The sequence below is a fragment of the Xyrauchen texanus genome, chromosome 29, assembly GCF_025860055.1.
Source record: "Xyrauchen texanus isolate HMW12.3.18 chromosome 29, RBS_HiC_50CHRs, whole genome shotgun sequence".
Lineage (NCBI taxonomy): Eukaryota > Metazoa > Chordata > Actinopteri > Cypriniformes > Catostomidae > Xyrauchen > Xyrauchen texanus.
This window is the reverse complement of record NC_068304.1, coordinates 11,654,786-11,793,704: the sequence shown is the minus strand read 5'-3', so window position 1 is coordinate 11,793,704 and position 138,919 is coordinate 11,654,786. Positions and strand designations below refer to the sequence as shown.

The window sequence follows — 138,919 nt, the reverse complement described above, 5'->3', positions numbered from 1 at the left end:
TGATTGTGAATCAAAATGAAGCATTCACAATGTTTGCCGATGTCTTTTCAGAATGATTATTTTGACCCTGGTGTAAACAGCTTCTCCCACGCAGTGCAGCTATTTGCACACTAACAGTCTGATGAAACCACAAGAATATATGACAGACTGGACAATAGGTGGTGCTGCAGTGGCGTGGGGTGTAAAGACGGTGTGAATGTGTACTGTTGTTCTAGTGACCCCGGTTCGATTACACCTTTTGTCCCACTCTTTTCCCATCCAATTTTCTTACTTCCACTCTTAATATTTCCTTTAATACTACTTTAAATAATAAATAAAAATGAATATAAATGTTGATTTCAATGCAGTGATTTGGTCACGGTGAATGTTGTGAGTGCAGAAAAAGGTTTGATCCAGCGGCGGGGTCTGTAGAACTCATTCGTTCCCATGGCTCAGCCTTGTTTGTAGATTGCATCACTGTATTACTGTTGTAATATTGTAGTAATAATGTTTTTGGCAGGTGTTACTACAATAATATGGTGGTAATATAGTAACCGTGGTTAATTTTGTGGTTACTGTAAACTTTCAACAAAATACTATGGTGAAACTGGTTACTGTAGAAAAACCAAGATTATTTTTTCTAAGGTAAGGTTAGTGGTTAATGTAGTGTGTCTGTGGGACTCTAAATAACACAATAAACACACTGTAGTGATGCCCATATACTGTATGTTATTTAAATACAATTACAATTTAAATATGGGTGCAAATAATATCTGACACACTGTGCACCAGGGTGGAATTAGTGGGTTATCTACCATTATTTGCACCAAGGTTTGGTGCAAATAATATCTGCCACTATTTGGAATGGGGTGTAAACAGCATAGTGTAAATGTTAGGAAATTCCTTCTGAATATGTGTCCCCTTACCAGTTGGTGGACTTACATTTCCAGGATGCTCAGTCTTTCTTTCTTGCCTTTTGAGCCCTCTTTCTTCCTCCACTTTTTTTTCTGTATGGAAGACTTGTGTAGTACATTTTTCCAACAAAGCAAGTTTTGGCTTAGAAGGTGGTGGACGCTCAACCATTGTCTCCATCTTTATCTTTGTGTTATCTTGTCTTTCGCCCTCTTTCACCAACATTATGATTTCTGGTTTCTCAACTGTTCTTTCCTGTATCATCTTTCTTTCTGCTTGCCTTTTGGACCCTCTGACTTCCTCCACCTTTGTATTTTCAAGAGGGGTGAATTGTATCTTACATGTCTCTTCAGTCCAAGCAAGCTTTGGCTTAGCAGGTGGTAGAGATTTTGAAATCTCAGTTTCTCTCCTCATTTTCCTTTCTTGCCCTATAGGCCCTTTCTCCACCTCCACCACTTCTGGATGGGTAACTTGGACTTTACATGTCTCCATCCAAATATGTCTTGTTGCAAGTTTTCTATTATTTGAATGCTCTTCTTTCTCTCTCTTCTTTCTTGCTTCTGTTTCTCTTCCTCTACCATTCTATTTTTTGGATGGGCAATGTCAGTTGGAGTTTGGTGTTGAGAAGCAACCTTAATCACCAGTAGTTCTGTCACAGTGATGGATGATTGATCTAATTGCTCTTTAATTCTCTCCCTTTCATCCAATGCTCACAGTCTTTCAGCCACTCTCTCTTCCTACACCCTAAAAGAAAAAGGCTAAAAGAAAGTACTACTGGGACTATGTAATGTTGATAGACCCGTAAAAATAGTATTAGTCATAAGCCCTGTTTTAATGTTAATATTATGCTTGTTAAGTGTAAGAGGAAACTATAGAACTAAGCAAAACTACTATTTGGGTATGTTGGTCCGCCTTAGTGCTAGTTATTCCACAATTTAAATTTTCATCTTTAGCATAGTTTGGAAAATAATTATAAATACAAAATACTTTAATAAAATGTAATGACAAATTATTATGCCTAATATTTTGATACATTAACAGGCCTACCTATTCCATTGACAGAAGTGTCATTTATTTGTTTGGTTAAAGCTAAAACAAGTGCAGTGCATGTGCAGAGGGGGTGGCACTAGGTCAGGGTGCAACTGGTGCAGTGAGATCCAGCAGATGGAATTTATTTCAATAAATCAGATGATTTGTAGAAGTTATAACAATCTTTAATGAATACAATTTAGTTAAATCAATTTAAAATAAATGCAATACAGAAAGTTAAATGTTTGATAATAAAATGTTAGATAGTAGATATATTTTAAGGACTAAGTCCTGGAATAAACCTAATAATACAAAGTCTTGTCTTTGTCTAATGAGTAAGTAAATGGAAAAGTACAGTGTCAAGATGAGGCCTTAAAGTAGAAGATCAGAAGCAAAGAGCTATAAGGTTCTGATGTTAGTCTGAAGAACAAAATTTAAGTTAAGGTCTATAAACCTTCTTGAGGCTGTGCAAAGAAAGGTTCAGCACAATTGATGCAGTTGTAACTCAAGATGTGAGGTCATGTTATGACCTACTGAAGTGTGAAAGCTGCGGTTAAGTGGAAGGAACATGTTGCAGAATATTTTGTGCACACATTATTGTGCTCATAAATATCATGCTCAGCAAAGTGCACACACATGTGTCTAAACAGCCATCCTGTGTGTGCAGACTGTAATGAACAATACAAACTGTAAAACTAAGCTCTATCTGCAACCAGCTTTGAAACCTCATCAGGTCAAAAGGGCAACAATTCATATACTAAGAGACTAAAATGTACATACTTTATCGCATGCAGCATTCCAGTTTCTCACAGGAACGTTGGGCACAGAAAGCACAAACCATTTACAAGGATTGAGTAGGAGCATGAAGTAATCTACTAACACACCCATTGAACATATCAGGCTTAAGCCTGGAAACATGCATGTATAAACACAGGAGACAAGGATGGGCATAGAAGGAATACATGAATTATCAATAAAGTGATAATGCCATATAAACTGATTACATGAATGTGAAGTATATGATTATATTCTGAATATAGGAACGTTTCTAGCCTCTTGCATCACAAACTCAGTTCCTGGAGGGCCACAGCCCTGCAGAGTTTAGTTCCAGCTCTCAAAATGCCTCCTTGTAATCTTCAAGCACTGTCCTGAAAACCTTGATTAGCTGCTTCAGGTGTGTTTAATTAGGGTTGGAGCTAAAATCTGTGGTCCTCCAAGAGTTTGACACCCCTGCTCTAGGTGCTCAAGCCCTTGCCCTTTTGCTGAGGTGCCAATTGAAAGCTTATAGACACAAATTAAATGACTTTTTTATGCTTAATGATTTTTTAAGGTGTGTAAAAATGCATAAATATTATGCAGAAACTTAAATGCATCAATAACAGAATTTTACTAGTTCGCTGGTTCAAATAATCCCAGAGAGCAATAAGGTAAACGGGTTTGGCGTGCTGCCCATTACTGAAGGGCTTGAGCCTTGTGATCCCCACTTATATGTAGTAAGAAAGATATGTTAAACAAGGTTTTAGAAATTACATGGCAAAAGGGAGGATGAGGAATGCCAGAAGAATGAAGAATGTCGCTGGAGTGAGGTAAGTGACACTTATATACCCGTGAAATGTAATTGATAGGACTAGATCAGGGGTCCCCAAACAAACAAACATAAAGGAAAAACCCACAACGGGGAAACAGGAAACTTAAACACAGAGAACTCGGGCAGGGAAAACATACCAGGCTAACAACACTCAACGATTGACAGAGGGGAGTGAAAACAACCGGGTTAAAATACATAGACAAGGGAAAACAGGAGCCAATGAACAAACAGAACTCAAACAAGATGATAAGGTGATAAACAGAAACAAAAGGGAAACTTAACGAGGGCAGGTGAAAACAATGAACAGTGAACACGAGGGCTGACAGGAAGACTATGGAGGTACAAGGGTGACAAAAGTGAAAACTAAGGAATAACAAAAGTGACAAAAATGACAAACAAAGGGCTACAGTGAGACAAGACAATGTAAACGTAACAGAGCCCCCCCCTCAAAGGATCGGATCCCAGACGATCCTAAAACAAAAACCCAAGACAAAAAAACCCCACAAAAAACAAAATGAGGGCACCAGGGGCAGACAGGCAGACCGGGGGGGTACAAGAACAAGAAGGCAGTCCAAGGGGCACAGAGGGCAGGCAGGAAGTCCAAGGGGGCAACGAGGGGCAGACAGGCAGTCCAGGGGGGCAATGAGGGGCAATGAGACGGTCCACGAGGGCACAAAGGGAAATGAGACAATCCACAGGGCCAATTAGGCAGTCCCTGGGGGCACAAAGGGACAGGTTTGGGGGGCCAGGGAGGCATCGACCGGACAAGGACAGGTTTAGATGGTCCGGGGGCTGGCCATAAGGCAAGAGCCGGCTCAGGGGGCCTAGGAGGAGGCCACAGGACAGAAGCTGGTTTTGGTGGCCTGGGAGATGGCCGTGGGCCAAGGGCTGGTTCAGGGGACCTGGGACGTGGCCACAGGACAGAGGCTGGTTTTGGTGGCCTAGGAGATGGCCATGGGGCAAGGACCGGTTCAGGAGGGGCGGAGCCCTGGACGGCTCGAGAGACTTGAGGGGTGGAGCCCTGGGAGGCTCGAGATACTTGAGTGGTGGAGCCCTGGGAGGCTCGAGAGACTTGAGGGGTGGAGCCCTGGGAGGCTCGAGAGGCTTGAGTGGCAGAGCCCTGGTAGGCTCGAGAGGCTTGAGTGGCAGAGCCCTGGTAGGCTCGAGAGGCTTGAGAGGTGGAGATCTGGGAAGCTCGGAGGGCGGAGCTCTGGACGGCTCGAGAGACTTGAGGGGTGGAGCCCTGGGAGGCTCGAGAGGCTTGAGTGGCGGAGCCCTAGAAGGCTCGAGAGGCTTGAGAGGTGGAGCTCTGGGAAGCTTGGAGGGCGGAGCTCTGGATGGCACGAGAGACTTGAGGGGTGGAGCCCTGGAAGGCTCGAGAGGCCCGAGGGGCGGAGCCCCGGCAGGCTCGAGAGACTTGAGAGGCGGAGCCCTAGAAGGCTCGAGAGGCTTGAGAGGTGGAGCTCTGGGAAGCTCGGAGGGTGGAGCTCTGGACGGCTCGAGAGACTTGAGGGGTGGAGCCCTGGGAGGCTCGAGAGGCTTGAGTGGCGAAGCCCTGGAAGGCTCGGGAGACTTGAGGGGTGGAGCCCTGGGAGGCTCGAGAGGCTTGAGTGGCAGAGCCCTGGTAGGCTCGAGAGGCTTGAGAGGCGGAGCTCTGGAAGGCCCGAGAGGCTTAAGGGGCGGAGTCCTGGACGGCTCGAGAGACTTGAGGGGTGGAGCCGTGGGAGGCTCGGGAGGCGGAGCCGTAGGAGGCCCAGGAGGCTCTGGGGGCGGAGCCGTAGAAGGCTCGAGAGGCCTGAGGGGTGGAGCCCTGGGAGGCTCGAGAGGCTTGAGTGGTAGAGCCCTGGGAGGCTCGAGAGGCTTAAGGGGCGGAGCCCTGGACGGCCCAAGAGGCTTAAGGGGCGGAGCCCTGGACGGCTGGAGAGACTTGAGGGGTGGAGCCGTGGGAGGCTCGGGAGGCGGAGCCGTAGGAGGCTGAGCCATAGGAGGCGGGGCCGTAGGAGGCTCGGGAGGCGGAGCCGTAGGAGGCTCAGGAGGCTCTGGGAGTGGAGCCGTAGAAGGCTCGAGAGGCCCGAGGGGCGGAGCCCTGGACGGCTCGAGAGACTTGTGGGGTGGAGCCCTGGGAGGCTCGAGAGGCTTGAGGGGCGGAGCCCTGGAAGGCCTGAGAGGCTTAAGGGGCGGAGCCCTGGAAGGCTCAAGAAGCTCGGAAGGCGGGGCTCTGGAAAGACCGGAAGGCGCTGGCTCTAGGACGGGCACGACCACTGGCGCTGGTTCTTGGACAGTCCTGGCTACTGGCGCTGGCTCTGGGATGGTCACGGCTACTGGCGCTGGCTCTGGGACGGTCACGGCTACTGGCGCTGGCTCTGGGACGGTCGAGGCTACTGGCGCTGGCTCGAGGACGGACGAGGTTACAGGCGCTGGCTCAGGGACGGTCGAGGCTACAGGCGCTGGCTCAGGGACGGTCGAGGCTACAGGCGGTGGCTCAGGGACGGTCGAGGCTACAGGCGCTGGGACAGTCGAGGCTACAGGCGCTGGCTCACGGACATCTGAGGCTACAGGCACTGGCTCATTGACGTTGGAGGCAACAGGCATTGGCTGGTTGACCGTGGTATGCGCGAGCTTGGGTTCGCTGGACGCTGGGAGCCGAGCCACGGGGGGTTCTGGGGATGGAGTTGCGGTAGACGGAGGCTGGAGAGCAGAGCCCCTTCCCTTTCTCCTCTTCCTCCGGGCGGATGAGGCTGACAACGCTGGAACGCTGGCTGTGGTTGGCGTGACCTCAGGCTCGCTGACCGTGGCAGGAGTGGGCACAGGCTCGCTGACCGTGACAGGCGTGGGCTCGCTCACAGTGACAGGCGTGGGCACTGGCTCGCAGACCGGGGCAGGCGTGGGCTCCAGGGGTGGCTGAGGGGTCTCTACTGTGGGTGGGATGCTCGCTAGTAGGGTCGCCTCTATGTAGTCGAGGAGAGTCCAGCCGGGCATTAGCAATGGCGCCCGCTCCCTCAGCGAGGGGTTCAAGTTGTCCCTGAAGAAGACCATCAACATTGAGTCCGGGAAGTTTGTAAGATTCGCCAGAGGGAGAAAGTTGAAAACGTGGTCTACTATTGGGCGGTCTCCTTGTTTCAAGTTGAGCAACTGGTGGCTGGCCCAAATAACTACTGGATCCATGGTAAGGGTCAATCGTTCTGTAACGCGAATGAGGCAGCGAAGGCAGACGAGGAGGTGCGGATCCAAATTCAGTTACTTTATTCAAAGATCAAATAAACAAATAAACACAAAGGAAAAACCCACAATGGGGAAACAGGAAACTTAAACACAGAGAACTCGGGAAATAAACAAACAAACACAAAGGAAAAACCCACAATGGGGAAACAGGAAACTTAAACACAGAGAACTCGGGCAGGGAAAACATACCAGGCTAACAACACTCAACGATTGACAGAGGGGAGTGAAAAAAACCGGGTTAAAATACATAGACAAGGGAAAACGGGAGCCAATGAACAAACAGAACTCAAACAAGATGATAAGGTGATAAACAGAAACAAAAGGGAAACTTAACGAGGGCAGGTGAAAACAATGAACAGTGAACACGAGGGCTGACAGGAAGCCTTTGGAGGTACAAGGGTGACAAAAGTGAAAACTAAGGAATAACAAAAGTGACAAAAATGACAAACAAAGGGCAACAGTGAGACAAGACAATGTAACCGTAACATGGGAATACATGTCACATATTAGTTTCCCCTTGCCTTGGAGCTGCACGTTGAGGCCATTCAACATTTCTGTCACATCTGTTAAAAAGGCGAGGTCCCATTTCCATTTCTGGGACAGTTTTGCCCTTTGTCAGAAGAAAAACATTGATTTCGGGTAGCAGCTCGTAAAAACGCCTCAAAAATCTGCCCCGGCTTAACCATCGGACTTCTGTGTGGTAAAGCACATCTCCGTGAGAAGACTCTAGCTCGGACAGAAAGACTTGGAACTGCCAGTGTTTAAGTCCGTTTACTCTGATGAACTTTATACATGACACCACCACTTTCATAATCGATTCCCACTTCAGAACTTTGCAGCACAGTGCTTGCTGGTGAATTAGGCAGTGTACTTGTAAAGGGGGCATGAGACCTCTTTCCTCCATTTCTCTATTCATGCGTCCTATCAGTCCCCTTGACGTACCAACCATACTAGGAGCTCCGTCAGTCGTGATGCTGGCCAGCTTAGACCAGTCTAGATCCAACTCTTCTATCGTTTGGCACACTTTACCAAAAATATCGCTCCCCTGTCGTAGTACCTTTGAGACATTTTAGGGCTGCCAGCTCCTCGGACACTTCAAAGTTTGAGCTAACTCCGCGAAGAAAAATGAGCAGCTGTGCCGTGTCCTGCACGTCATTACTTTCATCCAGTGCTAATGCAAAAAAATCTAAATCTTTCATTTTTACCTTCAGCTGGGCATATACATTATACCCCATTTCTTCAATTCGTCTGGTGATTGTACTTGCGGACAGACTCACCGCATTTAAGACGTCTTTCTTATCGGGGCACACCTCCTCCGCAACAGCATTCATACATTTCTTTACTGAACTCACCATCACTGAATGGCCTACCGCAGGTTGCAATCAGTTTAGCTACCTGAAAGCTAGCTTGAATGGATGACTGGTTCAACTGAGTTTGCCGTACAAACGTATTTTGCTGAGCAGATAGTCCACTTTTTAGCTTCGACACTTTGTCTGCTCTCATTTGGCCTTGTAAACTCGCATACTTGTCTCTGTGGCGGGTTTCATAGTGTCGGCGCAGATTGAATTCTTTGAACACGGAGACTGTTTCTTGACAGATGAGGCAAACAGCCATTTCTTTGCATTGAACAAAAAAATAATCACTTGTCCACTTTTGGTTAAATACCCTGCATTCTGAATGAACTTTTCTCTTTCCCAACCGTTTGGTCATTTTGTTGTCACTTTAAATTTTCTTGCTGGATCGCGTGCACCCGCTCGATCACGATGGAACGTTAATCCGGGTGAATCTAACAAATAATTTGGCTACTTTAATAATTATAACTAAGGGAAATTTTATTTTGAAAGCCAATATGTATTATCAAATACAAATATGATATGATTAAAATATATTTAAAATTAAATTGTAAAAATATTTCTCTGCATGGCATTGTTCAGAGGACCGGTCCAAATGTGGGGGCCGTAGTTTGGGGACCCCTGGACTAGATGAACAAGCTCCTTCCGAATTTATGCTTGGAACTACATAATCTATTATAATGACTATAATTATTCTTCTGTTCAACACAATATATTACACATTTATTTTATCCACAATTTTTGCAAATTAGCACACATTTATATTTTTTGTCTTTAGCATATTATGAATACAAAATGATTTAATCAAATTTTATGACTAATTATTAAGCATAACATTTATGTAATCATAATCAACCAAACAGGACTATCTGCTCCATTGATAAAAGTGTCATTTTATTTGTTTATTTTTTTAAATGTGTTAACATGTAAAACAGGGTTTAAAAACAAACTATAGCAAAAACAATTTGAGGTCTTGCACTCAACCAGTTCAACGGAAATATTTAGAGCCCCTGCTCCTCAAAATTTCTGTGCACATCCCTGGTTACAATTTTACTCGGACTACCCTGCCCCATGAAAAGTATTAATAACACCATATAGTCATATACTGTAGTTTGCATAGTCTCTGCCAGAAACCTACCTCTATGAGTTCCTGAGAACAAGTGTGCCAGATTTTTCTTAGAGTTCCAATTTGCAGCCTGGTCCTAATGAAAAACATACTGTGACGTCATAACAGCTCCTTGTGAATCCACTTGGTTGATTAGTGACATTCAAATACATGTTTGAATTGTGTCTGTGCTCTTGGGAATACCCACAGCGCTACCAACCAGGGCTGAAAGATTTGTTTGGGACTGAGGCCTTATCCTGTTAACTCACGTTCATACAGTAGAATACACTGGTGAAATTTGACACTGCCGCAGGAGAAAACCAGTTCATTTTTCATCAGTCACTGCAATAATGACAACATGGGCAGATACAATGGAAAAAATGGTAAAAGTGTCTTCACCGATTGATTGATTGATTCATTAATTGATTGATTGACAGAGTGATTATTAGGCACGATGCTATAATAAAGATTTGATGTTGCTATTTGACACAGCAGACCTGTAATAAATAATTATACTTAGGCTGCAGTTTATTTTTATTCAGTCATGTTCACTATGGGCACTAGGGGTTAAGCAAGCACTGTTATATTACAAAGTCAAGAACAGAAACATCAGGCAGTTACAATCCACAAGTTCACAAGACACCCCTACCCCAATGATAAGTGTAAATTATTAAACAATTTTCTTTAGATTGACAGTTCTATATGTGAAATATTTGAATTATTTTTGTAAAATGATATTATTATTTTTAGTAATATTAAAGAGTCATTATTTTGATATAGAGGAAGATCAGTCGTGTCATGAATTTATGCAATTTGTCAATGACATTGTAGTTACCTGAAATATATATTTTACCAATACATTGCTGTAAATGTATTAACTTATTATGAGACTCTCTATATAAATCAGCGTTCAGTATTTGATCTTATTTTAACCAGTGCAAGGTACAAAGGCAAAGTTTTAACCTTGCAAGGCTATTAATTGAACAAGACAACATTTACTAAAATATCATATTGATATATACATAATATCAAGGGAACAGGTGTGCAGAATCACCACCCGGCCCCGCCCTCCACCCTGTCACACATTTATTTGAGGTTATGCGTTATTGCCCCTTTGTACATCACACCTGTGGATTCAGAGAGGGATGAGTTTCTTTTCCTTTTGAAATACACCACTAACACCTTGGCTCCTGAGCGGAGAAACAGGAGAACCTGGCAATGATGAAATTAATAAAAAAAACTCTGTGCCAGCCTGGGAAACAGGAAAACAACAATATAAACAACCTTAAAAAAAATAATTGAACAAGGGCAAAGGTTTGGACTGAAAGTTGGTAAGGACATGTTGCAAGGAGGATATTATTCAAAATGATTACAGTATAATAAGAACACTTGAGAAAGTCAGTCTAGTAATACAGGCAAAAAAAAAAAAAACATTATTTCCTGATATAATAAGTCTCATTTCATATTTATCTGTTTTATATTATTTCTGAAGAATAAACAGATTTAGAAGTGACCACTAGGGCTGCACAATAGGAAGGGAAAATGTGATATGAAACAAACTTATGCGATAGTGATGTGCGATAAACCTAAAATTTAATTGACATCCAAGGGATATTAATTGAAATTCAGCCAAAAGTTTTATGTCCCTATGTTGTCATAGGAACAAACACATAGCCAACCGGAGTTTTGGTAAAAACTTTACGTGTCACACAGGCACATGTGACAACACTGTTAATGCACTGCTTCAGAAGATGTCGGAGAGTAATTTACACATGAATAATGATAATGAGAAACTTTATTTCCCTGATCAAGCTAGACGTAAAAATATTGTCAAAAATTCGGACTAACCGATTAAATAAAGTTATGACATCTCTTATACATATAGATCAGGTGGGGTTTATTCGGGGCTGTAGCTCTTCTGATAACATTAGGCATTTCATCAGTATCATGTGGTCAGTGGGTGACTGACACTTCCCCTACCCTGCACTCCACCTGCACCTCTGCCAAGATCCCTTCCTCTTGCCCTCCCTCTTCCTCTATCATCACCATCACTGCTTTCATCTATTGGAGCTGCATATATTTCTGAACTGGATTCCTGAAATGAAAACAATGAAATGTTAAGAAACTGATATTTTTATATTCATTTATATATATTTCCATATTTGAGGTATGTTGAACGATGTGTGTTGTGAAAGGCGCTATACAAATAAAAATGACTTGACTCCTAGAACAGTTATAAAACTGTATATCGAATATATATTCGTATATGTATATCGTATATCGAGTATATCGAATCTCACCGGTTTATGTCATTAATAGTGTTAATAAAAGCTAAATGCACAGAGCTTCCTGTTCACACGACCGAACCATGTATGGCATCACGTGACTCTCCAGCTACTTTTGAGTTTAATGAAAATATACTATGTTGAAGGTGAAATGATAAATATACCAACAGCAAGGGGGGACCTGGGTAGCTCAGTGAGTATTGAAGCTAACTACCACCCCTGGAGTTATATATATATATATATATATATATATAGAAGTATAAATATCTGGCCTAAAATTATTCAGAATATTTTAAATATTTTAACTTCTGCTTTTGCATGAGTCATATCATACTTTTGGTATCAAATCTGTAGCAAGTGTGTTTGTGGAATCTGATAAGAAAAATGTTGTGTCTGTTTGTGTGAAAATTAACGATGACTAATTGGTGAACTGCATGTATCAGATGCCATGGCACTTAAAAAAATATGATGGTACATTATTACCATGTTAAAGTACCATAGTCTTTACTCATACTTTAAAAATGCCATTGTACTATCAAGGTACATGGCCACACAAAAAAACAAACAAACAAAAAAAGGTAATGCCATGTTTTTGTGTACTATCTTTATAATCTTTTGGTTGTAAAATGGCTTTACCTATAGTACAGTGTCGTTCACAAGCTGCACATGCAGGTGCTGAACTTGAGACCTTTTTCAAAGCTGGCAAATGATAGGATGCATCTGCAGGTTTTGTTTTAATAGATTTAAGGTAAACATCCACTTCATATAGCCCTCTTTCTGTTCACTGTGTTATCATGTATCCTGTATCTGTTTTACTGAGTAAGGCACATGAATACAATATTTCAAAAAAGTAGAGTTCTGTCTACATTTTGGCCTCCCATCCACATATTATGACATATTATAATATTGACAGTAACATATTATGAACAGAATTTTGAACAACCATTTGGCAATGGTCCCGGAATACTTCGCTCAGAACCAAAAAGAAGTTTGAAACAGCTGAGCAACAGTGTACTATTTACGAACATTCAGACACCAGCCATGCCGGTGTGGGAGGTGTTTAGAAGAGTATTTAAATATGAGGATGAGCAACACTACATGTAAAACAAGAACTGATGTGACATTAAAATGTGTTTTCAATGACTTAAAGTAATATACTGTATATACAGTAGATAATGTGTAATTTGTAATGTTTGCATTATAATTTTATTGCGCTAACACACTATATGCACCTAATACACATTATATGCACCAGTAACACTGGATGCTAGATTACACTGATACTACTGCAAAGATGGGCTTTTTAAAAGTGTTCAGAATACAGACAAAAGAATGAAGATAAGGAAGGCAAATCTCACTTTGGGCAGATGTGTGAATGCAACTGCAAATGACACATGAGTGAAGCAGCATTTTAAAGAAAAGTGTGAAAAGGCATTTAAGAGTATTTGAGTAGATTTTATTTTGTAGATAGTTAAACAAAAACAAAAAATTGTATGACATATTCTTGGAAGATGTCTCTACCTGAACAATTGTACAGATGAAGGTACATTTCCACCAGCTTGCTAATAACTGCACGCCAGTGTGTTCATGTTGACTGAGCTCCAGGTCACAACCGCAGTGCCGTGAAACCAATGGAAGTTTAGCAGCGGTACAAAGTTTTACTGAAACTTTCCATTGGCAAGCTGTTACGAACAACAGATATTAACTAAAAAACACCTTCATTTCGGCCAGATTTTGTTCTAAATGACGTCACACCTGTTCATTCTTGATGTCTTGAGTGCCTTAATTTCCATGGTATTATCTTCATGAAATGAGTTGCATCAGGGATTATTCTTTACTGCAATTAGTATATTTGTATCAGCTAAGTGTACTGAAAGTATGTGTGTGCTTTGTGTTTTTTATCGTGGGGCAGAACACAGCAACATTAAAGACATAGCAAACAAAACTAAAACACAACAGCATTCTGTGTTGTGGGTTAATGTTATTGTGCCATTGTCACTTAATGGGGTAGTTTGCCCAAAAAGTGTAAAAAAAAACACCATAAATGTATTCCAAATTTCTGGTGTGGTGTATTCCAGGTTTTCTAAAGTAATGTGATACATTTTGGCCTGATCAAAAAGCTAAGTAATTATGTAAGGATAATGTACATTCGTACACATTATTGCTAAATAAAGCCAGACAGGGTGATCTGGGGCCTGTTTCAGAAAGGAGGTTAAGTGAAAACTCTGAGTATGTTAACACTGAAATGAGGGAAACTCTGGGTTTTCTGTTTCAGAATGGGAGGTATGTCAAACCCAAGAAAGCAGAGTAAGTCAAGCCCGTTTCTGAAAGAGAGGTAATTTATACTCCGAGTCAGTTACCATAGTAACTTACTCTGCGAACCTAACCTGGTCGGGAGCAGGTTTTCTTCGGTAAACCCAGAGTTTCTTTTGGTCTCCACCACTTTTTTAAAGAGGAAGCGGTGTTTTAACAGTGCATTCATTCATTGCGCACATTTCCGTCACGCAGAGTGAATGAAATGGCATGTCCTTTTATGGATGATCCTGTAGATGAAGACGCTGCATTAATTCGTAGGGAGTTACATTTACGTCGGGAGAGGATTTTGAGGCCCAGAGTGGATTTTTGAGCGGTACCGTTTTTCTTTACAGTCAATTAGATACATCCATAATCTCATCCATCCTTTCATCAGTAACGTCAGCCATAGTGGCCGTGCTCTTACATCCGAGCAGATTCTTTGCGTTGCTTTACGTTTCTTTGCAAATGGTAGTTTTTGTATAACATTGGGGATGCAGAACACATTAGTAAGGCTGCTGTATGCAGAGCGGTAAGGAAAGTGTGCCTCGCTCTTAAGCGCTTTCTGGGAATTTTTGTGTTGTTTCCTGGGCACAAACCCGTGAGAGCCATCAAAGAGGAGTTTCACAGGATTGCAGGTCAGTGGTGTAGAAATCAGTTTAAATGAGGCTAACCTGATAAATGATGATCAGTTAAGAACATCTTGCTGCGACCCCTGGAAGTAACCTAATAATTACAATTCCCTTTAGGATTTCCCAATGTGGTTGGATGCATTGATGGCACACATATTCCCATTATTGCACCTAAAATGAAGCTGACTATGTCAACAGGAGGTCCAAAGACTACATCACAATACTGTAACATGTCTCATTCTTTGCACTGTCAAGATCATATCTGATGCTGCACATATCATCACAAATGTGGAGGCCAAGTGGCCCAGCTCTGTTCATGACTCACGAATGTATCGTGAGTCAACCCTGAGCAACAGGCTGGAAAGGGGTAAGTAAATGTATGTCCTATATACTTATTTCAATGTATGCACTACACACTTACAGGGGCACTTCTATGCAGCACTAAAGCAATGTGAACTTTCTTACAGGAGAGATTGATGGCTTTCTGCTGGGAGATAGGGGTTACACATGACGACCAACACTAATTACTCCTTACCCAGAACCTGAACCAGGCCCTCTGCAGAGCTTCAATGTGGCACACTGCAGGACGAGAGCCCGGGTGGAGATGACCTCAGGCCTGTTGAAAGCACGTTTCCAGTGCCTACGTCACCTCAGGGTAACTCCTGAAAGGGCCTGCGACATTATTGTGGCATGTGTTGTTCTCCATAATATTGCCATAATTAGAGGGGAGCAACAACCTGCCCTACAAATACAAGACCCCGAGGAAGACTCCATCAACCCTGCAGATTTCCAGGATGGAAGGGTAGTCCGAGATATGATATGCCGCAATGTCTTCTCAGATTAATACACATGATATCCTCCACCACAACCAACCACAAAATAAAAAAGAAATGAATAAACACAAAATCACAACAATTTATTTGGTGTTCTTTATTTCCTAAAAATTCAAAAACAGTTAGATTTTAAAATAGTTTCAATACTTCCTAGAATTTACCTGTGACCATACACTCACCTCTAGCTTTAGTTTCAGAATCTCGATTTCCAGATCTGACTTTTGGATCTGGCGATCCAAGTATATAAGTTCTTTGCTGTTTTTTTTTCAATTTTTTTTAATAAGATGAAGTCTATATAACTCCTTAACTGGCAACTGAAAATACAGTAGATTAGAGTTACATCATGTAGTTCTAAACAAATTCTACATAATTAAACTGTGGCATTTACTGAAAATCACTGAACTGTGTTCATCTGTGCACCAGAAGTCGATGGACCTTCCTCCTGCTGTTCTTCCACTCTCTGGGGGGCGGGGGGAGAGATGAGAATGTCAGTTTATACTTAGATATAAACTTAGATTCTATAGGCTACTCCACATAAAAATGTGAAGAAATGTGTAGATTGTTTGATGTGTAGACACATAATATTAACATTACCTCTGTAGGCCTCTCTGTAGCAGCAGAAACGGTTTCTTCATCCCCATCATCCTGTGAAGATGAGCATTTAGTTGAGTACACTTTATAATACTATTTGTCATAATTTCTGGTGTATTGAGTAGGCTACTTACAACTGCCTGGGGTTCTGTTGGGACAGGAGGCTCCAAAAGACATATATTACCATCAGAATCTATTGGGACCAACGAAAAACCCAACCCAAAGTAAAATAAATGGAACTATCACAAATAGCCTATATAGAAAATAACACATAGGTAGACTTCTTACATTTTATGAAGGCATTTAAATCTTCAGGAGTGACTGACTCTGATGAAGTCCCTCCAGGAATTCCCTCAGGAATTGGCCTTCCAGCATTCAGGCTCAGGGCCATCTCTTCTGCATTTGTCAGAGGTGGTGGTGCAGGTCCTCCCCCTGTTTTATGAGCCTCTGCCTTCTTTCTGTTGGCTGAGTAGAAGTCAAATGAGAATGAACATTTAGACCAAATGTCACAAATGCTGCTGCACTGCTAGACACTGGATGCTATTTAGTTATTTAATATGTCAAATGTTTGTAAAGTCAGGTACCCTACACCTATGTTATGCTCAAGCCTTACCTGATTGAATTATGTTTTTATATTTCATTTTCAGCTGCTGCCACGTTCTTTTAATGCCTGCAGGATTGCACCTACATGAAAATTAAAATTAGGCTTAATACATTCTGTTCTTCCAGTTTCACCTCTGATATTTTAACAGTTGGGTACTCTAAAATAGTTATTAATTACTAACTACAAATGACATCTTCAACAGTGTAATTAGATTAATATAATAATTACTATCTCTAGAAAGTATTGGTCTACTTATTATTACTAATTACTTTATAAATCCCATATCAACCTCAACTACTTGAACAATACAAGAAGAGACAAGAAACTGCACTTTTAATGCTTTCAAATAAACAATATACAATTGCATGAATTATTCCTGAATTGACCAAAGTGTGTAGAGGGAGAAGTTTACATAAAAAATATACCTTTTAAAATGTGATGTTAAATCCACTATTGTTTTATACAGAATTGTTTTATAGTCTATGCAGCATTTAATGCAATTACATCAGATTTTACTTTAAATTAAAGAAGAATTAAGAGTAACCCCTTTAAATAAATTACAGTGTTTAGATTTCTTAATAATTAATTACACCCAACACTTTATAACAGTAATTAAAATGTAAACTCACGCATTGACTCGAGCAGCTATTTTCTCCCAAGCTAACTCTCCGTCCTTCCCCGCTGTTGCCATGGTGACTCATAATATCTGCGCTCCATTGATAATGGCTTTTTATAGTTGTGGTGCACTCGCTTAACTCAGAGTCAGTCAACTTAGAGTTGATTGAACTAACTAATTTCAGAGTTTCTGTAACTGAAAACTCAGAGTTTCCCATCTCAAGGTAAGTCAACTCAGAGTACAAGTTTTAACTCAGAGTTGGTTGAACCTCCTTTCTGAAACAGAAATTTATTCTCAAATAAATAAAGGGGTTAATTTTGTGATAACAAACAGCAGATTGTGAATTATCCTGCTTATTACAAGGCAACAAACCAAATAAATAAATAGATGGACATACAATAGACATGCATTGAAATTGTATAATTATATGAGAAAAATGATATCGCTGAACAGCTGAAATCCATCACCAATTTGCTTTGGAACTGCTGTTGTTTATTTTGCAATTAATGACTGCTCAATATGCATCTTATTACAACACTATTTGCCAAATAAATATATAAATGCACATAAAACATTTATTTGAGTTGAAATTATTTTATTAGTTTACTTTATTAGAGATTGCACAATGATCCCAGAAGCAGGAAAGATGACTCGCAAATTCGCAATACCCATATGAGTGATCTGTAGTGTGGAGGTGCAGTTGTTACTCTGAGATATCAGACCGCTAGATGCCGCCTTTGACCAATCAGATTTGAGTATTCCAGAGAGGCGGATAATAACCACTGTTTGGCTGCGTCTCATTTCTCCCCCTTACCCCTTACCCTTACCCCTCCCCCTCGGTTTTGCACGTTCATGTGAGGTGAAGTGGCGTCTCAATTCTCATTTTGATTAAGGCTAGGGCCAAGTGTATGACTACATAGCCCTTGAAACGAAGTTTGCGGAGGACTACACTTCAAAGAGAGGGGTTACAACGTATGAATTTCTCAATAGTGCCGGCATCAAACATTTTTCATGGCTGAACGGCGAACTGAGTCGCACAAATGTAAGTATTTTCAGCAGTTTAATTGATATTATAATTATGACACTCGTGTTTTATGATACTTTTAATAAAATGTTCAAGCGGTTTTAATTGTAATGTTTTTGTTTTAAATCGCTAGTTAACTGCCAGCTAGCAGTTATGCGCTATTTGTCGAGCTGAGCTATCTGATAATCCTTGACATGACACTTCATATTTATGTTTTTTAGTTGAAATCAGTGTGAAGTGATGACGGCATCTTCGTTTGTTTATGTCAGCGCTTGTCGCTTCTGTTGACGTAGCAGCCTGCTAGCGGCAAGGGAAGATTACGCAAATGGTAATCAAGTGGCGTCTCATTTCTTAGAGTACGTTCTTACCCCTACCCCCTTCACTCGATATTGAGGGCCAAGGGGAAGATGCAGACAAAGGGGGAGGGGTAAGGGGGAGAAATGAGATTGGCCCTTATTCTTCCTCTCCAGCAAGCTGAGAGCATAAGTCAATTCAATATTTCTATAAACTTTTAATAGTTCTTGGAGCCTAGATTTTATTTTAATTATGCCATTTGAACACGCACAAGGTTTAATCATTTAGTAAAATTATAATATTAATTTAATTTTAATTTTTCCAAACAAAGACAAAATTTAAATTTCAGGTTTCGGTTTTGTGGCCAGACAAGAATTTTAATTTGTGTACTTCGCTACAGTTTATCAGTGCTCAAATAAAACATTTAAATTAGACCAATTCATTGCAGGCTAAAATCTGTTCTCGAAAGGAAGACTTTTTTGTCAAGACATTTGTCAAGACACTCAGTTTGCTGAACTCAGAGAAGGTTAGTTGGTCACTTTTCACTGGGTTTCTGTTCAGTCTCATGAAAAACTATTCAAGGTAAACTATCATATTTCTCTTGAATTGCTAATAATTTAAGGTGAATTGTTACAATTGTTAAGACTCTTACAAATGAGCAAAAAATGAGAGGTGCTTTTAATGCTGCATTTAGAGCTTTTTATTATCTGGAAAAAAAGACCTAATGTCTTTTACTAATTCCATAATTTGATAGCAATTGTTTTATATATTTTCGAGTGTTTAAGCCAGGTCAGATAACGCCTGCATTAATTAGGCCGTGTCCCCACTAAAGCGTTTTTTACCAGCTGAAAATGTCAGGCGCTCTCCTGAAAACGCCCAGCTGAGAGCGCAGCGGGTTTTTTTTCGCTTTGGTTGATATTTTACGGAATATCCGCTTTAGTAATGTGCTCCAAGTACCTAATTTCGGAAGAGTACTTGCTTTGGGTGAAGGGAAGGCTGAAGCATTATTGTGGTAGTCCGGGAAAGTCACCTGGTACAGACATGAATACTCAGAGACCAGCAAACATTGTTGTTCAGTTATTGTTCAAATAGGATGTGATGGTTGGTTGGTGTGGTATTTGTCCCGCCCCTCCTCCAATGTGATTGGACGGCTGGGTAAAAAGTGTTGCGTTTTACCCAAAATTTTAACATTTTCAACTCTCAGTGACCAGAAACAACGACAAGCGCTTCGTCCCGCTGCGCGGCACTCCCATTGCAAACAAGTGAAAAAATATATAATAAATAAAAATAATAATAATAATAATAATAATAATATATATATATATATATATAATACAATAGCAGGACTTCTCTTTTCAAGCGCCTCCCCGTCTTTCAGTGAGGAGCTATGTGAATTTTCTTAGTGAAACAGAAAACGCACCACACATCTCTTCAAAGATTACAAGGTGTAAGAGCTTTATAAACACCCCCGAAAAGGTTTGTACATTTAAAACAACTGTTATTTAAAATGAGCATCTTTGTGAAATGTTGTGCAAATATGCAAGTAATGTCTTGTGGTTAAGATTATAAAACAGATTGCTTTAAAAGTTATCATATTTGTATTTTTTCATGCATCAAACAAACATTTTAGATTTTTTCTGTAAAGTAAAAGGTATGGTGTATGTTAATAGCAAAGTAATGATTCAACCTTACTATTTGATACAAATAGTTTTAATGTGTATATTTTTGTGCGTTTTGTAGGAGTTTAAGCTGATTTTACAAACTTAAAAGATCCTTTAAACTCAGATCCTCTTAAAATCATCAGTCAAGTCTCTGCCATCATTTGGGGCGTCAGCTACAGAGCTGTTGATCATTTTTTAATACATAGATCACTTCTGGTGACTCAGCATGCTTGCAGTGGATGTTCTTGTGTTCAGCACCCTATCAGGTTGTTCTTTTTACACACTAATAAAGACAGTATTATCTTTAAAGGAATAGTTCACCCAAAAACAAAAATTCTGTCATTATTCACTTACCTTCATGTCATTTCAAACCTGTATGACTTTTTTAAGTTGAAAACAAAAGGAGAAATTTTGAATGATGTAGTTGTCACTCGAATGGGGACTGGGGCTTTCCAGCATCAAAAAGGATCCATAACACCATAAACGTATAATGTAAAAGGGCACTATGCCATATATTTTGTCTTCTAGCGAGATTATTGGATAGCTTTGTATGATGAACAACTGTATTTTTTCATAACAGAATTGAAAAAAATTGCCAAACTATTTAATATTTAAATAAGCCAAAATTATTTTGTTCAACTGAAATCGAACAACTCTGTAAACACATTTTGTAAACAGATCTTTATGTACGTTTTACATGCACATTTAAAGTTTGCAGTCAGGCTAAAACAATAATACATTTATTTTAATGCTATATACAATATTTATTGATTTTTGCAGAACTGATTTTTTTTTTTTTTTCATTTTTGGGTGATATATTCCTATAAGATTTAAAAAATTGTGAAATTACCACAGTTTGTGCATAACACTTACATTAGCTAATTTGTATTCCAGTTGCTCTGTGTCATTCAGACTTAGTGACAGTCCCTAAAACCCTGAACACCACAAACGGTCTCTGCCTTGTGATTCCCTGCCTATTGACCATTTCAAAAGAGAAAGAGGGAATGCTTGACAAATCCACAGTAGTGACATGGAGAAGAGGATCTCTGTGGTCCATCTATGATTCACCAAGTTTCAACGCCACACACCGTCAGCTAGAGCCACTGACTGAGGTGGTGGGTGACCTACAAAAGAAAAACTGCACTTCTGTCATGAGGAATCTCAGCAGCCTGCATTCAGACCGTTATTTCTTCAGGATTCAAACCAATAGTTTTTCCATGATGGAAACAAAAGCTGTACTGATAAATGTGTCAGGTAAGGGAAAGAATGTGGATCAACAAGCAGGCTACAGACTGAAAACCAATACAATATCAACACTAAACTTCTCAACATAAAACATTCTGCTTTTAGTTATTTCATGCAACTTTTGTACATCCATTATTCATTAATACGGACCTGTTACTTATAGTGTGTTCCAGACAACTCAGAATTCTCCCACCTACATCTTAACCACAGGAATAGCGCTCAAATTTGGACATTTGACTTGTGAAGTTGGGGCAGATTGATCAACCCCAACCTCAGTCAGTATGTTTATAGTACATGCGCTTTAATAGTTCAATGTCATTCACATCAAAACAATAATATGTCTTTTTGAGATATCATTTAAATGCTTTAGTTTGACTAAAATCGAATATATTAGTCAGATTTGTGCAAATTTAGACTAACAGATCTTTATGTAATTTACATGCACGTTAAAAGTTAGATCAGGGTTCGGGAACCTTTTTTCACTAAGGAGCCAATTTATAAAATGTTGGTTGATGCATTTTTTCAAAAGAGCAATAACAAAGCTTTTCAGGAAAATAAAATGTTAATATTGCCCATAGACTACTCAAAAACAAACATGCAAAAAATAATTGGTAACATGTTGCAGTATGGATTTAAGTACACGTGTTTGTGCGGGTCTCCATAAAATTACAATTATTCATGAAAAATGTAACTTCCCTTTTGTACTGGGGAGTATTTTATTCAAACAATCACGATATCCAATTATATCATCAACCCCCTGCCAAGGGTCGGGGGAATATTTTTGCTTTATAAATTAAATAAATTTATTAAAACACTAAAAACTTAAACAAAAGACATTTCTAAATTCAAATTGCACTTTAATCTAAATGAAAAAGCAATAAAACAACAAAGTGATTTAAAAACCTTTTATATAATCACCTCCCCAAATCGAAACATTTGCGGTCTCAGATGGCCCATTTGCTATCACGCAAACATCCATCAACAACATCAGGTGAAAATGTGTTTGGCTATTAGTAATTTAAGAACAATTATAAATGTAAAGGTAATAATCATCATAATAAATAAGCCCAATAAACTCCCATGTGTTCCCAGAAAAATGCAGCCAAATGTGTTTTCTTATCGAATGTGATTGTATTGCCCTTTGGTAATACAATTAATGCGGACTAAACAAAAGAAAATATAACAAAATTTTAGGTGCAAGGTGAAAGGGTCTTGAATTACTTTATAATTTAATCACATTCGTCTTTGTTTCTTTAATACAAAGAGACCTGTATATATTACTGAAACCGCAGAGTAGCATTTACAATGTGTAAGAGCGAACTGCTCCGTGGAAATAAAGCAAACTAAACTCACAGCACCTCACAAGATAATTTGAGATCATTTGCAGCATTCTCAGACTACATTCGACAGTTTTCAGTCGAATGAATCAGAGAAAAAGGAGTGAGAACCCTTTATATGTTCTTGTTCCATGAGACAGGGTCCCGCTGCACGTCTCTGAACAAACAGCGAATCAGACACGAGCATTGATGGCTTTTCTTTTGTCTGTTATATAATACAAATATAATAAAGTTTCTTAAAGTGCATGTCTTTGTGACTAACAGCATTTCTTGTCATGTGTCACTCCAAGACATCTTACATGTCACCCATCTCTTGCGGGTTTCACACCCTGGACACACACAAAAAAATAACCAGCGTTCATAAAAATCGCTCTTAGAAAATGCTCTTGACTGCTAAGTTTAATAGTTATTGGCAAATGAGGCCCAGGACTCAGTGAATGTGTGTGTCTTGGAGAAGCACTTTCATTTCCCTCATTGAACAGCAGAGCTCACTGCGCACACATCAAATCAGATGCGCATCAGTGGCTTTTGCTTTGTCTGTTATTCAAAATGTTCACATGTTTCGTCAAATGCACGTCTTTGTATCTAATTTCTTGTCATCTATCACTCTGAGAATTCTTGCGGATCATTTTCAAGATGGTGCCAACTAACGCATATCTTAGCAGGCATAAAGTTTGATTAATTAAAATGTAAATTAGACCTTAGTATTTGCCTTTTTTGGCTGTTTGTTAAAGCGAACAGAAGTATTTTGCTTTCATGACTTTTATGTTTTTGCATAATTGGCATCAAAACACAATTTTCCAGTAGTCATGGCAGCATCTTGTGGTGTGTACATTCGACCTTGGTGTATGATGGACTGGAATGCTTTGAGGTAGGAAGTGGGCAATTTCAGTTGACAGTCCACAAAATAAATCTAAATCGGCCCTAAACAACTTTCAAATGAGCGCTTCTTGATCAGAAAAATCAGCAAAGCAGGCCAGAATTTATGCCGATGGGAAAATGTGAGACTACTTATTAAGAAGTAAATGCTTATCTTCACACTAATGTTTCTGCAAATAAATGCTATTTTACTAATTTCTCCTCTCATTATTCCGAAAGATTCCATGCCTGAGCCGACTGTGATGGTGCCAGTAATCAAGGAAGGTGAGCAGGTGAATCTGACCTGCACTGTTCCAGCTCCTTGCCCCAGTCAATCTCCAAATGTCACTTGGGTTCCTGCATTAGGTGGTAACATAACACGGGAAACACAGCTGAATGCTGATGGGACTCAGAGTCTTTTTGACATTATGCAATTTGTCCCCTCATTTCACCATCATGGGCTTAAAGTGAGCTGTGTTTCCATTAATCCTCTACACAGAGATGAAAAACCACTGTTCAGCCGCAAGACCATCATCCTCCATGTTGAATGTGAGATTTTAGCCCAACAAGTTTTGCATCAAACTTCTCGTTCTAGTAGTATTATTTGTCCCTTTTCTACCGACAGGGTGTTGGTTCTGGAGTGGGTGCCTGATCTGGAACCATTACGGTTATTTTCGCCAAAGGCAGTTCTGGGCCACTAGGCCAGAAAAATTGGCTCTGCCCAAGCCACTAAAACCTGCTGGTCTCGAACCAAAAGCCACTAACGTCAGAGGCTGGGGGCAGGAAAATGTCCACACCAAAAAAAGTTTTCAAAACAACAACTCAGTCTGGTAAGACTGATTGACGTAAAACAAAACTAGGATCATAGATATTCTTCTCAAAGTAATTTACACTAAACATTTGATGCGGCAATGTGAGTCCAGTTGATGAGCATTCCATTATGTCAACATAATCGCATGGGAAATCAACATGCTGCTTCAGAATGTTCATGTTCCCTGAAATCAACCCCATTCTGCCACGTTAGTGACAAGTGCCGCAGGCATTTCCTGGATTACTGACAAGCGGTAATCTCTGGCTTTGTTCACACTGCAGGAAAAATACGATTTTTCCTCAAATCAGATTTTTTTGAATGACTGTTCAAACTGCAAGTTATATGTGGCAAGATCAGATTGTTTCTGTTCAGACTAAAGTCGTTTGGTATGGTAATGCAGCAAACTTGCGTATATTCACCATGCATGAGATTTTAGCGCTGGATGTTTTACCATTGATCATGCTTTTCATGAGGGCAGTATCCAAATATTAACATTCTTCACAGGCAACGGCTTAAAAATAAGAGAGGTGGCATATGCAATGTTTGTTGCTGCTAGTGCTGTTGCTGCCCATTTTAGCAGAGACGTCCTATATTCTGGCCGAATACGGGACGCCTTTTATCTTGGGGTCCTGTATTTTAACAGAGGACGAAACATCCCTTATTGAAGGCTTTGTGTCCCGTTTTAAAGCATAAAAAGTTTGGATGGTGAGACAAGGACCTGCATCCTGTGATAAAATGCTCAAGCGTCCCGAATTCGCGTGACGTTCAATCCTTAATCGTGTTGTGGTTTCTCGCAACCCTTGTGGGTTACTGCACAACAAGACAATGTCTGTTATTATAAGAGGTTTTAAGTGCTTTGCGTGCCCTGTAACATTTAAATGTCATATGGGTGTGTTTCATTCAGAAGTGATGATCTCTATGCCTTATTCTCTGAAGACTTTACCTTCCACTGTGAGAGTTTTGTAGGACTGTATGTTTTCTCGTCGCAAAACTTGATGTATAACAACCATCGCACACACCAAATGACGAAAAAAAACCCACATAAAATCCGATCTGACCATTCTGACATGGATGCATTAAGAAAAATCTAATATTGATCGAATTCCAAACCACCTATAAACGGATTTAATGTGCTTTTGTCCTGTTCAGGTACAGTGACAGCATCCAAAAAAACATTTTATGCCTTTGTGAACGTAGCCACATCTGAGACATGTTTTCTGTTCCCATGGAAACCAGTGAGTAATTTTATTTGCCTAAGCATTGCCTTACAAAAAAAACTAAACTAGCTGCAAACTTGCCACAAATTTGCTGCAAATTATTTTCACATGCAAATGAGCTTGTGATTCGCAAATGTTTGCAGCTCTTCACCGCTAATGGTAAACTTACAGCAAACCTTTGGCAACAATGGACGATTTGCTGAAAGTTTGTCAAAAATGCCGAATTTGCAATGAACTCTTGATATTTTTCAGGGTGGTAAGCACTATTTGGAGGTTGCTTTTCACTCTAAAATTTAATTCTTACTTCATTGATGTTAAGGGTTTGGGCTAGGGGGTAGAGTTAATAAATATGAATTCCTGTTTACAGGAATACATCATTTAGAACTAAAAGTAGCTTTTGGTGCCAACCTGTGGACATTTCAAACTGGTCAACAACACTTCCTGCTTTCAGCCACTGAGGGAAGTGGTTCCCATTTTGGTGAGAACAGACAAATTTCAGCAGCAGAACTTTTGATCTACTGTCGCAAAATTCAGTTTGATCAGTCAGTCTATGCACACTGTTGAATTGCACTGAGGCTCCAGCCACTTTTGTTTTTTGTGAATGGATTACTATTCATTTCATTCGTTATATTTAGGATTAAGAAATTCTAAACGGTGCATCAAAAGCAGCTTGTGTTGGCATAAAGGCGTGAATCAACTTACTCTGGATCCATGTAACACTTATTAACAAGCACAGCAATGTTCTGTTTTCCTTAGTGGGCAGGTTGTGTAGTATCGGTGTCAGTAGGTTTGGGGAGTAACGGAATTAAAATACAAAATATAAGTAACTGTATTCCACTGCAGTACAATTTAAATCATTGGTATTTAGAATACAGTTACATTCAAAAAGTATTTTGAATACTGAAGAGATACTTTGCATTTTATTGTCATTTGTTTCATTTAATATTTAGTCCTTTCAGATGGAAAACATTTATACTTATAATTGATGTAATCCAAAGTACATTTGAACAGCAGTGAAACACTTTTCTTATGATGTGTTACGAGCATTCATACAAGCAGACAGAGAAGTATGTTTGAAGTAAGTTTGGATGAGAGAGATTCACAGATCCTCTGGCTAAAGAACCAGCACTACTTTGGTGGAAAAGGCATATCTGAAAAACACCCTCTGTTTCTTCTGATCATCACAGATCCTCCCAAGAAAACTTGGATCTCTCTAGCGGGTTGGGTCTGGCTTGGCAATAATTTGACCCTCAAGTGTTTAAGTAATGCCAACCCTCCAGCGGCCCACAGGTGGTTCAGGCAATGGGCAAGTAAAGAGGAAGAACTGGGCTTTACTGCACAAGTCATTTCCTTCACTGCGACCCGTGAGAATAGTGGAGAATACATTTGTGAGGCACAGAATCAGCTGGGAGGAATGAACTCCACAAAGCTACTGATCGATGTGCCAGGTCAGTCTGACAAATTCTCTGCTTGAGACTGAAATTTCACATCCTTATTTTAGTTGAGTAGTCTGTGTTGATTCATTTCAATCAGTGTAGCCATATCTGCAACTTGGTCTGACAAAACACCACCAAATTCATAGTTTGCCTAAAAATGAAAACTCTTGTCATCATTTACTTACCCTCAAGTTGTTCAAAATCCATTAAAATTGCAGCATTAAACAACAAAAAGTTTAACTATGTTTACTATGCTCTCTGTCTTTTGCAGGCACATACTTTATTGCATTGCTCTCAATTTTGGGAGTGTTCTTGTTGCTTATGTTTGCAGTCATCCTTTGCCTGATTTATAGAAGGTAGGGTTTTACAAAATTATTTATATGATATAAAAAAAAATTATTGATAGTTTGAAATAAGAATATTATTTTATTTTGGTATATGCAGGTGCAAAGGATCAAAAAAGCGTGTAAGTATCTTTTCTGCCTTGGTAAATCCTTCACAAAGTCATTTGGTTCAACTTTTCCATTGCTATGAAAGGGGTCATAGTTTTTATAAAACAAAATGTAAGTCTACTGATAATGTTATAATTTTAGTTTTCCATAATAAAAACCTCCTCTCTGACTGATATAATTAAATGGTCCATTTTGTCCTGCTATGTCTTTCCTGCTACATAAGAAATGCCCCTTTTGCACTTTGTGAAACAAGTAACACTAGCCGGGTTTTATCATTTGCATACAAATGTTTCAAATTTTTAAGTGCATTTCTAAAAATGTAAAAACATTAACATTAGCAGCACAACATTATACTACAGCATCCTGTTTTGTGGGCTAATACTATTGTGTGGTCACATAGGAATAGTTCACCCAAAAATTTAAATTCTTTCATAATTTACTCACCCTCATGCCATCCCAGATGTGTATGACATTCTTCTGCTGAACACGGATTAATAGAAGAATATCTCATCTCTGTAGGTCCATTCAAGTGAATGGGTACAAACTAATTGAAGGTCCAAAAAGCACATGAAGGCAGCATAAATGAATCAAGTGGTTAAAGGCATAGTTTGCCTAAAAATTAAAATTCTCATTATTTACTCACCAGCATTAAATACCAGATGTATATATGACTTTATTTCTTCAGCAGAACACACATCTCAGCATAGTTGGTCCTTAAAATGCAAGTGGATGGTAATTTCTCTTTTGAAGCTCCAAAAATCACAGACAGTCATAAACATCATCCATTTGACACAAGCTGTTAAACGAATGTCTTCTAAAGAGACATGATCGCTTTTGTATGAAAAAAAATCTATATTTAAGTACTTTTATTTATTGTATTTTTTTTTAATACTATGTATTTTTAACTCTAAATCATGCTTCCTGTCTGAAGCGGTATGTGTGTGTGACGTTATCATATTGGCATTTGAAACACATGAGAACTGAGGAGAGTGTCACAGCTGGAAAAGCAGCACTGTTTACAATTGAGGAGGTTTACAAGTTACAGTAGCTTGGTTAGTTTTGTATTTATCTGTTGTTGTTGTTGTTGTTGTAGTTGTTGTTGTTGTTTTCTTTACTCACAATGCTTCATTTTTGTGCTTACCCTGGAGATTACTTCTGCATCATGGCAACGCAAATACATCACACTAGAGACTGCTTGATCTCCACCCTTTCGTGAAGCTTACCAGAAGCTTTTGATTATGGTTAAAAAGTACTTAAATAATGCTATGTTTTTGCACCAAAAGTGATCATATTGCTATAGAAGTCATTCATTTAACTGCTGGAGTTGTTTTGATGATGTTTACGCTGACTGTCTGTGATCTTTGGAGCTTCAAAAGAGAAATCACCATCCACTTGCATTTTTTTTTTTTAAATCACCATCCACTTGCATTTTTTTTTTTTTTTTTTTTTAATTAAAAATCTAGCCAGGAACACACTGAATAAGGAAATCAGAGTGGCTAAAAGAAGATAATCTGAGAAGCTTTTCAGCTAACGACCCTGCATCAGTGTGGAGCGGCCTGAAAGACATTACTAACTTTAAGAGACCTTCTCCCAACACTGTAGGGAAACAACAACTGGCTGACGACTTCAATGTACTTTAGAATCGAAAGCCCAATCTCACACCTCACAACCGCTCTGACCTTCACTTCACACAAACACTAATACCTCCTGCTACCCACTTCCTCCCCCGCCTGCTACTATGAAGAAGACATGTGCCATGTCTTCCGAAAACAAAAGACAAGGGAAGCAGAGGGCCAGATGGTGTTTCACCTTTTATGGCACTTTTCTACTGCACGTTATAGTTAGACTCACCTCAACTCTACTCGCTTTACTTTTCTGAGCTTGCATTTCCATTGCAGTTTAGTGCCACCTCAACGTGGGTGTGATCATAGGCTGATCATCATAGCTGTGCCGACTCTACTACTGTGACATAATCTTAAACATGACACAAACTGACCAAAATAATAACACAACCGCTAGCTGTTAGGTACTAGCTCATTATGCTGCATAAATTAGTTGTTGTATAGAGTTAACATAACAAAACATACCATCCATACCACATATTATTGTGTACTGGAAGCTCCTGTAACTAAGACAAATTCCTTGTATGTGTAAGCTTACCTGGCAATAAAGCTGATTCTGATTCTCTAAAAATGTTTGTGTTCAGCAGAAGAAAGTCATGCACATCTGGAATGGCATGAGGGCGAGTAAATGATGAGAATTTTCATTTTGGCATGAACTACCCCTTTAAGTGTGAGAGTATGATATATATGTCATCGTTTTCAGATATTTTTAATGCTAATGCTGTTGTGCCTAATGGATTGTTACTGTAGTTCACACACCTCAGAGAGAGAAAAAAAAAAAAAAGGGCAAGCAAGTTCACAGCTCTTTTATCAATGCATTTCAGGTCATGAATGAAAATCAGAATATTTACACCAATGTGTCTTCAAGCCCAGCAGAAACCCAGCAACTTCAATTAAGGCCATGTGGGGGAAAGGACATATGCACATTCGATGAGAATGACCCAGAGGAAAGCATCTATGCAAACTGTTGAAATTAGGATTTTGAACACTGTCCTTTCAAAGATCAGCCTTGAGAAACTGTTCCGGTATCATGTTGGTAATGACATTTTTGATACGCTTGGGCATTTTGTACATAGAGCCAAGTCTACTATTACGTTCAGAATGATAGTGGGGACAACCAGTTTCAATCCAAACTTAACAGTGTTAAGCAAATTACTAAACAATTTTAATTAAATAAAGCCCAACCATTGGGTAAAATAACAAAACAAAAGTCCATTAACAAAAGTCCAATTTACTCCAATGAAATTTGGTGCTGAATGGAATGGCTTTTATTACTTTGTTTTAGGCAAACACAACTAGAATCATAAAAGGGACTTATTATTTATAGAGTTATAGCTTTTACAATCTCAGGCTACTTTTAGTTTACTTTTAATTTAGCAGATGCTTATATTCAGTTCAAAGGGAAGAATAAAACAAGCAATTAATCATAAGGAGACATAACATTACTAGTGTTATTGCTAATATAGGGCCAGATTCAATTTCTTCATAAATAACATTTTCTTCTTAATTTCAAACATAAATTTTTTTTACGTATATTTTATAATCCTGAAAAAAACTTCTTAAAAGTTCTTCTCTTTGTTCTTATGAAAAATGTAAGAAGCATAAAAAAAAAAAAGGTTCTTTAAATCATCGTAAATAACATCTTAAAGTTGGGATAACTTCACAGTTGTCTTAAATTCTAAAAGGTATGATGTTTAATTAATTTACTGTTTATTTTTTTCATGTTGAGTCTGAAGTCGCAGTGGGCTGTTTACATAGAAATGTTATTTTAAATGTTTTGGACTGTTTTGTGTTTAATTATATTTTTATTTTCAACTTGTAAACCATGTAAATGTTATCACAAAATTCAAACATTACATGTTGTTTTGAAGTTTCTTAAACCACTGAGGTCTGAGGGTGTTTTGGGCCCTGGAGAAGTTTTGACATGCCTTAACATTTGTGCTTTTTTCAGTTACTGAGAACATATTAATGGCTCAAGTCTGAGAACACTGTATTCAGCAAAAATAACTGCTTTAATAATATGTGAGCAACATGTGTGTGTACATGTTTGTATTTTTGAGAAAACGGCGTTTATATATGGTTTTTGAAAAAACAAAAATGTTAAGTCATTGTATAAGGCCATATAACACATACTAAACATTTGTCCACAAGCCTTTTGAGAACTGGATCTTGTAGTCTAGAGTTTTTGCTACAAAATGATGTGAAACCCATCCTGATCACTCATTCATACAAAACAATATAGTACTATAACTTTTGTAAGACACTTTTAGTGTTAGAAATGTCATATGCAAGGAACTATCATGAATATTGATGTGATTCACACCTGAGGAGACAAAATACCCCTCCCCTGGGCCTATGAATGAGGGATGTGACAGAAAGAGAATGAATGTGAGGAGACTAAATAATCAAAATCAAGTTTTAAGTTAAAATAAGTAATCTGACTATACATTTTCTTTACATAAAGACTTTACTTAATTTTAGACCTACACTACCGTTTAAAAGAAGTCTCTTCTGCTCACCAAGATTGCATATGGAGCGGTGGTGGTGGTGTAGTGGTCTAAACTACATAACTGGTAAACTGTTAATCAGAAGGTTGCTGGTTCGATCTCCACAGCCATCACCATTGTGTCCTTGAGCAAGGCCCTTAACTCCAGGTTGCTCCGGGGGGATTGTCCCTGTAATAAGGGCTCTGCAAGTCGCTTTGGATAAAAGCATCTGCCAAATGCATAAATGTACATTTATTTGATCTAAAATACAGTAAAAACAGCGATATTGTGAACTCTTTTTACAATTTAAAAGAACCGTTTTCTATTTGAATATTTTGTAAAATGCAATTTGAGATCAAAGCTGAATTTTCAGCATCATTACTGCAGTCTTCAGTGTCACATGATCCTTCAGAAATCATTATAAGATGGTGATTTTCTAATATGGGCATTTTTAAAGTGCATTTTACTCCTTTAACCTGAACACATATTTGCAAGCACAAGCTTTGTTGATGATAATGAGGCATTATTAACACTAGATAAAATATATTCTAAACATTCATATAATTTTATATCATATTACATATCATATTTATATCATCCTAGTGTTGTCACGGTACCAACATTTCCAATACCTGTACCAATACCAGTGAAATTTCACGGTACTCGATACCATTTTCGGTACCAAAGCAAAACACAAAAACAGGTTACTGAACAAAACTCTTTTATTAACAAAGTCTGCAAAACATTAGCAGCAGAACTAAGAACAGAAATATGCCATTGAGCAACACTTTAATTTAAATATATTATTTTTGAATTATAACAAAACTGTACAATGTATGCTTTAAAGTATTTTTGAACACATAAGATTTAAAGTACTAAAAAAAAACGAAATAAACAAGCATACAATAGAATGAATAAAAAACAATTTCCAAACTAATGTGCAAAGTGATCTCGTATTAATAAAGCTGCATATTGCCAATTTTCTTAGCGATAATAAATGCGTAGTGAACTATATTATGATTAAATAAGTCGCGAGCAATCACGTTCTAATCTAGCTGCATTAAGCGTGCGCGCGTGAGGGATGAGTTCCCCAAAGCGTAGTCTCTCTCAGCCGGGTGCAGTTTCAATCTCTCCCCCTTAGATCGGGACATTCGCACAACTCATTGAAGAGGCACCGACCACACAGAAATGCCTGTTTCTGAGTTTATAGTTATTACATGAGCTGCTTCTGTATTATTTGAACTTTAATACAGCTATAACGCATTAAATTTAAGATGTAACTCAGGTTTCCTTTAAAGAGCTCCGGCTCCACTTATTCCACAACGAGAGTGCTTCTGAATCCTTTCTTTTTTTTAATAATTCCCTAATACTTTGGGATCTACATAAGATGAATCTGTGAAAGTTTAGAGTGCATCTGGACTGTGATCTGTGTAATTCTTCTCCTCCGTCAGGCGTGAACTGCAGTGCTGCTCTCTCGCTTCATTATTACAGTTGAATGTGATTTCATGTTACATTAAATGAGATCAAACGATTTTTAGACAATGACAATTTTTCTCGACAATTTTTTATTTTCAACGTTGTCGATAATGTCGACTAAACGTTTCAGCCCTAATGCAAATGATAATATGCTTTTAAACTCACCTGCTTTATTTGTTTGAATAAATCAGGGCATCTGTCTTTCAGGTGCTTTATTAAGTTTGATGTGTTTCCTCCTTTCATCAGAAAATTGCGAAAGCAGTGTTTACAAATAGGTTTATGCTGATCTATGATGTTTCCCTTTTCATCAGCCTCAAATCCAAAGAATTTGGCTTTTTCCACTTTTCTTTTCGATATGATTCAGTTGAGACTCCGCAGCAGCTTTGCTTGTCCTCATCTTTTACTTGTTGTGAGCATTCGAAAGTTCCCGACTCTGATTGGGTTAGACCCGGTACTCGGTACCTTCAGAAATTCTGGTGTCGTAAAAATTTTATTGTTTGAGTACCGACTTGGTACCGGAGTACCGGTATTTTTGACAACACTATCATACAGCATACAATTTAAATACCTGCTTTAGCCGAAACAACATTTAAATGTAACTAAAACTTGCTTATTAGGACATATTTCAAATTTGAAAACTCTGAATCCTGGCTGGCAAGTCTGGAAACAGTCCCACTAGTAAAATATTTACATGTTTCTATAAAATAGCATGTCAACTAATGCAAGTAAAACTAAATTACTTACTCATCCGAAATTGTATCCTCGGCAGGATCAAGTCACTCTTCAAAATACAAACGTTTAGCGCCATCTTCCAAACGTGCAGAAAAGTGAATGAACTTGATGTTTTTAAGACACAGTTGGGGGCGTTTTATATTTGCTTTGATCATCCAAGCACATTACCGTAAGAATAGCGCCCTCTGCCTGTGGGTGTGATCACATTAGGGATAATTTTCTGAGCCAGGAAAACTGTACATCGCTTAGTGTCTTACAGATTACATTGCAGGAGAATATTTGTTTTAAATTTGAATTATTTTATTAAAATGTAGACATTTTAAGCTTTCTTTAGACATATGTTTCATGTTTGTGTGATAAGTATTCGTGGAGTTTCAGTTCATTTTTGAGACGTGTTTCAGAAATATGCTCGCGGACTAAGAGACTGCTGAAAGCTCACCCTTTTTATTTTCTTTATTTTACAAAAGCACAAGGTTTTGTTGTTATTGTGAGTGTACACAAATAAAGGTAGACCCTTTATAGTCTCTAATGATGTCTTACACTTATCTGTATGCCCAAAAATTACAAAGTATTTTAAGCTGTTAGCGCTATAATGATGAAAAATCCAGCAGGATGCGTCCGTCGACCCCAGAGGGTGACCAATTATGTTAAGAATTTTTTTCCTGTTCCTGAGCCTTTTTATTCTGGGTTAGATCGCAAACTGATACTGAACCAATCAGTAGTGAATAGTGACATCTCTGATGCAATACAGTCACACATCCTGTATATCTCAATCAAAATGAAATGCTTTACTGGGGGAATATATATATTTCATGAATTTATATTTATATATAAAAGATTTTATATATTATTATTAGACCTGTAAATTAAGTTTATTTAAGAGATCGGGAACCTTTTATCTTTTGAGCAGCACATTACAATTTCGTTTTTTTACATACTGTAGCTACCTCGAAGCATTTTCTTTAGCAGTTGAGGTTTTCATGACACTATCAGTTAGGTTTAAGTTTCAGGTTTAGGGTAGGGAGGTAGGTTTAGTTGATTTAATTCTCAATAGAAAATTAACCTTACAAACCTCATCAGTTCGGGAGAGAATTGAACTCTTTTTAAACCCCCTCAGTGGACAAGTTACCTCGGAAACTGCCGTGATACACGTCACAAACCAAAAAATATTTAGCAAAAATGTCACCACAGTAATTTATGAGATTGGCCTGTCTAAGGTAACCTGTAAAAGTCAAGTTGTACTGTTGCACTGAAATGTAAAAACTAGTGGTTGACACCATGCTGAAAACATTGCATTAGATCAAAGATTTGGTTTTATTTTCTCTCAAGTACAAACTTGAAAAGTAACACAGCAAATTCACCTCCACCCAGCAGGAAACTATCCCCCAAAAAGCCTTCATCCATAGACCTTAGAAAACCCCACTCAGCATTTTTGATGCTCAGTCAAGCATTATCCCAATTGTCCAAAAAAAAAAAAAAAAAAAAAAAAGGGTTTAGTGTGCTATGACAGACTACCAATGAATTTTCAGCAGGCCAGCATGGAGCTGTGCATATTCCTCCACAGTCTCATGGTCTGCTGAGGGTTGCGCTGGTGCACCAGGAGCAAGTCTTGGTGTACACATGCATTCTCTCGATCTTGTTCCCGAATGTCAAATGTCCTGAAACCATTATGTTTCACTGGACTGATTCCAAGTGCTTTGAAGCACATGCCTGTGTAGACGTCATCAATAGGAAAGAAGGGTATGTAGAAGGAAACATGGTAAAGTGATGGAATTAGGTTTCCAGAAAATAGAAAACCACCACCAGCAGCATAAGGAGGGTAAGGACCTTCATAGAACGATTGAGGCACATAATATTTGATTTTAGGATCTCGTAAGGGGATGGCTTGCTCAATGATTTGCCCAGTGTACAACAATGAGGCCTGTGCAGGGTCTAGAGATTGCAAATTATTAAGTATTGCTTGAGTGTTGGCAAAAACATCATCATCGCCCTTAAAAACAAAAGATATGCGAGGACAACGATCAAGCATCCATTTGAAGAACACGTGCTCCTTGAGAGTCAGGTTGAAAAAGGAGTCCTGAAAATCCCAAACGAGAAGGTCTTGAAAATGCTGAGACTCCAATGCAACCAGTTTGTCCAGACTGGGATCATCCACAGATGATCGACCCAACAGAAAGACCGTTCGCACCTGCACTCCATTATAATATGACCCTTCTCTTCCCCAGGTCTCCCGAATGGCTTGACGCCTCTCAAAGTGCTTTGGGGTGGATTTGATTGCAAAGAGAAGGAAAATCTGATCCTCTTCCCTCTCCAAAGCACACTTGCCAGGCTGATCGATAAGAATTTGTGGATCTCGACATTCCATGCCTTTCAGGAAATCCCCATAGAGTAGTGGGTATGACTTAACATCCTGAATGTTTGTTTGCAGTCTCTCAAAACTCTCGGGCTGACAGCGAAACCTGCTACGTGGGTCCTCACGGGTTTCATTTTCAGCTACGTCATAATGCCTGAGGAGAGAATGAAGTTTTCTGTTCCAGAATGCACTGTTTTTTGGAATGTAATTTCTGAAACTCTCGGAAATCCTGAGTGGTGAGAGTTTATTTGGTGAAATGAATTTCTTTCTGACAGGTGTAATTACAATAGCGGTGGGTTTTCGAAGGATGGCTATTTTTACTAAAGGAATTTCAGTCAAGTCTCTTTGAGAATGCGCCACATCCTTTAGCTTGGAATAGAATATGACAAGGCAAAGGCTGCTAGCTAATGCAAAGAGGAATAACTTTGAATACTTTATACTCATTTTAAAGCAACTCTGTGTTAAAAGTAGCTCACACTTGAGAAACAAGAAAGGATGTTGGCCTGTACAGGAAGAGTTCAAACAACAGAACAAACTTTTGTTGAAGTGCCACCAAGTGTCTCTGTTTGTCCTTGAGGATCAATGTGTGCTGATGTTACGTTGGTTTTTATAGTCAAGACCATCACATCCTGTAACTTGCATCATTTTTTGGTAGAAAAAAAACCTCCAAATTGAATTCAGGGTCTTCAAATTGCGCCTAGAAGACACAAAGAAAAAAGTGCTAGAGATCAGTGGAACATGACAGACAATGACAATGTGTAATGGCACATATTGAGGACTAAAACGGTTTAGATGCCAAATTAAAGTAGTCTGAAGCCTCATGTGACTGCACTTTTTATACAACGCAAGTCATCTGAAACAGTAACAGTTTTGGTGTCAAAAGATAGAACAGACCTCTCACAAGTCCCTGGTTTGTGGGTTTATGTGTTGGCAAATGGAAAAAAAATAGAAGTGATGTAAGCTTTGCTCTAATTCTCACTATCTTTAATTAGCCTAGGTTTTAAGAAACCCAAAATCATTAGTGGACCTCAACTGCTGGATTACATAAAAAAAATGGGTCACAGGTCTGTTTTGATAGGGTCGTGGGCAGCAGTGAAACAACAATGCTAAATTCCAAAATTAAAAAGCATCTAGCCTACAGCTGAAGTCAGAAGATTATATACACCTTAACCAAATACATTTAAACTCAGTTTTTTCACAATTCCTGAAATTTAACATAGAAAACATTCCCCGTCTTAGGTCAGTTAGGATCACTACTTCATTTTAAGAATGTGAAATGTAAGAATAATAGTAGAGACAATTATTTATTTCTGCTTTTATTTCTTTCATCACATTCCCAGTGGGTCAAAAGATTTCTTTTTGTTACTATTTTGTAGCATTGCCTTTAAATTGTTTAACTTGGGTCAACATTTTGGGTAGCTTTCCACAAGCTTCTCGCAATAAGTTGTTGTCCTCCAGACAGAACTGATTTAACGAGTCAGGTTTGTAGGCATTCTAATATTCTTCCACAAGCCTTTTAATTTCTGCCCACTTATTTTCTGACCATTCCGATACTTTGACTTTGTTGTTCTTAAGCCATTTTGCAACTACCTTGGGAGGTATGCTTGGGGTCATTGTTCATTTGAAAGACCCATTTGCAACTAAGCTTGAACTTCCTGGCTGATGTCTTGAGATGTTACTTCATTATATCCATACCATTTTCCTTCCTCACGATGCCATCTATTATGTGCAAGTGATTATTCTGATCTTATCATTATTTCCATGTACATTTTCCAACTCCAAACCATAAAACTTGAATGCTTATTGGATTCAATAATTTTCAGGTTGTATATATTTGTGTAATGAGGGAGGGTGTGGCAAAAGCGACTAACACCTTATATCAAGGTGTGCATAATGATTAGGCAGCTTCATTACCTCATACCTTGCCACAAAAGAGATTTAACTGACACTGAAAAGTCAAATATTGTAAAATGCCTTTCAGACGGATGCAACACTCTTGAAATAGCTAAATTATTGAGGTGTGACCACAGGACAATCAAATGTTTTGTTGCAAATAGTCAACTGGGGCGCATGGAGAAAAAAAGGCCCAAATAATGACTTGGCCCCCCTTCCTCACCCGACTTAAATCCTACTGAGAACTTGTGGGCCCTTCTCAAACGTGAGATTTACAGTGAGGGAAGACAATACACCTCTTTGAACAGCATTTGGGAGGCTGTGGTTGCTGCTTCAGCGAAAGCTGATCGTGAACAGATCAAGAAACTGATGGACTCCATGGATGGAAGGCTCATGGCAGTTTTTGAAATGAAGGGTGGCTATATTGGTCACTGAATATTTTTGAAAGGCCAAAAATGTTATTTATATGAGAATAAACAATTGATTTGGGAGAAATTCTTATTGTAATTTAGTTGCCAAATAATTGTGCACACTTATATATTCCCCTGAGAAAGACAAAACTCACTTTTTGTTTGTTAAACATTCAGGATTGTAGTTCAATAACATTTTGGATTGACTGAGAGCATCGTGTTTTTTCAATGATAAAATGAATCCTGAGGAATACAATTTGCCTATTTATTGGGCACGCAGTGTAGGACTCTGTTTACTGTGGATCTAGATAGGTTTCCTCCAGCATCTTCACAAGGTCCTTTGCTGCTGTTCTGGGATTAATTTGCACTTTCCACACCAAACTACATTCATCTCTAGGAGACAGAATGCGTCTCCTTCCTGAGCAGTATGATGGCTGAGTTGTCCCATGGTGTTTATACTAGTGTACTACTGTTTGTACAGTTGAACATGGTACCTTCATGCATTTGAAAATTGCTCCCAAAGATGAACCAGACTTGTGGAGGTTCATAATTTGTTTTCGGAGGTCTTAGCTGATTTATTTTGGTTTTCACATGATGTCGAACAAAGGAGGTACTGAGTTTGAAGGTAGGCTTTAAAATACATCCACAGGTACACCTTCAATTCAGTTCACCTCATATCAGAATATAATTGTCTAAAGGCTTGACATAATTTTCTGGAATTTCCAAGCTGCTTTAAGGCACAGTTAACTTAGTGTATGTAAATTCTGACCCACTGGAATTGTAATATATTCAATTAAAAGTGAAACAATCTGTCTGTAAACAGTTGTTGGAAAAATTACACATGTCATGCACAAAGTAGATGTCCTAAACAACTTACCAAAACTATAGTTTGCTAATATGAAATCTGTGGAGTGGTTGAAAATGAAGTGTATGTAAACTAGCAGGATAGCAAAATAAAGAGGCTTTATGAAAAAGGATGAGAAAACACTTCCCATAGCTTTTGCTGTTGATGTCAAAGGCAATTAACACTTCTACTATTGTTTATGCGCTTACAAAATTATTCCCACAGAATTAATTCGCAATTGGGCCGAAGCAACCTCGTCGAGGTGACCTCAGACTGATTAGGTGCGGATCCGAGTGCGATTGCAGTGTTCATATATGCCTAAACGAACCAAAGTGGAGAACGCACAACAGGTTCTGAAACAAATGCTGGGGCCAGTTGTATAAATGCCATAAGTTTATATTGTCAAAATCCAAACACATTTACACTGGCGGCCAGAAATTTGGAATAAATGTACAGATTTTGCTCTTTTGGAAAGAAATTGGTACTTTTATTCACCAAAGTGGCATTCAACTGATCACAATGCATAGTCAGGACAGTAATAATGTGAAAAATTACTATTATAATTTGAAAAACTAAATTTAAACTACTTCAAAGAGTTCTCATCAAAAAATCCTCCACGTGCAGCAATGACAGCTTTGCAGATCTTTGGCATTCCAGCTGTCAGTTTGTCCAGATACTCAGATGACATTTCACCCCACACTTCCTGTAGCACTTGCCATAGATGTGTCTGTCTTGTCTGGCACTTCTCACACACCTTACAGTCTAGCTGATCCCACAAAACCGAAGTACCAAACCGTGAATTTTGTGTACCGTCGCAGCCCTAATATAAGCTTACTTACAGTTTTATTTTGAAATATAAAAAAAAGGGTAAAAGCAAGAGAAACAATTGCTGTTGCCAAGGAAACACACAAATTTGTTGGTATCATTTTAGATTTTATTTGGAACAATCAAATATTTCATTCCTGAGTTAAGGCCCAGGTATATTTAGTTTTTGCGTGTTCTGAAATGCCGACCACCTGGTCGACCATGTTGCCTTTGAGTATACTTTTCTGACTGCGAACGAATAGGAAGGCGTTCGATGCATGCACACTACAACTGCTTTGTGACACTGGGCGAATTCCAAACTGTGTTTTTCACCTTTGAAAGGCACTATGGGTAGGGGACACCACACGAAGGGGTGTTCCAAATGAAAGAGGGCAACTCAAGCCCTCCACGATGGGCCCTTTCACAAGGCCGTTGGTGAAGGGTACATGTGATGGTCACTTCGAGGAAGTAATTTGACCATTTATGATCATGTGACAGTGGGTCACATACTGTGTGCAGAGCGATCCGCAATAAGAAAGTGTGTGTGTGTGTGTTGCACACAACTCACAAACATGTGGATTCTGCATTGGGCCAGGAAGGTCAACAGTGAGCGTCACAAGGATATGTGTGTGTGTCTGCCGGCGTGTGTGTGCTAGATAGCACTTTGTATGTTGTGTTTGTGTGAACTGTTTTAAAGACCTATGTGAAGTGTTCATCGGTTCCCTCTTCCTCCTTCGATAGGGAAGGCAAAGGTCTGACCCATGGGCTTATGATAACCTGGGCTTAAATGGTACACGTTTTTTAATAAACCCACTCCAGCCTTTTCATGTTTGCAGTTAAATAAAGTAACTTAATTTTGTCAGTTTATGACAAAATATAACATGAGTGTTTAGATGAGAGATTCATCTTTGATTTCATACTCACTTTAATGGAAGGCTGTTAACATTTATAGGGTTCAACGTGGCTAAAGGCTCCCTGGTGTAAAAGGCTCCTTTGATTTGATTTTCACCTAAAACACTAGATAGCGTAAAAACTACCACAGTACTTTCCTAAACATCTGTTTGTCACTATGCACTGCAAAAAATTCCTGTTCCAGAATATCATTGCGTGTAACAATTTTCATGTTATTTTCAACTTTTTTTTTGCCAATGTGTGAACAGATGTTTATGCGTGCTCCTGAGAGCCTTGCCTCAGTGCTTCTCTTCCGCTATTCAACAGCAACAACAAACAGTCTGCAACACTAGGTAACGTTATCTTAGAGATAAAATCCAGCAAATGTCCGGCTCCCAGCACAACACAGACTCCTACAGTGGGGCAGTGGTGGCTCAGCAGTTATGGCTCAGGGTACTGGCCAGAAGATCGAGGATTCAAGCCCCACCACCACCAAGATGCCACTGTTGGGCCCTTGAGCAAGGCTCTTTACCCTATCTGCTCCAGAGGCGCTGTATCATGGCTGACCCCAGCTTAGCAGTGAAATTAATACATTTCACTGTATAATAATATATATATATATATATATATATATATATATATATATATATATGCAAAAAATTGTGTGTATAATGTGTGACCAAAATAAAGGATTCTATTCTACACAATCTCAAAATATATTTAAACATTTATCTACTGATAAATCATGATCATGGTCGAGTGAAAACTAGAGTGGACATCGGCAGGGCATTTGATTCCTGGAGGGACTTTAGTTCGGTTTTGGGGATCAAAACGACCCTCAATTGGCATTCTTCTTATTGGACAGGTAAGCTTACATAAATGCAAAGCATGTGAAATATAGTGCCATAAGGATTGATCCGTGTAATTTTAGCTAACTTGATCTTGCCTGCTAACGCTGATGAATTGCAGTCTAACTTGCTTCGTAACTTTAAAATAATTTCAATAATTTCATACTAAGTCAGGTATACAGGATAGATTTAAGCAAATTCGCTGGTTTCTTGATCATAGTACAACATATGACATACAATAGTGCAACACAACTGTGCAGTGCAACAGTAAACTGTCTGGTATACTTTGGTAGTATGTAGCTGTGTGTGTGTGTGTCAGTATGCCATGTTAGTTGATAAGTAGTTTTAGTTTATTCTCAAAGTTTGTAGTAAAACAACCATAATGATATCAATTGAATTATGCTACCTCATCTGTCAGCATTATGACAAATTTGATACAAAATAGCCTACTGTTCTTTTTTCCCCCCACACAAATTATATTTCCCCATCAATATTCAAAACAAACAAATGTATTTCTTGAAATGTTATCTATGTTCTATTGTGAATAACATATTGGCTCATGTGATTTGAAAGTCTTTTAGTTCTCATTTTTCATTCCCAACTTTTCAGAAATTCGGGTTGTAATATATATTATATTTTAATGGTGAACTGAACCAAAAATACACAAATATCAACACACGACGGTCAGCTGCACGTAAACATTCTCTCTCTCTCTCTCGCACCACCATCTGCAGTCGGCCTTTATCCCTCTCTGAGGCTTAATTAGCCTGATAAGGGACCGGGTGTGTAAAATCACAACCCGGCTCTGCCCTCTGCCCTGTCACAAGATCTTATCGCATGTACGGCCACATGATTGGTTTACGTTGATAGATCTGAAGGAGGCGTACTTTCGTATCCAAATTGTACGACATCACAGGATTTTTTGAGCCCCCCTTTGGACTGTCTTTGGCTCCTCGCATATTTACAAAGTGCATCGGTGCGTTCCTCGCCCCTCTGAGACTGAGCAGCATGTGCATCTCGAACTACCTCGCTGATGGGCTGTTACTGCCGCAATCAGAGGCTTTGTTATGCCAGCACAGGCGTACTGCTTCAGTCATTCTACAGTGTCCGTCTCAATTCAAACTGGGGAGAACATTTCTACTGAAACTTGTTTCAGAAAGCATTGGAATTTGTGGCGGCATCCGTCATTCCATTAGGTCTCTTACACGCGAGACCAATTCAGTGCTGGCTGAAGCGCTGTGTGCCTCGACATGCTTGGCGCCAAGGATGCATGCGCATCACTATATCCCGCCGCTGTATAGACGGACAGCTCCTGCATTTTACCAGCGAGATGTCATGCTGGGGCAAGTTGTCATGCAGTGCCTAAATGTGTGCAATGGATGCCCAACTTTTGGCACCTGGACAGGTGTGAGGAGGGCGTGGCACATCAAATGCTTAGAGCTATCAGCTGTAATTCAAGCCTTAAAAGGATTTTAGTCAGAAATAGTGAACTGTCATGTCCTGGCAAGGTGGAATTCATTCACTGCCGAGAATGACATGTCGCCTCCTATGGAGCGAGCATCATCTCTCCCTGAGAGTGAAATATGTCCCAGGCCACCTGAATTACGGCGCGGGCCTATTGTCACACTAAGGGGTGATAATTTGTGTGAATGGAGACTTTTGGGAAATATTCAGCAAAGCAGAAATCAATCTATTTACCTCAGTGGAGAATGCCCACTGTCCCCACTGTTATTCGAAGTCCCAAACCCCACTGGGAAGGGATGCAATGGCACACAAATGGCCGGCGAAATGCAAATATGCATTTCCTCCGATATGCCTGATCCACTCTGTCATATGCAAAGTCCGAAAGGAAATGGTTCTATTGGTTGCACCGAAATGGCCAACCAGCCATGGTTTTTGGAAATGATGGAGATGCTGTACAGCTCACCATGTGAAATACCACTGATGAGGAATCTCCTCTCTCAGGCGCAAGTCACAATCTGGCATCCCCAGCCCCAGCTGTGGAACCTGCATGTGTGGCCCCTGAACGGAGTGCACTACACACGCCAGAACTGACATGTTCATGTTCATGTCATGAACACCATTTTACAACGCAAAGCACTTGTCCACAAGATGCCTCAACGCATTAAAATGGAAGGTGTACACTGATTGGTGTCACTCACAACACTCCGATTGTGTTCGTGCTGTTCTAAACTAAAGTGTAAGCGTAGTGTATGTGTTAGGAGTTACTGTCTTTATTTTTGAATTTACATATGTTAGCCAGCAGGTGGTGGCAAAAGATAATTTTTGTGTGTAATATGAGCCAGTTGGTGACCTAAATTAAATCCGTTAGTCATTGTTTACATAGAACAGCGCTCTGTGAGTTTCCACATTGGATTCATACTGTTTAAAATGGTGGAGGACATCGCTGTTTCTATAGTGAATGACATTTGCACACCGGCTAGCCTGAAATAGAGAGGAATACCCTGCTTGGACGTCTATATTCCAGTAAGAAAGCTGACCTTCAGAAAGCGTTAAGCATCTCTGATTGGCTGTGGCAATAGGTGATCGCACACTCTCTGTCTGTCTGTCTGTCTCAGTCACACACACACACACACACACACACACACACACACACACACACACACACACACACACACACACACACACACACACACACACACACACACACACACACACACACACCCCTTCCGTCTACCCTTGTTTATCCAATGACTTGTTAGAAACAGCACAAGCCTTGATACCATTTCAGAAGTGAACATTTTGAATTAGGCTACTAATGGAGGCTTGGACGCATCATTTGTTTTGAACAAGCAATGGCAGATTCTAGTCACATAATAAAGTAGTTCCATGCACAAATGCGCTTTTAATGATGGTACTCAGTTTTTCCAAATTTTTTAAAATGTACTTGTTCATTAAACTGTTGTATAGAAGCAATATCACACTCACAATCATGCTATATGGCCCTAAATCAGCACTGCTGTGATTACCTGCGGTGCTGATGTAGGGACATAATCGCACTCTTGCTCGTGTGATATTGCTTAAATATAAAATCATAAAAATTAGAGTGTGCCCTTCGAGGGTACAGGGATCCAGCTTTGTGGCCCCCGACCTTTCCGAAGTTGAGTAGACCTGCTCTAACCTGAAGTACAGCTTATTTCACTCCCATGACAACAGTCAAATATCAAAGACAGACAATAATCTGACAGACAATAAAGAGAAAGTTTATTGTCTTTATTGTCTGCATGAGGTTTTAAAAGATTGTGTTGACGCTCCTTAAGCAAACAATTTCACATTCTGAGATGGATTATAATCTTTCAGGAGCGATATTAGGATTGTCATTGAAACCTGATTGTCTCCCATTTCTGTTAACACACATTAATGTTTAATGTTTTTGAGTGTCTCAAAACTAAGTGAACGGCTACTAATTTAGAAATAAATATGCTGCCTAGGTAGGCACCTTACTTGGTGACAAGGACACATTTTTTTGACAGAAACAAAAACTTTAACTACAAACTTCGCCAATTTGGTATTAGCCACCAGACTTTGAAAAGCTTATTCTGAGCACTTTTTAGGATATATTCATTTATTACAGTCTTACATGAGTAAAATACAGATATCAACACAAGAATGCATTACAATCCTTTGTTGTTACAATAAACATTGTTTTTTATTCCATAGTTACCAAGGCAAATCTTTGAGAGCATTAAAGTGATTCGTTTGAATGTGCAACTAAAGTGAACGTTCATAAATTAGATTATTTTATGTGCTGGTGGACAACAGCTAACAAGAGTTTAAACAGAAGGGGAAAAAATACCATGACTTACCGTGAGAGCGTCTATAACTTTTGTTGCAAAACTAGTGACCAAGAGAAATCTGTGACTAAAAGAGATCGCTGTTCATAAAACGATGACGCGAGAACGCGCCTGGCGCACGTGCTGGTTATCGTGAGCGCGCCTGGCGATTCGAGGGAACGATGCTGTAAAATGGGTTCATTTCAAAGCAGAAATATCTTTATTGGACAAGCTGTCCGTACTCTATTGTATTGTTTCCTGTTTGTGTTTTGCCATTGTGAATGTTAAATGCATCAAATACATTAATAAAACGATGTGTAGTCCAGCTGGATATTTTAATTGTTTTTATTATTTTTATTTATGTATAAAGTATATTTATAAAAGTATAATGATGATTATTATCTGCATTATTACTAGAACAAAATTATAGTTCATGTTTCATCAAGGAAGCCCAACTATACTTTTATTCAAGGTTCTTGATTCACTTTGTATGACTCTAAAACAAAGGTGTAGCAGCTGCGGGGGACGTGAGGGACATTATCTCTTTAAAAAGGTAATTTTGTGCAGCTAAACCCATACCGAGTCCGAATGGTGGATTTGTATAGAGTATTCTTCGCATTTTGTTACTTTGGGCTGATTGAGCGACCATCCTGCCAATCACAGGCAAGTTTCATGAACTGAAACAACATACGTAAAGGTGGGGTATGTGATTTTCTTTTTTGACCATTTTTTCAAAATAACTTGAAATCCTATTCCTAACCCACTTACTGGCTGTAAATTAGAAGCACTGAAATGAAAATTAAGCAATTTAATCATCTGTGGAACGGGCAGGACTCGAAAAACTCCAGCCAATCATTTTCAAGACCATCTAGAATCATTGGACAGAAAATGTGTCAATCAAACGGTCGTACCGTGCCCCCCCTCCCCCCACCATCCTGGCGCGCGTGTCCCGTTCGTCATCAGCTGCTTTCAGATGGAGCGGCATTTACTACACAGAGCTGTAGTTCATCACTGACAAGCTGGGCAATTTACCCTTCATTATCACGGCCCAGCTTGTTAGTGAACTACGGATCTGTGTAGTATACGCCGCTCCATCTGAAAGCAGCTGATGGCGATTTACTAATCAATGAATGCACTTTATGTTATGTGCTTTACTGACGAGATGCGCATAACAATCTCATCTGATAACGTTATATCGGTCAGCCCTATATTTCGCCATAAACTTCGGTGACAACCAGGACGTCCAATATATTTTTATATATTTTATATTTATACAATATATATTTACATTTCAAAAACATCAATTTTCTAACAATACTAATGATTTATGTGACTGTTGAATGTTAATAATATCTGGTGCAACTTACCGCTGAATGTTGTGCCATGTTGATGGTCTTAGCAGGTAAATGGTGACGTCATGCAGAAACTCCAACCTATGCTAGCCTGGCTCGCTCTCGCGCATCTGAGTTTTCGCTCGTGCATGATTGCGCGTCCATGTTTTTCGAATGGGTGGAGTCAGGGCCAGCGTTGGAGGAGAGAAGGTAGGACCTTATGAGTTGTGTATTTTCAAAATCTGCCGGCCGTTTTGCAAATCACATACCCCACCTTAATAGGTCGTCAGTCAGACAATCTAATCAATACGGCTCCTTTCATTTCTACTAAGTTGCTTTCAACAATGCTCATTTATCCATGTTTATTATTGACATTGATGTTGCTCTAAATTAAAACTCTAGAGATGAGGAACACACAAATGAGAGTTATTTATCGGTATATCGTTCTTGACTGGCAGCATTACGTGAAATGCACTGTAGAAAAACTGTAGAAGACATAAGCATTTTACTGAAGTGAATGTAGACACGTTTTTATATACATGAAAACATACGGACATTACTGAAACTCCTGAAGATTTTTGTTGTCTTTTAATAAACGTCATGCTAAGCAGCTCACAAACTGTAGGGAAAAGATAGATTTGCTTTGATCCTATAATGCTTAAAACCTCTACTATATTCTCTTTGTAAGTCTGTAGACATACACATTTTAAAGGATTCATTTGTTTTAAGATTGTTGATTCAGTGAATAATTTCACAATAATTTCACGCTCACTTTTACACTGCTACACCCCTGCTCTAAAACAAGCAAACAACAACAACAACAACAACATCAACAAAACAATAATACTATAGAGAAAGTAAAGAATAGAAATAGCCATGACAGAATATTGGCGTTTATAAAACTGATAGGACAAGATGTGAGAAGCGTTACATTTACATGTCTTTTGCCTTGCATTCTATCTTTCATTTAGTTTGTTTGTTGTTTGTTTTGTAATACATTCAGATTGAGAAATGTGGAAGGTGGTTCCACCAAGACTGCACTGAGACTGACAATAATGTTTCCAGCATTAGCCACCATTTGCAATCGAGTTACTTACAAAAATACTTTTCAGCGTGTCTTTTAGCACCTTCAGCAAAAAATAGGACTTGCAACATGCAATCATGTGATTAGCAGCAAACCATCTGGCCCACATCCCCATATGACAAATGTTTTGTTAGTCGCTTTGGATAAAAGCGTCTGCCAAATTAATAAATGTAAATGACAAATGCAAGCCAGTGTAAAATAAACAGAAAGAAAGGTTATATGATCTCTTAATATATATTGCCACTATTCGATATCTACACTTTAAGAAAAATACTGTTGTTTTTTTAAAAAAAACAACAACAAAAAACATGGTAGCTGTGGTTGCCAGAATAATTATGTAAAAAACACAGTAAAAATGTAAACAACTTTACAGAACAACCTGTAAATTTTACAGTTTAAATAGGTTGTAATTTACATGAACACGATGGCACTGAAAAAAAATCATGTTAAATTTACAGTAAATAAACCTATCATAAACTTAATATTAACCTTCTGAAAATGTAAAAATCTGCTTTTTATTTGATAAGGTATTTGTTAATCACCATAGTAACTACAGAAGAGCACATGATAACATGAAATTCATCAGTAGTAACTCTTCCAGGAGCAATGACCAATAGAGACAGCGCTCAGTGTCACTCACACAAACACTAACACCATCAGAGTAACACATGTGAGATTTAAATAATGCAGTAAACATTTACTAAACTACATTACAAATAAAACACCCCAATGTATGTAACTGATATTAAAAATAAGAAGAAACATTACTATTGCCATAAAATATAATGAAATATGATGAGTCATGCAGAGAATTGTGGGAACTCCCGATTGTTTTTAACTGTAATTTTAACAATAATTTACTGTAAAAGTACATGTACTCTCTTGTTAAATGTAAAGTACATTTTTAACATTAATTATACAGGAAAATCATACTTTTTACATCTATAAAATGTAAAATTTTATTGTAAAATCAACTGTATTGTCTTTTAAAATATATACAAAATTATGAATAAAGTTAATACTAGTTCATCAATAAAAGTTTTTTGTCTGTAGCATTTTTACAGTGTTTTGCAATGCAGAATCAACAGAATACTTATTTAAAGAGATGTTTTGGAACTGCTGTTAAAGAGATACACACTGTTTCTCTCCTTTCACCCTTTTGCACTGAGTTGAGAAAGTGGTTCTTTTGAGGAAATTATAGAAACAATGAAGTGAAGCTGTGACTGCTCTATTAAAGATCATTTCATAGACTCTGCGAGCACTTTAAATTAGGAATACCTGTAAACCTACTTATTTACGTGATTATCTATTCAGCCAATCGTGTGGCAGCAGGCCATAAAATCACGCAGATACTGGTCAGGAGTTTCAGTTAATGTTCACATCAACCATCACAATGGGGAAAAAATTTGATCTCAGTCATTTGTACCGTGGCTTGATTGTTGGTGCCTCCTGGGGATTTCACACAGAACAGTCTCTAGAAATGACCTAAATCCAGTGAGGGGCTGTTCTGTGGAAACACCTTGTTGATAAGAGAGGTCAATGGAGAATAGCCAGACTGGATCAAGCTGACAGAAAATCTACGGTAACTCGGATAACTGCTCTGTACATTTGTGGTGAGCAAAATAGCATCTCAGAATGCACAACACTTCGAACCTTGAGGCGGATGAGCTACTATGGCAGAAGATCACGATGGGTACTTTATTAGGACAATAGTGTTCCTAATAAAGTGCTCGGTGAGTGTATGTGCATTGAGAACATGCACCTGTTTTTCAGGTGCTATCATTAGAGTTATTGTGCTGTGACAAAGGGATAGTTCACCCAAACGTGAAAACCTTCGTATCATTCCAACAACCTCATGGCAACCCAGTATGGCTTTCTTTCTATGGCAGACCACAAATTAATATTTTCAAAGAATATCTCAGCTCTCTAGGTCCATACAATGCAAGTGAATGGTGACCAAAATTTTGGAGTTCCAAAAAGCACAAAGGCAGCATAAAAGTCATCCATTCCAGTGGTTTATACCATGTCCACTACAACAGCTGGCTGATCAGAATGACAAACCATGGGTTACAGCAGAACTCAAACAGCTTCGTCAGGCCAAAGAGGATTGTGAGGAGGCCACCCAATGGCCCAAGGACTGTACTATCCAATGGTGTGGCTGAAGGTCTCCTGCGTGTTCTGTCTAATTGTGTGCATTAAGTTTAACTTATTTCGTTCCAATTAAATAACTATATTATTCGTTTTATGATCACCGTTTATTTTATGACTCCAATTATAAAAGTTTCCAAGGATATATTAATGTTCCAATCTTAATTATATTATTACATTTGGTTTAACATTTGATCATCGTATTTAACGCTTTATATTATATTGTACTCATTCATTTGGATTCCTGTCGCTTAATGTCTTGTGCCGGCCGTGTACGCGGATCTCACGGTCACAAATAAGCCAGTATTGGTCATTAAAACAGTATTTGACTAAACACTAATTAGATGACTGCTCATGCTTGACCTTTTATTTAGTTTAGTCCCGTTAGATAGTTAGATAGAGTAACATTTCTACTCAGAGGTCATGACCACTAAATTTACAAAGATAGACCAACAATACAGAAGTTAAAATAGCTTTATATAATCATGCCATAGTTTTCTATGTACACTTAGCTAGAAAAATATTAAAATACCCAAAGAGGTTTAGACTTCACCCTATTTAGGTTGGTCGATCAACTTCATGTTGTCCTAAATGGAAATTCTTTATCGAGCCTGTGCACTGTAAGTACACTTGAACTAATGGCAATTTGTTAGTCGGAGCTCTTAAGTCTCAGTCGGTGTGCCCCATGCTCCACTCAGAACTGAGCTTTTGTTTTTGTGTTTACTATTTTGATTGTTATTTATGTATAAAGTACAGTATATTTATTAAAGTATAATGATGATTATTATCTGCATTATTACTATCTGCATTGAATGAACGTAAATGACCCCCACCCCCACACACACACACACTTAAAAATTACTGCTACACCCCTGCTCTAAAACAAACAAACAACATCAACAAAACAATAATACTATAGAGAAAGTAAAGAATAGAAATAGCCATGACAGAATATTGCCATTTATAAAACTTATAGGACAAGATGTGAAAAATGTCTTTTGCCTTGCATTCTATCTTTCATTTAGTTTGTTTGTTGTTTGTTTTGTAATACATTCAGATTGAGAAATGTGGAAGGTGGTTCCACCAAGACTGCATTGAGACTGACAATAATGTTTCCAGCATTAGCCACCATTTGCAATCGAGTTACTTACAAAAATACTTTTCAGCGTGTCTTTTAGCACCTCAAGCAAAAAATAGGACTTGCAACATGCAATCATGTGATTAGCAGCAAACCATCTGGCCCACATCCCCATATGACAAATGTTTTGTTAGTCGCTTTGGATAAAAGCGTCTGCCAAATTAATAAATGTAAATGACAAATGCAAGCCAGTGTAAAATAAACAGAAAGAAAGGTTATATGATCTCTCACTATTTATCAACACTGTAAGAAAAATCCTGTTGTTTTTACCAAAAAAAAAAAATAATAATAATAATAAGGTTGTATGATGTTTATAAAGAAAGCACCTAAACTGCATACAACATATGGTCTCTGTGAGAGATCTGGGAAGGGTCATGCCCCTGATAGAATACAGTATTTTACTAAGTTCTTAAATCTTACTTGTGATTTTACTTTGCTGAAAGGGAATGGGACCATTTTACCAGTTACACTGAAACCTCTTGAATGATACCAAACATGTATGATCAGAAAACCTTTTACATTACAGAACAGGAAAAGTCATAACTTGGAGAGAGAGGTGAGAGAGAGGGGGCACATGTGAGTGAGGTTTGCATTTTATGGTCCTTAATCAGTCAGTTTTGTTTACTCAGGTGGAGATGCTCTTCTGTGTGAGAATTTTATGATGTTGGCTCTCACAGCCTTTTGAGTGTAGACATCCTGGTGCCAGCCTTACAGGATGCTTACTAGGATGGGGATAAATTATTGTACAATCAGGCCAGGAACACACTAACGACCCTGCATCAGTGTGGAGTGGCAGGAAACAACGTACGAATTACAGGACTCCTGCCACCAACACTGTGGTGGACCAACAACTGGCTTATGACCTGAATGTGTTCTACTGTAGATTTGAAAGTCCCAATCTCACACCCCACACCTGCTCTGACCTTCACTTCACTTCACTTCACTTCACTTCACTTCACAGAAGAGTTAGATCCTGTGCTAACCAGCTGGCCCCCATCTTCACTCAGATCTTCAATAGATCACTGGAGCAGTGTGAAGTCCCATGCAGCTTCAAACGCTCAATCATCATCCCTGTCCTAAAGAAACCAAAAATCACAGGACTTAATGACTACAGACCCGTCGCCCTGACGTCTGTGGTCATGAAGTGATTTGAGAGACTGGTGTTGGCCCACCTGAAGGACATCACTGGACCCTTTCTACATCCCCTTCAATTTGCTTATCGAGCAAACAGGTCTGTGGATGATGCAGTCAACATGGGATTGAACCATATCCTCCAACACCTGGACAGACTGGGGATATATGCAAGGATCCTTTTTGTGGACTTAAGTTCGGCTTTCAACACCATCATCCCAGTTATTCTCTGGACCAAGTCAAACCAACTCTCTGTTCCCAGGTCTGTACGTATGTCAGTGGATCACCAGCTTTCTGATGGATAAGCTGCAGCTAGTGAGACAGGGGAAATTCACTTCTAGCACCTGTACAATCATCACAGCTGCCCCACAGGGATGTGTGCTCTCCCCACCACACCAATGACTGCATCACCAAGGACCCCTCTGTCAAGGTCCTGAAGTTTGCAGATGACGCCACTGTCATCGGCCTCATCCGAGATGATGAGTCTGCATACAGAAGGGAGGTTATACAGCTGGCTGTCTCATGCAGTCAAAACAACCTGGAGCTGAACACGCTCAAAACGGTGGAGATGATTGTGGACTTTAGGAGGAACACCCCAAAAACATCTGGTTGACACTTCTGAGCACCAGAACCATCAGGCACAGGAGGTTTTTTCCCTCAGGCTATCCATCTCATAAACAGCTAAAGCTGCCCCATTGAGCAACAATTATGTGTAATTCACAGTCTAGTCTTTTTATATTTATCCAACATACCATACCTCTTCTGCCATTACATTCCCTTGCACTTTCTGACATAACAGATTTGTATTTAGATTTGCACTACTTGTGTGTGTGTGTGTGTGTGTGTGTGTGTGTGTGTGTGTGTGTGTGTGTATATATATATTCAGATAATCATTGATAAGACAATACAAAAAGTGGCTTTAGAATACAATGTATTGTTTACTACCATATTATTGAACATAAGCCAATCAATGGCAAACAGTTCACAGCAATACATTTCACAAGTGAATTTGTCAATCAGTTGGAGATTTATTATGAGGGCTTGTTTAAGGATCCGTCAATTTAGCGTCTCGGGTGCATTGCGTCATAACACAGTGACCTGAAATTTCAGGTCACTGTGTTAAGTTAAATATAGTTTAATACTGAACACATCTTGAGATCCCTTAGTGCAAATTTGCGCTCCAAGTGTTTTGAACGTATTATTTTATATATATATATATATATATATTAGTCTTATTGTCTATTCTATTAATACTTCATTTTCTATTACATTTTTATTTATTCAATTTGAATTATTATCCATGTCTCGTTGCTGTATTGTATTGTTGTGTACTGGAAGTTTCTGTCACCAAGACAAATTCCTTGTATGTGTAAGTATACCTGGCAATAAAGCGGATTATAATGTCTTCTGAAGTGATATAATAGGTATGGGTGAGAAACATATTAATATTATCTTATTTTTTTTAATATCATTCTCCACTTTCAGTCAGCTTTTTTGGTTTTAATCTAACCGCATTTTTCATGCATATCGCCAACTTCTGGGCAAAAAGTTATTAGTAAAAAAATAAAAGACAAATACAGTACCTATTTCTCACCCACACCTATCATATCACTTTTGAAGACATGGATTACTCAGACCACTGGAGTAATATGGATTACTTTAATGCTGCCTTTGTGCTTTTTGGAGATTCCAAGTTTTGGTACCCCTTCACTTGTTGTATGGACCTACAGAGCTGAGATATTCTTCTAAACATAATTTGTGTTTGGCAGAATAAAGAAAGTCATACACATCTGAGATGGCATAAGGGTGAATAAATGATGAGAGAACTTTCATTTTAAGGTGAACTGCCCCTTTAACAACAAATGTCAAAATATTTCAAAGATCATAAAGTATATACTTTAATAAGAAACTAAATCACTCTAATAAGCCTAGAGTAGTTCAGAATTGAATTTCAAAGAGGACCATGCATTCATAGCAAGACATAATTAATAATTAAGAAAGAATTAAAAGCATTTGATAACCCAATCATGAGAAATGTTCAAAAGGTGAAGCATCATTTCAACAAGGTATGGACTGAATCATCCTTTTACTCACTTTTTCTATCATTATTTCAAAATAATGTAAAAAAAAAAATTTTACAATAGAGTTTCAAATATTTTCCCCAAGGTTAGTCTATGCAGGAAACAGCAAAATATGCTAGGTGATATTTCTGATAATAATAAAAATATATGCCTTTACTATAGTGCATGATAGAATGAACAAAGGCTTTTGTGCACACTGCACAACAATACAGATGCTCTGTTTCAGAAGAGCAAAAGGCACTGGCTCCTCTTCTGAAGCCTGGTGTGCACAGCACCTCATATTACTACTGGTTGCTGCTTTCAGTCCCCATCCAATGCTCCATCAAATCCCATTTTCAACAACCAGCCTTTCTTCATTGAGTATTCTTTGAGGTCTGGAAGTATAACCCTGTCCATGACTGAGCAGCATGCCGTATCATGTTTGTGTGTGTGTGAGAGAGAGGTCTGAGATGAAACACAGAATTTAAAGGGATAGTTCACCCAAAAATGTAAATGCTGTCAAGATTAAATCATCCTTATTTAGATCATTTTAATAGTGACCAAGTTTAAGACTCTCCCTAACATCTACTTTTGTGTTCTGTGGATAAAATAAACTAAAAAGGAACTGAATGATTACAAAATTTTCATTTTTGGGTGAACTATCCCTTTAAGACACCGAGCTGGTGGTAAAATAGAGAATACGATGGTGATAGTTGACCATCATTCTGAAGTCACGGAGGGTCATAGTGTTTAAGGCACAAGGGAGAGTGAGCGTAATGGATAGGAGCTGGGCCACAGGAGAGGAAGTAGGTCTTAGCGAAGGTCACTTTCTTCATCTTGTATGGTTTTCTTGATACGCAGCAGCATGGTGGTGAGCCACTGATCCAGACGAGAGATGGTGTCATATTCTTTCACCTGAATTACGAAGAGCAAGAGCAAGCGTGAGAGAGAGAGAGAGAGAGAGAAACTGATGTAGAAAGGGTGTGCAAAACACTTTCTTATGCCTACAAAGCCTGCATTGTTCAGATAATCGTTTTTAATATTTTTTTTGATAATCTTTTTCTGTTTACTACCCTACAAATGGAAAATGCAGAAACTTCACATTTGTCTAAATTGACTTAAGACCAGAATAGGGTCTCTTAAATTATGATGTGTCGTATAACAGACGGGTTCGGCTCAACTATGCTCAAATTCAGAGAAAATGGGAGTGTGAAAAATGTGATAATAAACATTTGCCTGGACAATGAAAAAGCTTTGGAGTGGATGATGCATTTAGATCAGAAAAAAAGGTTGAAGAGTGGACATGATAAATAGTGGCTCTTACAGCTTCAGTGTATGTGTCCACATTCTGTTCTTCAAAGGCCTCTAAAAGTTTCTGATAAAAGAGAACATTAAGTACATAATTAATCAGTGATCTTTTGCAATGCTTCACCATTTGCGTCTGTTCCCCAACACAAGAGTCAAAAGCTTTACAAAGAAATGAAAAATTCACATATAACTACAAAAAAAGAGACATAAAAACAAGAACCTTTATACAATTATTTGTGCTCAGTATCATAAAGGTGTCATTAAGTTTTCAGCTGACTGCAAAGTTATTTTTGAGAGTAATTTGCCAGAGGCGGTTCTAGGGTAGGTGGATATTCCGAACTTAACCCAGAATTCTGTGGAATTTTGGCATATAATACACTCATCAGTAAGGAGTCATTTAAATAAAGCAAATCTTTAAATATTCCTGGAACTAAATCTAAAAGGTCCTCCGTACTTATATCTCAGAAGTTGTTTTTTTCCCCTCTAGAAAGCAGATGCCATTGAGTGTGTGGGTAACGAACTGACTCGAAATGTGGTATTACAGATACTGTATATAGACACACGTATATAGTACTTAACGTAACAATATATTTATATTTTATTATCTCAATAGCAATTCACTGGTACTTTTGACATTCCTGCAAAAAATATCTGTGGCTATACTAAAATAATTTGGAGTTTAAGATCCGGCAGCCCACCCCTAGTGCCGCCCATGTGCTAAACTGAAGAAACATGAACTGAGAGCCAAACATACCTTCACTAATTTGCATTCACGTGAATCTGAAAAAGCTGGAAACATTTCCTCATATTTCTGGAGGGCAAGCTGCAGAGGGAGATTACAAGACAAGGAATATGAAAGGGAACTCATAAAGACACAGCTGTAAGTTAGTTGGAAGGAAGGAATTGTGGGCAGGGTGTTTTATACCTTAGCATTAAGCATGTCCACACAGAAGTGGCATAGAGCTGCCTTAAAGAAATAGTCCTTTGCACTGTATTTCAGCAAATTACTGTCCATTGCATGTGTTGCAACCTAAAAAAAACAACATCACATATATAGAGAATTGCTGAACAGCGTTTTGCTATTTTGTAATCTGCATTTTACCGTAAGCATAAGGAAACAAATATATACAAAGAAAGATACATTTTGCATCAGACTAAAGAGTTGAACAAATGATCTGTTTTTTATTTTTATTTAAATAAATTGTCCTCTTAAGTTTAAACAGAGGTGGGTAGAGTAGCCCAAAACTGTACTCAAGTAAAAATACAGTTAATTAATAAAATTATTACTCTAGTAAAAGTTATGTGGGGTTTTTTTTAGCTTTAAAATGTTGGCACCCATTCACTTGCATTGTATGGACCAAAAGAGCTGAGAAATTCTTCTAATAAACTTCATTTGAGTTCAACAGATGAAAGAAAGTCATACACAACTGGGATGGCACAAGGGTGAGTAAATAAGGAGAATTAAATTTTTGGGGGGAACTTTTCCTTTAAGGGCTTTTGTCAGATCTAGATGAATTTGTCAATAAGAAAAGAGGTTTGGAAACTTTTCTAGTAATTATTACGGTGAAAAAGTGAGCGCGATCGGGCAAGAGAGAGAGACGCCAGTTTACTACTACTTTCACTCCTGCAATGTTTTATTTCATACTGAATGTCTAAATTACTTTTGACAAATTATTACTTGATTAAAATAACAACATATAAAGAGACAAAACATACAGATACATTTTAAAATGAATATTTTTATATTTATACAGAATTTTGCCATTAAGTTCTTTATTTACTGGGTGATGTAATTTTAACTCAGGAGACTGCACAGAGTGGAAATTATAATTCTGTGGATGATTTAAATATTTGGTTATAACATGTACTGTAGGTTACGATAATTTTGTTGGATGAGGGCGCTATGCACCGAGAATTGGAGTTTAAACATAATAAATAACAAATAAAATAAATGTACATTTGATAAATTGTGTTTACACTTTATTTTAACATTATATATATATATATATATATATATATATATATATATATATATATATATATATAACAAATGACAAGCAGAATGAAGATGTATTGTATTAATATATTATTTGAGAAAAATAACGTAACAATTCAAGTATTTTAAAAGTTAATTTGTGACGTTGTTTCTGCAACAGCCCCAGAGCTCCGAAACTCGAATTCACTCTCATTTCGGTCACTCACTGCTGAGATATAGTGCAAACTGCCCTTCAATATATAGGAAACAGTGAATGAGTGAACAATTTCGGACACACCCACTCTCTTCGTCATACGATTGCCTCGCACCCGCACATCCAGCGGTGCACGTGCTGAAATTCTGTCTGTCCATGCTCCAGTTGCAATCACGCAAACGGCAGAGCAAAAGGCATTTACACTTAACTTGGATATTTCCATAGATTCATCAGTTAATCAGCCTGAAGAACCTGCGATAATTGCTAGTACACCCGAGACAGCGTGCGTGTACTATACCTATATACTATATCATTGGCATACAGTTCACAGCAATCCATCTCACAAGTGAATTTGAGGGCTTGTTTAAGGACCAATCAATGTACACCTGCGTCAGACAGATGCTTGTGTAGCGTCTCGGGTGCGTTGCGTCATAAGCATAAAATGTTTAGGTCACTGTGTTAAGTTAAATATAGTTTAATACTTAGAACACATCTTGAGATCCCTTAGTTCGGATATGCGCTGCATCAAGTGTTTTGAACACAAGAACGTAATGCATGTTTGTGTTGTTCTGCTGCTGAATGTTGTTTTCTTCACTGTATAAACTGTGCATTGCACACACTGCTGAAGTTTCACTTACTGCCCTCTGGAGTAAACAGGTAGTACTACAAAGATGCATTTTTCAGGAATCTTGTTATGGTCCGGGGGAAGTGCGATTAATTGTGTAAATTTTATTGAATAACACTGAATTAACGTGTTAAATCGACAGCCTAATATATATATATATATATATATATATATATACATACAGACTCATACACCAACCTTTTCTGTCTATAGTTATAGCCATTGTAATGCAACGCAGGTCAACCTTGTAATCTGGTAAATTCCTGATTTTAGCACACTAGAATCATATTAACAAATACAATTTGTATGTGGCTAAACTTTTAAAACAGTGTGCATTTCAATGTTTATGGCCTGTCCCCATTCACTTCCATTGTAAGTGCCTTGATTTCCTTTTAAAAAAAAAAAAAAAAAAAAAACGCAAAACGCAAATGAGGGAGACTAAATACATTTTGTGGTAATCAACATTATGACACAAATGCTGTTCATTGAGCTGAACTTGAATTGAACCCAGAATATCCCTTTAATTTACATAACTGAAACCTACAAATGTTAACTATATATTTGTAAATAGAGGCTAAATATGAATGAGCACTGAATGAACATTTCTGGTTAAATATTTCTGTAGCCCTTTTGCAGACAACTCCTATAGTTAAGAAAACCCTTAGTGACAGCTTCTACCTGTTCATAGATCTCAATTGCTTTGGGGTACTGCTCCAGCTGAGCTGCATACGTGGCAACTTTGAGAAGACACTTGTTGGCTGAACTATGGCACGAGAGACAGAAGGAATGGATTATCAACCCTTTCACAAAGAGAGAGTATGACTGATACAATTACAGTCTTGAGCATGTCAATCACAGTTTGTCAAAATCCACCTACAGGTCCCTTCACCCCAATACATTTATTGGCAATATAAGATGGTGGGCAAAGGTTTGCCTTCAACAAACATGCTTTCTATGCATCATATCCTGATATGAATTGAAATCAGTAAACTGGAGTAAATGAGAATTTATAAGTTACCCATTTAATACTATCCTATATAACATAATTTACAAAAGATTTACATTGAGCAATAAGAGTGAAACTAACTGTACCGATTCCCTTACCTGGTGGACTCCTCGCCTTTATAATAGTCTGCTGCCTGTTCATAGTGAGCGATGGCCTACAAAAAAATAATTAAAAAGTACAATAATTACATCCCATCAACATATAAGATGATTACATATTACCAGTACTCACTTTAGTTAAGAAAATGTATTTAAAAAAATTTACAATGTGACAAAACAGATATCTGGACCTTGTCAATGTCAACCAGTTCGCTCTCGTATATCTCGGCAATGGTGACATGGTGTTTTGCTGCAATTGTAAATCGACCCTACAACACAAGACATACACATGAAAAAAAAGTGTCATATATGCTGGATAATCATCTGTTCATTCTAGACCAGAACAATTATCAGGGTTAATATAAAATGTTTTACAAACCAGGGATCGTTCATTAAAATTGCAAATAACTTATCATTAAAAAATGACTTCAGTCTCGGTTTGTTCCTTACAAATGGCTACTGTATAGCTTTAGAGGACTTTTAATATAGCGCATGAGTTGAACTTTTGCATTAATGTTCTTATTGAGACTTGACAGCCCTAATTACTACTCACTTTTGTTCAATGAGAGGAACAAACAGCCAGGACATTCTGCTAGCTAGATGATGACAGAATTGCATTTTTAGGTTTGGAAAACTGAAAACTTTTTCACCCTCATGTCATTCCAAACCTGTATAACCTTCTTATTTTCAATAGAACACAAACAGAGATGTCAGACAGAATGTCAGGGACTCACAGCCTCAGTCGCCAATCACATTCATTGTAAGGAAAAAAGAGCAACATGAACATTTTTTAAAATTTCTCCTTGTGTTCTGTGGAAAGAAAGGATGTCATATGGGTTCTGAAATAACATGAGGGTGAGTAAATTACTATAACCGTCATGTTTGGCTGCACAAACCGTTAAAAGATGGTAAATGTATGGTATTTGCACGCTGACTCAAAGTGTGCAGTAAAAACATATGCATTGTATTACAGCGCCCTCTGGAGGTGCCTTGAGAAACTTGCAATCTGTCTTTTTAATGATTGGATATTAAAGGAATAGTTCACCCAAAAATGAAAATTCACTCATCACTTACCCTGCATGACTTTCTTCTGCTGAACACAAATTAAGATTTTTAGAAGAATAGTTTGGTTCTGTAGGTCTTCACAATGCAAGTGAATGGGTGGCAAAAATGTGAAGCTCCAAAATCCACATAAGTGGATAAGTGCACATAAAATTACTCCAGACAACTCTGGTGGTTAAATCCAAATATTCTGAAGTGATTTTATAGGTGTGGGTTAGAAACAGATATATATTTAAGTCCTTTTTCCTCCTCCAATAAATTCTTTATGATAAAAAAAAATGAATTAAATATTGTTGTTTCTTACCCACACCTATCATTTGAAGTCATAGATTTAACCACTGGAGTCATATGGATTACTTTTATGCTGCCTTTATGTGGATTTTGGAGCTTCAAAATTTTGGCACCCATTCAACTGCATTGTACTGACCTACAGTGATTAAATATTCTTCTAAAAATCTTCATTTGTGTTCTGCAGAAGAAAGAAAGTCATACATATCTGGGATGGCAGGAGCGTGAGTAAATGAGAGAATTTTCATTTTGGGGTGAACTATTCCTTTAACCATGAATTTCCCATTTTCCTTTATTTTCACTACATAATTTGCTTAAGGGGTGAAGGACACTTATTTTGCACCAAACAACTGTATTTAAAACATCAATCCCTGTGCTTCACAGCTGTCGAAAAAATCTCACCATGTCTGTATAGATCTCAATGGCCCGGTTCAGGCAGTTTATGGCCTCTGCGGAGGGAATGAGAGTCAATTGACTTAAAGGTGAATGACCCTTGACAGTTTTCCACTGAATTCTTTGAAAGTACATAGACAGCAAGATAATCATTCACTCCAATTAAAAGAAGGCTTTTCTGGCCCATAAAAACTTTTTAATAGCAGATGGATGATGATGAGAGAGATGAAGGTTTTTACGAATAAATACCCAGGGGATCTGATTTTCTAAAGGCATTGCCGGCATCAATGAAGTTTGTGGCTGCGTCATGTTTACTCTGCATCTGCAGGTGTAGAAGAGCTGCCTGGGAGAAGGAATTACCTGCAGCTAACATGCAAAAAATCAAAATATTAAACAGACACATCCTTCATGTAAGCTTTAACAGGACTCCTCTCTCTTGTTTACAATCCAAAGCATTTTAAAGAACAAGGACAGATTGACAGAAGTAACATGGAGATTTGTTAATATGCTGTTTATACTGAATGTATGATATTTTATGTCTTTACCACTCCAGTTTTTGGCCATCTTGAACATGTTTGCTGCTCTTCCATACATGTCACAGGCATCCTCCAACTTTGAAGAGCCCCTGGTAAAATATCAAAATGCGGATCTCATTCTATAACACTTCGGAGCTCAACCACAATATATACTATAACAATATAAGAAACATTATATGGATGACTAGTCAAACATCAAAAAGTGAACTAATATTAAAAGGCAATTTGTGTTTTTAATCCTCATTTTCTAGAATAAATCTTAGTAAAATCAATAATAGTAATTTGGAAATTAATTTGAATTTGAAATTATTTATATATATGTTTTTTGAGCCAGGGTCAGAAATTAAGACAAAAATGCACCAGAAATTAAAAATGTGGGGGCAGAGGGCCTTGATAACTCAGCGAGTAAAGACACTGACTACCACCCCTGGAGTCATGAGTTTGAATCCAGGGTGTGCTGAGTGACTCCAGTCAGGTCTCCTAAGCAACCAAATTTGCCTGGTTGCTAGGGAGGGTAGAGTCACATGGGGTAACCTCCTCGTGGTTGCTATAATGTGTTTTGCTCTCGGTGGGGCGCGTGGCGAGTTGATCGTGGATGCCAAGGAAAATAGCGTGAAGCCTCCACATGCGCTACGTCTCCGCGGTAACACGCTCAACAAGCCACGTGATAAGATGCACGATTTCACTGTCTCAGACACGGAGGCAACTGAAATTCATCCTCCGTCACCCGGATTTAGGTGAGTCACTACACCAGCACGAGGACTTAGAGCGCATTGGGAATTGGCATTCCAAATTGGCGAGAAAAATGGGGCAAAATAAATGCCCTCATTAATATTACTTTTTTTATTTATATCTGTAACATTTCATATAGTTCTTAATATTCTATGCTGACCCCCAGTTATAAATATTATGGCATAATTATTAGTTATTGGTTTTATTTCTTGAGGTAAGAGGTAAAATATTCTCAATCTTTAGATTTTTAATATTGAATTAATTTAATGTATTTGGCATAAAAGCATGAGACATTAAATAGTTAGAAAAAACATTATGCCCTCATTAAGATAAAAAAAATGCCACTGAAAATCTAATTCACAGGGCAAATATTGCCCCTTAATGTTGTCCACTACATATATTATGAAAGGTTTAATTCTAAGGTTTAACACACAGTATTGAAACAAATTTGGTCAATTTGACCCCAACAAGAACACAGTGTAGAAATATGCAGTAAAATGTAGCTAATTAATGTACTACTGCTACAGTGTGTGCACCAATGAGAGAATCATGTGACAATTCATTGTGTTTATTCAGGGTTTATACCTGTGGTGAAACATGTTATTGAGTTAAAATCAGATATCATACAGTGAAAGCACGCTGTACGAATCTGACACTTCAACTGTAATGTTTCTTGAGTTATTAAAAGTGGCCTGTGGCCTCTAACACGCTTGATGTCGCTTATGACTCAAGTGGATGTCAGCTGACTACAGTCAAACCCTTCTGTTATTACACACGGTCTTCTAATACTATATTTCATAAAAGCATTACGCTAGATTACAAGCCTAGATATCAAACTTTTAAAACGGTAACATTTATACTGACACATCTGCTGAACTTAAATATATAAATACAATTATCCATAACTCGTAAAAACGTAAAGACATTTTCAGTGTGTTCATACTTCACATCATATCAATCTCATGTGGCAGAAAACAAGTGTTTTAACTGCTTTTACTCTGATTGTGACTTATATAAACTTCACATTTGACGGCTAAATGTGTGTTTATCCCGGCTGAAAATAGACGTAAAACATACCCAAACAGAGAGCCAAAGAACGACTGCGAGGATTTGACTTTCTTCTCGGCCTCTGCCATGAGAGCCATAGCCTCCTTTTCTTTACTGGAGTTATCCATGATGTTTGTTTACGGTTCAACTGCAGCAGCAGACTCTGGAATCCAGCCACATCAACACATCTCGACGGAAACTCTCAACATGGCCGGATGCGGCTTCATTTCAAACTAAAAGTCTTTAGGCTTGTTCAAGGAGGACTAAACAGATAAATATAAAACTTTAAAGAAAAAGGTTCTCATGGGACAATTATGACAATCAAAACAATCATGTATAGCCATATTATTAGGGCCCAAGCCTTGAAAAGGCAAGGCCCTATTGTTTTCGTTAGGATTATTATTATTATTATTCTTACGACTATTGGGGCACTTTTGGGGCTCTTAACGTGCTCAAAAACTCTTGAAACTTTGCACACGGGTCAGAACCCGCGGCCATTAGGGCCGGGCTGAAGCTGGTACCCGGGCGTGGCAGGGGGGGCTCGACAGCGCCCCCTGGAACAGGGTCCGAAAACTTGGTCCATAAATCAAACACGCTTGCATGTAATAATATGAAACTCGGTACACATATAGATCTCATCGTTTCATATATCCTTCATACTTTTACTTTTTACCCCAGCCCAACAGGAAATCATCGTTCTTTGGAAAACGCATGCAATGGAATGTGAAATACTCCTGCTAGAGAATTCCACCAATTGCCACGAAACTCGGTCAGCATGAAGTCAAGACATTGAGGATGAAAAATTGACAGCGGATTTTTGATATCTCGAACGGTTTGGCCGTGGCGAGGAAACGAAATTATGGCGCGAAAAGTGAAACAGGAAGTGTGTTATAACTTCTGCATACATTAACTGATCTCGATGAAACTTAAGCAGTGTGATCGCTGGAAGAGGCCGATCGCATGGATGTGACTATTGTGAGTCAAAGTTATAGCGCCACCAACTGGCAGAAGGAAGTGTGTCACTTTCAAAATGCTTTGAAATCACCCTCTTATTTTTACCCGATTTACTTAAAACTTTATGTGTATAATGTAAACACACGGCAGATGTAGACGTGTGAAAGGATTATTGATATCTTAAATACTGTTGTCGTGGCAGCGCTTCAAATTTGAATATTATTTTTTGATGCGTGGTGCAGGGGCTCAGTAGCGCCACCTTTTGACAAAATTGGGGTATTGGTTTTATACTTCGACCTAGAGTCACAAAACTCAGGAATTATATTGTTCTCATCGAGCCGGACAACTGTCTAATTTACAGTCATTAGCTCAGACCAACAGAAAGTCTGATATTTTGGTTTGAATGTGGAACACATTGCAAATGAAACTTTGAAGCTCCAAAAACCTCATAAAGGTAGCATATAAAGGGAGCAAATAGCAAGGAAGTGTGTTATAACTTCTGCATACATTAACTGATCTCGATGAAACTTCAGCAGTGTGTCACATGGATGTGACTACTGTGAGTCAAAGTTATAGCGCCACCAACTGGCAGAAGGAAGTGGGTCACTTTCAAAATGCTTTGAAATCACCCTCTTATGTCAAGTGAACAAACAGTTGATAAAGAAATCGGGTATCAATATATTGAATTATGAATTATTGCAGTGATCAACTGTGATGTCCGGTTAAGATGAAAATAAACCGGCTGCGCCGTCTCTGTCTAAGCCATTATCTTTCTGAAACACGTCACAAAAACTTACAGAAACGGATAACACAAACATGATGTTGGAAATATACACTTATCAGAATAGTTATATTAAACTTTAGTCTATTTCAGTTAAAGCCATTTAAGTTATAAAGCTGTCTCATGTAATTTCTCCTTTAATTCTATAATATAACCACTAGGTGGAGTTCTAAGCCTATTTTCTGTATTCTCGTTGTTTTAACGTATGAAGAAGATTTACATGTTGTTGAGAACGCAGTAAAGTGTGACGCATATTTCGTTCTGTGAGTTTTATGAGTACTCCGAGTTTTTCTTAAAACCAACACATGAAACATGTCTAAAGAAAGTAGGGATGGGCTGATCGATGCGAACGTATCAAAACTTCCGAGAATGATGTTGATTTAGGGTTGTACAACACGCGATCCGCGAGGCGAGATTATTTTTGCTCACATCTTCACGAAGGTTTGCCTGTTTGAACATTCAAGCGATTTTACACTATTCAACTCAACAAATGTGAAAACAACTCAAATACATGTTTGCGAGCAGATTGTGTGACACAGCGAGCCGCGTCGTGTATAACGCACGCACTCCGATGAGACTTCGCTTTCGCTGCTGCTTGCGTCTGAACGGACATACAAAAAAATGTAAAAATAGGCTACATGATATATTGGGGAGTCTGTTATGTCTCAAGTGAACAAACAGTTGAGAAAGAAATCTGGTATAATTATATTAAATTCTGGCATTATTCCAGATGACGTCCTGCTATATTTTTCTCTCGAAACAGCGGAAACAACTTAAACAAAATACTGCGTTATTTTTGCACATACAGATACATTTAATACATCATCACAAACTATGAAAGTCGTACTTTTATTTGTGTACACTTAAAATAACAACAAAACCTTGTGCTTTTGTAAAATAAAGAAAATAAACAGGGTGCTCAGTCTCTGTCTTCGCGATAATCTTTCTGAAACACGTCACAAAATTAAAGTGGACAAAATCAACCATTCACGCAGTCTGTATTTTATCATCTCACAATGAATACAGATGCAACAAGCACGGCACAAAACGAAAATAATGATACTTCTCAGTTCTCAAAAGATTAAACTGAACTGTGCCTTGAATATCGTAACATGCGATAAAACCCTCTTAAAGAGACAGTAACAATTTAGCCTTCGCCCTGAACATAGACATCCCAAGTCATTGAAAAGTACAAATGGTATTATTTTAAAGGGGTCATGACATGAGAAACCAAATTTGCCTTGATCTTTTGGTATATAAGAGGTCTTTGTATCATTAAAACGTCCTGCAAGTTTAATATTTTAAGACGTCCTCCCCATTCTAAACGAATCATTTATTTAATCAAGCTCAAAATACAGCTCGTTCTGGATTCATGGTTAGAAGTGACGTAACAGCGTTTGCATATGACCGCCTCCAGCACAAGATAACTACGCTTTAAGCGCTAAGACAACTACGCTCATTTCAGTATCGCCGTCGCCTCACAAGTGTTCAGTCGATGGACAGCGAGCTCTGACAGAGACTACTTGTGCACAGGAAAATTACGATGCCACACAGATGTGCTGTTCCTGGCTGTGGTCAAACAAAACCTCTGAATAAGCTGCCGAAAGATCCAGACGTCAGGGAAAAATGGATGCAGTTTATTTTTTGCGGACGTCCCAGTCACGGCAGTGTTAACTTAAGCGTTTGTTCTGTACATTTTAAGGATGACTGTTTTGAGAACAAATCTCAATATGATGCTGGCTTTGCCAGAAAACTGTTGCTCAAAGATAAGTCCGTGCCGACTATTCTGGGAACAACGACGACGCTAAACTGTAAGTAATCTATTTTAAACTACTTTTTAAAGCGCAATTTCATTCATTATGAATAATCACAGTGTTTTTACTTAGTTTACTTGCATATTGTTCTGGCTGGAGGCGTCAATAATTGATACATAGGCACTGACGTTAGCCAATCATAACAGTGGGCGCTAACACTGAAGTCTTAAATGGAAAACGCCCCCAAAACAGACTGTTTGAATAAGAGGATGAGAAACAGGGTGGGAAAAGGTCATAAATCACTAGATTTTAAAAGTTTTTCTTAAAAAAAAAATATATTAATACTATAATTGCACCTAAGGGAACATAATAATACAATAAAAAACCCATGTCATGACCCCTTTAAGTTTTTCTATTTCTCTCTTACGCTGTAAAATGCCACGTTTTTGAATGGCATGTAAAATGTAAAAATAATCACTCAATCTCCATTTTTTTCTCTGATTTGTTGCTATTTTAATGATTTAAAAATCAAAGCACTGACCATTTAAAGTGTGAGCTTGTACATTTTGAAATAGTTATAAACAGTCACAGCAATGCAGTGTTATTATGTACCTAGATAGTCTTTCAAATAAAATGAGTTTACCCCAAAAATATATTTCTCTCATCATTTACTCACCCTCAGGCACGTGCACACATAGACATCAAAGGGGGCTTGAGCACCTGCCCTTTTTCTTCCTCGAGAGAAAGTGCTCTTTTTTCTGGGGTGTTTTTTTATTTATTTTTTATAAATAAATTAATATATATATTCCTGTTTCGCACAGCTTCCCTGTCAAACAAATATATTTATTAAATAAAAATCAAAACATCAGGTCGGTAGATGAGATTTTGTCGATGCCCGCCCTCCCTCCGCGTCGTGTACAGTGCCTCGACTTTACAGCTAATTAGCCAAAAGCAAATATAGTTAACTTGTGTCTTGCTAACATTCATGACTCATGAGCTACTAGCTAATGTAATAGGTTAGCTACAGTCTAGCTAAGGCAATATATCATGGCCATACAGGCCAATATACTGTACTTATTGGAGACATTACAGGTGAATACAGTCACATTTGTGTGATGTACTTAACATAATGATAAATAATCTTAAGATATTATATTGTATGCTATGTATTGTGAATACACCCATGTTAAACATAAAAATGTACTTCCATTGCATATCATAGAAACACATAAGCGTATATTATAATTACATTAATAAACCTGTACAAAGACCTCCAGATAAATACTGGCCTTCTGGATTAACACGTTTAAGTGCTGCAAAAGATATTGACCTATGACATCCTATGACATTAAAAATTATTCTACATTTGAATTACCTCATAGATGTGACTATTGTGGTTCACGGTCATAGGCCCTGTCCCAAATGGCACACTTCATATGAATTTTCAGTCTTGTGTACTTATTTCATGTGTCCATTAACTCCATGAGACCGTAGGGTGTCTAATTTTTCATTTTAGGTATCAGAAGGGTGCTCGCGCATACTTTGTGGTCGATATGTGCCCTCCATGCGCACTTTTGCAGAGCCCGCGCTGATGCGAGCTCTACAGCACACATCTTCTCGACGGTCAAAGCGAGCTTATGTTATTGCCCATCGTGCACAGCGACACTAAAGGCACGGGGGTGGCGGTGCCACCGGCTTGGGCCCGCTATCGCTGCTTGCAGCTATATTTATTATTAGTAGTAGTAGTAGTAGTAGTAGTATTAGTAATAGTAGTAGCCATTGAAGAAGTTGTACACGGCAAATAAAAATAATAATAAACAAATAGACATTTTTATATTTCTTGTGTTTACCAGTAAACATATCTAAACATTCTTGAAGGAAGATACATTTACTTTGACAAGCAAAATGACATGACATAAGATGTTTAATCTTGTTGTCAGAGAAATCGGACAAAATTTTGTAAACTTTATGCTTAAAACAAGAAAGAAAGAAAAAAATCTGCCAATGGGGCAAGAAACATTATTTGTAAAATAAATATGTTTTTTATCATACCTCGTTGGCAAACAATTTTGTTTTAGCATACAACTCACTAAATTTAGAGTTATCTGAAAACAACACAAACATGCGTTACGTTCTTGCGTTCAAAACACTTAAGGGATCTCAAGATGTGTTTAAAGATTGAATATTAAACTATATTTAACTTGAAACAGTGACCTAAACATGTTATGTTTATGATGTAACGCACCTGAGATGCTACACAAGCATGTCTGATGCAGGGTGTGGCTGGATTGAGAAGGTGCAAAATTTGGAAATTACAAAAATTTCAAAGACATTTCCTTCAAACTTATTTATAAGTACTACCTCACTAATTATTTTCTTGTAGAGAGATTTAATTGTGATGTCGATATATTCTGTACATTTTGTGGTCTGCAGGCAGAACATTTTCATTTATTTTGGAGTTGTCCCTATAGTCTTATACTCGACTTGTTTTTGGTCTGATTCCAGCAAGATTGTTAGAGATCATATTATTCCCAGCTTTCAACTTTGTTTTGAAAATGTTTTTTTTTTTTTTTTTTAGCTATGACATTTCTCTTCATAAGGAATATTATTTGATTAATGTTCTGCTTTTGTTGGCAAAGTTTAGTATTCATAAATATAAGTATGGTGGTTATAAACCATTCATTTTAATTTTTAATTCAGAGGTTCAGCAATACCTAAGAACAATTTCCAATGTGAGTAACAAGAAAGCTGTAAAGTGTATTGAAATATGTAAACAATTTGATATTTCTAATAAACTGTTTATTTATTTATTTTCCTTTTTGTTGTTGTTTGTTTTAATATACCTCTTGGCTCTAGATGTAAAAGTTTTGTAAGCATTAATAAAAAAAAAAAATTCTTTTAAATGTCTGACGCAGGTGTAAATTGACGGATCCTTAAACAAGCCCTCATAATAAATCTCCAACTGATTGACAAATTCACTTGTGAAATGGATTGCTGTGAACTGTTTGCCAATGATTGTCTTATGATCAATAATATGGTAGTAAACAATACATTATATTCTAAAGCAATGATTGCTTATCAATCATTAACTCTTCTGCCACAAGAATGTAATGCATTTTAATTATCTGAATATTTGTATATATATATATATATATATATATATGAGTTATTTTTATATGAGGGGCTTTCTCAGCAAATGTTTGTATATGCGATTAATCGCGATTAATTAATCAGGACACCATGTAATTAATTCGATTAAACATTTTAATCAATTGACTGCCCTAATATATATATATATATAATTGGTGTGAACAAAAAATGAGAAGGTTGTTTTAAATACAAAAAAGATGGTGATGGGTAAAACACTTGTGGTAAAAGGCCACCAGGATGTTATAATTATACCATGCAAATAAGTCCAGGACAGTAACATAATTGATTTATTTATTTATTTCAAATTAAAATGAAGCTTATTCAAAATAGCTACTTTAGAAAATGATGTATAATGCCTCATTCATTTCAATCGCATTTGGCTTTCAATCACATCTCAAGTATTCTATAAACAAATTAATCTCTATTGTGATTGGATCAGTCAACGTGAGCCCACTTTGAACACTTTTCATTTCAAATCTTTTCAACTCACTTAACACTCCTGCAACAGGGGGCCTTTTTACCCCAAATACTATCCTTTCATATATTGCAGTTATTGAACAATTCTTTATAAAATCACCTTGAACAAAACAAGTATTTTGTCTTAAAATAAATGTCAAAATTTCAGGGATTTTCATTAAGGCTAGATAACATTTAAAAATGATTAAATATTAGATCGAAGTACCTCAAATTCAAACTTTAGACATTGCACTCAATGATATGAGGAGTATTTTGCAGTGTATAATGTCAAACAGGTTTTTAGGAAAGTCCTGGTGTGGTTTTTCATGCTATTTTAGTGTTTTGGGAGAAAATCAAATCAAATGTGCCTTTAGCTCATTATATTACAATAAATAATTGTTATTTATATGATAACGATCTATTATTAACTATTATTAAAATATGTTTTTTAGAATATAACTGTAAATATTGTAAAAACATATTTGCTAGATATTAAACTAGAGAAGAATATATTTGTATTTAATTTATGCCTTTATTTATTAATGTAGCCTAAGTATTTACTTCATCTTGTAATTGTTTATTTCTGTGTTAAAGGTACATAGGATATGCTTTAGCAATATTGTACATTTAAAAATTAATGTCAAGAAAGCTTTGTTGACCCTGAATTATTTACACGATTGTAGAACTGATGAAAGAAATCGGACAACAGACCCACAATGTCCACATTTACATGCATTTAAGAAAATAGTGGAAAATAGAAAGCGGCATTTTAAAAAGGTCATGTAAACAATAACGCTGATTTCTTTATGCCATTTAAGGGATTAAGAGAAAGCGGTTTAACACACCTAGGTTTCTCTCTGATAACGCAGCTTTATACCGATTTAATGTGCTCATGTAAACACATAAGCGGTATTCGGTTCTGATGGGTGAACAAGAGTGCACGTGCGTGTGAGAGACCAGATAAATAGGATGGAGCCCAACAACATGTCAACACAGCAGAAATAATCAGAGTTCCCACTCTTTTCCAGGACATTTCCAGGACATTTTATGTGCCTAACAAGATTCATATTTAATAAAAAAACGTATGTGTCCATTTAAATTGAGCTTTTATTTTGGCGTTTCTGTTTGTTTTTGATGGTAGTTTCTCACCTCCAGATAAGTAGTTTGCTCCATAGCCAAGTGTGATTATACACGGATCATCCACAACATTAAAACCACCTGCCTAATATTGTGTAGGTCCCCCTCGTGCCGCCAAAACAGCACCAACCCACATATCAGAATAGCATTCTGAGATGATATTCTTCTCACCACAATTGTACAGAGCAGTTATCTGAATTACTGTAGACTTTGTCAGTTCAAACCAGTCTGGCCATTCTCTGTTGACCTTCTCATCAACAAGGCATTTCCATCCTCAAAACTGTCGCTCACTGGATGTATTTTGTTTTTGGCACCATTCTGAGTAAATTCTAGAGACTGTTGTGTGTGAAAATCCCAGGAGATCAACAGTTACAGAAACACTCAAACCAGCCCATCTGGCACAAAAAATCATGCCATTAATCATGCCAATCACTGAGATCACATTTTTCCCCATTCTGATGGTTGATGTGAATAAAAGAGTCATTCTGTATCTGCATGATTTTTTGGACTGCACTGCTGCCACATGATTGGATGATTAGATAATTGCATGGATGGTTGTTGGTGCCAGATGGGCTGGTTTGAGATTTCCGTACCTGCTGATCTGCTGGGATTTGGCACAAAAATCCCTGTGGTCACACATGATAATAGACACACACGCACGCACACACACACACACACACACACACACACACACACGTAGTGTTTCCATGTTTTATGGGGACTTTCCATAGACATAATGGTTTTTATACTGTACAAACTTTATATTCTATCCCCTAAACCTAACCCTACCCCTAAACCTAACCCTCACAGAAAACTTTCTGCATTTTTACATTTTCAAAAAACATAATTTAGTGTGATTTATAAGCTGTTTTCCTCATGGGGACCGACAAAATGTCCCCACAAGGTCAAAAATTTCGGGTTTTACTATCCTTATGGGGACATTTGGTCCCCACAAAGTGATAAATACATGCTCACACACACACACAAAACACATTTAAAACTGCCCCCATTTCCCATCAAACGACTCCCAATTCCCCAGCCTTCTACATGACGATTTCTCGAAAGCTGCCATGTGTTTATCCCCTATATTGATGACTGCCCCATTGCCTAAAATACAGAGTCTGGGGCAAAATTAAATTTGAGTGTACAATACGTCACACACAAAACACACCACCAAAAAACATGGGTTGTGTCCCCATCTTCTGATTGGCATCACCAGCTGGTGGGTGTGTCTTTAAGACCAATCCTTTACAATCTAGAGGTGGTCCAATATAATCGATGTATAATCTTGAATTGCAAAAGGTGCACACTTGCGTCTCTAGATGTAGACTTGAATTTTTTTTTAATCCTCCCTCCTCCAATACCAAGTTTAAATCTTTCTCTCATAATCCCTTGATAGAAGTTAAAGCTCTAATTCAGACTCGGAATTAGCAGGGAGTAAAACACTGATGCCTCATGACCTTTTTCAAAAGCAGTAATCACCTCTCCCAGAGTATCTACTGCTCTAGGGGGGTGTATGCTACTCCCAAAAATAGTACAGAGCAGGTGGTGCAGCTGTAAATACCTAAAGAACTGGGATCTGGGAATCCCTAAATGTTGAACCAAATTTTCAAACAGTCCACTCTTATATAGGTCACCAAGCGTATTAACCTCCCTCACAACCCACTCTGACTAGCAGAAAGGGGACTTATTAATACATAATTTTGGGTTCAGCCATATGCTTGTGGCAAATAAATGTCCGAATTAAACACGCTGGACACTTTTGTCCATACCGAGTGCAAATGAGAGATAATGGGTTGTTTTAATTGAATTATTAAAATGTATCCTCTTTTTCTGGATGACCAAAAGGGCACCTTTAGATTTGTGAACAAAAGGGGCTTGTGCCCCTGCTCCTGCCGTTCTGTGCACGTCACAGTTAATGAGTATCAATTATGTCTTTATTTTCTCCTTTTTTACAATTTGCATGACAAATCTTCTGATATCAGTAGAACGTTTAAACATTATAAGAACAAAGCAGATGTACTGTATCATTTTCTTACAGCATTTAAACTGCTGGGCATGACTTTTATCAGAAAAGACAACAATAATAGCCTAATAATAATAATTATTATTATTATTATAATTATTATTATTTAGTTTAAATGCTGTCCGAGTTTCAATAAGTTCCTTTCGTCATTGTAAAGCGCATTTCACATGAGTTGAGACGAGGCGTCTACACTCCGCTCAGCGGCAGCTTTGCACTCCAAGAATTTACGTGCTTGCCACGTGAGAAAGTGGGAGGTGTTCACAATAAACACTGAAAACATTTATTCTGAAGAGAAAAAAATGACAATTGCTTTGATTGCAGAAAATAAAAATAAGACTAATTTATATTAGCTCTTTTTGTTTTGTTGTAAAAATGTAAATGTAATTAGTGTAGTTCAATAACTGGGGTCTCTGGATACTAGAAAACGATAAGGTAATAATTAGTTAAAATAAATTATGAGATGTTCAATATCTCTTCATAAATTTGGACAGTTTTAAAATATGTCTTGTAGCTTAGTAACCTCAAAGACATAATTTGTGAAGCAAAATCATGTGTGAAAACCACTTTGGTGTGAAGTTGGTACCAACGTTGTGCTGACGCACCACTTCATAGACTTCAATGTATTTGGCAGCGCTGACGTAAGTCATGTGAATGCCCCTCAACGTGTATAAACATCAGTCATTTTACACATTAAATAGCTCTTCCGCCCTTTCCTCTCTGTGATGAACAAGATAGACTCACACGCTGATGCTGAAATGAATGAACAACATGACCCTCTCATTCAGTTAATGGGTATGTCCCAGGCCATTGCATTTGTTTATGAATGAGAAGATTCACGAGTACCACATCACACTGTGCATACGCTAATCATGCGATCTGCCTCAGTTGGACCACGATTGCCAATCACACGATTGGATGCTGCTGTAATCAATCATGAGGGTGTAAGTGCCCTTAACCGTGACATTGTTTCACAATACGTAGCCGCCGGCAGTTACAAAACAATACGAATTTGCAGTAGGAGTAAAATCTTTCCGCCACAGGCAGCTCTCACTCGACCTGCCACTGCTTGTTACACACACAGTCACAGTTACAAGTGTCTCCCTTGTGATCCCTCACCATTATTTATATCTTATTTGCATTATTCGGAGATGCAACTAACTGTGATACATCGAGAGGGAGACGCAAAGAACGGTGAAGCATCGAGAGGGAGACGCAACTAAATGTGATACATCAAGAGGGAGATGAAAAGAATTGTTACGCAGCAAGAGGGAGACTTATAGAACAGTGATGCATCAAGAGGGAGATGCTAATAACTGTGACACATCGAGAGGAAGATGCAACTAACTGTGACGCATCAAGAGGTAGACACAACTAACTGTGACACATCAAGAGGGAGATGCAAATAACTGTGACACATCGAGAGGAAGATGCAACTAACTGTGACACATCAAGAGGGAGATGCAGCTAACTGTGACACATCGAGAGGAAGATGCAAATAACTGTGACACATCAAGAGGAAGATGCAACTAACTGTGACACATCAAGAGGGAGATGCAAATAACTGTGACACATCGAGAGGAAGATGCAACTAACTGTGACGCATCAAGAGGGAGACACAACTAAATGTGACACATCAAGAGGGAGATGCAAAGAAATGTGATGCATCAAGAGGGAGACACAACTAACTGTGATGCATTAAGAGGGAGATGCAAAGAACGTTGACGCATCAAGAGGGAGACGCAAAGAGCTGTTACACATCGAGAGGGAGATGCAACTAACTGTGACGCATCGAGAGGGAGACACAAAAAATGGTGATACATCAAGAGGGAGATGCAAAGAAATGTGATGCATCAAGAGTGAGACACAACTAACTGTGATGCATTGAGAGGGAGATGCAAATAACGTTGACGCATCAAGATGGAGACGCAAAGAGCTGTTACACATTGAGAGGGAGACGCAACTAAATGTGATGCAATGAGAGAGAGACACAAAGAATGGTGATACATCAAGAGGGAGATGAAAAGAACTGTAACACATCAAGAGGGAGACTTATAAAACAGTGACACATCAAGAGGAAGATGCAACTAATTGTGACGCATCGAGAGGGAAATGCAACTAACTGTGACGCATCAAGAGGGAAATGCAACTAACTGTGACGCATCAAGAGGGAGACACAACTAACTGTGACACATCAAGAGGGAGATGCAAAGAAATGTGATGCATCAAAAGGGAGACAAAACTAACTGTGATGCATTGAGAGGGAAATGCAAAGAACGTTGACGCATCAAGAGGGAGACGCAAAAAGCTGTTACACATCAAGAGGGAGATGCAACTAAATGTGATGCATTGAGAGGGAGACACAAAAAGTGGTGATACATCAAGAGGGAGATGAAAAGAACTGTTATACATCAAGAGGAAGATGCAACCAACTGTGATGCATCGAGAGGGAGGCGCAACTATGATGCATGGTGACACATCAAGAGGGAGATGCAACAAACTGACGTGTCGAGAGGGAGACGCAACAAACTGTGACATCAAGATGGACATGCAAATAACTGTGACACATCAAGAGGGAGATACAACTAACTTGATGCATTAAAAGGGAGAAAATAAGAACTGTGATGCATCAGGAGGGACACGAAAAGGAATATGATGCATCATGTGTGAGACGCAACTAACTTTGACTCATCGAGAGGGAGACACAAGAATGGTGACGCATCGAGAGGGAGATGCAAGGAAAGGTGACGAGAAGGAGACGCAACTAACTGTGACACGTCGAGTGGGAGACTCAAATAACTGTAACACATCGAGAGAGAGAGAGACGCAACTAACTGTGACGCATCAAGAGGGAGACACAAAGTACAGTGATGCATTGAGAAGGAGACACAACTAACTGTGATGCATCAAGAGGAAGACGCAACTACCTGTGATGCATCAAAAGGGAGACGCGAAGAACTGTGATGCATCGAGAGGGAGACACATAGAATGGTGATGCATCGAGAGGGAGAGGCAACTAACTGAGAAGCATCGAGAGGGAGATGCAACTATTTGTGACACGTCGAGAGGCATGTGCAACTAACTGTGATCAAATGGGAGACACATAGAAAGGTGAGGCATCGAGAGGGAGACTCAAAGAACGGTAATGGTTTGTGAGGGGGAAGCAACTAACTGACACATCAAGAAGGAGACACAAAGAATGGTGACACATCGAGAGGGAGATGCAAAGAAATGTGATGCATCAAGAGGGAGACACAACTAACTGTGATGCATTGAGAGGGAGATGCAAATAACATTGACACATCAAGATGGAGACGCAAAGAACTGTTACACATTGAGAGGGAGACGCAACTAAATGTGATGCAACGAGAGAGAGACACAAAGAATGGTGATACATCAAGAGGGAGATGAAAAGAACTGTAACACATCAAGAGGGAGACTTATAAAACAGTGACACATCAAGAGGAAGATGCAACTAATTGTGACGCATCGAGAGGGAAATGCAACTAACTGTGACGCATCAAGAGGGAAATGCAACTAACTGTGATGCATCAAGAGGGAGACACAACTAACTGTGACACATCAAGAGGGAGATGCAAAGAAATGTGATGCATCAAAAGGGAGACAAAACTAACTGTGATGCATTGAGAGGGAGATGCAAAGAACGTTGACGCATCAAGAGGGAGACGCAAAGAGCTGTTACACATCAAGAGGGAGATGCAACTAAATGTGATGCATTGAGAGGGAGACACAAAAAGTGGTGATACATCAAGAGGGAGATGAAAAGAACTGTTATACATCAAGAGGAAGATGCAACCAACTGTGATGCATCGAGAGGGAGGCGCAACTATGACGCATGGTGACACATCAAGAGGGAGATGCAACAAACTGACGTGTCGAGAGGGAGACGCAACAAACTGTGACATCAAGATGGACATGCAAATAACTGTGACACATCAAGAGGGAGACACAACTAACTTGATGCATTAAAAGGGAGAAAATAAGAACTGTGATGCATCAAGAGGGACACGAAAAGGAATATGATGCATCATGTGTGAGACGCAACTAACTTTGACTCATCGAGAGGGAGACACAAGAATGGTGACGCATCGAGAGGGAGATGCAAGGAAAGGTGACGAGAAGGAGACGCAACTAACTGTGACACGTCGAGTGGGAGACTCAAATAACTGTAACACATCGAGAGAGAGAGATGCAACTAACTGTGACGCATCAAGAGGGAGACACAAAATACAGTGATGCATTGAGAAGGAGACACAACTAACTGTGATGCATCAAGAGGAAGACGCAGCTACCTGTGATGCATCAAAAGGGAGACGAAAAGAACTGTGATGCATCGAGAGGGAGACACTAGACGCATAGAATGGTGATGCATCGAGAGGGAGAGGCAACTAACTGTGAAGCATCGAGAGGGAGATGCAACTATTTGTGACACGATGTGCAACTAACTGTGATCAAATGGGAGACACATAGAACGGTGAGGCATCGAGAGGGAGACTCAAAGAACGGTAATGGTTTGTGAGGGGGAAGCAACTAACTGACACATCAAGAAGGAGACACAAAGAATGGTGACACATCGAGAGGGAGATGCAAAGAAATGTGATGCATCAAGAGGGAGACACAACTAACTGTGATGCATTGAGAGGGAAATGCAAAGAACGTTGACGCATCAAGAGGGAGATGCAAAGAACTGTTACACATTAAGAGGGAGATGCAACAATCTGCAAAGTGTCGAGAGGGAGACGCAACAAACTGTGACACATCGAGAGGGACATGCAACTAACTGTGATGCATCGAGAGGGAGACACAACTAACTTGATGCATCAAGTGGGAGACGCAACTAACTGTGACTCATCGAGAGGGAGACGCAAGGATTGGTGACGAGAGGGAGACGCAACTAACTGTGACACATCAAGAGGGAAACTCAAATAACTGTGATGCATCAAGAGGAAGACGCAACTACCTGTGACGCATCAAGAGGGAGACGCAACTAACTGTGAATCATCGAGAGGGAGACGCAAGGAATGGTGATGAGAGGGAGACGCAACTAACTGTGACACATCAAGAGGGAAACTCAAATAACTGTGATGCATCAAGAGGAAGACGCAACTACCTGTGACGCATCAAGAGGGAGAGGCAAAGAACAGTGACACATCGAGAGGGAGACGCAACTAACTGTGACACATCGAGAGGAAGACGCAACTAATTGTTATGCATCAAGAGGGAGATGCAAAGAAATGTGATGCATCAAGAGGGAGACATAAAGAAATGTGACACATTAAGGGGGAGATGCAACAATCTGTGAAGTGTCGAGAGGGAGACGCAACAAACTGTGACACATTGAGAGGGACATGCAACTAACTGTGATGCATCGAGAGGGAGACACAAGGCATGGTGATGAGAGGGAGACGCAACTAACTGTGACACATCGAGAGGAAGACGCAACTAATTGTGATACATCAAGAGGGAGACGCATGGAACGGTGATGCATGGAGAGGGAGACACAACTAACTGTGACACATCAAGATGCATATGCAACTAACTGTTACACATCGAGAGGGAGATGCAACTAACTGTGAAACATCAAGAGGGAGATGCAACTAATTGTGACGTATCGAGAAGGAGATTCAACTAACTGTGACGCATCGAGAGGGAGACGCAACTAACTGTGACACATCAAGAGGGAGATGCAAAGAAATGTGATGCATCAAGAGGGAGACACAACTAACTGTGATGCATTGAGGGGGAAATGCAAAGAACGTTGACGCATCAAGAGGGAGATGCAAAGAACTGTTACACGTTGAGAGGGAGCCGCAACTAACTGTGATGCATCGAGAGGGAGACACAAAGGAATGTGACACATTAAGAGGGAGATGCAACAATCTGCGAAGTGTCGAGAGGGAGACGCAACAAACTGTGACACATCGAGAAGGACATGCAACTAACTGTGATGCATTGAGAGGGAGACACAACTAACTTGATGCATCAAGTGGGAGACGCAACTAACTGTGATGCATCAAGAGGAAGACGCAACTACCTGTGATGCATCGAGAGGGAGACACAACTAACTGTGACACATCGAGAGGGAGACGGAAAGAACGGTGATGGATCATGAGGGAGACGTAGCTAACTATGACACATCGAAAGGGATACGCAACTAACTGTGATACATCAAGAGGGAGACGCATGGAACGGTGATGCATGGAGAGGGAGACACAACTAACTGTGACACATCAAGATGCATATGCAACTAACTGTTACACATCGAGAGGGAGATGCAACTAACTGTGAAACATCAAGAGGGAGATGCAACTAATTGTTATGTATCGAGAAGGAGACTCAACTAACTGTGACACATCGAGAGGGATAAGTATGGGCTGAAATATGTGCCACCAGAAACTGAATTTGAACCATTATATTTGAATTTGAATGGCTAAACTTGAATAATTGCATTGAAAAACTGAATTTGAATCACATCATTTGAAATTGTATTGTTTAATTAAAATTGAATTTATTCAAAAACTGAATCTGAATTGTATCATTTGAAATTGAATTTATTCGTTTGGAACTGAAGTCCAATAAAATTTGATCCTCACTGAAAATTAAACTCTCTATATATCTTCACATTCACTTCTCACAATTCAGATTCAGTTCTCAAATTCAATTTCAAGTTACTGAGACAGACATCCGGGTAGTTGGAGGATGAAGGAAGAGCAATCGAGCGCAGATCGATAGATAGCGTTCATTGGCGCACAGGACTCCTCTTGGGCCAATCAGCACCAATGTTTTGGAGCACAGTACGTTACCCGCCATGAAACTATGGAATTACGATTGTGTCAATAATAATGAATGTAACTTTATAAAACTGAACGTAACTTTTTCAGAAACTATGAAAAATATTCCATTACAAAAGAAGAAAAACACAATTAAAATGAAAAAATGAACTCAGTCGCACGAATTTAACAGGCTCTTCAAATATGCTTCATTTTTTGTTAATGTTTTTCAAAGATTCGTTTTCGCAAATCGTGGATTCTGAATACATTGCCACAGATTTTGCTTACGCTCGCATTTTTTCGTTTGCTGTTTTGAGACAAACCTCTCGTGGGGGTGGGCTTAACAGTGATCTACTCTGATTGGATAGTGAGCTTTTGATGGACAGGTGCTCTCTGACCCGGATGTACAGACGTCACTCAGTGGCGCGCATATTGGAAAGCTCTGCGGTGATTTGTAGTTATGCAATACATCGTGCTGTTGTATTACTTACTAACAATATGTAAATAATATTTGACCTATAATTATATCATTTAATATTATATGAGACCTTCGATCGTCTAATAATCGTCTTCGATCAGTCTGTAAAGATGAGCTTTCAGGAGAGACATGGAGCGGCATCATCTTCCTCCTCTTATTTATTAAAAAAAATAAAAATATATATATATATATATATATATATATATATATTTAATGCAAAGAACAGGAACATACAAAAGAGAAAGCATACGTACATCACATAATATCAACCAAAACAATAAAGAAGACAAAAATAAATAGAAAAAATAATAATAATTAAAAAAAAAGATAATAATAATAATGTATATAACAATAAAAGAAGAGGTAGGGCATTACATCACACAAAAATGTTCACATGAAGAGATCAAATGCAGTGCAGGTTCTAACAGTCCTTATGGCTTTCTTATTAGTAGATACTGAAATCAAATTTAGATAATTTTCTATTTATTTTAAGAAGACAGAGAAGATAGGTTTACAGTTTAAAAATTTGCATTTGTGAATATAGAATTTGCTTAAGAAAATAATTAAATTAATAACAAAACAGACATTTTCGTTTGTGGGGTCTGAATCAAAATACCCAAATATAATGTTTCTCATATGTATTGAGAAGCCTGGCAAAATCTTACGCTTGATAAAAACATCAATTTCATTCCAGAGCTTCTGAGTGTAATGACACGACCAAAATAAATGAACCACTGTTTCATCAGAATTCACACAAAAAGAGCATGTTAGCTCAATGTCAGATTTAAATCTTTGTATAAATTTCTTAACAGGATAGAACCTGTGTATCAACTTAAAGGAAATTTCTTTCACTTAATTTGTGAGAATGAATTTCTGCTGTAAAACCAGATTTTTTCCAATTAAGGTTACCAAACAAATTATTCCAAAAGGAAATAACAGGTGGAACAGAAATCAAATCCTTAAGAAATAAAGATCTTATAGTTTTTAGCTTTCGACTCTGAAAAACAGATTTGACCAACAGAAGTATCACAAGGTTTAGGAAAGGATGCAGTAGATACTGGTGTGAAGTAATTACGGTTTTTAAAAAGCATACATAAACCAGAGGGAATAGCACCCATTACTGTAGCAAATTCTTTTGAGGTTACTGGTATTTGGTATTCAGAAAGAAATTCTGAATATCTGAATAAAAGACCTTGCTTATTAAACAAATGCTCCACTCCTCCTCCTCTTGTCCTTCAAGGCAGCTTGAAGTAAGTTCGTGTTACTTAAGTAACCAATAACATCGATACAATTTTCTAATTTTACAGAAAACACTCTAAATTTCAACACAGTGGTGGAATATTGCATATATTTTATTATATTTATTCACAATGTTTTGATAAACACATATAAAATATCATAATTTTATATATTTTTTAATAATTTTTTTATTGTCATTCACAAGTTTGCAATGCACTGATGTCATGTCATGATGTTATGTAGTTTGATTGTTTGCTCTTTTGCACAGTTATTATATTCAAGGACGTGTCAATGTAGACAGTGCAGATATCAAACTGGTCTTCATTCTACAGCAAGGCAGAAATCTTGGTGCAGATGCTGCATCTGTAATAACAACCTTGAAATTCTTAACCAGTCGCTCGGGAATACCAGCACAAGGCAGGGTCAGCAGCAGTCCGTTCAGCAGTCGGGGCAGAGTCAAACAGTGGAGCAAGATATGGCCAGGTTTCAGTTTTGCAGTCATGACAATGACAAAACAGCAACATTTTATTTAGCATGCATTTACAATACAACAATAAATTTGCAAAATAAAGCCAGAACTGTTGCACACTGTAACGTTACATGAATAAAAGTTTTATCGATGTTATTGGTTACTTCAGTAACACGAACTTACTTCAAGCTGCCTTGAAGGACAAGAGGAGGATGATGCCGCTCCGTGTCTCTCCTGAGAGCTCATCTTTACAGACTGATCGAAGACGATTATTAGACGATCGAAGGTCTCATATAATATTAAATTATATAATTATAGGTCAAATATTATTTACATATTGTTAGTAAGTAATACAACAAAGCACGACGTATTGCATAACTACAAATCACCGCGAGAGCTTTCTAATATGCGCGCCACTGAGTGACGTCTGTACATCCGGGTCAGAGAGCACCTGTCCATCAAAAGCTCACTATCCAATCAGAGTAGATCACTGTTAAGCCCACCCCCACGAGAGGTTTGTCTCAAAACAGCAAACGAAAAACTGCGAAGCGTAAGCGAAATCTGTGGCAATGTATTCAGAATCCACGATTTGCGAAAACGAATCTTTGAAAAACATTAACAAAAAATGAAGCATATTTGAAGAGCCTGTTAAATTTGATGCGACTGAGTTCATTTTTTTCATTTTAATTGTGTTTTTCTTCTTTTGTAATGGAATATTTTTCATAGTTTCTGAAAAAGTTACGTTCAGTTTTATAAAGTTACATTCATTATTATTGACACAATCGTAATTCCATAGTTTCATGGCGGGTAACGTACTGTGCTCCAAAACATTGGTGCTGATTGGCCCAAGAGGAGTCCTGTGCGCCAATGAACGCTATCTATCGATCTGCGCTCGATTGCTCTTCCTTCATCCTCCAACTACCCGGATGTCTGTCTCAGTAACTTGAAATTGAATTTGAGAACTGAATCTGAATTGTGAGAAGTGAATGTGAAGATATATAGAGAGTTTAATTTTCAGTGAGGATCAAATTTTATTGGACTTCAGTTCCAAACGAATAAATTCAATTTCAAATGATACAATTCAGATTCAGTTTTTGAATAAATTCAATTTTAATTAAACAATACAATTTCAAATGATGTGATTCAAATTCAGTTTTTCAATGCAATTATTCAAGTTTAGCCATTCAAATTCAAATATAATGGTTCAAATTCAGTTTCTGGTGGCACATATTTCAGCCCATAGATAAGCAACAAACTGTCATGAATCTTGAGGGAGATGCAACTATAACTGTGTCACATAAAGAGGAAGACGCAAAGAACGGTGAAGCATCGAGAGGGAGACGCAACTAACTGTGATGCACTGAGAGGGAGACGAAAGGATCGATGACGCATTGAGAGGGAGACGCAAGGAACGGTGACGAGAGGGAGACGCAACTAACTGTGACACATCAAGAGGAAGACACAACTACCTGTGACCCATAGAGAGGGAGACTCAAATAATGGTGACGCATCGAGAGGGAGACGAAACTAACTGTGATGCATGGAGAGGGAGACGCAATGAACGGTTATACATCAAGAGGGAGATGTAACTAACTGTGACGCATCAAGAGGGAGATACAAAGAATGGTGAAGAGTCGAGAGCATCCTGTGGCAGTGGCAGGCCTCCGTGGCAGCTCTCCCTACCAAGGAAAGATTTTACCCCTATCTGAATTTGTGTATTTGAGTCCCGATGTTTTTGTACATGTAGCAGAAACCTTGCTAGCAACATAGTCAAACCGTTTTATTATACTAAAATATTTTCAAGGACAAATAATTATTTTCCAGGACATTGAGGTATTTTTCTAATTTTCCAGGACTTTTCCATGACTGGAAATCTTCATTGCAAAATTCCAGGTTTTCCAGGATGCATGGGAACCCAGTATTTCTGGGAGTACAGTGGGGAAATCACACATACAATAAACTATACCCATTTATAAACACAAATGTAAAATATCAACTGTCCCTGATGTCTGCATAGGTACATTGGGGAAGGGGCAGTTGAAAAAATCCTGGCACCGTCCCTGCATTGGGAGAAACCCAGAGTTTTATGAGGGAAAGCCCCAATACTGCATTGCAATTTTGCTACAGGTCACTATAAGTGAAGGAATCAAAGCAGCAGCAACTCTGGAATATCTGGAAATCAACCAAATCAAAAGATAAAGTCTTGCAAACTCGCCATTAGACCGGCCAGGCCTGCTCCGGTTAGACTACTGAGAGTGTGGACATTGCTTAAATATTTAAACTTCCACTGTGGAAGAATGGTTCCGCCCACAGTCACACACACATATGAATTTGGATGCATACTAAAAGGACTGTATAAGGAACCGTGACGTTTTCCTTTTAGACCGCAGCCAATGACAATGTTAAAGGGTTAGATTGAAGATAGGGTTGACTTTCTCTCTTCAGAGAAAAATGTGAAGATGAAGATGAATAGTGAAGTCTTTCTGTTAAGGATGCCATGTTTGTTATTTACACAAGCGTCACAGGAAAGTTGTGTTGCTGTGGAGAAAGCTGCCTACCAACAAAGCTGCATGTGTACAGGTGTAAAGAGTATGCCGATTATACAGTGCATGTAAACGGGAACAAAGTTTTCTCGCAAAAAGCTGCTTCCTGGTTTCCATGTAACCGTAGTCAATTGACAGCAGAATAAATGAATGTGTAACGAATGGACAGAGGACAGAACATTGCTTGCTGCGGTTTACTCAACCTGAGCACCCTCTGGCCCTCAGTCAATGGTCATCATAAACTAATCATAAATGTAAATTCCTAATTTGACAACATGTATTCAAATGTACACAGAAAAATCTATTTACTTACCTATCTATCTATGCTTCCTCTCAAATCCAGCAGAACCTACAGAGCAACATCAATGACTGTCCAGCAGAGGACGCATTCTGATCATGTGAACTGACACTCTTCTTGGCTCCAGTGTGGTTTTGTGGCATCTTTGTGAGGAATTCCCCAAGTAGGCATGGTGACATACATGGAGACCACTGTGTGTTGGGTATGTGAGGGAATCCCAGCGTGGAGGAGGTGTCCAAACATGTATAAATATTGTGCATGTTTTCCTGTCTCTCTCTGTTCCAACATAGACAGGATACTGCCATGTGTTGAGTCCCTTTTACATTACTCATTTCCCCCCTGTTAAAGTAAAAAATTGGCTCATAGTTCTTAAACAGAGACTGAACACATTTAGTCAACAGTGATTTTGTGAGAGGCTTAAGGAAAAATTACAACATGTTCATTTAGATGGCCAAATGTTTATTTTTATTTTTTATTTTTTTTATGAACTCTTAGGTTCTGTAACTTATCACAATTTCTTTAAAATATTTCACTATTTCAATCACCTATTGGCTTCACTAGATCATTTTAATTATTATGCATTTTTAAAAGTACACAAATGTTTCTGTTGTCTCAGTTAATATGAGGCATTAAAAACTGCATGGATAACAACTGAGATTATTTAGCAGAAACAGGCCACTTCTATTAAAATGAATGGGAGAAATCGGAATGCCCAATGTCAGCCAACGGTCAATGGATGTAGTCCCGCCTTACAGGTAAAAGAGCCAATCACCTTTTAGAATCAGACATCACCTGCCAATCAACTCGAGAATGCACATGCACATTAACTATACAAGCTATACAAACTATACACATGAATACTACTGATTTAAAATATGTTCTTTGATTGTAATCTTGACCAACCGTTTTTGAGATTTCTGTGTTCCCCCATTCAAGTAGATAGCTGCACTGGCATGAGTGGAATTAGCCTCCTGAGAGCATTCCAAAGATGGATGGCAGTGGACTGACTTGATAGAAGGACTTTGATAACAGTTATTAAATAATTAGCAAAGTTCTGTTTAATTTCATTTTAAACAATTTTTGGAATTTTAATCCTCTAAAAGCATGTCATCTATCCATATTATTTCTTCAAATATTTTAACCACCTGGTTCTGTTTAAGGGAATTATTTGGCAGTTCATTGTGAACCGCAAATGATTATAATGATTAGTGTTTACTTGCTCAATAAGACCAAATATATGAAGTCTCAAATGCCTGTATGTTACTTTCCCTCCATGCATTCTTTTGCACACACACTCACAAATCTGAAGGCCTTATGATTGAAACCAGTCCTGAAGAAAATTCCAAATAAAGATACAGTGTCGAAAGCCTGAATTTGGGCTTTAGGAGACTTACTGGACCTGAGGAAAAGAGATATTAATAACTCCTACAAGCCCATCCCACCACATTCTTCACAAGTGAGTCACACTGTAAACCAGCTACTAATGGAACGATGGGTGAATTGCCTCTGTTTCTCATTTGTGTTTTTTCCATGGACAAATGAACCCTTCCTTTCTTTCTTCATAAACCTGAGGAGGTATACTAACCACACAAACATACACAATAATTCTTTCACATGCAATGGGATTTCATAAGGAATGCGGAAAATTGTTCATATGAATTAAGATGTGAGGAAAGTTAACAGAGCGACTAGAATGATGCTGAGTTGGAAAGTAAGTGAGAGAACAGAGGAATCAGAGGTTGTATCAGAAGATGGAAAATGGGTATGAGGTTTTGGCATGGAGGACTGTGACTCACTGTTTATATGACCTGTCACTGAGCAACTGTAAAGCATATGCATAGAGAAGACTGCAGCCTTTTGTGCCTGTTTGTGTGCCTCCCTTTTCATATATCTATCTGGAAAAAATCCTAGATTCAAATGGCTTTTTCAATAGAAAGCATAATAGGGGTTGAAACTTGTGATGTGCTTACATTTCTGAAAATGTTGTTCGGCCACCTCAGGAGGCCAAACTAAACATTATAGAAGGTCTATGTAAACATTGCATTATAAACATGTATATTACATGTATTTAGATTTACGTCCTTATGTATTCTTTGTAGAAAGTCTGTTCAAACCAAAAAGAAGCAGTTAATGGGTCTTTATTAAGCTCAGTATATTTACTGTGATAACGTTGGTTAACTGAATCAGTCAGTGAAACTGTTTACAGTTGTAAGAAATTTCCACATTTTGTTTACTTTAACATGATTTTAGTAGTATGATTTTATATTTATATCCTGTGACATTCGTTCTTAGTATGCATAGAGCTCATTCAATATAAAATAAGAGAAAGACAGCATAAAAATCACATACAGTACATTCACTTTTCCATTTCAAAGGCAAAGAGAGAAACATGCTAGAAAATATATTTATTCCAACAAAACAAAAAAAAGTCAAGTGAGCAGTCAAAGAGTTGAGTGCTTGCCTAAACTTCACATTATGATTTTTATTTGACTACAACATAATAGCTACATGGAAAATCCATGTAAGGTATAATATGCTGTGTCAAAAGATTTCAACAGTGAATGGGGCAAATGAACGACAATTATTTACAAAAGTCTGTTTGCAAATCCTCAGGTCAGGGACCACAGCAAGCTATGAAATGAGTAATGTGTGTAGGATTTCTGGATCTGATGTCATATGGATGTCTAATTTTCCCCTCAGAAATAAAAATGGGTGACACATGCTACATTCCTTCCAAATGAATGAGACCAATCTTTGGTTTATCTCAATATTCTTTGGCTTCCAGCTAGAAATTTTTTACATTTTGATCGAGAATACAAAGAAACACACTAATTACGGATTTACAGAAAATGGCAAAATAACACAATTGCACCAAAAAACATGAGGCTTGAGCATGCAGGAGGTCCGGACAATGGAATCAGTTGAAGCATTGTGGGCACTGTGCATTCTTGCATTGTCTAAGCATCGGAGCCTTTTTGTCGGCGCTTGGATGGTGGTACTAGACGGGCGGGCAGCTCTGGAGGTAACCCATGGCCATCCAGTTTCACTTCAATCAAGTGGCTGGCCAGGGCAAACTCCTCGTCATCCAGCATGCCATCACGGTCCACATCCGAGAGCTTCCAAATGCGGCCCAGCACGGAGTTGGGCAGCCTTGTGCTCACCATCCAATCTTTGGCTTTGGTGCCGCTCAGTTTGCCCTCGTTTGGTGCCAGGTTGTAGAAGATCTCATCATATTTGGGCTTGTCCTTTGTGACAATCCATTCCTCATCTTCCTCACCTGCCTCTCCATTTTCATCCGTATTCTCGCCAAAGGGGTCACCTTCCACAAAGGGTCCAGCACGGGTTCCCAAGAAGGCTCCACCTTGGACCCCAGGTTGGATGCCGGCCTCTATTTCTTCCTGCCTGAGAAGGGGCATGAGATTGGCTATGTCATTGGCCAATAGCTCATCCAGCATTGCCATCAGGTTGGGCTTCAGGGCTCTGAATTTCGTGAAGTCATGTGCCATTAGTTGCTCCTAGGTGATAAAAGAAAGCCAATAAGAGGTGTCACACAAGAAAAGTACAACAGTATTTTAATGTCAAGGCAAGGACCAGGTGGTTCAACACTAACCTGCAACTTAGCACAATCAGGGAAGTCTCCAGGTGAGATATGATGTTGTAGCTGGATCTTGGAGAAGATGACTGGGAGCTGGTAGATCAGGTTCTTCTTTTTATTGTCTTTCCTGAAGACAGATGGCATCTCCTGCTTCAAGTAACTGATGATATGGGCATGTACCTATGAGCAAAGTGCACATTGCAGACATTTTCATGGGTCTGTTAAACAACAGTCAGGCAAATGGACAGAACGATTTCTAAAACACTAGATTGGTGTAATTGGAAGGTAAGTGATCTTACCTTCCACCATAGTTCCAACATAACATGTCATAAATCATATACTATATAGCCAAATGTATGTGGACACTCAAACATAATTTTTATTGAACATCCCTTAGCTCCTATTACAGCTTTCATTCTTCTGGGAATGCTTTACACTAGATGTTTGAGCATGGCTGCAGGAATTTGCACCCATTCAGACACAAGAGAATCTGTGAGGTCCAATTCATCCCAAAGGCATTCATAGTGGTTCTGGTCTGGATTTTTCAGTAGACCAGTCAAGTTCTTCTACACCAGACTGTTGCCACTAAGTTGAAATCATCTAATTCTCTAGAATGTCACTATATGCCATAACATAAGGATTTGCCTCTACTGGAATTTCTATAATAGCTAAATCGATTACTTAGAAGCGTGTCCACATACTGTGCTTTTGACCATGTAGTTTATATTAACTTTTCTGATAACTTACCCTCACAAGACGAGCCCTCTTGACCAGGTCATTAAGTTTGCGCAGGGCTGCATTGCGGGGCAGATTCTGAATATCAGTGAACAGATCTTCCTCCTCCAATTCAAACAACTTGCGATTATCGGTCACCATTAGAGGCTCAGACCAAAAGGACCCGATGTAGACTCTCAGAACTTCAGGAGTACCAAACACTTTCCCAAGAGACCACATTAAAGCTCCATACACTCGCATGAGCTGCTGGGTTTCAACCATATCAGCCTTGTTCAGCACAACACGAAGTTTGTCTTCATTGCCCCTGAGAGCCCCAATGGCCTCTGAGAATTCATCTGAGATCTCCAGCTTGTGGGCATCAAAGAGAAGGATGATCCGATCCACACGCTCAGCAAACCAGCGGAGAACAGCTGGGAAGTCATATCCTACCATAAAGAAGCAGGAGGGTAGAAGGCTGTCATGTTTTATTGAACCGAGTGCAATAGTTACCTCCCACTATTTTTAGAAACTTTGATCTTTGATTAAAGAGTTCTAAGCCTTGCCAAACCAACCAGCTCCTAGACAAATCACAATATTACAAACTTGATATGAAGCATGAAAGTATTTGATTCTGTAAAAAGGACAATGGTTCAAGACTGTATACTTAAATTCCCCTCAGTGAGTCTATAAAGTAGTATCCCATGACAAATTGCAAATATTTTAATAATTTTAAAACATTAGAACAGTATTAAACTTCTGACAGCAAGTCATTGATCATATAAGTAATACTGTATAAGTATAAAAAAAACTACGTATTTTGCAATGCTTGTGGGAGTGGGAGGTCACTGCTGAGCACTTTTGGTGCATTTCTTGTTTCCTTGATAGAAGCAACTTCGCTGATTGGTGGAGCTCTCTTTAGTATTATGGGATGTACATTTCTTCACTGGGAATTGAGCAATTAAACAAAATTTAAAAAAAAGTTGAAATTACACATTCAGCTTCATCCACTATCGCTTATTTTTGAGCTCATATGAAAGTCTTGAAAGATGTATACATTATTGCTAAAGATCTATTTATCTATTAATTAAAAAAAATGGGATTTTAATTAATGAACCCATCTATTCTGCTCTAATGAGACTCCAAATATTGAGATCATATTAGTTGTGTAAAAATTCTATAGGAGAATATGTGCAAACGGCATGTAAAAATATGCTAAAATAGTTTTCCTCCCAATTCCTCCAGTAATTGTCATCACTTTACATTCCTTCCCTTTCCTCTCCCTGTCACACCTTATTGGCTCACTTTCCCAGTATGTGTGTCACATACACCGATCAGCCACAACATTAAAACCAGCTGCCTAATAATGTGTAGGTCCCCCTTGCACCACCCAGGGATGGATTACCGACTGGGCCAATGAGGCCAGTGCCCAGGGGCCCTTGACTGCCCGGGGGGGTGATCGATTCCCCTGCTCAAATCCCATCAACAATGAAAATGAAACAATGAAAACGAAAACTTTGCAAGTCATAATCTGTCCCTGGTGCCACCAAAACAGCACCAACCTGCATCTAAAATGCTGTTCTTCTCACCACAATTGTACAGAGCGGTTATCTGAGTTACCAGTACACTTTGTCAGTTTGAACCAGTCTGGCCATTCTCTGTTGACCTCTCTCATCAACAAGGAATTTACGTCCACAGAACTGCCCCTCACTGGATGTTTTTTGTTTTTGGCACCATTCTGAGTAAATTCTGTAAAAATGATGTGTGCTTGAAAATTCTAGGAGATCAGCAGTTACAGAAATACTCAAATCATTGACGCCTTGTCAACAGAGAATGGCCAGACTGGTTCGAACTGACAAAATCTACGGTAACTCAGATAACCGCTCTGTACAACTGTAGTAAGAAGAATAGCATCTCAGAATGCTATCCTACACAATGCTGTGGCTGATTGGTGTATGTTTCAACTGCTCTAAAATACAACTCCAATTCCAAATGCCATTGAAAAATGCTAATAAAAAGTGTGTGAATCACAAAAAGAATGATTTGTAAATTATAATCACCCTGTGCCGTATTGAAATCACTACAAATACACATTATATGATGTTTAACCTTGTGAATTTAATAGTTTTTTGAAAATGTACAGTAATTTCAAATCAGATGATTGCAACATGCTCCAAAAAAGTTGGGACAGTCGAGTGTTTACCACTGTGAAACATCACCATTTCTTCTAATAAGCATTTGGGCACTGAAGACATAAGTTTGTTAAGTTTAGAAAGTGGAATTTTCCACCATTCATCCATTATGTAGGTCTTTAGCTGCACAATTGTACATTGCAGGATGGTGTGCTTCATAATGCGCTCATAATACATTCTCAATAGGTGACAGGTCAGGACTGCAGGCAGGCCAATCTAGCACCCACAATCTCTGTTTACACAGCCATGCACTTGAAATCTAGGCAGTATGTGGTTTGAAGTAGTCCTGCTGGAAAATGCAGGGACGTCCCTGGAAAAGGTGCTGGATGGCAGTATATGTAGCCCCAAAATTTGTACATATCTGTCTGCATTCATGGTGTTCTCACAGATGTGCGAGATACTGGCCCATACAGACAATGGCTTTTGGACCTGATGCTAATAACAGCTTAGATGGCCCTTTTCCTCTTTGGCCCAGATAACACGACAGCTTTGTTTTTCAAAAACGTTTTGAAATGTGGACTCTTCAGACCAAAAAACACAGTTTCACTGTAAGGGGGAGGCCACCCAATGGCCCAAGGACGGTATCCAATGGCATGGCTGAAGGTCTCCTGCGTGTTCTGTCTTATCGTGTGCATTAAAGGGTTAGTTCACCCAAAAATGAAAATTATTATGGGTATATGACTTTCTTCTTTCAGCTAAACACAATCAGAGTTATATTAAAAAATATCCTGGCTCTTCCAAGCTTTATAATGGGAGTGAATGGTACCTTAGATTAGCACGTCCATCCATCAAAAATTTTATCCATACGGCTCCAGGGGGTTAATAAAGGCCTTCTTAAAAATATCCATATTTATAACTTTCTAAACTACAATCACTGGCTTCCGGTAACTGGCTTCCTCTATCCTCGTCACTTCTCATCCGAGCTTACACTACGCCTTCGTAATACACTGGAAAACGACTCTCTCATGAACATGCGGACGGCCGTTACCGGCAACATTATTTCAGATGTGTGTGTTTGGTGTTATTCAGGATTTGGTTTACACTTTAGGGGTTTGATGGTAAACCTTTGAAACTTGAGATTGAGTAGGTTGTTTGATGTTTACAAAGAATGTACCTAATTTGCATACAGCATCTGCCTCTGTGAGAGATCTGGGAAGGGTCATGCCCCTGATAGAATACAGTATTTTACTAAGTTCTTAAATCTTACTTGTGATTTTACTTTACTGAAAGGGAATGGGACCATTTTACCAGTTACACTGAAACCTCTTGAATGATACCAAACATGTATGATCAGAAAACCTTACATTACAGAACAGGAAAAGTCATAACTTGGAGAGAGAGGTGAGAGAGAGGGGGCGTTTTATGATCCTTAATCAGTCGGGTGTGTTGTCTCAGGTGGAGATGCTCTTCTGTGTGAATTTTATGATGTTGGATCTCACAGAGCCTTTTGGATGTAGACATACTGGTGCCAGCCTTACATCACTGTTCTACTTTCCATCTAAGATGAGATCGAACCCAGAGTAGTTGGCAGCGCTTCTGGATAGTGTTGATGAAGGGGCATCTGCTTTGCATAGTCAGGGTTACTTTTGAAATGTATTCCATTACAGATTACAGAATACTTGCTGTAAAATGTCATTTGTAACGTATTCTGTTAGATTACTCAAGGTTAGTAACGTATTCAAAATATTTTAAAATACAAAATTATTGACATTTGTCACTTATTTTGAATAAAAACTCAGTAAGACAAAATAAACATGTTAAAAATAAATTTTCTGAAAAACTTGAATATCTTATGCAGTGTTGTTTCTAAAACAAGATCAATCAAATTTAACTAGTTTTAAGGATTTTTAGATTTTTTTTACAGGAAAACAATACAAAATGATCATCAAGATATGATTTTTGCCCTAATATCAAAGGTCTTACTAGAAAAAAGAAATTATGATGCAACGTGAATTGTCTTGATAAAAAAATAATATATGATCGTGTCTGGTAACATCCTTTTAGGTTAGCATAAAGCTGACAATTTACACAAGGTTTATTTCTATTTCTTCTGCTCCAAACTTACTTCAAACGTACTTCTCTGTCTGATCAAATCAAAATACATTTTGAATGTAACTGTATTCTAATTACCAATGATTTAAATTGTTACTGTAGTGAAATACAGTTACTTGTATTTTAAATATGTAATCCTATTAAATGTATTCCAATACTCCCTGATGCTGTGCATAGTATGTGGATGCAGTGGTGAATGGTGTTGACTAACAAAGGTTTCAACTTTTTTGGAGTGTGTTGCAATCATCTGATTTGAAATTACTGTACATTTGTAAAAAAACAATGAAATTCACAATGTTAAACATCATATAATGTGTAGTTGTAGTGCTTTCAATATAGCAAAGGGTGAATATCATTTATAAATCACTTCTTTTTGTTTTTGTTAGCATTTTTCATACTGTCCCAGCTTTTTCGGAATTGGGGATGAATGTGAAGAAGAGGAGACATCGACCAGAGAGATCAAACACTGATAAACTTAAGATTGCTCAACAGTTCTCTGTGGGAGAACCTAATTATTTTAAATACAGCTATTCACTTTGAAACATCAACTCAAATCAATATCAGCCTTTCATTTATGACAGAACCAGAATCCAGGTTCTAGGGTTCCTCTGGGGGTCATTCTGTGGCCTTTTTTGCTGTGAATTCAGAGTGTTCATTCAGATTTATCTAAATTAGAAGTAAAACAGTTTGATGGACACATTTTAACAACTATACACACACTCATAATAATAATAATCTAATAACTAATAATAATCAAGGTGAAGTGGGTTTTGTTGGCCTAAACAGATGTCTGAAAGAAGCCGACTAAGCATTCTTTAGGTTTATATCAGCATTATTTTCATTCTCCTCGCCTCTCATTAACAGTGAAAAGATGCCTTTTTATCAGAGTGTTTATTCTCGAAAAACAATATAAAGAGCAACATTTAACCAATTTCATAATCAAATCAACACTGAAATAAAAACTGTAGAGTTTGTAGATTTAAAGTTTAATTTTAAGTGAAAATTGGCTGCAATTTAGCTGAAAATTGTTAGCATTATCAAATCTATAGCGATCAACATTATCAACACTAATGTAAGTGCCTAGTGCCCAGATGCAAGAAGTAACCATTAGTAATAATTGTAATGGTATTATTAGTGTTTTCTTAATTTAAGAGGTTTGCTGAAACTGGCTGCAGAGGTTTAAGAAGAGTGGGAAGTGTAACACTTTACAACACAGTTGATTACGTTAATTAATGCAATGTTTAACATAAACTAACAATAAACAATACTTTTACAGCGTATATTAATCTTGGTTAAAGTTATTTTCTACATATACTAATACATTTTAACATTACATTTTAATTAATGCATTATGAACTAAAATTTAACAATAGTATATTAATAGATGTACATTTACCAAGATTAAAAAATGCAAAAAAAATTTGGTCCTTTGTTTGTTCATAATACCTAGTGCATTAAGTAATTTTAACATAAACAACCTTATTGTGAAGTGCTACTGTGAGAAGAATGGATTCTTCTCCACCCAATCCCAATGTCAGTCTCACCTCGGCTCACTCTTTGTTTGGCCCCGGACAGGACGCCTGGAGTGTCAATGATACTGATGCTCTCTAGGACCTGATTGGGCAGTTGAGCACACTGGAATCTGATGGGAAAAGAGATAAAGTTTAAAGAGATTTGGCATTGCATTCAGTGAACAAACAAAACTCTAATTGTTCCACTCAGGTTGGGGGTCATGACATGTGGAATCAAATTTTCCTTATTTATTTATTTTTATTTATTTTTTACATATAAGAGTTCATTGTATTGTAAAAACATCCTGTACGTTTTAGGACTGAAAATGTTTTCTGAAATCGGCTACATTGGGACATCACAGTTGAAGCAACTGATTTGTGGAAATCCGCCACCCAGATTGAGATGTGTAACCACGCCAACACGAGGACTTACTAAGTAGTGGGAATTGGGCATTCCAAGTTGGGAGAATTTTTTTTAACATTAAGGAGCATGTGTTGATATGGGCGTGGCTGAGCGAGGTCTGTGGAGAGCGAGGCCGGGAGAGGAAGTGCGGTAAGGATTGACACCTGTGGGAAATTATCTCTAACAACTGTTTTGTGTTGCAGCCGGAGGAGAGAGAGATAGAGAGAGAGAGAGAGAGAGAGAGACGCAAGCAGCATTGTTGATGTGTTTTTTTGTATTATGCTGAAAATCGAAAGATTTATGTGATGCTGAAAAGTGTGATAATAAAAGACTACGTGGATTGTTTATCCGGCTCCCGCTACATAAGGCAGGGGTGCCCTAATGGGGCAGACATGATAGAATCACTTGACCAGCTGAACACTACTGGCTTAATCTCAGCAACCGGCTTGTTATTGGTCACTTTCACTCTTAAATTAAATGAATCATGGCTGACTGTGAATAGTGAATTTCTACAATGGCCAGGGCTGCAATAATGCACAGGCTTATTGTGCTTAAGCCCCGGACCTTGCGGCTGCAGACGCTGATGTAAACACGGAGAGGGTGTGCAACGCTATACCCGTCTGTGTAGTGCATGGTCATCGAGTGATAACTTTCTGCGCACTATGTTTTTCATTTCGGTTCGTTCTGAGCAAAAACAGTATTTTTTGCTCCGATTCAGAAGTTCTGCAGCCTCTTTTTCAAATGGTTACCGGTTAGAACAAAATAAAAGAATGGTTAATCACATCCTTTTTAAAATGACAGTACTCATTTCAATAACTGAAATACCAATTCCAGTGTTGCCAGATCTCGCAAGAAAAAACAAGCTCAAAATAAGCCACTTGCCACACCAAAATAACAGAAAATAAGCAATAATTTTGTTCCAGTGAGGTGGATTTATCGGCATATAAATCATAACATGCAGTTAATTAACAGTTTATTAAAATTATACTTAAAGATCTGCTTCTGAGTCAAAACCTGGCACCATCAAATCTGTATTAATGCATCATATCTAACAATAATTCAGTGAAGACTTGGAAACAACTGAGAAATGTACTTTTTACATCTAATAATGTTTTCCTTGTATCTAAATTAACCGTACATGTATATGTAGTATTTATACATAGTTCTACAGGTCTTCATTCACAGAAACGACATCCACAACAGGCAATTAGGCAAAGAAATGTGTGTCAGTTTCCTTCAGGATCAAAGAACATGTTTTCATGAACATGCAGATCCTATGATCCACTGTGGCCTTTCATTTCATACATTTTTTGGAACAAAATTAACTGGTTATAACCAGTTACCAGCATTTAAAAATGATAATTTCAATCCAGAACAATTGAAAATCACTTCCCGTTCCCGTTTTCGGTTACGTTCTTTCGTTTTCATTCCTTGAACCATTTTTAGTTCCTGCTTTTCTGTTTTTCCCCCCTTTTTCTCCCCAATTTGGAATGGCAATTCCCAATGCGCTCAAGTCCTCATGGTGGCGTAGTGACTCCGGGTGGCGGACTACGAATCTCAGTTGCCTCCATGTCTGAGACGTCAATCCGCGCATCTTATCACATGGCTTGTTGAGCGCGTTACCACGGAGACATGGCACGTGTGGAAGCTTCACGCTATTCTCCGCAGAATCCACACACAACTCACCACCCGCCCCACCGAGAGCAAACATGAGGAGGTTACTCCATGTGGCTCTACCCTCCCTAGCAACCGTCCAATTTGGTTGCTTAGGAGACCTGGCTGGAGTCAATCAGCGCACCCTGGATTCGAAATTGTGACTTCAGGGGTGGTAGTCAGCATCTTTACTGGCTGAGCTACCCAGGCCCTATAAGTCCCTGCTTTTCAATTATAATAGCCAATCAATAACAGTGGGCGTGTCTTAAAGGTGAAGTACACAGAAAAGCGTGTGTTTCAAACAGAGGGCCAAAGACAGGGTAGAAAAGGGACATGCAATTCTATATTATGACTTAGTAAAGCAAAAAAACTTGACTAACATTATAAGTGAGCCTCAATAAATAAAATTAAATAAAATAAAAAAATATATTATTATGACCCCTTTAACCTCATGTGACCCCCGCATCCACATGTGTGGACTTTGTATTTTGGCTTTGCTATAAGCAACTCATTTTGATTGCCCAATTCCCAATACGCTCAAGTCCTCGTGGTGGCGTAGTGACTCGCCTCAATCAGGGTGGCGGATTAATTTAATTAATCTTTATTTTCTTAAAAATTATTGTCCATATATGTGGACAGCGGGACTAAGTTGTGAAATTGTAAGTAATACCAAGCTATGGAAAGTTGTATTTTTTTTATATATTTTTCTATTTGCTCAAGAATTTTTTATTTTCTTTGCTTGTTTATTAAGTACTACTATTTACAAATCAAAAAGGAAAATGGAAAATGCACACAGCAGTCATGCGGGGGTCTCAGGGGGTTAAAGGAGGAGCTGCACGAAAACTGAGCATTTTTGTCATGACCGCTTCAAGGTTCTTTGAACTAATGTAAAGTGGTGTTCAAAAGACCATGAGACGACTAGAGAAAAATGCTTCAATTTTTCTTTTTTAAATTAGTTTTCTTCATCACAAATTATAATACCAGCTTAACAATTTGAGTGAAAATTTGAATTGAGAAATTTCAGAGTTTCTCAGTATTTGGTATGTCCCTCTTTTGCTTTAATGACAACATGCACTCGAGCTGGCATGGATGCTTTTTGTGCTAAACCTAATAAACCATGTTATCCAGCATGATTTGAGAATTTTTTAAAGAGCACCTTATGTGCTTCAATGGAAGGAAAGGAAACTGAGTTAATGTCTAAAATTTTATTTAATTAGTGACCTAAAAAAATTCTTCTTCATTTCACATCATAACGTATCTTTTCCTTTCCAAAATCCTAATACTTTATTTCTATTTTTCAGGTTTAAATTGCCAATATGGTGTCAGAATTTTGGACCCACTACTGTAGGCTGTAAAAATTCACCATTGTTTTGAATATGTCTTATCCATGTACGTCTTTCATACAAACCGGTAAGACCTTAAAAGGGCACAACGCCACTATTGAACATTCAAGAGCTCTTTAGATAAAAACAAATCTACCCCTGAGAATAACTGAAAGAATTTTTAGTGCTCCTTTCACAGCTGCTTTATGTGCACTAACAAGGAGACTTCTAGCGTCACTCCACCCTGGCTGATCATTGTGTGGAAGTGCTGCTTGAAACACAGGGCTTCCTGAGGGAAAATGACCAGCACTGCCAAAATCAAACAATACCTGCCACTAATGATCTGCAACATGGAACAACACAGCCACTTTGTGCTGTAAATGAATTTAACATGTGGACTGTTTCCTTGGACAGGAAGTAGGAGAAAAGACATTCTCAAAACATGTTTGCAAAAAATGCACCCTAAGAGACCAGAGGAAAACTGATCTGATGGAGACTCTTTGGAAAGTTTGGTATTCAAAATAACGCCGCCTCTGGTGTTGATGAACACCGTTGACCTAATTATGTTGAAATTATCTTGGCAAAGTTGAGAAGACTGAACTTGAGCAAAGACCAGGACTTTTGTGATACATGAATGATATACTTCAAATACGTACGTCTCGTTGCGGACAGGTGCGCTATTATTTTTCTAAGTAATGTCCCGGCAGACCATACAGTGTGGACAAATAACATAGGTTTGCATTGAAGGAGCAACCCGATAATTATCTGGGTGTTTCTCTAACTTTGGGCAAATTCACATCCCAAATGTGAATAATATATAATAACAATAATATTTAAACCTTATTTTTGTTATATAAATGTCTCATTAAAACTGATTGGGAAAGCTTTTACCGGTCCATAATTATGTAATTTTATTCGTTATTTTTTAAATGCTCTTTAATTATACCATGGGCGTAGTGAGAAAAATACTTTTCTGGGCCTTAATTAAAATGGATGGGCCAAGTTTTCAAAGATTTCAAAGATTGGGGTCCAGTCAACCAACCACATAACAACATCCTAAAAAGTATTCAGAGCACCTTAACAACCACATAGCAACAATTTAAAAACTACTCAAATGCCTTAGCAACCACATGGCAACAGTTTAAAAAACTACTTAAACACCTTAGCAACCATAGCAACCATTTAAAAAAACTACTCAAATGCCTTAGCAACCACATGGCAATAGATTAAAAAACTACTCAAACACCTTAGCAACCACATGGCAATGCCTTGGCAACCACAGACAACACCTTAGAATCGTAGAAAGCACTGCTCACATTATTTTCTCAAAATGTCATTTGGTTTTGTGAAAACAAACTCTAACTACAAGTCGGATCTTCTTCTCTTCAACCTTTGGTCCAATGTAACCCCTCCAAGGCATCACACGTCATGGCTCTCTTCTATGTGATATCTCTCCCTTCCACAAGTTTTCCACAAATAAGGAAAGTCCCTCCTCCCTTAGAAATTTGGCACATACACTTGAAATTCCATAGAGCAAAAACTAACACACTGTTTCTCTCTTATCTTTCCAGCTTGCCTAGTGTAAGCAGACAGATCAGTCGACACATTCTCTCGCTCTGCTCTGAATCACCCTCAGTGAATCTCATGTTGTACATAGCAGCCCAGTGTAACATCTGCATTTATCCATTCACCTGTTGAGGAAGGTGTTTCCGAAGGGATTGAGCTTGCGAAAGGGTTTGTTGGGATCCACTATGAGAGCATTTCCAGGAATGAGCCCCTCCATTTCTCCGTGCATGATAGCAGTGAAGCAGTCAGTGGTAGGCTCTGGCCCTATGCGACTCCCTGGCACATCCTGTTCCAGCAAATACCTGTGTTTACAGAACAAAGCCATGGTTACCATATTGAAATGACAGCCTTTAATAACTTGGTATTTGGGTTGTGACCTCGAAACTCTGTGGAACGTTTCAATTCAACATGCCCGTGAAATCCAAATTTGTTTTTTTGTGGCTTTTAGTCCATGTCTGTTCGCTTTGAGGCAATAAATGTTAAGCAGATACACACATTTAACCTTTACAGTATTTCTCTGAACAAACTGACCAAAAATATTGATGATTCTTCTTATCAGCAGGAGTATATACAGATTTATGTCCAATAAATTGCACTCTGGAATGAAAGTGTTCTCTCACTTTAATTATAAATAACACCTTCCTCCGACTAGCAATTGCAAGTAGCTAATCATGGTTCATTCCTGTGATGTAAACTCAAGGCTTTTGATTATGTTAAAAAGGACAACCCTGTCCTGTCCCCAGCTTCCTGTTTCAATAGAGCACATCAGTCTGGTTCTGGAATTAAAAATTGTGTTTAATAGCATTCTGGTAAAGAACTACACTGCTCATGATCCAGCAGAGAAAGATCCACCAGTCAGAGATTCTGCCAAGAAGGTGCGCCAAACGAGCCCAACGGCGACTGTCCACATCCATGACGAAATCGAGTCACACTCTTTACACTCACAAACTACTTATATCTGTATATATATATATATATATATATATATATATATATATATATATGAACATTTTACAGTATACTCTAAGTATAGTGATTCTATACTTATTACCAACAATTTTAAAATAAATATTTCTATATTTTTCCATCTGTTTAAATTGATTATGTCATTAGCAATGCTTCATTCCCTCATTAACAACGTTAAATACACAGTCTCATACTTTTGTGTTTTTGTATGATTTTCAAATGCTTTTTTTTTTTTTTTTTTTTGCTTTTTGCTTTAAATCTTATGTAGTTTTGCAGGGAGTGTTGGAGCCTATCTCAGCTGTCTCGGGCCGAAGGCAGGGAACCACCCTCAGCAGCATGGCAGTACATCATAGTACAACAATACAGCAACAAGCATATTTCTTGCATATTTTATCTGTTCGCTAGTCATCTTATTCTTAGATAATTTGTTATCTACACTTTGGTAAACACCACATGTTTCATGAAGGCTCTCTGGCTCACTAGCACACAATTTCATGTTTCAAGTCATTTCAAGTTCATTTTGATTTGGATGAGAACAACAGTTCTGTTGTCCATGTCGGTTAGTTGTTTACTGTGCAAATAGTTTCTCTACTGACATCAGTTTGTCCCATTCATAGTGAACTCCGGAGACCCGCTTCGAGGACGTGCTCTCTGGAGGCAGACACTAATGCATTGATTGATTGACAGCATATTGAACAAATCAGTGCTAATCGGAGACAACGTCTCCCCTCACATGACTCTTTATTCGCCGTTTACCTCCCTCACATTCATGCTATGCTTAGGAGGTGAATGAGATCACAATGAGCTGAAGGGAGGCTTAAGAGACTCTGCTTCCCTCTGAAACTTTATCCGCTGGGTGTTGCTGTTTGAGTGTCTTAAGAATGATGACTTCTATAAATATTAGCTTCATTTTTCTCACCCAAATTTTTGAGGAGACATTGCCTCCGTTGCCTACCCAGAGGAATCGCTACTGGTCTAAGTACAGCACAGAAAACCTCATCACGGACAATTTCTCTGACATAACTCATTTAAAAAAGTAGAAAATGCAGCTCTGCTCTTTACATTCTGCAACGTGCCTCAAATGTAACTTGGCTCACCCAATCATGAGCTTGGCACACCTTTACAAACACCCACCCCTCCAACACTTTGGCCTACCCGGAGAGTCCTATGGCCAACCTAACATCTAAGAACTGGATGTAAGAGCCTGACAAAACCCTCAATATCTTTAAAAGATTTGATGTCACTAACCTGGTAAACTTGTGCAAATCTGGTGACTATTTTGTCCTCAAAAGCGCTCATTGTATGAAGGCAGAACTTTGTAAACATGACTTTGTTTCAAAAAGGTCTTGTGTGCTTTTACTCCTGGAAGTTAAATGAAACCAGCCAATCAAATTCTGACTGATTAACATCAGATGTTAGAGGACAGACTGTTGGTGGGCCATCTGAGGCTGAGACCATTAATTTTTTGATTCGCCTTGGTGCTGGTTTGTTTGGTTCATGGATTAGAATTATTTTATGAAGTTCTTTATGAAAAAATACTTCTGGAACCAAGACAGCTTAAAAAGTGGACGGGCACTGTTACGCTCTATATGAAGTACATAAACAAAGAGAAGATAACTGTGATTGTTGAGCCATTTCATTGGGTCTTTAAGTAAGCCCTTTGTCTTTCCATTTCATTACTTACCGAAAATAAATCCTTGAATTTACCCATATTTATAGAAAGTGCAGATATGCCACACACAGCACCAACACAATTCATCTGGTGTTATTTCTTTTAGGATCATGCACTAGGACAGAGGAATAATTTGCCCTTAACACCAACTCCCAAGTTCTTAAACCAAGAGTTGGTTTGTACCCCTTCTGGGCATGTTTAATCTCCTGTCAAACACATCTCTGCTTTGAAACTCAAAAAAGACCTGGGGTCATTCTATGATTGATGAGGAGTCTTACTTGATGAAGGTGGTCTTTCCAGTGGAGTACTGGCCAACCAATAGAACCATGGGTTTGTTGTCGAAGTCAGCATCCTCCAGACTCGGCGAGTGGAAGTCATGGAAGCCGTAGTACTGCTCCAGCGGCAAAAGCTTCTTTCTATAGAGTGACTTGAGGCCCTCAGTGACTGTCCTGATCACCTCAGGGGACTTCTTGACATTCTTCCGTCCCCAACGTGACATTGTGCGCTTGTGAGACTACTCAAAGTTTCTTTTGCACTTAATATATGGCTTTGTTTTGGACTGTTTATGTGTCCTCTGGGGTGGCTGCGAAGACCCTTTTTACTGTATTTATATAAAGTACCAAATGTTCTGGCTTCAAGGTTTGGGGTTTTTCACTATGGAGTGATGTTTGCAAAATGTAGTTTCCAATTATTTTTATATAACTTAAAATCAATGGCTTTCTCCTTGTTGATTTAATGATCTTGATTGATTCTTAAATTTACCTGAAAAAAAGAAAAGAAAACGTAAATCAACGAAAATCTTTAAAAGCAACATCTTTCAAACACGCTGCTTTCTGGTCAGCAAGCCTTGCTCACATCACAAATGGCTAAATTTCCCTTTACCTGCTAATAAAGTATCTTAAGAGACACTTGATCAGCCCACATCAGGGTAAGTACAGTGAATTGTCCATGCTTGTCTGAAAAAGTTGGTGCTCATTTTGGAATCACTTACACACATTCAACTCTGGGTCCACAAACTCTTTTATATTGAAAAGAGTGAGGCATGTTTAACAGCAGTGGCTCTTAGAGGAAAGTTAAATGAATAAAGGATTACTGCGTGCAAAGGGCTGAATACACCAGTGAGGTGTAAAAGACACAAAGCATTTTCACAGGATTTCACAGTAATTTCCCTAATGAGTGTTATGGCTCAGAGACTTTAAACATTCCTTACTGATGTGACAAACTTATCAAGAGGATAGACTTAGAATAAAAGTGAAGTTAACCCTGAACTGTTATAGGATAGTTCAACCAAAAATGAAAATTCTATAATTTACTCACCCCCACGTTGTACCAATATATCACCTTATATGTTTCACAGAAAGTCATATGGCTTTGGAACAGAGCGAGTATAGCTAATCCGCTTATAACAGAATTTTATTTTTTAGGGGGGCAGGAGGTGTGTGTGTGTGTGTGTGTTGGGGGGGTTGGGGGTACTACTATAATATCCTTAATATTGGGTGAAAAGGGGAAGTTTAGATTATTCCAGAAAGGCATGTTTCTCAGTCCAAGTTTGTGCCAACCTCGGGTCCTCTCAAAATATAAGTGCATCTTGTGCACAGCTGCTTTGGCAAAGGGAACATGGTTGGGATCTGACTTCATGTAATAGGACTCACATGTTGCGCAGGAGATGGAAATGCCTTGTGGCATCCTTCACCACAATTGCGACAAAGAGTCGTGCAACACAGAATCAACTTTTTTGGAAGAAGTGAGCCTTGAACACCAGTTTATTTCCAGAACTAATACAGATCTAATGCAACACTGAAGTATGTGTCAGCAATAGGAGGAAAGAGCAGAGGCATTTTTCTCGATGTGCCTATAAAAGCAGGTCTCTCTCGTATATATATTGATGTTCCACAATGCATGACATGTAAATGTCCTGCAATCTTTGCCATTAAGGGGAATAGAAGATCAGCTTTCATTTTATCAAAAGTTATAATACACAACTTGCACACATAGCTGAAGCATTCGCCAAGACATAACATATGGATTGTCCACTTACCTGGAGGATTTCAGCAGAAACTCTAGATGAAGTTCTTGTAGAGTTGAAGCACTCTAATCACTGACCTCTTAAGTTATCTCTGTGACAGTTGAGTCACTCTTGACTACTCTCTCTCCAGCCCCTAGAAGGTTTCTATAAGGGAGAATGTACCTTAGAAGGAACTATCTTTATCCAAGGTATCCAAGTTGCACCACTTCAAATACTTCAAGTGACTCTTCTCTTCCAGATCTTTAATGTATGTCAGATGAGGACTTGAACTGATCTAGCTGTGCCTTTCCTCCCAGCAAAATCAGCTTTAAAGCAGGCACCACAAGTACTGCCTCCCTGCTTTCCTGCGTAGGTTTCTCTCTGTGCCTCTTCTTCAATGCCTGACACAGAAGCCGCAAAAAGCTCTGGAAGGCTGGCAGGTTTTGAGCAAGTGATGACAATAGGCTTCATCCAGGATGGGCGAGAGCGCCAGTGCATCAACACATTAAGGAGGAGTCAAGCATTTTATAGGGAGTGCCATTCATTTACATAGAGAATTGCCTTCAAACATGAGGGTGTGGTGTTTCTCGTCTTTCAGCAAGCAATGCACCAATGGGCACCATGCTGCATTACACACTTTCTTTAACTTTTTGAAGAGCTCTGTTTATAGCCCAGACGTTCACATGACCTCTGATGCTGGAATGACAGATCACCTCTCATAGACTTGGCACATTGTGTATATTCTGCTCTCATGTGCCACTATTAACTGCTGCCACCCACTGACCATTAAGTGCATTGCATAAAATCAAGTAAAATAACTCCTAAACTCTTAGTATTAAGGCTTTGTTCACACTGCACACAATTTGATTTGTTTTTCCAAATCTATTCTTTAGGAAAGAGTTTCTGCCTTGCCATTTTGAAAGCGATTCAATTGTAGCCATTTACTAGAGCACGTTTACATACACATTCTTAAAACGATTATGCATGAGCAGACAATGTGTACGGTCATCTAAATAGTCACCTTAAATGGTTTTCCTTTATCCGGGCAAGGTCATAAACTGTTAAAGCAAGATAAGGCAGATTATTCTCTGCATTTGACAACAAAACTTAAACAGTCATGCACACAACACTTGTGCATGTGGAATAAGTCTGTAAGAACGTGGTAAAGGTGTTAACATACAATGCGAAATCAATGTAAATGCAAAAATCTACATATGTTGATTGGTATATGTCTAAACTGTTGTTGACCTTACTTCAATAAAGGAAAACTGTTCACATGACCACAAATGTTCTTACCCGCTTATACAATGTCAAAAAGTGCTATGCACATACCAACTTACATTTTGATGTCAAAACTGGAATAATCGTATTATCTCAATTATGTAAATGCAGTTTTCCTACATTGGTTTTCCTAATTAAGATGTTTTGTGCATGTAAATGTGTTTAGTGTAGAGTTTGTCTAGTGAATCTACACCAGAGGCCATAGTAATGACGCAGATGTCAGCATGATGCTAAGACAATTTCTTTTACAACAACAGAGTAGCTGTCAGAGTGAAAGTACAGGACAAAATACAAAAAAATGTGTTTGACCAGGGGAAGGGGTGTGGAGATCGAGCATCTTGCCATTATAATACTGGAAAATAGGCGTCCCATACAGGTCCAAACCATATGGGACATTCCGGCTGGACAGTTAGCAACCCTAAGTGAATGCCACATGTTCACCACATGATGAAAGAGTGGGTTAAAATGAGTGGATCCAGATACAGTGTACCTGTGTATGATGTTACAATAATAATATATAAAAAAAAAAACACTTAAAATAATAAATTCTGAGCGTTAAAATATTTCCAAAAATCTGAATTGAATCAGATTTTAAGTCACATATGATTGCAGTTTCAATTGGGTTTGGATGTCATGCATTTTGCTTTACATTCAACAAACAAAATCACTGATTTGGATACTGAAAAAAGACATAATTTTGAAACCTGTGTGAACAAAGCCTAAAACACATGGCAAGCAAAAACAAGTATGATTGTTTCATAAAAGAAGCAAGGTTTAATTTACAGTTTTACTAAATGTACAGTTGTTGTTTTTTAAAAGTGTCATTATACACAATAAATACAATACAAAATTAATCTGTAGTACTATGCTTCAAATTCTTACAGTTCTATTTTCTTTTTTCTCTTTACATTATTATTGTTCTTTTTTTCCATGCCTTTGCGTTTGCTGTGTTTGCTTCTTAACGGTCCAAAGATCTTTCAGTGATTCTAACTTAAGTGTGTGCAAGCATCTGAACATATTTATGCTTACAAAAAAAAACAAAAAGACAACTCTCTGAACCTCAGAGATGCTAAATTTGTTTTTCATGTTGTTTACAGACATTATTCATTTATTCTTTAAATGGGTTTTACAAAATCTTTTAACCACACTTCATTTTTAAAAGGCAGATCCTGGCACCCTAAATTCGCTGTGCTGTGACAGTGTGTTTGATTTGTAAATGTGCTTTTGATGCTGGAATGCTTTAAGGTTAACAGATTTCCTGTAGTTCTGGCAACTTTTCTGTTTGTGAATACTTCGTTAATTCCTGTGATACGATAACCAGAAGTGTCAACTGAAACCAGAAGGGTTAACTGAAACCAGAATTTCAAGTGTTTGAGAAGACACTCTCTATTATACTTTATTGACGCCTAAATGTTTTCCAGTTCCAAATGTAACTATACGTAGTTTCTAACGATTGAACCATTTATCTCTTCAAGAAAAAGTTCACCAAAATATCCAAATTAAAATATAACTATTGGTTGTTAAGACAAATTTCATAATATCACTTCGAGTTCCAGCAGTCTGCATATAATGTCACAGTAATTACAAAACAAATTATTTATTAAATGACTGGTCATATATTTTTGTCTCTCACAAGTTGAGAGAACTCTGTATATTGAAAACTGATGTAGGAACCATCTAAGTTTTGCACCCAAGAAAAAAACGAGGGACAAATTTTTCAAAATCAAATGAAAGTGCACCTTTGTCCTTTAGAAAGTACACTTAAAGGGCTATATGTAAACCAAAAGAACACATTTCATCAGCACAAACCACAGACAAACTATGCAAACACAGCTTAACATGGGAAAAGTGTCTCCATTTACTTCCCCTATCCGCTGACCTCCCGCTTTACAGTCTTTCAGGCTTCGGTAAAAGGGGCTGTTATCTACTGTGCGTCTGTGAAACAAGATTCCCGTTCTGTCCTCGGCCCCCTACCTGTGGATGCTGGGACATAGGGGTGGATGATGCCGTTGAAGACAGGGGAGGAATAGACTGTCTGTAGGATGGGTGGGTTTGGTGCTGGTTAGGTAGGTTTGGCCCATGAACCCTCCCTAATGCCCCTCTCCCAGAACCTCCGTGCCCAGGAGGGCCCTGTTGAAGGTTCAGTATACTGTCTATGGCACACTGCAGGTGATCATTCAATGAGTCATCGGGTGGCGGGCTGCCGCTGGAGAAGCTTGCATTGTCCATGTCCGGAGAGTCCGATTTACAGCGTTTGGCAGGAAGTGAGGAGTCCCTTGTGCAGGAAGACTCTCCAGGAGAAGGTGGGCCTGGCGCATGCTGATCCATCCTGAAAGTACCCCTTCCTCCTCCTCTGTTTTTGCTCCCAACACCCTTCAATCGCCCCATGCCGCTACCTTGCTCTGCCTTGTCCTCATCCTCTTTATTTGAAACCTCTTGATGGTGTTGGCATGCATTTTTGATACCACGATAAAGGACATCCTCTACCGCTGCAAGGCTCTGTGACTCAGCTTGTGAGTGCACCCGCCCATGCCCACCTTGCCTCTCTAGTTTCACACTGGCTATCACAGCCCGTTCAGGTTGAGGAGAGGAGCCTTGCAGCTGTGGGGAAGAGGTAAGAGGGGGTCCAGTTGGTGGAATGGGCAAAGTATCGCCTCCTCCCCCAGGTACTCCTGGCCTGTGACGTGGACTGATGTTCTCCCGGTAAGTCTTCCGGAGCGGGAGCCGGCAAGTGGTCAGTGGAGGAGTCGCTGTGGACGCTGGGTTCCGTTTGACCCCACCTACCTCGTGGTGTTCAAGAGTGCCATTCATCTGGGCTGTGGATGTGGAAGGGGATGATGAAGACCAGGAGGAGAAGGAAGGAGGAGCTCCAGTAGAGGAAGTTACACTACAAGAGGCTGAGCTTGTGTGTGTGGTTACTGTGGTGCCAGTGGACGATTGGGTGGGGAAGGAAGTTGGGGGTGGAGTTCTTATTACAGTGGTGGGCGGGGTTAAAGGTGACTTGACCTTCTGAGGCAGCACGGGGGTCGGTAGCTGTGGTGTGAGCTGGGTTTGGGAGTGGACTGGATCTAAGGCAGTGTTGTGAATGACCTTGCTGAGCCCCGCCTCCTGTTTGATCTTTAGCTTTAAACCTATTCGCCGCCGTGCCTCGTAGGTCTTGATGGGCGGTTTGCTTGTACGCTGGGGAAGAGCATCATCATCGTCGTCAGCAGCAGAAGGCCTGGAGGAAGAGGACGGAGTGCGGCTGAAGGAGGGGCTTGGCGCTACTGGCTCAGCAGATGACCGGACCACTGGAGTAGGTGTGGAGCTGGTGGACCAGGACACTGATGCTCCCCCTCCACCTTGCTTTATCACCAGCTTAGTGGGGGGAAAGAGTGCAGAGTCAGATGCAGAAGCAGGGGTAGCAGGTTTAGGGATGAGGGCAGGGGCAACAGCTGCAGCTGGGGTGGCTGCCACAGGTGGTGCTCCCACTGCTGATTGTGCAGTCCTTACAGAGCTCAGATCGACCTGTACAGGCCTGACTGCACTGATGTCCAGCAAACAGGAATTGGCCACAAATTCTTCTGCAAAGAGCCAGAGAGAGTAAGCGGATTAGATACCATGCCATTTTTTTACACCACCAAATAATACATGTATTGTTTGTTTTTACAAATGAATGTAGGAGTCCAAATAATTTGTTGGAATATTAATAGATGACTATTAATAGAGATAGATTTAAATAGAGGCCCATAACATGGGTCCCACTCGAGCTTCCTATTTCAATAGAAAGTACAATATGTTAGCACAATAAAGAAAACTGTGCAGATGAAGCCATTTCATGTGGACTTTAACTTGTACAGAACAAGGAAAGTTCTTTGAATGCTTGGTCGTTACCTGGTTTCTCCTTGGCCAGAGCCCTGTCCTGACTCAGAGCCACCTTCTCTTCTTGAATGAACATCCGATCAATCATAACCATCTCTGCAGAGGGACCCAGTCTCTGCTCAAAGTGACAAACACAAAAATCAGTGAGTTCAGGGCTTTAAAGTTCCCAACATTAAAAGAGGACATGTGAAGGAGACTTTAATGAGCGATACCTTTGATTCCTCGAAAAGCAAGTGACGATATTTATCCAGCATTGCCTGTGTGCGCTTCAAGAGTTGGCTCGAGACGCTCTCAAATTCATCATCCACTATACAGAAAAGCATAAAAATAGAGTTACACAGCCAGTACACAATGCCACACAAAAGTACAAGAGACAGCAATGGAAAGTATTGAACAGGACTGCGGAGGCTCAAGGCAAAGACCACAATGAGTACCTTTGCGGTAGTCATGTGGTGATGAAGCCATGCCTTGGTACAGGTGGTACGGCAGCAGTCGATGAAGTGTGTCCTCGAATGAGCAGAAATGAGAGCTATAGTCTGGATGGAGAACTGAACCTTGCTGTTTTCGTAGCTGTTCCAACATCCTACAAACCGATGCATGAGCCCAAAGTAACTAAGAACACTTCTCATGTTTAAGCACAACAACAAACTAGCAGGGCAACCAACAAATGCATCCAAACAATTCACACATATGTACTTTATGAATGAAGCAGTTTAAAGGAATAGTTCACCCAAAATTATTTTCTCACCTTCATGACTGTGATGATACACATGAGAGCCCATTCAATTTGACATCATTAAGCTCATGTACATGGATACGAGAAAGACGTTTATTGTGAGAAAGCTGCTTAAGATACAAAAGTGCCATTTGCGCTTTCAAGCACTGAGTTATTAGTTTCTCTTTACTGCCGTATGCATGTGGCTTGGTCAGTAAGCAGCATTCACAACCACATGTAATTTCCCATTAATGCAGATATAATGAATAACAAGATGTCTGAACATGATTTTGCCATTTTTTTTCTATCTGGAATATCAGGAAATAAAGTGAAAGTTGTTGCTGCTATGTTTGTTTCCTTAAATTTCCATTGCGTACTGAAGGAAAAATTGGAATACCCCAGCACACTTGAGTGCATATACATGGATGTATTTGACAGTAATTAATATTTTAAATTGGTATGTATACATTTTTATAGTTTATTGTGTGTGTGCGATTTTCCCTTTTCCCACTGTACTCCCAGAAATGTTGAACTCCTTCTGCTGTGCTGTGTTGAATAGAGATGACCTACCGCTTCATCCTATGACTTAAGTTATAAGGTCTGTTCTGCATTCTCTGGGAGAAATCTAGGTCTGTTAAACCACTTCCTTGATATCACTTACAGGGCATTTAGAAAACAGCTTTTGCATTAAAATGTTTATGAATACCGCTTTTTGCCCAAATAAATCTGAAATAAACCACATTCTTAAGTACATGCAAACAGGGTCATTCATGTCAAACCTGGCATAGCACAACTTTTAACATTTTCAGCAAATAGTAACTTGAATTTGATAAATATCTTTTTTTGAGTTCCATGCATGAAAAAAGTTAGGAACGACTTTATACGGAATACATTTTTAACAATTTTCTATTTTGTGTGAACTATTTCTTTAAGTAGCGCCTTTTAATTAAATATAGGTGCATTGCTGCTTTTTTGTATTTGCATTGTTTCCTTAGATAATAACTTCGCAAATATATTACCTTGCTTCTTTGCTTGGTTCCATACCAAATTGTCTTTTTAATGTTGAAGTCTGTGAAAAAAAATCAAAAGATATGAACAATATCACAAAAAACACAAAATGTATTTGAAAATTCTACTGTACAGTTCCCACACCTTTAGACCAATAACTTTTCCAAGACTTCTTCAGTAGTTCATGAAAGGATATTTAAAGCTTTTATAGACATTTAAATAATTTCGAACATATTGAACTCTCAAAAAAGAATTTCTAGACCGGAGAATAACTACAAAAAAACATTATATCAACTATAAAAAGTATGACCTACAATTTACTTTTACATTTCCACAACTTTTCAAGGGATGGAAGTCAAAACTTTAAAATTCCAATATTTACAGCTTTTCCATGAGATGGTAAGTCTGAATGTACAATTTCTGAATTATAACCATACCTGTGTTAGAACAGGAGCAGGTGGTGGAGGTGCAGGCATTTTAGATAGTCCAGCACCTAAAACCTGAATCTGCAAATCTGCTTTACCCAGAGTAAGCCCACCAACTGAACTTATGACTCCTGGCTTTGCCTGCAAATTTGAACCAGAGTTTCCCCATTCAGTAAAAAGTCAATTCTTCAAAGCTGCACTTGCCAGCTGTAATTTCACAAACAACTTAATTTTATTCACCTGAACAGCCTGTGAATGGTTTGGTGTAGTGATTCCCTGGTTCACCGTAGCCCCAGCTGACACCGCAGGAAATACTTGCGTGTCATTTGCACCTGAGGTTTGAATCACACATTGTCAACACTGTAATTTCTAAGCATCTAAAGTTTAGAAATGTGAGGCCACACACCTGTAGTCGAGGACTTGACAAGAACAGACTTCTGCTGCAGTAGAGACGGGATTGGCACTTGGATGGTGCCACTGGCCGTTGATGTTGCGGCCTGGACTGAAGGCTGATCAGGCATTTTGCTAAACTGGTTTGTAGCCTGTTGCAGAGAAGCTTGGGCTTCAGCTTGTTGCTTAGCCTGGAGGAGAATGTTTTGCTGGATCTGAACAGAAAATGAACACATAGAAAACTGACTTACTATCACAGTGGCTGAAAATCTTGAGAAATCTAAGAGATTTTGTAACAGTGTGTCCTAATCAGGTGTGACTATAAAGAGCCAGTCATGAATCAGCTCTCTTCCAGGAGTTTCTAGCAGCAATGTGTGACAAACCATGTTTGAAATACCATACTAACATACTTCTCTTATTATTTCTGCAGTGTATGTTATGTATATACAATGCACAGTATGTTTTTTTTGTATACACGGAATACCTGTATAACCTACTACATTTGCCAAAATGAGCACCATTACACGTTTCATTGCAGGAGGCCTATTTTACTCACATTTGAGAAGTCTTGCACATAATGAAATATGTTTGGTCTAAATTCCTGCTCCACGTCTTTATATTATGCATCTAATATATTCTGATTGGCTGTGATTTTCTCACTTTGGACAGAAAAATTACTTGATGCTGGGAAATTGTCATGTGACTACTATTACAGATAAAGTGGGAAATCAATACCTGGTGAAGCTTTTCCAAAAGCTGCTTTTGTTGAGGTGAGGGCTGCGTGACGGAAGCGATAGTCTGAAGCTGTGCACTAATCAGCTGCAGGTGATGTTGCTGTTCTGCAGTCAGTCCTGGGATCACAGCCACCTGCTGTTTCACCACTGCAGCTGTGGGCGAGTTCACGGCAGGCTGGAACTGGAACTGTGCGGGAAGTGGCTGTGGAGGCTTTGGGGAGCAGGAGGAAGGAGGCATGTCTGGCTGCAGGGCGGCAGGCTGAGGCAGAGTCTGAGGAAGAAGTTGAGGCTGAAGCTGCACTTGTACCTGCTGAGGCTGCTGCTGGGGAGGAGGAGCTAACTGTGGTGGTTGTGGAGAACCTACAATTTGATTGTTTATGATAAAGAGAGGCGGTAGAGATGGAGTGCAGGAGCGAGAGGGAGTCTGAGACTGAGGTTGAGAGGGAGGGCGAGACTGCTGGTGAGGAGACTGGATCTGTTGCCCGAGGGTGAGAGGAGAAACCTGGGCCGGTTGGGGGCTGTCAGACAAGGTGGGTGTAGGTGTGACCATGGGCTGAGATGGGGAGGTGCTTTGGATCTTTATGGTCTGTTGATGTGCTCCAGACGGAACCTAGCCACAAGAAGTAAAAAATAATTAAAATTAAAATGATGCCTGAATAATTAGTCAGATTATACTTTAAATCGTTTGTGGAAATGAGTGTGTTTTTAGGGATGCACTGAAATTTCAAAATGGCAAAGAAACAAAAGGATACATTTTTTTCCAGGAAACAAATATTATTATTTTTTTTTTGTAATTTTTTGCCTTTAATTAGACATGACAGAAGAGTAATGCCAAGAAACAACAACAAGGGATGGGTTTGAAAATCACCCCAACCTGGAATCGAAACTGAGCTGCCTTCACATAAAACAACTAATGCACGACACTCACCAGGGAATGCCAAAAAATTTGACATTCAGTTAATACTAAATAAATATAAAAGTAGAAGACTCAAGACTACAATTCATTTCTATAGCAATACAGAAGAAAAATTGTTTATATAAATGCTAAATGCATTTCTCTGCTGTACTGGGATTCACCAATGCATTCAAACACCAGACAATTTGCAGTTTTTGATCTTGACAAGTTCAACAGAGCTGAACACGGTAGTAATAGACTTTATAGCTTAGAGATTTATTCAGGGGCACCTATATTTGCGCATATTTAAAAAAATGTTTGTCAAGTATATACTAGAGGTCGACCGATTAATCGTTTGAATTTTTTCACGGTTAATGTTCTCTACTGGGTCAACTACTGTCATGGCAGAGCAAGTTACACAGTTTCAAGTCAGTTTCACGTAAAACGGTCTACATGTTTTTACACTTTTGGAAACACTTTAAGTATAAATACTGTTTCCATCCATCACTGTTTTTCACAAGTTTCACAACATTTTTCTATGTGCAATGGTACAAAAGAAAGCAAAACGCAGCATTTGGTTTTCGGTTTCGAACAGGATATCTTATTTCAGTGCATCACTAAAGCAATAACTAAATGTACAGATTTTCAATCATACTCATAAGGCAAGTGAAAAACACAACACACAGCAACAAGCAACAATAAATAAATAAAAAGCAGGAGAAAAGAACAGCAAGGAGAAATTGAAAGGAAACATTACTAAACTTTCAGTAAAATATTTACAAATCTTTAAGTTAAAATACTTCCTGAAGTGTACTACGCATCTTATCTGTATATCAGGCACATATCTAAGATTAGTGTTCTTTGAATAGACACCATTGGAGTTTTACATCAAAAGATAAAAAGACAACTGGCAACAGAGGATACACCCTTCACATAGAACAATAAACAAAAATTGGTTCAAGGAGAACAGACAAGAATTATAATCAATTTAGACACAAAAATCATAATATACATACAAAGTGTTTTGCTAGGAGAGCAGCAGAGGCAATGCAGGGCAGCGAGCAAGTGACCAAGATCAAACCTTTGAAGGTGATCTTGAAAGAATTTAATATAATTTCTCCTGGGGGGTGTTGGGGGCTTGATTGAGGTTAAAAACAGAAGTTACTGTACTGCAACTTTTAGGATAGTAGTAGTAGTGAGTAGTTTGAATGTTAATATGAATGGATAGAATGAGTGACACAGATTTGCTGTTAACTACTAGAAGAGCAACAGTTCTGTCACTTCATGCTCAAGGGAAGATGAGTGAAGATGATGCAAATGCAACCAAAAAGAAAATAAGATTCTAGAGCCTTTTTATTGAAAGTAACAATATTTAAAGAGCAATAACTGCTTTGTTATTCAAATCAACCCATATCCCAATTAGTGTCAATATAGTTTGGCAGTTCCAGCTCAAAAACAACCATGCAAATAAACAACAGGAAGGAAATATATTACGATGAGGGAGAGCCCAGTTCTGGCAAGCAAACAGATAACTGAATTTTGAAAAACAAAAATCCCTATTCTACACATGCAATAGAGGTCTTCAACCCAAATCATCAGTTTTCATGTCAGTTTTTTCAAGTATACAGTGAGTTAGGGGCTGTTCACATGTTTTTTGTGTGCATCTGCAGTTTTTTTTTTAATTGTTTTTCTATCGAAACAAGCACAAGATAGTAGTCTTTGACCGCAGCGCCATCTCTCACATTTTTTTCAACAGCCACATTTTTTAGACACCACGTCAAGATAAAAAGAGCTTACATTTTTATATAAACGCATTTCTAGACACCTGTGTTCTGTTATATTTGTTCTGCTGCATCTGTCTTTTTAGAAATGCCACATAGTTTCGACGTTCCAAATAATTTGAGGGCCTGGGTAGCTAAGCGAGTAAAGGCACTGCCTACCACCCCTGGAGTCACGAGTTCGAATCCAGGGTGCCAAGTGACTCCAGCCAGGTCTCCTAAGCAAACAAATTGGCCCAGGTGCTAGGGAGAGTAGAGTCACATGGAGTAACCTCCACATGGTCACCATAATGTGGTTCTTGCTCTCGGTGGGGCGCGCGACGAGTTGTGCATGGATGCTGCGAAGAATAGCATTAAGCCTCCACACGTGCTATGTCTCCGCGGTAACGCACTCAACAAGCCACGTGATGACATGCGCGGATTGATGTCTCAGACATGGAGGCAATTGAGATTTGTCCATACAAAACTCTATAGTCACTACGCCACCAAGGACTTTGAGTGCATTGGGAATTAGGCATTCCAAATTAGGGAAAAAAAAAAAAGATTCCAAATAATTTCAGTGTTTACAGTATAAACAATAAGCAAATGTTTTTACACTTTTGCTCTGGTGTGCAGACTTGCCTACAATAATTAAACAAGTTAAATACTAAACTTTAAATGTAAAAATCAAAGCATCCCAAAGAGGCTAATAATCTACAGCAGTGCAACACCACACACAAGACAATACTTGTATTTGCTACCTCAAGGACACGAAAACCTGCCTGGGCAAAGCACATATCAAGTTTGGCACTTAAATTACCTTTTTTCCCAATTGGTTAGAAGATTACTGCTATTTGCGTTGGCAGTTTGATTATTTTTGCTACCCAACCAATAATCGTTCATGAAACCTCACCGTTATACTGCAAACAGCTACCATGCATATCCCAAGAAAGGTGTGCACAACGTAAATAAGCCCAGATGATAAAGCAGGCTACAAGCAGAGTGAAAAAGCAATCAAAAGCAAAAGCAAAAACAAAGTAATTAGAAAAAAAAAAAAAAAAAAAAAAAAACAGGGAACAGAGAAAGAAAAGGAGTTCTGCTGTGAGACAGTGGTCCAATACGCAGCAGTGGCAGCAACAAGTGGGTGGGGCTAAGAGCAGAGCTTGAGCTCATCTACCTTGTTAACAACTGTTACCATGTGGGCAGGGCCAAGGGAGGGGCTGGGACTCTGCAAAGTCTCAGCTAACAAGCTGTCATGGCCTGAAGGGGTGGGACCAGAACTGCTGCCGCTGACGATAACAGACGCAGGTACACCAACAGCGGCAGGTGGGTCTTTTCCTGCTTGCTGCTGTTGGTCCTAACAATGGTACATTTATCAGTTGAGGGATGGGTGGAGTAAAACATTATTCCAAGCTGGTCAGAGGTCAACTTGGGGATCAAAATATGTTATGTTAGCTTACTGGCAAAGGCAAACAGTTTGCAAACAGCAGATAAGGCTAAAAGAGAGCACACTGACCTGCTGCAGGAACATCTGCAGAGACTCCTGACTCAAGATCATGCCGGAACCAGGGGATGTGAATAACATCTTCCCTGGACTGTGCTGGGCGTGAGGACCCAAACCCACCATTGAGGACGTGGATGTGGCCATTATTGGGGATGGAGATGAAGGAACCGAGGCAGCTACTGACAGCGGTGGAGTCTGAACCGTGAGAATTGAAGGTTGAGGTTGAGTCTGTGCTGGTTGGGCAGCAGGGTCTGTGGAGCCGCCCAGCACCGTGATACCCTCTCCAGGCTGACATGGTGCCATGGCAGTTGTTACACTGCTACTATTACTGGGGATGCCACCAGACTGCTGCAATGTCTGCAAACTGACTGCTGGGCTAAAGTTCTCTATAGATAGAGAATTCTGTATGTGCATGCCCTGGATGACTGTTTGTACTGGATGGGATTGTGTCTGTGTTTGCGCCAAGGACATTGGCATTTGGAACAGAGTGGGCTGACCCATCTGCCCAGGCTGAAGCTGGATGGGTCCAGAGAGAATATGGGCGGCACCAGGGTGACCCTGTGAGGCCAACACCTGACCCAGGTTGATGTTCTGATTGGCTGTCAAGATCTGATTAGCAATGATCTGCCCTCCTGGTCCCTGACTTGTAATGATGTGACCACCAGGATGCTGCGTCAGGATCTGACTTCCTGCCTGAAGTCCTGGTAATAGAAACTGGTGGTTTTGGCCATGCAGGACAGTTTGTGAGGGAATGACAATGCTGCCCTGTTGGTTTAACAAGTGAACACTGAGTGGTTTGCCCGATGTTTGGTGGCCCTGTTGTTTAAAGAGCGCTTGCGAAAACTGAGTTCCTTGTGATGTTGCTTGTGTGCTCAAGACTACATTTGAGCCAGGCTTACCAGCAAGGAAGGTTACATTCTGACCGGCAGACACAGGGATTTGTGGCACTCCAAGAGCCTTATTAGCATCATTTGGCAAAGTGTGTGGGGGTGGAAGCTGTTGCTGTTGCTTAAAGATTTTGGGTTGGATGGCACCCCCTTGTGGAGGCTTGGGCTGTATTGGTGTTGGTGTTCGCTGGATGATGACATTCTGCATGATTTGGCCTTGTGGCTGGGTTTGAGATCCAATTCCGGCACTCAAAGAGGCATTACCAAAGCCCACAATGCCACCAGCTGTGGCCATTGTAGCTCCACTGTTGTTGGTGTTTGTGTTGCTTAAGCATACAGCTGGCCCATTTAATGCAGGAGACCCTAGAGTGGCCTTGCCCCCTTGAATTAAAAGTCCACCTCCTGAACTCAAAACAGAGCCTCCAAGCCCAGCCTGCGTTCCAGCGCTTGCTGCTTCAGGTCCAGGTTGATGCAGTTGGTAGCCACCCATGGTTTTTGTCAAGATCTGCTGCCCAGATGGATTTATTGTCATTACAGTGGGTTGGCCCATGACTTGAATTTGTCCAATGCCCAATGGTCCAGACTGACTGCCGTTCGGTAAGGTCTGAAGGCTTGAAATAGACTGAAGGGTTACATTTCCAAGCCCAACTTGCTGCACAAATGGCTGGACACTGATGGCCTTGTTCATGACCTGGGGTTGAAGCTGCAGGCCTGGATGTGCCAGGACTGAGCCAAGCATGTCTGGGGTTGCATTAGAGGGTGCAGCAGGGGTGCCTTGGCTAGGAAACATTTGAGGTGCACCTCCAATGCCCAACCCGGAAAAGCTAGCATCAGGCAGGGGTTGGACCACCTGTGCGAGACCAGTTAGCCCAAAGGAACTGAGGTCAAGCTCGGCTTCTGCCTCTTGAAGGCTCTGCTCTGTGATGTTAGCCTCCGCCAGGCTCTGTTGTAAAATGTCACACGGCTCATGATTTGTCCCAACACCATTGCTTCCGTTGTCTCCTGGCGATCCCCCCAAGATGTCATCGTCCTCCAGGAAGTCCAAATCAACGCTGACTCTAGGCAAGCCCGGCTCATTTGTCGACAGCTGGGCCTGTGGCTGGACCTCAGAAACGTGGCCCTGGAAAAGACAGAGAGACCAAAGTTAGCAGGTCCACCTTGCAGATTATTCAGAAAGGGGAAGGAATAAAATGGCAGGGATGGCTCTTGAATGACGCAGCACTCTGGCACACTCCAGACACCATGATTGTTGTTGATAGAGATCTGATATGGAGTCTGGGTCTGAAAGCACATGCTACAGGATGGAGAAAAAAAGGTTGGGGGATATTACTCACCCCAGTGCTGGAGAAGAATGAGCTAGCTGGGTCACTCGTGACATCCAAAAGATCATCAGTGTCCAACTACAGAGAAACACCCAGGAAAGGATAGGCAGAGACCACCACAGCACACAGACAGGCATGTGAATATGACAGAGAGCAGTTACACAAGGGGCAACAAAGAGGAAAAGGCAAGGAAAGAGTAAAGTGAGGACAGTGCACCCAATTACCAGAACAAATTGCATGCATAACATAGGCATAAGTTAACAGGGAAAGCAAACAGGAAAGAAAACAGGAGTCAAAAGACAGGAAACATTAGATTAGTAAATCATATTTGTGAATTAACCAGAGGGAAAAAAATCAAGACTGAAATTAGGAGTAACTATTTTCTAAAGAAACGGTCAATAAGTGGAAGAATTTAGGGGAGGAAATTAAAAAATAACCTAGAAAGGTGTTGAGGGGAAAGTCTTGTTGGGAAAGTGTGCTGTGTTTTTTAGAGATGTGTTTGGGCTACACTTTCAAAGTTGCATTTCAGCATCCACTCATGTCCAGCGATGGAACGGAACATAAACAGATTTCTAATTTTAGTACTCACTTGTGTTTCTGATCCATGAAGAAAATCGTTGAGTGCTTGTGGGTCACTGTAATAAAAGAAATAAACTCAGCAGGGTCTACATAACAATCGACATTCAGCACACGTCAAGACAAACAATTATTAATGTTAGTGTAATAGTGACATCAACAAAATACACTAACCAAATTACATCTAGCAAGCACCTGCCATCTTCATCATCCATGTCAACTGTAAAAAAATAAAAATAAAAAAAACGTTGTGCACAAGCATTAGCCCTTTGAGCATAATTCCTTTTTTTTTACAGATTGGCTAAACACACTACAGAGTTCAAATGCAGATCTACAAACATATTTACATCTGTCATTGATGACTCCATGCTTAGGAGTAAAATATGGGTCAATTAATTCACAGACTCATTTGATATTTGAAATAGAACACTTACACTAAGTTACAATAACAATCAGCATAACAAAGTGAATACAATTATTTTGATAACATGATTTTTCTTGGACAAACACACTCAAAAAAAAAAAAAACATATTGCAAAAGATGTAAATAATATTAAAAGCAAACCAAATGCTGCGAGGTTCATCTTTGGTCAATGGGCATCACGTGATTATCTATCTATCTATATATATATATATATATATATATATATATATATATATATATATATATATATATATACATACACACACACACACAGTACATTGCAAAAGTTTTAGGCACTTGTGAAAAATGTTGTATAGTAAAATTATTTTTAAATAAAAAAAATAATAATAATATTTTGTGTGACCACAATTGTCATCAAAACAGCACCAATTCTCCTGGGTACACCTGGACACAGTTTAAGGTTCTTGGCAGATAGGGTGTTTCAAGAATCTTGGATGTGTTTATGCGGTCTCAATTGCTTCCATCTCTTCATGTAATCCCAGACTGACTCGGTGTTCAGTGGGGGGTCTGTGAGAGCTATGCCATCTGCTGCAGGGCTCCCTGTTCTGTTCTATTCGCAAAAGATATGTTTGGGAATCTAAATTCTATATTTTGTATTAACACACTGAAGCAGAAGCTAAAAAATAACCATCTAAAGACAAATGTGTTTGTGAAACATCTTATGTGCCAAAGACTTTTGCAAAAGAATAGCAAACTGTTTAAGAGCCATCTTAAACACTCATTGCTGCCATTCTAAATAGGACACAAATGTTATAACATTCTATGGTCTGTTTTACATTCACCTACATATTCTGCTCAGATAATACAAACTTACTCTGTAATATAAAGGATTTGGGGGCCATTCAAATGTAAACCGAGTAAATGTTTCATACAGCAGCTAAACTTTCGTGCAATTCTTGAGCGCGAGAGAAGGTGAGTGAAAGAGCGCGCGCATGACTTCACGTTCTCACAAAAATAGGGAAACACCACCGAGGAGCAAACATTAGATTTTGTGAATCACAAACACCTATTTTCCCGAATTAAGCAGACTCTGGTGCGTCAGTGAAATGTTCGCGTTCATAAAGTCTCACCATATACAACCAAAACTGACGATGAACTGAAAATGAGGTAGGCGGGGACGCTACTAATGTTTGTTGTGGGTTTTATACACACACACACACACACACACACACAAACGCTCTACAGAAAACAGTCCGTCATTAGCAAATATTCGCTAAAGGTTTCTTCTCTCTGCGGATGGTTTAAAAACATCAGAGGAGCACTGGAAACTTGAATGGAGACTCTGGACCTCTAGAATACGGCGGTAAACCTTAGTCTGTACAAAGCTGTAATAACTCATTCGACATACCCAAAGGTGCAATGCATAATATTTGTAACCACGTTTAAAGGTTCAACCGAGCGTCTTTATCGTCGCCGTTAACGAGCTTTTTTGACGCCCGTTCTGCAGCAGATCAAGTTAGCTGTTGCTAGCTAGCTTCCTAGCTGCAATTTCTGCGTTCACAGACGCAATACGTACATATCTGACAATAACTGACTGCAGACTCGCAGTATTTCTGACATAAGAACGCATTCATTGGAGACAGTGTACCTAAATGGTTAATATTCGGTTTTCGGGCTTCAATAGACGCAGTTGCGTAGCCTATCTTTATCCCTGCTAAATATGAATTTATGTTGGAATACTCTTGGACCAGGGGGGTATGCTTGGGAATTCGCTGTAAAATCAACCTCTTCGCTGCCCTATGCGTCGGTCCGGCCATATGAAGCGGGAAGAGGTGAGGTCTGCGGGTGCCGTGCAGCATGCGAATGTTGCAACAGTAATTGAGAATTATAGAGAAATTGGTACATTGTAACAAACTCACCCGAGACGGTAGAGATGCAGGCGGCGCGGGGTCTCCAGTTCGGCCCTGCACGGGCTCCGCGTCAGGACCCGAGCTCAGAAGCAGGAAACAGAGGCCCGACGCGTTTGCCTGATTAATAATCAACGCCACCCTGTTGTTGTTATTGTCGTGGTTGTGCATATGTTGCCCGTTTACTAAGCCACGATGTTACATTTGATTCGTGTATTATTTTCCCCACAACAATGAGAAAATGTTGTGTTGAAATAAGTGGGATGGCTTTATTGTGCACACAGTTGCAAACAAGACAAGATACAGTATAACGTTCACTGAAAATGGAAATGCTTTATTTTAACGATGCATTATTAAATGCACACACGCAAATAGCGGTACAAAACCCACTCTGATTGTTAGGTTTTTTATATTTACATTTTATTGCATCGTAATAGATAGATGACGTTCAACCTGTAACAAAGGGAACGAGACATTGCGTAGTAAAGCATATGGGGATTGCCTTCATACACGACCTATTTGAAACCTCTCTATAATAACGCCAATATTCTAATATTGGTTATGGTGTTTGAGCCCCGCCTGTTTTGGCGTGAAACTGACCGCTATAAAAACAGGTGCACAGACATAATTTCCTCAGAATTTCTGACTGAGTACAAGGGGGGCATCGCTTGTGCCTCAAGAACTCTTGAGTCTTGTAGTGTGGCTAGCATTCGCAATGACTCGTTCCCTTCGTCTCAGGGAACTGAGGTTACGTACGTAACTGAGACGTTCCCTTATGACTCAGTCCACTTGACATGGCATAGTAACTCATATGGGGAACAGAATCCCATCATGCCGCACTACACGACATAACCTCCCCAAGAGGAGACATGGCGGTGCAGTCTTATGGGACGACGACCGACATGAGCATGCCGCAGTGAGTGATCCTCGTGATGGCCAGGAGGAGAGCGCTCATAGCGAATATATGAACTATAGTCATATAGTGTAATTAACTCTTTATGTACCCAGTCAGGAAGGGAGTTTATTTATAATGAAAGTGCTTGTGACTTTATGGTAATTATAACGGCATGAATGCAGGCGGTTGTGTAATGATGGGGAGACCATACTTAAAGGGAAGGGCATAAGTATATAATTATATGGCCAATGAATAGCAAGTGCTCTAAACAGAGAGGACGTTTGAAGAAAGAGACATATCACGTCTAGGTTGTAAAACCTTGCAAATGTGTTTTGAGAGGGCCATCCTGCTGCAACACATGTTTTATAAGGAAACAAAAAATCGTCCATGCTTTCTAGTGCTTTAACACCAATTGGGCATGTCTGACCCTGCGACTCATAAGCCAGGGTAATTACATCAACAAGTAATTGCTTGGAGATGGACATTACTTTGTGCATCCTCCACAGCATATAAAGAGCTGATCAGATGGTCTGAACTGGCGGGTGCACTCAACACATCCATGTAGCGCCTGCACAGGGCATAACTAATGCATTGATCTGTCCTCCTCCATTTAATTCAGATGAGGAACAAAGGTCAGAAGGTGAACCACCTGCACTTTGAAGGGTGTAGTCAGGACCTTGGGTACATAGCCTTTCCTGGGTTTGACAGTGGCTCTTGAAGCTCGACATGAATTGTCAACTGATAGGTCATGTAGGTCACCGACCTGTTTTTTCTGAGGCCAGAGTCAGCAGTAGTGTGGTCTTAATAGATAGCATACACAAAATCAACAGAGTGGGGCCCTGCCAGAGCTTTTAGAACTAAAGTTCTCTTACGAGAGGTTCTCTCGTATTGCGTAAGCTAGCTTACGCTACGGGAAAGATTAATCTTTTCTGAGATATTGAAGCCAAAAAATTATCCTTAATTTTTGTATCCATTGTCAACGCAGTGCGGCAGCTGCAGACCTTGAGCGGGCTAGCTAGCGAGCTCATAGGTTGCTCTGTGGCAACTGCTGCAGCCTATAGACGAGCTTGGGCGAACTCGCATCCAATGAGAGGCGTCCGCACGCTCACTGCATCAAAGCCCGCCAAAATGGGCGTGACTAGAGTGCATATAAGCGTAGTTCGTGAGGCTGGAACCCTGATTTTCATCTCTTCAGTGAAGCTCTCCGCATCGCTGACCTGGAAGCCGCGTCGCCGTTCGAGGGGCATCTAGCAAGCGTGGACAGCGCTAGAAGAAGCCGGCCGCCTCAGCCACCTTCAGCCATCCTGCGAAGCTACGCCATCCGACGACGTATCCTTTTATTCAGCAAGCTAGTTCTCACGTAACTATTCACAAAAGAGTACGAGCGTCTTTTTCAAGATGCCTCGCTCCACTTGCGCCTCATGTCGCGCTCTTCTCAGCACCGGAGACCGCCACATCATCTGGCGCCTCTGCCTGGGACTGGGGCACGCAGAGCTCGCCCTCACTGAGGGCGAATGCGATTTCTGCGAGGAGCTACCGATGTCGACCCCGCGGGCTCGACTCGAGCGGTCAAAGCAGAAACCGCCACGCCGCTTTACCCTCAGCCGCGCGAGGAAGAAGCGCCGCCACAAAGGCTGCCGGAAACTGTGGTTGAAGTGACTGCCTCGCCGGAGCCTCTCCCTCGAAAGCATCGCTTCACCCTCCCCGCCTCGCGACGCCGCAGTTGCCGCCGAGCGGCCGCGACTGCTGCCATCTCGGATGACGAGGCGGAGGATAAGGGCCGCTGTTCCATCATGGCTTCGACAGCGAGGAGTGGACAGGCTCCCAAGCCTCCTCCTCGGCCCAGGAATCCAGCAGGACCCGCGCCGAGTCGAGGGGAGTTAACACGCTCCTCACACAGGCCGCCGACCGCCTCGGGCTCGAAGTGGTCACCGCCCCTGAGCAGGCACCCAACAGACTCGACGGCTGCTTTCTTCAAAGCCATCGCCGCTTACACCCGCTGCCCGGCCGCCCCTTCCTGCCGGAATTACATACGGAGCTTGCAAAGTCGTGGAACGCCCTTTTTCAGCCAGGACCCGTTCTCACGTCTCCACCTCTCGCGCCGGTGGACGGCGCCACTGAGAGAGGCTACTCCTCCATCCCCCGGTCGAGGACTCGGTAGCAGCACACCTTTGTCCGCCCTCCGAGATGGCGTTCCAAGCCTGTGCTCCCGTCTAAGGCCTGCAGAGCGACTTCCGCCTATGTTGGCCGCGCCTATTCCGCCGCCGGCCAAGCCGCATCTGCTCTGCACTCAATGGCCGTTTTACAGATCCTACAAGCAGACCTTCTTCGGGAGTGGGATGAGAAAGGCAGGTGCCCAGAGGCTGTTACTGATCTCCGAAGCGCGACAGACCTCGCCCTTCGCGCTACCAAAGCTGCAGCCCAAGCTCTAGGGAAGTGCATGGCCTCGCTGACTGTGACCGAGAGACACTTATGGCTAACACTAGCCGACATGGGAGAAGCAGAGCGTGCCACCCTCTCTGAGCGAGTCGGGGCTTTACAGCCGTTATTTTCTTGTTCCCAAGAAAGACGGCGGCCTCAGACCCATATTAGATCTCAGGGTTTTGAACAAGGTGCTTGCAAAAAGACTGTTCAAAATGCTTACAATCAGGAAACTCCTCGCGCATGTGCGCCAGGGGGACTGGTTTATTTCTCTCGATCTGAAAGATGCATACTTTCAGATTCAGATAAATCCCCGTCACAGGCCATTCTTGAGATTCGCCTTCGACGGCCAGGTTTATCAATACACCGTCCTTCCGTTCGGCCTGTCCTTAGCACCCCGTACTTTCACGAAGTGCACGGATGCGGCGCTCGCACCCCTGCGGAGTCAGGGTTTGCGAATTCTGAACTATTTGGACGACTGGCTGATTATGGCTCAGTCACATATGGAGCTTCTGTCTCACAGAGCAGTTCTCCTCAGCCATCTGAACAGTTTGGGTCTTGCAGTCAATTGGACCAAGAGCTCAATACAGCCCAGTCAGACCATTTCCTTCCTGGGAATAGAACTAGACTCCGTGGCAATGACGGCTCGCTTATCTACACAGCGCGACGCCTTGTTCAGCTGACTAGCCGCATCTTTTCAGATGAACAGCCTCACGCCTCTGAAGAAATTCCAGAGAGTGCTAGGTTACATGGCCTCAGCCGCAGCAGTACTTCAGCTGGGTTTACTGCACATGCGCCCGGTTCAGCATTGGCTAAACACCCGCGCGTCTCGCCGGGCTTGGGCCACAGGCCGCCAGCCCATCAAGGTGAGTCAGACCTGCATATCAGCTCTGCAGCCCTGGACAGTGGCCGAATGGTATCAGCGGGGAGTGACAATGGGAGCTGTATCTCGCCGAAAAGTCATCTCGGCAGACGCGTCCAACACGGGTTGGGGCGCGGTCTGCGAGGGCTCTCCGGTTTTCGGCCTATGGTCAGTTCAGGAAAAGCTCCTTCACATAAATTGTCTGGAAATGATAGCGGTCGAGTACGCGCTCGTGCGCTTTCTCCCGGTCATTCAGGGCCACCACGTCCTGGTCCGTTCGGACAACAGATCTGTGGTATCCTACCTAAACCGTCAGGGCGGTGTCAGATCCAGGAACCTCTTCCATCTGACAAAACGCATACTGAGTTGGTCCCAGTGCCACCTGCGCTCGCTGAGGGAGACGCACGTGCCAGGCCACCTGAACGACGGCCCAGACAGACTGTCCAGAGACAATATTCCCCCAGGGGAATGGTCCCTGCACGCTCAAACAGTCCAGACGTTATGGCACCTATTCGGCAGAGCAGAGATAGACCTCTTTAGCGTCCAAAGAGAACTCTCACTGCCCAATATTTTTCTCGAAAGCGAGGACGCGCTGGCCCAGGACTGGCCCAGACGCCCGCTTTACGCCTTCCCTCCCGTCTCGCTATTGCCACAGGTAATGCAGAGGATCAGGGAAACGCGTCACTCGGTGCTCCTCATAGCCCCGCGTTGGGAGAATTAGACATGGTTCCCGGAGCTTACGCAGCTGTCACTGACAGCGCCGTGGCCCATCCCAGTGAGAGCAGATCTCCTCTCTCAAGCTCGCGGCACAATCTGGCATCCCCACCCAGAGCGCTGGGCTGCATGCGTGGGTGATCAACGACTACCCATCGCTCTGCCAGAAGGAGTAATAAACACCATCATACACGCTAGAGCCCCTTCCACGAGAAGACTCTATGCGTCAAAATGGTCTGTGTTCTCAAAATGGTGCACCGACAGAGACCTGGACCCGCGGACATGTGGGGTGTCGTCGCTGCTCAGTATTTCTACAAGAGCTGCTGGATAAGGGCAGATCCCCATCCACGCTCAAAGTGTATGTGGCGGCCGTTGCGGCGTTCGCTGAACCCCTGCACGGCCAGTCATGGGGTAAAAACGAGCTGGTCATCCGCTTCCTCAGGGGAGCTAGAAGGATGAACCCCCGCGCTCCCATCGGTTCCTATCTGGGATCTTTCTATAGTTCTCGAAACTATGAAAGCCCCCCTTTCGAACCACTTCAATCCGTGGATTTGAAATACCTTTCACTCAAAACCGCTTTTCTGACTGCCCTGTCATCAGTCAAACGTGTGGGAGACCTTCACGCGCTGTCTGTCAGCGCTGCGTGTCTTGAGTTTGGACCAAGTGACTCCAAGGTCATTTTAAAGCCTAGACACGGCTATGTTCCCAAGGTGATCGGTACTCCTTTCAGAGCACAGGTCATTCCTCTATCGGCGCTGCCAGCACCGGATAGCGAACGCGACGCCAATCTCCTTTGCCCGGTCAGAGCACTGAGATTGTATACTGCGCGCTCCGCTGCTTTCAGACGCTCCGAGCAGCTTTTCGTTTCGCTCGAGGGCGCACCAAAGGTCTCGCCGCCTCGAAACAGACACTATCTAGATGGATAGTGGACGCTATTGCTGCTGCATACGCGTCAAAAGACCTGCCATGCCCGTTGGGCATTAGGGCTCACTCCACTAGAGGCATGGCATCCTCGTGGGCATGGTCCTGCGGGATTTCCATTCACGACATATGTGTGGCAGCGGGATGGACTTCCCCTCCACCTTTGTCAGATTTTACAATATGGAAGTGCCCGCTCTGCAGGCAAAACTACTAGCGGTTTAATACGCTACAGCTCCCCTGGTGAGCTGCACTGATGGGACACATTCCACACAGACCGGCACCGCCGCTCTGTCGTTCCCTTCCCACTATGTGCTTATGTATTACACAATCAATGACCCGCATTCTTGCCGGCCAAATATTATTTCCCCACTCATAAGGGCTCCCCGGGTTCCCCCTTAATTCCCTGGGGCTCATACAGTGGATGCTTGGCGCGCACGGCGCTGACAATGGGTTCCCGTAGCGTAAGCTAGCTTACGCAATACGAGAGAACCTCTCGTAAGAGAACGTATCGGTTACCTAACGTAACCTCGGTTCTCTCTAGATGAGGGAACGAGTATTGCGTAGCCGGCCGTGCTCGCGCCACGAGCGACTTTTCGCTTCAGTCAATGAAAACCAGGGTTCCAGCCTACGAACTATGCTTATATGCACTCTAGTCACGCCCATTTTGGCGGGCTTTGATGCAGTGAGCGCGCGGACGCCTCTCATTGGATGCAAGTTCGCCCAAGCTCGTCTATAGGCTGCAGCAGTTGCCACAGAGCAACCTATGAGCTCGCTAGCTAGCCCGCTCAAGGTCTGCAGCTGCCGCACTGCGTTGACAATGGATACAAAAATTAAGGATAATTTTTTGGCTTCAATATCTCAGAAAAGATGAATCTTTCCCGTAGCGTAAGCTAGCTTACGCAATACTCGTTCCCTCATCTAGAGAGAACCGAGGTTACGTTAGGTAACCGATACGTTAAGTCCCAAGTCGGGAATGTAGCCTGTCGAGGTGGAGCAATTTTCTTGCTCCTTTAAGGAACTTTATGATTAAATCCTGCTTGCCTATAGAGTCGCCGGTTTCATGTGCGTGATACACAGATATAGTTGCCATATATACTTTGAGCGTTGACGGGGTGAGTCCTGCGTCCAATCACTCTTGAAGAAATATTACAATTTCACGTATGGGGCAGTTTACTGGTTCCTGGGCTGTCTCTGCATGGGCTTGGCCCAGACAGAAAACGCAGCTCTCATGCTTGTCTGATGGCGGGATGTGTCTCTCACACGAGCAACACTTACGGAACGACCTCTTGAAAAAGACGCAAACACGTGACTCTTTTAGATACTATATAAATATATATACAGTATACATTTATATAATTTATATTTATATCACACAAATACAATTGCTTTTTAAAAGGATACTCTACACCTGCCGACGTGCTGCAGAGAATCAGGATGCTGAGGTCCGTTCACCAGCGAAGCATCAAGCGGTGAGGCGGTGTGATGTTTGCCGGAGCACTGCAGGGGAGCAGAGAGTCTTCTCGCTGCCATGAAGATTCCATCCGCTGACGCGTGTGTATCGATGGCGAAGGATAGTGGTCTTCGAGACAAGAGATGATCAGTCTTGAAGGAAGAAATTCTGAGGAAATGGTGTCGGTGCACCTATTTTTATAGCGGTCAGTTTCGCGCCAAAACAGGTGGAACCATAGCCAATATTAGAATATTGGCATTATTATAGAAAGGTTTAAAATAGGTTGTGTATGAAGGCACTCCCCATATGCATTACTACGCAATGTCAAGTGGACTGAGTCGTAAGGAAACGGGGGATACTAACAGCAAGAAAACAAATGACAGTTTATCTAAAATCCAAGGACGTATATCTGCTTTGAGTTTTTTCAACTTAAAAGATGATAGACATAAATAATGGCTGTCATATATTAAATATAATTAAGCAAGGCACAAAGTGATTATAATATATATATATCAGTTCCTCAGAACTATCATATATATAAGGTAAACAACATTTTCCTTTCATGTTCATTTGGAATGTTTTTTTTTTTTTGTAATTATTTTGGAGAAAAATTCAATTGTACAAACAAGAGTACAAATAATAAAAATAAAAAACAACATTGTTATAAAACAAACTATGAAGAAAAATATGACAGTATACAATGATTTATAAAGAAAACAATTCCATCATCCGTAATGCTCTCAGATTTTTACCATGAGATGTTGTTTCCATATATGTATTAATTAAAAAATTATAATTGTTCAAATACAGGTATTTTTTCATTACATTTAGCTTTATGTTTATAATAACGAGTCATAATAATAACTTAATCACACATAAATACTACATGCTTATCTTAATTAATTGAAATACACTTTAACAGAAATCAGTTTGTTTCAAATTAACGATCTTGGCTTCTTTTTGTAAAGAAATTTCTCAAATCTCTCCAACAGACTTGTACTTAAGGACACTCCCAAAAATAAAGGATTGATAGTCTCAGGAGTGGTTTTTTTTTTTTTTAAACAAACAAACAAATAAATCGTATCTTTAAAAAGATAGTATATTCCATACTAACTTTAAAACACTGTGGCACAAGTGTCTTAACCAGGTATGCTCAATGGACTGTCTTTAATGACACCTCCTCTCTCCTATTTTTGCTCTAAACAGAGATTTACATTTGGAATGTACTGTGAGGTTAAAGAGCCTTCACCAAAAATGAAAAAAAAAAGAAAACAGGCGGTTTTTAGGACAGCTTCACCTTGGGTCCGGTTTTTTTTTTAGTGACAAAGGAGTCTGTTTTGATGAAACACGGTGGACTGTGATTGGCCGTCTTTTTTAAACATCACAAATAAGGGGTGGTACGACTTGAAGCTTTACAGTGGATGATTGGCTTCTTTGTAATAAAGGCTAAATTAACAATTTGCCCCTTCATAAAAAAGGCATTTGTGATGTTCGTATAAGAGGCGTGGTCTTCCATCTTGTTTACTCCCCTTGATTGGTCGCATTTGAAGTTATTCTTGAATATTGCTTACAGTAAGGGTGAGGCTAGGACATTTACGGTCGCCCAACTGTTTTAAAATCACAGCTGGTGTGACAAAAATATCGCAATGAATAGATTTGCATCCGCCAACACCACCACCCACTCCTTCCTCTACGTCTCCTTTTTACTGCGCATGTCCTTAGAGTCAATAGAGACGTCCTCTTCTAGTCATGTCATGACCAATCGGAGAAGAGCCTGATAATTAAATTGATCTGATTGTGATGCATTATTAATGGTATCACACCACACTTGCGGTCGGTCATCCCAACCATAGACAAAATAATACTGTTAATTCCGCATTCTAGAGTATCCAGCAGAGGGCAACAATGTGACATTTTATGACCCTCTTCCAACAGCTCGACTTCAAGAGGGCTTTTTTGTTTGTTTGTTTTTAATTAATGGCAAGAACAACGTGCACACATACAGACGTTGCAATGAAAAATAAAATAAAAAAATACAACTGCCAGAGGAAAACTATTATAAGAGTATATAAATCATCAGTATTTGTTGTCATTTTTTGTTGTTAATGCCCAATAAAGAGATACTCATATTTCTATAGCATAAGAATTAAAACCAAACAAAGAGTGGATTTGTTGCCTAAAACTTTACGCTTGTGAATGAAAATTTTCCAACAATAATAAACATATTTTTATTAAATATGACATATTTAATCCGCAAGTTTTTGTTGTTATAGTAAAAAAAAAATATTAAAAGTTTTTTGTGAGATATTTGCTTAAATCCTACCAGGAAGATTGAACAAAAACACATTCACAAAAAAAAGGTGTTGAATCATCTCATCTATGTAACAAAAAGTAAACATTTTCTTAATGTTGTCAATATAGTTAGAAAGCCTACAATTACTTTTAACATTTGTGTAATCTTTTAAAAGACAACTCTCTAACTTTATTAGTCAATACATATTATGGGGAAGAAGCAAAACTGTAGTTTTTCACCACAAAGTGTGTGCCACAACCAATTTTCTACAGCTCATCTCAGTACTTGATAGAGCCAATGTTATAACACTGTATTAAAATATGGATATGATATAATATGCCAACAAAGGAATTATGAACTCCATTAGACTGTTGGGTTTGAATTGTATTTCAAATTGTAGTTTTCTACTTCAAAAGGCTGTACTGTAATTCAGTTTGCTACAAATGCATATGCTACAAATGTAAATGTACGAATTTTCTACGTTTACTGGCTAAATTCGTAACTGCACACCGTATGTCAGCAATTGTAAGTATGGTAATATCCATTCATCCATTTTCTATAGCCGCAGTGTTGTAATATGCGATTCCAAATTTAGCTCAGACTTTCAAAGCTGGTAAATTATAATTTGGAATAATTTAAAGAGACTTCAGCCATGTTCACACTAATAATATTTAGTTTTAAAACGTAATTTTTGGTTTCCTAACAGTAACTCTTTTCTATGCGGTAATGAAGAGTGTTTTGTAAACGTTTTAGGTAGAGGAAAATGAATACATATAGTGAATTATAGTGAAATGAATGTATTTTCAAACTATATAGTGTGGATGCGGGCTAAAACTCAGTTTCAGTTTGCTAATGGTAATTTTCCAAAGCATGAAGGAATGGAGAGTGTTTTCTAAAGGAGGGAAAGTGCCATTTTAGTGTGGATGAGAAGCACAAACATAGTCAAATCAATTTGTGTTCAATCAAAAATGTTTGGATGTGGCCTTAGATGGTCTTTGTAAAACCACATATTTTAAATGACACTTTATTGAGAATGTACAACAATTAAAAACAACCAAATTCACAATTATAGAATACTTAAAGATTAGCACAATAAGTAATTTCCACTCATCCCTCCTTTTCTGTAAAAAAAAAAAAAAAAAGAACAAAAATCTGAGTTACAGCACTTACAATGGAAGAGAATGTGGGGGGGCGTTAACTCTTCATGTCAACACAGTTGTAAAATTGGATATAACTTCACACAGAAAAGAGTTATTAGCTATTAAATCACACTTAAATCATGTTAATACACATATTGTTTATGTATTGTGGCTATACTTTTGAAACGGTATTTTAAAGTTTATGGAATGGCCCCCATTCACTTCCATTGTAAATGCCTTAATTTGATTCAGGTTTTTGCTTTTATTAAAGAAAAGGATGGACAAGTCGCAATTATTTTTGTGGTAATCAACATGATGCCACAAATGTCGATTGAACTTAACTTGTAGACTGAAAACGGAAATATTCCTTGAAGTTGAATACAAATTAACTAAGTAAACAAGCAGCATTATTCAGACAATATGTCTAATTCACAAGATAGTCTTCCTGGTTTAGAAAATTTGATTGAGCCAGTCGAAATATTTTGACATGAGATGTCTCAACTTCAGAGCTTTAGAGAAAAATAAAATAAAAGGAAAATTTACACGAATATTTTGTATCTTTTACCAATCAATATGACAATTTGTGATCAATATCACAATGTATCCATTCATGTTTGCGTTTATAATCGGTTCTTCGTTTCCATGGGAACATTCTTTACGACAGCGTCCTGCCGTGTTCTGACAGTTTGGTGTCGTACGTTTTTGCAGAATCACCATGGCGTCTGTGTTGAAAGAGACTGCGAGCTTGTATGAAACATTGAAAGGCGAGTGGAACAAAAAGAACCCGAATCTCAACAAATGTGGTGAAATCTTGAGCAAGCTTAAGGTAAGGCCGATGATATTAGCTAATAACAGAACTTTTAAACAATATAAATGTACTGTTTTTGATACCTAATTCAGTCAGGAGTTAGCAGTGGTGCTATCCAGAACAATCCAGCCCGATTGACTCGCATTTAGCACATACATTATTTTCATATATATCAGAAGAGCACAGTTTAACATCTTGTGAATTGTGTGTTTAGGATTTGCGTTTGCTGACCACTAGCAGACGAATTTATACACGAGTGAAAATTACAGCGAGCTGAATGAGTTTAGAGATTGTCATTTTTAAAAGCAAATTTAATATTATCGAATATTTTATTATCTCAATATTATTTAATAACAAAATATATTATCTGTATTGGCGTAATCAGTTGATCTGATTTTGTAGATATCCCTGTTGGAGTTGAACTTCTTACCAACTACTGGGACCAAACTAACCAAACAGCAGCTTATTCTTGCCAGTGAGTATTTATAAAGTTTGTTAAGATTTTAGTGGTATGTTGTAGAAATGTCTGTTATATGTTGTTTCTTTTACAGGAGATGTCTTGGAGATTGGAGCACTATGGAGCATTCTGAAGAAAGACATCCCCTCCTATGAGCGCTACATGGCTCAGCTTAAGTGTTATTACTTTGATTACAAGTAATTGCAATTCTTGGCCTTACATCACCTGTTTATTAGTTATGTACTACATATCTACTATTATGGAATTTGTGACAATACAATACTGATAATTGCTTGTTACTAACTAAACAGTAGGGCTATTTGTAGTATATTGTTTTTTGTTTTGTAAAATGGTATATATTGTATCACAAAGTTGTCATATTCAAAATAATGTTTGGGGAAAGATGCATTTGTAGCAAAGGGTATCACTTATTATTTTGCATACTAAGCATGTGCACACTGAATTTCTTTCAAGACTAGTTAATGACTTGTGACTTTGCTCTGTTATAGTTATAATCCTCTCTTCTTATTTTTATGTTGCAGAGATGAGTTACCAGAGTCGGCCTACAGGCACCAGTTGCTGGGTCTAAACCTGCTCTTCCTGCTCTCTCAGAACAGAGTATCTGAATTCCACACAGAGCTGGAAAGACTGAGTGCAAAAGACATCCAGACCAATGTCTACATCAGACATCCAGTGTCATTAGAGCAGGTGTTGGGAAACATCTAGAATTTCCTTCTTTCTTTTTTTTTATACTCCTTTGTCTTATTGAATGCATATGGCAATGTTTTATTTGTTTCCTTTAACTACCTGTGAAGTTTTTAGTAAAAAACAACAACTCTGTGTTCTCTTGCTATTTCAGTACCTGATGGAGGGCAGTTACAACAAGGTCTTCCTTGCCAAAGGAAATATCCCTGCTGAGAGCTATACCTTCTTCATAGACATTCTTCTTGACACCATTCGGTAGAGTTTGGGGTTGTTCATAGTCTTAAAGGCCTAGTCTTAACAGTAGCAGGGTTTCCATTCACATAATTTTATGCAAATTTTGGGATATCGCATTCAATTTGTTGGATGGAACCACCAAGATGCATGTAAACTTGACAAATTGAGCATAGAAAACGTATATGCTTGCTTGAGGTGGATAATTTTTTTATTTTACTTTGTAAGAATATCTTCTAATAAGTTACGATGGAAACACATTTACCAAATATTATAAATAATTTATATAGGAATAAAGGCCTTGTTTCCCCCTGGTGTTAAGATGCGTTTTTGGTGATTCAATCACATGTGGTCAGCCAAGACACAGTCCTGTTTCCACCTGGTATTACCATGAGTCTCAAATGCATCTCCTGTGACCACCTGTGCTTGGATTTCAAGGGAAGGGTCTCTGATTTCATAATGACATGCATCATGTTAGTGTGTTACTACATGAAAATAAACAGCAAAAAAATCATTTAAGACAAAGAAAGCATGAAAAAAAAATGATGCGCTGTTTCTCCCAGATGCAGCTGAAATTTGATCTAAGAACAAATTGAATATTTCAAGCTGAATTCTACATTATTTTAGCATTAACCAGACCGATTGTCATCTTTGTCTCTGCATGTTGATATCAGACATACTTTGCCTCAACAAGCAATGTGAATATATATAATTCTCTCAGAGAATGTCATCAATCACATAGCATATCATAAATTGCTCTGGTTATTCTAAAATGCTAAACACAAAGCTACTGCTAACTCAGAACTGTCTAAAATGCTTTCTCAGATGCAAGGCATCTTATAACGATCACAAGCAATCGTTAGATTTTGTGTGCAGGCTCTAATCTGCAAATATTTTATTACATGGAACTTCCATCTACACTGGATGCGAGCAGCACTTCGCATCAAAAACAATAGAACCCCATTATAGTCATTGATGCTGTTTACACTGGAAGCGGCTGTTGCAGCGTGTCAGTCGCGCCGACAATGAACGGCTGTCCCGTTCCATTTGTGCTGCTGCTACTACACAAACTAAGTGGTTTAGAACGTTCTTGCCAATGTGTCCAGTGTAGACAGTTTGTTCAAATTTTTTGGCAAGTGACTATTTTGTTCTCATGGGGTACACATGGGATGGAAACGCTCCTTTTATTCTCATTGTTTTTGCGATATTCCGATTTTTCACATAAATTCAAAACTTGGATGGAAACATGGTTAATGATGAAATGTATAAACTATGTTTTGAAATGTTCTGTTTTCATTACAGGCTAATATGAGTATCTTGTGTTTTCTTAATAGAGATGAGATTGCAGGTTGTATAGAGAAAGCGTATGAACAGATCCAATTCAATGAGGCTACACGGGTGCTTTTCTTTTCCACTCCGAAAAAGATGACCGAATATGCCAAGAAAGTAAGTGTTCAATGTGTTTGTCGTATATTCTTAGTTGTCTGGTTTAATCCCAGTGTTGATAAGAGATATTATAGATGGAAGAATTCTTCAGTTTCTTCAACATTTTCATGGTTTTGTGCTCTGCAGAGAGGCTGGACCCAGAGCCCTGATGGATACTACTCATTCAGTACCCAGCATCATAAGACAGAGGAAGTAACCATCCCCTCCTCAGAGCTGGCTCAACAAGTCATCGAGTATGCAAGGCAGTTGGAAATGATTGTGTAGTGTGGCTATAGCACCTTTAGAAACATAAAGGTTCACATTTGTTTATCCAAATAAGACTATTGTACAGTGTGCTCAATTTAGACACAGGATGACAGAACCCCAGTGAATGGCTCTCAGAGTGAGAGGCCAGAACCGTTTGGCTTACATGTAACCATTTTCTACTTTCTCATGCCTGTAAAAGATTCTGTTCAGCTATTAGGGTTTGAAGATATTCTGTTGGTGTGTCTTCTGAGTTTTCAGGACAATTTTTTGAAATAAACATTTACATTTCTTTTTTGGGTTTCTTTGCAAATTTTGATGGTTTTATCGAAAGTGAGTTTGTGTAAAAAAACATTATCTGACTGGCACGATTATAGATGTTGGCAGAAGCTAAAACTTAAGTGTTCAATGAATTAATAGATGCCTTTTTTATGCCCCTGCCTTGTAGCCTAGCAACTGAATGAGGACTACAAAATTTGCAGATGTCTTGTAATTGGCAAGTTCTTTTTTCCTGTAATGGGATGATCCCCCCTCTGAATCAGAAAAACACTTTATTTCTTTGATTTTATTAAGAATACATTTGACTCTTAAAAAATGAATTCTGAAACACAGTATAGTCAACTGCACATCATGTTGGTTAGAGGCAGAAACCAAAATACCACATCACATATTTCAAGTCATATTTATTATTGAGGTGAGTAGTTTAACTAACTGATCATAGGCATGTCACTATGCCTATAACTCTGCTGCTGATTTTGCTGTATGGTCTGTTTCGCATTTAACTTTGAAGACTCATGAGCATAGTTGATGTAGACCACTAAGATTAGGATACATTTTCTTTCATATTTGTGACTGACTCGCCATTATGTCACATTTGGTGGGAGGTCTGGTTTTGTACGTAGCTGTGGATGGTTTGTGTGTACAAGTGATCAACCAGGGATGGATTACTGATGGGGCCAGGCTCCCTTGACTTTTGGGCATGAACAACAAACACCCTACCACTTTTTGGTGGAGGGGGACCCTTGGAGAGACTCCAGGGCCTTTGCAAGTCATAATCCATCCCTGTGGTCAACAACGAAGGGGTGCCAGCGGCACTCAGGATGAACTGCATGTGTATTAATCATGCCGTTTCATTCTCAGATTTCAGAATACATACACTTGCTGTGTGTTTTTTTTCTGTCCCTAGACAGAATGTCTAGAGCATTTCTTGAGCAAAGGAGTATGGTGCAGAGCAGTTGAGTCTTGTTAAGTAGAGGAGTTTG

At 39.3% G+C, this 138,919-nt stretch overlaps 6 protein-coding genes across 11 annotated transcripts; 2 read left to right on the top strand and 4 right to left on the bottom strand.

The window, feature by feature from the left end:
* Window positions 1-20,144: 20,144 nt before the first annotated feature.
* On the top strand, window positions 20,145-30,802 carry LOC127622679 (sialic acid-binding Ig-like lectin 7). The gene is made up of 7 exons (XM_052096706.1): window positions 20,145-20,285; window positions 20,914-21,273; window positions 23,700-24,008; window positions 26,675-26,935; window positions 27,195-27,279; window positions 27,368-27,389; window positions 29,822-30,802. Exons 1-7 carry the CDS (start codon window positions 20,246-20,248, stop codon window positions 29,966-29,968), a joined length of 1,224 nt encoding a protein of 407 aa, XP_051952666.1. The 5' UTR covers window positions 20,145-20,245; the 3' UTR covers window positions 29,969-30,802.
* LOC127622678 (N-acetyllactosaminide beta-1,3-N-acetylglucosaminyltransferase 2-like) lies at window positions 30,802-46,916 on the bottom strand. Of its 2 annotated transcripts, none has more exons than XM_052096705.1 (2): window positions 46,896-46,916; window positions 30,802-36,741 (listed from the first exon to the last, which is right to left on the bottom strand). In XM_052096705.1, the coding sequence occupies exon 2, from the start codon at window positions 36,486-36,488 to the stop codon at window positions 35,217-35,219; it is 1,272 nt and encodes a 423-aa protein (XP_051952665.1). In that variant the 5' UTR covers window positions 36,489-36,741; window positions 46,896-46,916; the 3' UTR covers window positions 30,802-35,216. The 2 variants fall into 2 exon arrangements, with proteins under 2 accessions (XP_051952665.1, XP_051952664.1); XM_052096704.1 differs by lacking the exon at window positions 46,896-46,916 and adding an exon at window positions 45,562-45,628.
* Window positions 46,917-53,467: 6,551 nt separating this feature from the next.
* LOC127622963 (alpha-soluble NSF attachment protein-like) lies at window positions 53,468-63,904 on the bottom strand. Its single transcript, XM_052097170.1, has 11 exons — window positions 63,735-63,904; window positions 61,935-62,014; window positions 61,639-61,755; window positions 61,399-61,445; window positions 59,838-59,915; window positions 59,647-59,702; window positions 59,221-59,305; window positions 56,654-56,758; window positions 56,483-56,551; window positions 55,745-55,795; window positions 53,468-55,335 (listed from the first exon to the last, which is right to left on the bottom strand). The coding sequence occupies exons 1-11, from the start codon at window positions 63,830-63,832 to the stop codon at window positions 55,234-55,236; spliced, it is 888 nt and encodes a 295-aa protein (XP_051953130.1). The 5' UTR covers window positions 63,833-63,904; the 3' UTR covers window positions 53,468-55,233.
* Window positions 63,905-87,905: 24,001 nt separating this feature from the next.
* On the bottom strand, window positions 87,906-105,932 carry LOC127623360 (EH domain-containing protein 2-like). The gene is made up of 7 exons (XM_052097786.1): window positions 105,459-105,932; window positions 103,699-104,182; window positions 100,908-101,084; window positions 95,872-95,969; window positions 90,120-90,532; window positions 89,388-89,552; window positions 87,906-89,292 (listed from the first exon to the last, which is right to left on the bottom strand). The coding sequence occupies exons 2-7, from the start codon at window positions 103,917-103,919 to the stop codon at window positions 88,735-88,737; spliced, it is 1,632 nt and encodes a 543-aa protein (XP_051953746.1). The 5' UTR covers window positions 103,920-104,182; window positions 105,459-105,932; the 3' UTR covers window positions 87,906-88,734.
* Window positions 105,933-107,241: 1,309 nt separating this feature from the next.
* LOC127622965 (BRD4-interacting chromatin-remodeling complex-associated protein-like) lies at window positions 107,242-123,125 on the bottom strand. 5 transcript variants are annotated; one of them, XM_052097174.1, is made up of 15 exons: window positions 123,085-123,115; window positions 120,955-121,000; window positions 120,794-120,839; window positions 120,217-120,282; window positions 118,008-120,002; window positions 117,669-117,839; window positions 113,841-114,449; window positions 113,122-113,320; window positions 112,956-113,047; window positions 112,728-112,856; window positions 112,302-112,351; window positions 111,002-111,150; window positions 110,780-110,874; window positions 110,580-110,685; window positions 107,242-110,269 (listed from the first exon to the last, which is right to left on the bottom strand). In XM_052097174.1, exons 2-15 carry the CDS (start codon window positions 120,993-120,995, stop codon window positions 108,627-108,629), a joined length of 5,391 nt encoding a protein of 1,796 aa, XP_051953134.1. In that variant the 5' UTR covers window positions 120,996-121,000; window positions 123,085-123,115; the 3' UTR covers window positions 107,242-108,626. The 5 variants fall into 5 exon arrangements, with proteins under 5 accessions (XP_051953134.1, XP_051953132.1, XP_051953133.1 ...); XM_052097172.1 differs by having other exon boundaries at window positions 107,243-110,269; window positions 117,669-117,848; XM_052097173.1 differs by having other exon boundaries at window positions 107,243-110,269; window positions 110,580-110,682; window positions 117,669-117,848.
* LOC127622966 (26S proteasome non-ATPase regulatory subunit 8-like) lies at window positions 122,510-137,962 on the top strand. Its single transcript, XM_052097178.1, has 8 exons — window positions 122,510-122,528; window positions 134,476-134,593; window positions 134,978-135,050; window positions 135,127-135,229; window positions 135,575-135,740; window positions 135,892-135,992; window positions 137,303-137,414; window positions 137,541-137,962. Exons 2-8 carry the CDS (start codon window positions 134,483-134,485, stop codon window positions 137,676-137,678), a joined length of 804 nt encoding a protein of 267 aa, XP_051953138.1. The 5' UTR covers window positions 122,510-122,528; window positions 134,476-134,482; the 3' UTR covers window positions 137,679-137,962.
* The last annotated feature ends 957 nt before the right edge of the window (window positions 137,963-138,919 follow it).

Coding starts and splice junctions, on each gene's coding strand:
- LOC127622679 (XM_052096706.1), top strand. CDS start 20,246: ATGCTTGCAGTGGATGTTCTTGTGTTCAGCACCCTATCAG. Junction 27,280..27,367: donor CTTTGCCTGATTTATAGAAG/GTAGGGTTTTAC, acceptor TGGTATATGCAG/GTGCAAAGGATCAAAAAAGC. Junction 27,390..29,821: donor GCAAAGGATCAAAAAAGCGT/GTAAGTATCTTT, acceptor AATGCATTTCAG/GTCATGAATGAAAATCAGAA.
- LOC127622678 (XM_052096705.1), bottom strand. CDS start 36,488: ATGAGTATAAAGTATTCAAAGTTATTCCTCTTTGCATTAGCTAGCAGC.
- LOC127622963 (XM_052097170.1), bottom strand. CDS start 63,832: ATGGATAACTCCAGTAAAGAAAAGGAGGCTATGGCTCTCATGGCAGAG. Junction 61,756..61,934: donor GATGGCCAAAAACTGGAGTG/GTAAAGACATAA, acceptor TTTGCATGTTAG/CTGCAGGTAATTCCTTCTCC. Junction 59,306..59,646: donor AAAGGCGAGGAGTCCACCAG/GTAAGGGAATCG, acceptor CTCGTGCCATAG/TTCAGCCAACAAGTGTCTTC.
- LOC127623360 (XM_052097786.1), bottom strand. CDS start 103,919: ATGTCACGTTGGGGACGGAAGAATGTCAAGAAGTCCCCTGAGGTGATC. Junction 90,533..95,871: donor CAAACAAAGAGTGAGCCGAG/GTGAGACTGACA, acceptor TCTTTATGGTAG/GATATGACTTCCCAGCTGTT. Junction 89,553..90,119: donor AGAGGGCTCGTCTTGTGAGG/GTAAGTTATCAG, acceptor CTTTGCTCATAG/GTACATGCCCATATCATCAG.
- LOC127622965 (XM_052097172.1), bottom strand. CDS start 120,995: ATGGATGATGAAGATGGCAGGTGCTTGCTAGATGTAATTTG. Junction 120,840..120,954: donor TGCTTGCTAGATGTAATTTG/GTTAGTGTATTT, acceptor CTTTTATTACAG/TGACCCACAAGCACTCAACG. Junction 110,686..110,779: donor TGCTTTTCGAGGAATCAAAG/GTATCGCTCATT, acceptor TGTCACTTTGAG/CAGAGACTGGGTCCCTCTGC.
- LOC127622966 (XM_052097178.1), top strand. CDS start 134,483: ATGGCGTCTGTGTTGAAAGAGACTGCGAGCTTGTATGAAACATTGAAA. Junction 134,594..134,977: donor AAATCTTGAGCAAGCTTAAG/GTAAGGCCGATG, acceptor CTGATTTTGTAG/ATATCCCTGTTGGAGTTGAA. Junction 135,051..135,126: donor ACAGCAGCTTATTCTTGCCA/GTGAGTATTTAT, acceptor TTTCTTTTACAG/GAGATGTCTTGGAGATTGGA.